The sequence below is a fragment of the Ixodes scapularis genome, unplaced genomic scaffold (genome assembly GCF_016920785.2).
Source record: "Ixodes scapularis isolate PalLabHiFi unplaced genomic scaffold, ASM1692078v2 PGA_scaffold44__24_contigs__length_19508400, whole genome shotgun sequence".
NCBI lineage: Eukaryota > Metazoa > Arthropoda > Arachnida > Ixodida > Ixodidae > Ixodes > Ixodes scapularis.
Genome location: NW_024609873.1, coordinates 752375 through 896553, shown reverse-complemented (window position 1 = coordinate 896553; position 144179 = coordinate 752375). Strand labels below are relative to the sequence as shown.

The window sequence follows — 144179 nt, the reverse complement described above, 5'->3', positions numbered from 1 at the left end:
ATTGTCACTTGAAAGGTTTACTAATTATGTGGATACTTGTGGCGCGGATGTAGATCAAATATGGTTGTACTTTGTGAGCATTGTTAACACCCGTATCAAGCGATACGTGCCTTTCAGAAATAAGAAAACAAATGTGAAAAATCCATGGATTAGTAGAGATATTCTTCACCTGAAGCGTCAGATTGCCCGAGTAAAAAAAAAATAAGCCACATAGTGCTGTGCATGCTCCTAATGAAGCAATTTCCACCTTAAGTGCCAAACTAAAAAAATGATAGCTGAGTCAAAACAATATTTTTATAACGTACCGCTGAGATCATTTCTTTCAAATGCCCCGCAAAACTTTTGAAGATATGTCTCGATTTCAAAGAGGGATACAGTGATAACAACAGTAAGTTCAAATGAATTCAACACACTTTTCGAATTGATATATACTGTGGATGACGGACATCTCCCTGAAATAGCCCCCGACACGTCTCCAGGCATTATCGACGTAGTAGTCACCGAGGAGGGAATTTTTCATTTATTAAATAACGTTGACCCAAAGAAATGTCCTGGTGCTGATGCCATTCATAATGAGTTTTTGAGACGTTACGCGGAGTGGATTTCGAAGTATCTATTCATAATCTTTAAGGTGTCACTGCGTTACGGTGTACTACCAATGCAATGGAAAGTTGGGAAAATTATTCCAATTCACAAATCTGGAGACAGAAACAATCCATCAAACTATAGACCGGTATCTTTAACTAGTACGTGTAGTAAACTTCTAGAACATATAATGTTTTCACATATGATTCAATATCTTGATAATCACAATATTCTTACCGCGTTCCAACATGGTTTTAGGAAATCATTATCGACGACTACGAGTACACAGCTAATTGAGCTAGTTCATGAACTTGCAAATAGAATAAATGACAGGGGGCAGACTAACTTAATTTTTCTTGACCTCTCAAAGGCGCTCGATCGCGTATCGCATCCCAAACTTCTTCTGAAGCTATCGGCTATTTTTAAAAACGATCAGTTAATTACGTGGATGACGTCTTATCTCTCCAATAGATCGCAAAATGTATGTCTTGAGGATGGGACTTCTTCACTTCTGCCAGTAACATCAGGGGTACCACAGGGTTCCGTGCTGGGGCCACTTTTATTTTTAATTTATATCAATGACATCGTTAAGGATGTTCAAGTTCCGGTTAAATTATTCGCGGATGATTGTGTCATTTACTCTGAAATAAAATCACCCCAAGATCAGGTAGCACTTAATGAGGCTTTATTAAAAATTAAGGAATGGTCAGACAAATGGCAAATGAAAATAAACAACGATAAAACCGTTGCAATGACAATTACTTGGAAAAAGAATCCCTTGAAATATTGCTATTCAATAGATGCGATTCCCATTAAATTTGTTGACCACTATAAGTATCTTGGAGTGACAATAACCAGTAAACTTCTTTGGAACCGGCATATCGATGACATAACGAATAAGGCCAGGGCAAAATTATACACACTAAGACGCACCTTAAAATTTGCGGATAACGAAACAAAGAAGACTGCTTACCAATCAATTGTACGACCTATTCTAGTGTACGCGCACACAGTATGGTATCCGCACACGGCAGAAGGAATTAGTAAACTTGAAAGCGTTCAAAGACTGGCTGGAAGGTTTATATTTAATAAGTTCAGATATAGTGTGTCTGCCTCGAGCTTACTAGAGCAAGCTAACATCCCGCCATTGGAGGTTAGAGCTAAAATAGACAGACTGCGAAATTTATATTCTTTTATTAATGGAATCTTTAATGTCAGTAGTGATATACATTCAATTTTCATCAAGCGGATCAGCTAGACTGAACCATACTAGGGCCATTAAACAATATCCTCTTAAGCACGATGTCTGCAAATATTATTTTTTTCCTGGGGCAATCAGTGAATGGAATTCTTTGACGAATGAAATAGTCACCCTCCCATCACTTGATATTTTTGTTGAAGCAATCGCTTCCGCCACGTGAAAGTGCTCATAAGTACATCACATCATGCCATTATGTAACCACCCCTGCTATGGCTCACAGATGTGAGCCGCAGTATTCTTTAAATAAATAAATAAAAATAAAACTAGAAATTAGGTACGTAGCGTATCCAAAATTGAAGTATGAGCTAGCATATTCTTCAAACAATTCTGCCTTTTCGTTGCTCTCTGTCTTTTTGTGCGGCCAGGGAACATCCGGTCGCAACCCCTTCCATTGTACGCCAATGAGACCAGCTCGTATGTTGTGGTCTCTTATTACCTCTTCTTGGACCTTGGGCCAACACGGTCAATGGTAGGTTATGACCTTACCATCGGTGCATGCTCCGTTTCCCCTTAAAGGAGCCATGAAATTGTTTTTCAACTTTGTCCTCCTCAACTTAAAAGTGATATAAAAAAAAATCACACTGTCGTGACGTCCCTGGGCACCGGATACGACGACCCTGAGCCTCCTGTTCATGCCGCATCGCGGCGACAGTCTGCAAAGGGCTCATTACAAAATATTGCCGCGGAGTTATGCCTTCGCTGCTTTTCTGTTTAGGATTTTTCTTTCCTTTGGGGCCCTGCAGATCCCCCAGTGTAGTCGACAGCTGGTCGCCGCCGCGAGGCTTTCCCTCGAGGTGGTTTACGAAGATTCCCGCTCCGAGTGTCAACTGTCACGGTCCGTGTCTTTCTTTGACATGTTCACGGCCCCATGGTCCACGGATCGTTCTTTTTGAAGCTCTGGTCGTCGGCAGCGGTTAGCCGAAAATAGCCAAATTCAGGGAATTTTCGAATGGTTTCCTCGTGTTGAGGGGGTTTATTTTTGGCGCCATATAGATTTGTCTGGCACCTGAGTACTTCCTTTTGGTTACCGGCGTTTCGTATACGCACCCGCACTTGTGATCATGCATTCGTACAAGCTTTGTTTTGTTTTAACTGATCTTGTTAACTTCGTTCTAAATGCGTTTTGTCTTGTGTATGCCTTGTTTTTGTCATGCTGATGTTTGCTCTGTTTCCGAGCGTTTTGATTGGTGCTAAGAAAACCCTCTTTGATTGGTTGCCTGGACGGCTCCAGAATGCTGCTGAACCCAATATAAGCTGCCGCGAAAGGCCCGCAGAGAACTTGGCTCCTGGATACCAAGCCTTGAAGCCCTGCCCCTGAAGGTCAACCGGCACGCCTGATCTCCTTCGGCTGTGGAGTCTTCCGCCCGCTAACTCGCAAACTTCCGAACGCCTTTGTGTGAATTCTTGTTTGTCCAGTTTGGCTGTATGGTCGGGGCATACGCTGAATGTTTGGTTGAGGAGGACGGCAGGGGAAGTCACCAGAAGTTAAGAGTAGTACCCCCAACATTTATTGACGAATTGTCCATATATGTTGCAAAATAGTTTATCGCATACCCCTTAAATAAAGAGTTGTTTTCTAATATTAGATACGTCATAAACAGAGAAAGAACTTATTTTCTACGCGACAATATTAACCCACCTTGGGCCATTGGCACGCATGCCTCGCGGCTCTCCACAGGTGGCCCAAGTGCCCAAGTGCGCCCTAGCCCCGCTGTCCTCCTCTGCACCTCGGTTGCTAGGTGTTGCGTCACGCGGCCGGCGTGCCGGTGTGCGCCTTCGACACCCTCGGAAGCTTCTGCCACCGGCTTTGCAGTCTGGACACCTGCAAACGCACACGGACTGCGGTTCCGTTCTTCGGCCTACTCCACCGTTCTCGACGCGCAGTCCTTTATTCATGCGCTAAGTATAACCTTATCTGCTTGCACCAGGGGGGAGAAGGGTTTCGGGAATGTTCACTCCGCGGGAAAGTGCTGAGAGGCTGTATTCTCCATGCTTTGTTATATATAACCGCGCCGCGAAATGCTAACGCATTTCTTCGAGATTCAGCGTAACTGCAGCAGCGATCTCGCCCCTCCCCCCCCCCCCCCCCCCCCCACCTTTGTCTTTTAACGGTTTTGGAGATTAAATTTTGGAGTACCGAATTTAAAATACATTTTACGGGCGAGCCTCCCAACCTCTGCTGATTTCACGCCGTTCCCTTTGCTGCTACGCCAAGACGCCGTCCCGATCTACCAGTGGCGAGCTTGCCTCCCTTCGTTCCCGCATGCTGTCGATGTCACAGAGCAGAGTCATCTTCTCGACAGCCTGGTGACTCAAGGCCGGCGCACAACGCTTGTAGGCGCTCGGCCTGAATTTGTAACTTTGTTATTGTCTCTGGGTCTTCTGGTGGGAGTGGGGTGCCACAAATATACTCAGGGATTTGAACAATTTGTGACTCAGAAGTACCGAGATTAGATCACAAAATACGTACCGGGAAAGTAACGGACCGGTTACTTGAGTCTAAAAAAGCAACATATCAATAAACGAACTACAATGGACATTCGCAAATTACGTAGTTTTCTGTCCGCGTTTCTCTTCCCACCTTGCCCGACCTTGGCGTTACTCCAGGGCCGGATTAAGGTACGGGCTAAGGGGGCTACAGCCCTGGACCCTAGGCTGTCAGGGGGCCCCATGCTGGCCCCTGAAAATTTAAAAATGTTAGTCTTTTTTTATTTATTTATTTAAGAAAGTTTAAGCAGAAAGCAGAAAAAACGCTCCGAAGGGCCTCTGGCGCAATGGCCTTCTCGTTCTCTTCTCCTCAACAAGGAAACAAGGATGCCATAAAGTTCCCGTCTCTAGATCGGCTGGCGTTTGTGAGCTCGTTGCACAGGTGTGTGCCAGAACAACAAAATTTAACACGGCCTCCCATGCCCCTTGTTAGATTTTTTTTTTTATTGGAGCTTGATGGAAGGACGGTTATGGAGCTTTCTTTTGTACTGGGGCCCCCTTAGCATGTTTTACGGACAATTGTGGGCCGGAGGTTCAGCAAGCGCTAAGCAAGCAACGCAGATGGTTCACACATGTTGTTTTAAACTTTTTCGCGAAATTCCATATGGAGTTTATCCCAGAACGATAAGTTTGGAACAAAGCGAAAAGGTGCCCGTAAATCTTCCGGACACCGTCTCTATAGCCACCAACAAAGAGGCGTCTCAAGGAGCCGGTTCTCGAGACGCCCCTCAACAGTTTTCGATGGGTACTGACTCCAATGGTTTCACTGCACTGACTGCTCTAGAGTCGATATCTGGTCTGCCAGTGCAACTGAACACTCTTCCTTCCAGCGACTGATACGAATACTGCAATGGTTTCACCAACCTTTTATTTTTTAACGTTGAGTCACAGACCAAAATGGCCACCAAGGTCTAATTTACTGCATTTAAAAAGAACAAGATTAGTACTAAATCTGATGCGAAACATTTTCCCCATTAAAAAAGACAGCGTGTAGATACAAAACAAAAACATCTCGATTCTCAGGATAAATTCTTTAAATGCAAATATGCCCGAACGACAGTGGTCGATGTCTTAGAGTGGCACGCAGTTTCTCCTATGCCTTAAATGTGGAAGTCTGTGTTAGTTCGCGAAACGAGGGTTCAGTTATTAGAGGAGCGTGTAAGAAATAGTGTGATCCCGATAAAGAGTGCTTCAACCAACGAAATTTTTTTCTAGCCTATGTCACTTCCTTCACTGTTCACACCACTAATTAATTAACAGAGGGCTAGTTAGAACTTAAAACACTTCCAATAATTTGGAACTATTACAAGAATAAAGGCTCTAGATTTTCGTGGCAGTTGTCGATTTGCGAGGTATGCCATTTAGGGGAAGCGAAATTAGAATGGGAATTTTGCAGGTACCTTTTCGGTTGCTGCATAACTCATTTCATGTGTGATTAATGATGTCACTCGGCATGTTAGAAACAGGGTCACCTGTGCTACAAGTTGACATCGTGACCAAGTTTTATAAACTGGCCCGGGCATTTAACCTATGAATCTAGCTGTAATTCTAGTCAAACAAATTCATGAACGGAGTCAACATTTTAAACGAAAGCAATTTAGTTTTTTTTTCTTTTTTTTTATGGTTAAGTTGCTGGATGTGAACGGCAAATCCTAATATTTTCCGCAATGTTTATTTGATTTGATTTTTGTACCTCAAAATTACAATATTGTAAATTGCTAGAGCGGTTGATTAGTTCCGAAGTAGCTTCTAAACAATCGCATCCGCCTCAATGCCAGCAAGGAAAACATGAAGTCCATTGAATCTACGGATCTAAATAAGGCTTGACAATAATCATACGATGAAACATATCTAGATTTAACAAGTTCAAAAATATACATATTCCCGTAGTCATCGTTACCTCCACCACCACCACCATCATTACCACCACCATTATCATAGGTAGAGGCGTCATAACAGCCTCAGCCCAGGGCCCCTAAATGCCTTAATCCGGCACTGCGTTACCAAAAAAAAAAAAAAAAATTTAGGCACCTTCGAGGGCAAGAGACGGCGTGCCTCGGATCGCTCTGAGCGGGGAAGAGCCAGGGGAAGACAGCGGCTCATTATCGGCTTATACTCTTTCCAGAGCCCTGCCTCCTGCACACTGGAACGAGCACAAGAGACCGCAGCGAAAGTCTGCACCCAATTAGGCCGCAAGTAACGCTGAGACACATCCGAACAAGAGTAGGGACAGCGCGCCCTCCCCCCCCCTGGCTCTAGCCGGGCAGGGATTGAGGAAAACCATTTGAAGCTGACAGGCGTTCCACTGTGCGCGAAGCGTCTACCTCGTGAGTCATGAGCCTCGCACGCTCCGATCTGCCTGAAAGATGAGTGGCGCCAAGGCAAAGGCCAAGGTCCTTTCTCCTCGTAGGCACCGACAGGCGGGTGAGGGTGTGGTGCGACCCAACAGCTTGGCCCAGTGCCCCACTGCTCCCTTCAGATCTATTGTGGGCTCGCTTTCTCTCCGAAAAGAGCGCAGGAGTCCGAGCGGGCAAGACACGGGGTGGGGAGGGGCGGTCGATAAAGAGAGCTTGCTCCCCCACCCAGGAGGGAGGGGAGGCCTGGAGGCCTGGAGGTCGAGAGGGCGGCCCGCTCCTGAAATTATAACCAGGGGGAGCACTCCCCTGGCTCTAAAGGCACACTGCATACCGCTCACGACAAAAATAGGAGGGCGCGCGAAAAGTAGAAAGAGAAGACTAGATTGATGTATGCGTCGAAGCATCGACCGACGGGCCGCCAGAGCAGAACGGCGACTTCGCTGAAAACGATCCCCGCTCCGCGTGCCGCGTTTGACCGACGCTACGCGTCGCCACTTATCGCCTACCGCCGCGAGGTGCGCTCGAAAGCGCTGCCTTCGTTCTTGTCGCTGTCTCGGCGCTAGACATCTGGTACAGTGGGCGCCTCTGTCCGTTCTGTCACTCTTTCTTGGGGACACTGCTGTACGGAACGGCGTTCCTGGAACGCGTTCCTTTCGGGGGAAATGAGGCACGCCACAATTCTATTTGGCATCGGTGGAGCTGGAAAGGAAAATCGTTACATTTTTACTGGAACAGAAAGAAGTAACTGCGTTCGTTTTTTTCGTCCAGTGGAGTAATTTTTATTTTATTCCTAGAAGGGAAATTCTAAAAGTATAAAAACAATAACTTTACGAAGAGCAGGATTTTGTTAACTTTTTGGTTACTTATCTTAGGGTTTATTTTCTGTGGTCCTCGCTTGGTAACAGTCGGATGCAGGAGAGCTAGCGGGCATTGATTGTTTTTTGAGTTCCCGAGACTGCGGTACAAAAAGCAAAACTTTAAGTCAAAGGAAACGACACAGAAAGAGAAACGTTTCAAACTCAGCTACTTTCTTTGCTTCCACGAACCTCATACACCCAGAAATCGAAGGCCGACTACAGCCATTACTAAAATTTACAGCAAAAGACCAGGTTACCAGGCATCGAACGCGCCCCTGTATCCCGAACAATGGTCACTTAGATGATACACAATAATTAACCTTTAGTCCTTCTCCCCTTGTACCCCACCTTCAAACTGAACAACGAATCCAACCTTCACGAAGAAGGACTTGCAGTTTCCAAGAATGACCTTCCAAGAGTCCTACCCTCCCCTTCAGTTGCTCGTCTTGCGGACAGAAATATCGAGAAGCAACTCTTGTTAGGTTCGAACAAGGGGCTTTGTATAGATTGAAACGTACGAGGGTGTTGTAAAACGCTCGTGCAATGTGGGTAACAGTACATTTGGCTCATCTCAATCGCCCACCACAAACTTGATTACGAATAAAAGCTGAGATTTTAAAACTTGAATTTATCAATCAATGAAACCTTGATTCCGCTTGTAAAATGGAAACATTTTCAGATTACTTCCCAAGTCTGGTTCTGAGAACCAACCTCGCAGGGAATGACCTTTCGAGCGCAGGAATGTATACACTGCCAATATACTTCGTAAGCTTGGGAACATGGGCTCTGAAGGAAACTGATGAACACCGAGAAAAAATATTTTGACGCAGAAAGTTTAACCAATAGAAGTGCAATCAAACGCATTCATTCCCGTGAAATTAGGGACAGAGTTTGACTAACGAAGAGCGCAATTAGCGCAGCGTCTGTGCTAGAACAGTTACAGCAAAAGCGCTCGAAAGCTTTCCTATTGCATCCTTCCTGTTTCCTTCAATGTTCGCACTAAAACTGGGCCATATATATTTCCGTCATTTCTCCCACTCTCCTTTCACTTCCTCTTTTTCGTGCTGCGCGAACCATTTCAGCGTCGGCCTTCCCGAATGGTTCCTGGGTGTGTTCCTCTTCCGTCAACGCTAGCTTTCCATGCCTATCTAAGGTGTAGAATGACTGTGAAAAAAGAAAAAAAAAAAAAACACGCACACACAGACATCTATGTATATAGGCGAAGGTTGCTGGTTCAATCCCCGCTCCTGGCCCAATTTTTCGCCAGCTCTCTTTCCCTTTCCCTAGCTTTAATGCAATAAATTCAATAATCACCTTCTTCCCTCTTCGTTCACAATATTACTACGGCTACAATTGTTAATCTTCACTCATTCCCATTATATACACGGTGCACCCTGTCCCTATGGGCGGGAGTGGTTCCCTGTACATATCATGGAAGGCGGGCCCTATCCGACATTTGCCAGCTGAGATGACGTGCCACGTCGCTGCCGCAATTCGGAACTAGCGCGGGCCTTAAATCAGCAACGGCTGTCGTCTACCCAGTTAAGCGAATTCGAAACTAAACAGTACACAGAGAGCATGGTCAAGAATTGAGTCCGCCGAAACCAGTGGCCGGGATGGTCTAATCCTTGGGCACAGCTGCGGGCGGCGCTAGAAGTTGATCTGTATGTGTCGTGGCGAAGTGCAATGTTTCTTGATTGTGGGACAGGAAGAGATAGTCAAGCCTTTGAGGTTCTGACCATCCTTGGTTTGCACGCGTTGTGGAGGTCAAGAACGGATCATCTTCATGTTGTCGAAGGAGGGAAACCGGCGTGGAGGCATATTTTGGATGGTTTTGTGTATATGCAAGCTCGCTGATAGCGACTAGAGCAGGAGGGACTTGAATGTTGGGAAACACTGAAGGCTCGGCTCGGAGTGCGCGGGTTCCCTGCCGTCACCAAGTGAGGCACGCCATTTGCCTTGCGGCGGTCTCTAGGGTCAATACTGCCTCTGCATTAGCGTCCTTTGAACTGTGGATTAGACACGTGAACTGTTCTGTCACTTTCTGTTTCTTTGCACTCTGCACACTCTGTTATGCTCTTTTGTGGTTTCTTCAGAAAAAGCCGGGATAATCTGATTCGTTAAGGCGTCGCCCCGGACAGTTAAAGGTTGCGGATTCAATCCCCGCTCCTGGCCTAATTTTCCGCCAGCTCTCTTTCCCTTTCCCTAGCTTTAATGTAATACATTCAATAATCACCTTTGCCCCTTTTCGTTCACAATATTACTATGGCTGCACTTATTAATCTTCACTCATTCCCATTATATATATATATATATCAGTGTTGGACAAAATACTCGATAAAAGTTTTTTAAGTTAAGTTACTAATTTTTTTTTTTTTTTTTTATTTATTTAATTTACCTCAAAGCGCCCTTTTGGGCATTGTATGAGGGGGGAGTACAAGGTTTTCGACTAAAATATTGAAACGATACATATCGTACATATTTGCTTAAAGGGCAACTCCGCTCCATTTTTACAATTTTTGGGTTATGATCTGTTTAGTCGAAGCCGGCGACCCTGAATCACGAGATATAATTTGTTTTTCGGTAGTGTGTATAGTTTTGTAGGTATCGCGAATGCAAGAATCGGTCCGGTGGCACGGCGAAACCGAAACTACCGGTTGAAGCAGCTTGGCAACACTGATACTAGTGGCGCGTCGTCGGCATGACCTAGTTCTAGTCCCGCGCTTCTGAGCCGACGCGCCGACAAGGTCGGCTCAGTTGCACGTGGAGTTTCAAAACAGAAGGTTAGAATAGATGCACATTTTCTTTTTTTTTTACCGCTTCACTTTGTTGATATGCATCAAATGTAGTAAGTTTTAGTGTGTATTTATAAAATTGCCGGCCGAAAAGCGAATCCGACTGCTATAAATATGACGCGGTCGATGCCGACGCAGCGTGACTGTATTTGTTTCTTGAGCGCGGACCGAGAAAACGAAATAATGGGAGATAGATGGACAGATCTATCCACAAGTGGTCTAAGTTGTTAAAGTCAAGGTGCCTTTATGTGCACGCTAGTTAGATCAGCCGCGACCTGCTGCGTCCGGCCGATCGTGCTGGAGCAGCCGGCGGACGGTACGCGAACAGCGACGGCACCGCATCGTTCTTCAAAGACGCCTGTCTCGTGGTGAAACCCGCAACAGTCAGCAGCCGCAGATCCCGTGTGTAGGTGTCTGACGTAAAGTGCTGGGAGCAGAGCTTCGCGTTGGAGCTCGGAGTCAACGGTCTTCCGAAGTCTATCCGGCGAACGGCACCGACCCACACCTTGTGCCTCTTCCGGTCTCTTGGGAACTGGTGGAACCGCAGCTCCAGGTTGCGCACCCGGTTGTTGGTGCAACCCACAGCACTACAAATCCTGCTCGACATTGCCCAACGCGAGACCGGCGAATCTCTCTGGCTCCACGACGCGCGCGTGAGCGAGCAGCACCGCTTCGCTCTCTTCCGCGCTGTCGCGGAAGCAATGCTGGAATTAAAGCAACTGCCTGGACGCTAATAAAAATAGGAGAAGACAGGATAATGTGGTAAACACCTCGTGCCGTCAGCAGAATCGCAGAATGCCACGGGAAACGAAGCGTTCGCGGCGTCCGTACGAGAGCGTAGGACTAGACCTACGTCATTGCCCAGTGTTGCTTCACTAGCTCACCCGGTGCCAGCGTTGCTCACCCGCTTTCGGGCCGCTAACCGAGCCGGGAGAACATTTCTAATATTGGTATTAATCGGTAACGCGGCGTCGGTTTGACGTGATATTTTGGGTATGACCGTATTTTGACCTCCTAAAGCGATATCAGTCATTTCGATAGGGTCGACTTTTTGAGTGGAGTTGCCCTTTAATAAACAAGAAACAATGCAATACACCCACTCGAAAGGAATACACTGTTACACAAACAGGAAACAACGTGCCAACCAGGCTACAAAAAGAGAGAGAAAAGACCATCTTTGCACAGGAAAAACAAGAAAGACACCATCCCGCGATTCATTTAATGGAAAAGTGAAACAAACGTTCACATGATGATTTGAATTCATTTTTATCTATGATATCTACAACGTGGTGGGGCAAAGAGTTCCATTCTGCAATGGCAAGCTGTAATGGCGAGTTGCGAAACTGGTTAGTGCGACAATTTGATAAACGAATTTTGTGAGGGTGATCATGTCTGGGAAAGATGCAATGAGGGGGACGTAATAAGAGTTCCTTAAGGCTAACATTAGAGTAATAAATATTGTGAATGAAGGTAAGACGGGAGACTTTGCGCCTGACTTTTAATAAAGGTAAATTAGTTTTTTGTTTCAGTGCCGAAACGCTCGTGTAAGGTGAATAGTCACAAAATATGAAGCGCGCGGCTTTGTTTTGAATTCTTTCAATTTGGTCAATCAAGTAGTCCTGGTGGGGAGACCATATGATGCTGGCGTATTGGAGCTGCGATCTGACAAAGGACTTAAAAGCTAGCAAACGAGTTTCGGGAGGAGCTAAAAACAACTTCCGCCTGATGAATCCTAAAGAACGATTTGCTTTCCCAACTACGTAGTTAATATGGTAATGCCAATTAAGGCTATCGGAAATAAAAACACCCAGATACTTATATTTATTTACCTTTTCCAGAGGGACACCGTTGACAGAGTAGCTGCAATTAATTGATGTTTTCTTTGTTGTCACGGTCATATATTTGGTTTTATCTATGTTAATTCGCATTTGCTACTTGTCGCACCACGAAGCAATAGAGCTCAGATCGGTTTGAAGTGTCGTCTATATGTACTATCTTTTTATACAATACAAAATCGTCTGCGAAGAGTCGAATCGATGAAAAAATGCTAACAGGGAGATCGTTTATATATATAAGGAAGAGAAGGGGTCCCAGAACAGAGCCCTGGGGCACGCCAGACTTAACATCAGTGGACGATGACAACTGATCAGAAATTACAACGGATTGAGTTCTGTTCGTAAGGAATTTTCTAATCCAAAATATCAGTGAGGGGTCTATATTCAACGTTTCAAGTTTTTTGTAATAACCGCTGATGCGGTACACAATCAAAAGCCCGGGAAAAGTCTAGAAATGTCAAGTCGGTCGGTTGGAGCGAATGAACGTTATCATAAAGATCGGTTACAAGCTCGAAAAGTTGAGTCTCACACGATTTGCCTTTTCTGAAGCCGTGTTGTCCCTCAAAAAGAATGTTGTTCTCCAAGACAAAATTAATAATATGACTATATATGATATGCTCTAATATTTTACAAGAGATGCTCGTTAACGATATAGGCCTGTAGTTATTTAAGCATGACGTGTCACCAGACTTGTGAACCGGAATTATTTTTGCATGCTTCCAATCACTCGGCAAATGCCCATCTTCGAGGGATTGCTGGTACAATAAAGCTAGTATGTCGCTAGAGAACGGCTGCGTAAGTTTCAATAGTTTAGTGTTAATGCCATCTATGCCTGGCGAGGAACGATAAGGAAGGTCTTCGATGAGTTTACTTACACCACGTGAACAAACAGTGATCTTTTCCAAGAAAGCGTGGTCATAGGTCAATTCACAAGGAGGTAACGGAAACGATTCGTTGGTAAAAACTTCACTAAAACGTTCATTAAAATTGTTGGCAGTTTCAAGGTCAGTGCATCTATTTCCCTCCGCATCCGTAAAGTTAAGATCACAACTTGTTTTCGGTGGATTTATGCAACTCCTGAATTCTTTTGGATTTGACTTCAGAAGGCCATTTAGCTAGGTCATCTCTGTAGAATGTTGTTTTAGCTTTTTTAATGTCGAAAGCACATATAGATGAATGGGAATTATACAAGTCCCAAGACAAATTAGTGTTCCTTTCCAGAGCTGTTGTACAAGCGTTTCTTTTTGTTCAAAAGAGACTTAAGATTTTTAGAAAACCACGGACGTAAAGGGTTGTTCGGAATTTTGATTCTTGGAACGAAATACCTGCGTCATAAAGTATTTAAAATACTACTCAAGTTACTTTCACTGTAAAGTATCTTGAGAGAGTACAAATACATAGAAATGTATTTCAGTTGCTTTTGAAGATACTTCCGCATTGCTTAATTTGTATCGACGTCAGTGACAACGACAATTATGCAGCTACGCAAATCGGAGTTAGCAGAATGGTTTATTAGCACGCACATGGCACGTAGCCAGGATTTTGTTTCGGTGGGGGCCCGCGCATGACAAAATGCTGTATGAGGGAGAGGGGGGAGAGGAGGCCCCAGCAAAATGGAAGATTTTCGGGGGGGCCCGGGCCCCATGGACCCCCCCTCTGGCTACGTGCCTGAGCACGCAACAACACAAAACGGAAAAAAAAGTATCGTCTATTTTATGCAGTCCGACTATAAAAAGCAAAATATTGTCCCGAATGATAAATGATGAGGCGGCGAATAACTCAAGAAACTAAACGTTAATGGGGCAAACTTGTTCCCAACGTAAAAGAGAGAAAGGCTAGCGTCGCAGCCGTCGATGTCGGCGAAACAGCATGGATCGACCGCTGGGGCGAGACTGACTCCGGACCGCCACTCGGAGCACCTTTTGTACCCGCGTGGGTTTCTGGAACATTCGGCGTAGAACGTTCGGCGCGTAGAACATTCGTAACTCAATCAGACCACAAAATTTTCGAACTTACCGGAATGTCAAGTTGAAGGAATAGATAAAAGAGAAGTCCGCTTTCTGGTATCGAACCAGGAGCCTCCACGCGAGAGCCAAGCGCGGTAACCATTCGGCCACGCTGGGCAACGCACGTGGCAATATCACTGATAGATTTTACAAAACGTCTCTGGGACAACAAAAAAGAGGTCACTTTAGCTATTGGGGAGGAGATCAGACCGTGGCACCCCAAGCGGTTAACTTTAGAACTAGATGGATGGGGACAACTAATACAATTGCTCAGCGCTCGGCTGACTTAACCGAACGCGGCGTCAGCGTTTGGCTGGAGTTCGTGCTCTCCGGTGAGGGGAGGAGGGGCTCCTTTGTTACCACTCCGGCCAGCATGAACAATGCAGCATGCACCCTGCCCAGCTCAGCACAAAACCCCAAGTGGGTCAAGTTCGTATCCTCTGACGAGAGGTCAGAAACCTGGAAACGCTTTCAGCAAGCATTTGGTCAACGTGTTTTAATAAAAGCACAAATCCGTGCGTGGCGTAGAGATATCGAGGGATAACCAGTATTGCTTGCGAAAATTCTGAGTACAGGATACCCTTCAACAAGCATAAGCCCGGAGAAGGTTGGAAAACTTTGCGTGTTAATTTACGAAGACGGTTTATTTATTTATTTATTTATTTCAATACCCTCAGGGCCCATAGGGCATTACAGAGGGGGTGGGGCATATAAGAATTCACTCAAAAGAAAATACAAACGTAAAAGGCAGTGATTAAAACACAATCAATTCGACAAAATATTAACAAAAGTGATTAGTAAGCGCTTCTTTAAATAAATCAAGCGATGGGATAGCTGCTAAGGATGCTTGAACGTGGTTCCACTCAGAAGACGTTCTTGGTATGAAGGAGTCGTTGTATGCTGATGCCTCCCAGTGAGGAACGCCGACTTTGAAACGATGATCAATGCGTGAAGAGATATATGCGGGGTTAAAGAATAACTTATCCTTTAGTGAAGCGTTGAAATTATAAATTTTGTCGAAAAAGCATAGACGAGATATTTTTCGCCGTAAGGAAAGAAGAGGCAGGGACAATGAGGTTTTCATGGATGATACACTAGCGGTGCGATGATAGAATAGATAAAACGTACTCCACGATTTTGAACAGCTTCAACGTTAGTCACAAGCGTTGAGTGACCGCGGTCCCAGATTGGTGAGGCGTACTCTAATTTTAAACGAACTAGCGTTCTGTACAGAAGCAATTTTAAGAATATTGGGGCTAAAGAGAAGTTTCTTTTCAGATATCCAAGCATAGAGTTAACGTTAGCGATAATATGATCAGTATTTAATTTCCATGAAACGTTAGAAGTAATGGGAACACCAAGATATTTGTAAGACGTCACAGATTCCAGTAGGTTGTTAGAAATTGAGTATGGTGATGGGGAGGTGTTCCGACGGGAAACCCTCATGAATTTGCATTTGTTAGTGTTAAGAGTCATTTTCCATAAGTTACACCATTCGGATACAGCACACAGGTCACATTGAAGTAGTGTTGCGTCAGAATCGTTAGTTATTTCACGATAAATTACACAGTCGTCGGCAAATAAACTTATTGAGGATGATGCACACAGTGGTAAGTCATTTATATAAATAAGGAACAAAATAGGTCCTAAAACGGTACCTTGTGGGACACCAGAGGTAACACGACTAAGGGAAGAATTAGTTTCATTCGCACAAACATATTGAGATCGATTAGTTAGGAAACATGTAATCCACGACAAAACATTAGGATCAATGTTAAGTTTGCTAAGTTTAAAAAGTAATAGTTTGAGAAACTTTATCAAAAGCTTTGGCGAAATCAAGAAACACACAGTCAACCTGGGACCCACGGTCAAGAATGGAAAGTAGGTCACTAGTGAAGGACAGAAGCTGAGTCTCACAAGAAAGAGATTTGCGAAAGCCATGTTGTGAAGGTGAAAAGAAAGAATTTGAATCTAAGAAATTAACTAAGTGAGAATAAATAATGTGCTCTAAAAGTTTGCAGGGGGTGCTGGTTAACGAAATGGGTCTGTAATTAAGAGGATTATGTTTGTTACCTGTCGTATGAAGTGGAACCACCTTTCCTTTTTTTCCAATCATCCGGTTGGATGATTGCGAAAATCTGTGACAATGCTTAACAACTAGACATCAGCGATGTACAAAATGCGGCTCCGGCGATCTGCATCAATTAGCAGTTTTTTCAGCGTTTTTAAGGTGTTCGTTGATTGTCTTAAATCAATTTTCTTTACCACCTAAAACAGCTAGTAACTCACAGATTTGTGTTTTTACTAAAACATGTTACCCAAACGCTTCCGCAAATTTTCTTGGTTTCTAATACGTTCTTCATATATTTCAAGAAGAATTTGATGAATGTTAGCAGTTTGAGTATTCTTTTTACTCATCTTAAATGGCGATACAATTCTGATGTACCTTTGAGGAAAGGGCCGCTCATAAGAACTATCCCTCTACACAATTTATTTTTTGCACGCCGACTGGAAAGCCAACCAGAAAGGATCGCCTGGCGCGGCATTGCAATAATGCATTTCGTTTCTGTTCAATGTTTAGAAAACAACTTTAGAAACGTTTCGATGTAAGGAGCTGGCACACAATCAATAAACATATGTTGCATCAACCTAACCAGCGGCCTGCATTACTCAACTTACGGAAGTACCATTAGCAAAATGTGCTTGACTCTCCTGCAAAGGACAATCTATGTAACATGGTAAGTTTCAGCCTGACGTGAACCGCAGCTGTACAACTATAATTATTTGCAGGTAGCTTTGATAGAAGGTCCGACTGAATTTATCCGTGTCTAGCCAGGATGCGTTTAGAAGCAAAGGCGATTCCTTTGCTGCATTTTGTGTGAATGCTGGAATTATTTATATTTTTTACGAGACATCCTTGTTTCTTAGCATATTTTGACATAAGCGGTATACGGTCTATCTATGTTCAACTGTAATTCATATTTGACTGCCCCATCTAGCATCAGATAGTTCATTTAAATCGAAATTTCTTGATGCAAGAAAGTGGGACTAGAAAGCGCAAATGTTAAAATGTAGATTACTGCTCATATTTTTCAGGTGTGCATCGGTCCTGATGTAAATGTTGCCGCAATTACACTCGCACGACTGCGAGCTGTCCTTGTCAGCCCAGCTCCATATGCCCATATGCCAGAGCACTGCTCCGCACTGTGTTCAGCACTGAAGAACTGCGTGGCTGCTCACTGTACGGCGTAAAGAGCAACGCCCACAAAGATGTGGACGCAAAACCTGCTTTGGACAAGGCCAGGGTGGACGCCGTTATTAATGTGCAATAATTCTATTGTTTTCACAATTATAGATTTTTTGTAAACGTTTTGAGATTTAATTCTGTCCCTTCTAACACATATAGTAGCATATTACTTCAATGTTTAACCTACACACTTTTGTTATTGCTGTACTTTCCACCACAGTTCCTAACTATTGTTATTGCTTTACATATTCCTAGCCTAAACAAATATGATTCACTTGGACTGCGCAAGGATATACTGACATTTTTTGTTGTTGCTGTACTTTCCACCACCGTTTCAAGATATCGTTATTGCTTTAAATATTTTTCACCAAACAGATAAGATTCACTTGGACTGTGCAATAATATTTCACACATGTAAAACGGTATCATAATATGCTTGGCTTGACGTCAAAAATCAATGTTTTGATAAACCTCCATTCAAATTGTTTTTCAGGCTACACCGCCACTGTGTTTCCTGTGACTGATGCCAGCAAGATCAAACACAGCCTTTCTACGATGCTCGGCAGGGAGAAGTAACTGAACGAGCAAAATATTGTATTCGGAAGTAGTCAAATGGAACTGTGTATTCAGGATACCCACCGTCAATTTTATTTCTGTCATTAGTTGATAAAAATCGTGTTTTAATTCCTGCAGACCGTAAACAGAGTTTACAAATATTTGAACTATCAGTCTTATGCACATATGATAGAATATTGTCTATACATTTTAGTCTATGCCACTTTTATTAAAATGGGGTAGCCTTGGATCTAAAACAAATCGGTAAAAAGTAGATACATTGAGAGTATTAAATGTAAATAGAAAGTCTGTTTACCTTCTAGACACATTTCCTACCCACAATGTTTCTGCATTTTAGCGAGCGCCTTCAAATAATTAGCCGCTCACTTTGGATACAAAATATATAGACTGAAGTGCCTGAATAGAAAGTCTACAGGCATTCTACCACCCTTCCCGTGCAAAATGTATCTAGCCTTTAACAAGTTTTTCAGATAATTGGCCGGTCACTTTGGATACAAACTATATAGGAATGAAGGACATAAGGGTCTGAATACTCTAAATAAAAAGTCTACCGAAGTCCTAGCCAACCTTTCCTATCCACTAGGTATCCCCCTTTTTATCGCGTTTCTTGAGCTAATTGACCGACCACTCGGATTGAAAAGCTGTAGACTGAAGTGTATGAACTTTGAATACAAAATCGACAGGCATTCTAGCAGTATTTCCTGTCCAGAATATATCTCCATTTTTAAAATCATTCTTCACAACATTGGCACGTCACAATGGTATACATTAAAACGTTTTAGCTTTGGACAGAAAGTCTACAGGCATTCCATCTGAATTTTAGACATTTTAGTCTACAGCTTCTCGAAACCCAGTGGTCGGCCAATTAGCTCAAATACGCGATAATAATAATAATAATAATAATAATAATCTTTATTTGGACTCCTTGAGTCTCAGGTGGAGGGGCAAAGGTAAACAGATTTACCTGACGAGGCCCCACCACCCTGTACATTGCTCAGCAGAGAATCAAAACAGACTAGAAATGAACACAAGTAAGAACGACAATAAATCTTATAAAAAAATGTGTCACTGTGCGAAACGGAAAACGAAACAATTCTTCTACAGAGTAATGAATTATTAAAGTACAAACTGGCAGGGGGGAGCAATGTGCTTTCAAGCGAATTAACACAAATAACGGTGATCAGAGCTGATTATACGCTATTCAACCCAATCCATAACCAAAACGCAATTTCCTATTGTAAACAGATATAACATTTCATGTTACCTTTGAAGGCAATAAGGGAAGTAGCATTCCTTATTAATTCAAAAACACTTGGATGATCGTTCAAAAGCTGTGGTATTTTATACCATAGAGCTTGGGAACCATAATTCGTCCGTATTTTGGGCTTTGCGAATATTTCATTTCTTAAATTATATTGTGTTATTTTAGGGTGGTAGATGCCACAAAATTCATTTTGGTCACTGCTGTACTCGCGGTATATTATCATCGCTAGTTTTAAAAGAAAGAGCTGATGGATATTTAAAATTCGATATTTGACAAAATATGGGGCTGAATGATCGGTATAGTGGAGGTTTTCGATGCAACGAACAGCTTTTTTTGTAGGCCGAATAGTCTGTCTAGATTTGTTTTTTGTTGTAGTTCCCCAAACTAGTAAGCAATAATGTAAATGAGATTGCACAAGACTGTAGTAGAGTTGGCACTTAAGCCAACAGGGAAGGGGATGTTTAAGTTTATACAAGATTCCAATAGATCTGGATATGCTAGAGCGAATATGATTGATGTGGCCTGTCCAGCTTAAGGTTTCTTCGAACCAGACACCCAACAATTTTAGGGAGGACACTCTTTCTAATTCTGAGTTTCTAAATTGTACCGAGAGGTCACTACACAGTTGCTTACGATTACAAAAAAATTGAGCGAGGCAGTATCCAATTTGTATACAAAATTGTGGATTCAGTGAATAGATTACTTATTATTGAACGTGTATCCAACTTTTTATCGCGTTTCTTGAGCTACACTCTTAGTTAGATCCTGGCTAAAATGCACGCATATAGGCAGGAAAGCGGGTTAAAATTTCGCCGCTTACAAGCAGTTGGTTTAGGTGTCTCAACTTATGCGGCCTGTTGTTATCAGGCCCAGATTCAAGCGGCCCGTTCTCACGCGGATCAGGTATGCGGCCTGAATTTACCAGGCTCTTTGACATGCGTGACAATTTCATGCGGTATTTGAGATCAAAATTTTCCTGGCTATAAGCGGCCTACGATTATGCGGCCTAAAATTTAAACTGCGGCAAAATTACGCTACAACGCCATTTTTGCGCCATTTTCCGCATACTTGGGGTCATAGACAGCCGGCATGATACTCCGACTAGTTGTTTCTGGATCAGGAACACAAGTTTCAGCAACACAACATACGTCCCATGAGGGGAATCGAACCCGCGCCCGCGAAGTGAAAATCAGACACCATAGCCACTATGCCACAACCGCACACATACAATGCTCGCGTTGTCGTATGCTTATATACACAAGGATTGCTTGCTAAACTCGTCGACCGATGGGGGAATTGTATACATTGGTTTGATAAGTGCCTATCAATGGGAGAAATCTTGCACGAGTGGTGTTGTGAAAAAGAATTATAAGAGTAACCAGACATTGAAAGAGTGACAAAAGCATAGTGTTGCAAAATATAAACCGTTTTCTGGCACGCTAGAAGAAACAACCGCGGAATCGGAACGTAACCCAACGCACAAACCACCTTCTTCTGGGGGCTATTCGGATAACTGTAGATATATAATTAATTGTGCACAGGCGCCCTTCTCTTGGCGAGCGACACAAGGACGTTTTCGTCGTATACCTTTGTTGCTGCTCCAGAAACGTATATGGTATATTCCCAGCCTTCAAAATGTGAGCTTATTAAATACCCGAGTGTAACATGCTATAGAGCCAAATAACTAGCGCCCTTAAGTATGCGATGTCTAACGCCTTTAGCGTTAGGCACATGCAGGATTATCGGGAACGTGATTTTTCAATTTCTGCTAACAGCGTCATTGAGTTTCACTAAAAAGTGTCAGGAATTATGCATTAAACTCTAAAAAAAGCCCGTGCCTCTACTTTCCCGCACAACACTGGGAGAGCCAATCAACTTACGGAGGCAGCTCAGCGAATGATAAGGCCGAAACATATGTTTACACCAAAGAAGGCAGTTCGAGTTGTGACATTAAGCAATGCAAGCGTGACGTTTTGCATTGCTTAATGTCACAACTCAGACTGCGTTTTTTTGGTCTAAACATATGTTTTGGCATTGTCACTCGCTGAGCAGCCTCCGTAAGTTGTGGTGATTGGCTCTCCGAGGCGTTGTGCGTGAAAGTAGACGCACAAACTTTTTTTAGAGTGTATTAGCTTTTATTACACAAAAAGAAAAGAACAGCTGATTTCAAGACAAAATTGTTTTCCTCTAAGCGGCACGCCCATCATATTCAATTTTGCTTTCAAGCGCAATAAAGTATTTGCTGAATTGAAGCTTTGGTTTGGGCTAATTGGTTCATTAAGATCTAAAAAAAATTAAGAAGGGCAAGAAAAAAAAAAAAAAGGTAAGGACGAGACACGCACAACACGGACTGGCACTAACTTTCAACTGATTTAATAAAGTCAGTCAAACCCAGCGCGCATCTGTGAAGTCTTGTCTATCACGCCAACCTTTCGTGATAAAAGCCTCCCATACACAATAGACTATGGCGCTGGGTTTGACAGGCTTCATTAAATCCGTTGAAAGTTAGCACCAGTTCGTGGTGTATGTCTCTTCTTCGTCATTTTTTTTTTTTGCTTTTATGTTGCTTAGAGCAATAAAGTATTAAGTTAAGTAATTGTTAGCACAGCCCACACAGTCTGTTGAAGGGTGTATAATCCATTTATTGAAATTCAAACGAACGAACACATTAAGAACTCACACTACTATCACAGTTAGCCCTTTTTCGTTGTACGAAGCATGGAATGGCTGTACCCAAGCACTTTTCAACAAAGAATACAGCGAGATCAAGATTCTGCATTCCTAAGAATATTTATTACTATTAAACAAAGTACTTATTACTCTTTTTACTGCAATAAATGTGACCGAGTGTAGGTAAGTTATGCAAGTCACACAAACTGTATTACAGTATTAACTAAAAAAAAAAAAGAGATCAGGAGCTGCTGTATTCAGTTTCTTACTGGAAAATATCACAGCATCACTATCTGCGTCTTGCGCTAACGTTCAGCAATCCGAACACATCTACTTGTGCCCATTACTGTATAATAAATACCAACATTGCAACATGTTATCATATACCACTGGGATCCGCAAAGAATGGCACAAGCATACTTTGATTTGTACGTCATCAGGCTGGTACATTAATCGTGCATTTGCAAAAGAACTACTCTTTTTTATGCACTTGCGTTGTAAGATGAACGAGTACTTTCTTACGTTAAAGCCAGGGATATTCTTCCTCTGTGAAATAACACCTGCAGTGACTTTGCCGCAGTAAACATATGTACATTTACGTAACCTTCATCTCTCGAGAATCCTTACAAGCTTGCTGTTAGCCCAGCAGCGGGGAAATTTTTCACCATTGCTTATCGCACTTTGCACGAGCCCCAACGTTTGCACAAATGCCGAGGGGTATGTTACGTCCTTGACATAATACACCGTTAGGCAAAGGAGTAGAGCCTTCTCCAAAGTAGCGTCATTTAGCTTGATAATTTCGCCAGGCCCTCCACAAGAGACGATTTTTGTCGATATGCCCCAGAAGATCCTTGGGCCAGGAGATGCTGTGTCCTCAGCGGAGACGTCGCTCTGAAAAGGTGTTTCCTTTTTCAGAAAATACGCTACACACTATACATATATAACAGTGTGCAACACTTTCCCCGGACACCTATTTAGGTTTCACTGGTACGCCTGTAGAATGGTATTGTAGTGCAGTTCTAAAAAAATTAACTTAAGCTGTCTGTGCCCTTGGCCTGTCTAGCTAGTTCCCAGTGCTAAGATGGTGAAAGCATCCAAAAACCAAGGAATTTGCAGAAAAAATTCACAGCTGCTTTATACAAATCAAGTGGAACCTTTTAAACTACATAAATAATAGCCAATGACAACAAATGTCTTGATTTGTTTGTACAAATATCTCGCTCACCAACCAGCTTACCAAGGTTCCAATTGCTATCCCTAGCAGTGTTAATCATTTTTTATGCTTAACTAATGTGTCCACTGTGCCAATGCTGTTTATGAATTTATGTACATATATAATTTCGTTGTTCAACAGCTGAAGTTAACAGTACTATCAAGGGAATCCTGCCCGTGTCATCAAAACGACAGTTGTTGCCTTAATGACTTTTTAACCACGTGAACAGGAAGTTGATTCAATTATTGCAAAACAACCGTTTTAACCACAACATATGCATGTTGGTACTCACCAAGCAAAATTTCAGCAGCAGTGCAGGTGCTGTTGTTCATGACCCCAGAGGTACCGATGCTGTCACCTTGCGAAGTAGACCCTTGCATGTTGTCAGAAAAATCGCATGACTCGCCTTCAAATATACCTGCAAACAGAGCGAATAATCAAGCTGCATGAAGTCAGAAATGTCATTGTTGATGTCGTATAGTCATAAATACTGTCAATGTCTACAATTATGCTGTCCTCACGTGGTCTTTTTATCTATATGGCAGCAAAAATGACACTTTCATTACTTCATTTTATGGAACTGGTATGAATCTGGCATCACACGAGAACATCAAATATTTTTACTGGCAGTATTAGCTTCCTGGTCAGCAGCTGGCATTAAACATTTGTTTAAATTTCCAAGCGCACAGTATTCTCTAAAAGGCACAAATAAATGGGTGCTCTAGCACCATCTTTGTTTCCCTTAAGCAGAAAGAGCTGCAGAAATAAACATGGCTGTAAATTGTCTGGGGTTATACAAAGTCACTTGTGGAATGTTTTCTCCACTTTTAGTTTAAAAAGCTGTGCAACAAGCTTGACATTGACGGCCGTGTGTAAAATCATCACAATACCGCCCCCTCAGAAAAAAAAAAAATTATGCAACCCAGAAACAGAAAAACAAGACGTGTAAACTTCTAAATAACTTTTTTTTTTTTTTTTTTTTGGGGGGGGGGGGGGGGGGGGGGTGCAACAAGCACATAGTACCTGTGTGTGCTGGGTGGCTATGTTTTTTTGTTGTAATGCCATTTTATGCAGTACTCGATGCCGACAGCACGAACTCACAGAGGTTATAATATTAATAATAATTTTTATTTGCACAGTTGGGTTACTCACTCGGCAGCGTGCAAGGCTAGACAGAAAGGTTGAGACCTGTACGCAGGTGCGCCTGTTAGCCCGCCGCCAAATGGGGGAAAAAACGAAGAAAAAAAAGACGATAACAGGCAATGATGGGTGAACAAGACAGTCAAACATAAAAATACGCGTAAAAAACGGGTAGCAATCCTTTGAGCCGCCGCCGCCACCGCCATCACCATCCCCAACCCCAACCCCCCCCCCCCCCTCACCTCTCCCCCCCTATGTTGCTGTACCAGGCACCCGTTATCGACGTTTTAGCGATCGACGTTTTAGCGAATAACGGGGGCGCCCGTTAACCCATCCGCCGCGCTGCGGTTTACGCCGCTTCGAGGCGACAGTCTGCGGCGGCTCATTACAAAAATGTGAACCCAGTTGGCCCACCCGAAAACGCCGCTTCGTGGCGTCCGACTGTTCGCTAAAACGTCATTCGATCAAGTGAGTGCCTCCCGCTACGTGAAACTAAAACTCAAGTGCAATAACGGCATACGTCTCGGTAGCGTCACACGGAAAAACGCAACGTTATTACCGCGGACAAGTGCATACCGAAGCGGTCGGGTACTCAACGGTGTTTCGAACACGCGTGCCCCTCGACTGACACACACAGACACACACACACACACGCACGAAAACATGAAATAAAAGCGGCACTTACTAATCCGTGCGTGCTGTACAGGGCTGTGGCCGCAGTAAACGCACCACGTCGCTTGGTGAGGAGCCGCAGGTTGGCTGCAGTTGTCGAGGGCCCTGCTGTAGCCATCGCACTCGCAGTTGCTTGCGTGGCATTGACCTCGCAACACACCTTTGATGTCTTGCGATAAATACATCACCGCCGTAGATTTCAAACCAACTTTCCTTTTTGAACGGTGTGGCTTGCGTGAAAAAGAGAACGCGACGACGACAATGCAATTTCGCGCGACTACCGGCCAAGCCACGCCTTTTGCGCGGGCTGAGCATGCGCGGTAGGACTCGCAAAAAAATTCTTGTTTTTGTTCTCAACTTTTCAGAGAGAGAGAGAGAAAGGGACTTGAGAGAGGGAATGGGGCTCGAACCAATTCTCTTTCTCAAGTGTGCGCCGTGCGCCCCGCCGCCGACAGCGGTGAGGGGGAGACGCGGAGGCACGCGGCTTTTACGGGGTTTTGTGCTTCATTCGCGCTTTCTTTTCTTTAAGCGGGACGGTGCCCTTCGGCTTCTGTCAAGTGATCCGCATAAAGACGTTCGGGCGGGTTAGGGCCGTTTACAGGTGGTACTTCGATCTTTTTGGGCAGCATCCAGAGGCGTCACGGATAGTTTTCTTCACAGGGCTGCTTATATCCCGTGTCTTAGGCGGGACATTGAGGAGTACCGCTTGTACCCAGGCCATTATCCAGGACGTAGATAAGAGTGTAATTGGCCGACCACTGGGTTTCGAAAAGCTGTAGACTAAAGTATCTAAAATTCCGATGGAATGCCTGTAGACTTTCTATTCAATGTTAAGACAATTTAGTGTAGACCTCTTCTTTCCAAATTGACGTGCCAATCAAATGAAGAAAGTCGTTAAAATTGGAGATACATTGTGAATAGCAAATACTGTTAGAATGTCTGTAGATCTTCTATTCAAAGTTCAGACACTTCTGTCTACAGCTTTTCGATTCCGAGTGGTCGGCCAATTAGCTCAAGAAACGCGATAAAAAGGTGGATACATTGTGAATAGAAAAGGTTTGCTAGAACTCCTGTAGACTTTTATTCTGGAAATTTCAGACATCTAATCCTATATAGTTTGTATCCAAAGCGGCCGGCCCCGGCTGATGTCGTCCTCCGTGTCCACCGCAGCCATCTTTAGGCGGTACTCCAGAAGCATGTCGTCTGGGAGAGCACGACGTCGGACCGGGCAGAGCATTGCACAGAAGAAGTCCTCGCTCACCCCCAGCGCCTGAAGTCCTCGCGAGCGTGTAGGTTGTCGTACAAGCGTCTGAGGACTTTAGTGTTCCGTGACGACGACACATGAGGAATATCCATTCGGCCCTCCATGTGGTCTTGGATGAGTGTTTCCTGGCTTCCGAACGTCTTCCGCAGGAGGTTTACGGCGTCGGAGTACCACTGTGTGGTGGGCAGTTAAGCCAGCAACGCGTCACCTGCTCCATCGCCGCTCAGCGCTGATCGCAGGTAGTTGAACCTTTCCGCCGTCGATAGATCCGAGTTCAGGTGGATGGCGGTCTCGAACTGTCCCCAAAACGGCTGCCATTTCTTCCCTTGACCGTTGAATTTCAGAAGTTCAAGTTTTGGGAGTAAACGAAGCCGTTAGAAACAGCGAAGTTCTGAAGCAGAGCCAGCAGCGCTACGTATACGCTGTGCTAAGACGGCCGGCTCCGGATTGCGGCACGACGTTTCGACGTTGATGACGTTATGGAGACCGCGGAAACTGCATGCGCACAAGACAGGCAGGTTTTGCTGCCGGGTGCCTGGGTGCCTTCTGTTCTGAGTTTAGTTCTGTTCTCCGACGCCGAGGGCCAACCAACAATCAACGTGGTTCTATACTTCTGCGTGTCACCAACATTGCAGCAATATCGCGATGGCAGTGTTGTTCGTTGTGAACGGAAGACTGGAATTATCACCGATGTGACCGTGTGTTCGCGTTGCAATGGTGTAACAAGATGAGATGACGGAAACTGTCGGGAATTGATGTATTTCTCGACCCGTGCAGGGTGCGGGGTGTCGCAGGTTGACGTTCTGCTTTACATTAAAGAGTTTAAGAACGCTTGAGCAATTACGGTGCCATCGACCGACGTACGAATAGTCATGTTGGAACGGTGGTCTGAATCATAGCCCCAGACATGTACACATAACCCCCAAAAAGTAACTCAATACCGTTACTGGTTACTCGCCCAAAAAGTAACTAAGTACTTTACTCGTTACCGATTCTCAAAAGGAACGCGTGAGTTACCTCAAAAGTTACGAGTTATTTTTCACGTTACTTTGTCGACGAAATACACAATCGTTTTTTTTTTCATGGTTTTTTGTTTTCTTTTTAGTAGTCGTTGCACTTAAGCAGTAGCTGCCCTCTCCAAGTTTTCATCAGTTATGTTTCCCCGCTTGCTTGAGAGTACATCTCCGGCGACGTTGGAGAGTCGTTCTACCGATGTGCTTGAAGGAAAGGCAGTATTGTGCTTCAGAAAAAACTAGTGGATCTGGGATTCCCCTCTTTCTTGTGTTCCCTCTACTTCTAAAGTGCGAAGTTGAGAATGGGTTATATTCTCCGGGTTTATATTCAACCTCCGGGTTTATATTCTGTCCGTACCCCGTAGAGAAGGTTGAACCAACGAACCTTACTGTGTTCTCTGGGTGAAGGACATTCCCAGCTGTAGAGTTCGGACCATCGACGTTTATCGCTGGACACGTCAATCGAACTTTTCGACTGACGTGTTCAGCGATATTTTCGACTGACTTGTTCAGCGTTATATTGTGCTGCACTGTCACACTGTTTAGTTGGTTTTCGGGTTGCCCACCTAGCGTTCTCGCAATAGAAGCATACTCAGGTTAGAATAAAAACTAGGCCGTTTAAACGGTGTGGCTTATGTTACTCCTCAAAAGTAACGAGATACCGTTACTCGTTACTTGGCCTGAAAGTAACTAAATACGTTACTCCTTCCTTTTATAAAAAGTAACTAAATGGGCTACTCCTTAGCGAAAATAGTAACTAGGTAGAAGGAACTCGTTACTTGTAACGCGTTACGTACATGTCTGCGTATACCCCCTATCTTACACTAGCCAATGCCATTGCCCTTGCGATGTCCTGTCGTCTCAATCCTCCCCGAGACCGATTGCGCTCTGGGGAAAGGAGTGAACAGTATGGGAATATGACGGGAAGTACGCATTTACAGTTTGGAATTTTAGTATTATGGGCGGATGGTAGGCAAAACCGAAAAAAAAGGCTATCTTTTATTTTATTTAAATATATACTACGGCTCCTGGAGAGACTCCAAGTGGCGCGCTGGGATGAGCGCTATGCCGCGTCATTTATTCGGATAACGCTTTGACATTTAAGCGGGCCTCCAAGGAGCTAAGTGAGCAGTGGAAGACACTGCGACACCCTGTGGTGATCCAGCACTTCTCCAGTTCTAGCATAGTGTGGCAGTTTACTGCCGAACGAGCGCCACGGTGGGGAGGTTTTCATGAGAGGCTCGTGCGCTCGGTAAAGGTGCCATTGAGGAAGGCAATCGGAAAGAAATGCCTGGGCGCGGATGAATTGGACACGGTTCTCGCCGAAATCGAAGCGGTGGGGAATTCGAGGCCACTAAGATTTGTATACAACGAGGTCGGAGAGGGCGACCCTCTCACGCCAGCGAGCATTCTATTCGGTATACGGCTGACGGCGCTGCCGGCGGCCGGGGAAGAGCCGCTTGATTCGACACCGGAGACACTTCGCGGTCTGTGGCGAAAGTGAAAACGGCTCCTGAATTTATTTTGGGGGACGTGGGGAGCGGAATACCTCCGGGAACTGAGGTATATGCTTAGGCTAGTCAGCAAAAGCAGTCCCCTTTGCCCCGAGTGGGCCAGTTGGTCCTTTTGAAAGAACCCCTTCACGACTGCTTTGGAAGCTTGGAAAGGTTGAGAGGGTTTTTTATGCATGTGATGCGAGGCTTCGTTTATGCGAGATTCCCGTATATCGGGGTACAGTATTGCGAAGGCCAGTGCAACTTATCAACCCCCCAGAAATGACGGAACTCCAGAATGCGCACGCGCCCATTCGGTGGTGAGTGTGTTAAAACTTTTGACGACGGCATCAGATTTCTTCTGCGGAAATGGTGAGCGCGAGAGGCGGGCTGGACTTCGTACCCATAGCGGCCGGATGCAGCTGTGGAGAGAGAAGAGAAGAGATCAACAGCTGGGAACGTCGAGACTCTACCAGAACGAAAGCTGGAGTGCAATCGAGCGGAGTACGAGAAAGTGGCTCGTCCGTTCGGAACGAGTGTGCGTAGTTTAAAATAAAAGTGTTGGGTTTTGTTAAGATGGACCCATATTTCTGAATTCAAAGAAGCAATTATTCCCACTACAAAACAAATAATGCGCCCAGTGATATACGCGCAACATAGCCGCGAAGCCGCGTGAATAGAGGGTATACGTTAAAATGCGCACAAGTGATACACGCGCAACATAGCCGCGAAGCCGCATGAATAGGGGGTAGGTTAAAATGCGCACCAGTGATACACGCGCAACATAGCCGCGAAGCCGCATGAATAGGGGGTAGGTTAAAATGCGCACCAGGGATATACGCGCGACATAGCCGCGAAGCCGCATGAATAGGGGGTAGGTTAAAATGCGCACCAGTGATACACGCGCAACATAGCCGCGAAGCTGCGTGAATAGGGAGTCGGTTGAAATGCGCCCCAGTGATACACGCGCAACATAACCGGGAAGCCGCGTGAATGACGATAGATTAAAATGCACCCCAGTGATACATGCGCGACATAGCCGCGAAGCCGCGTGAATAGGGAGTCGGTTGAAATGCGCCCCAGTGATACACGCGCAACATAACCGCGAAGCCGCGTGAATAACGATAGATTAAAATGCGCCCCAGTGATACATGCGCAACATAGCCGCGAAGCCGCGTGAATAGGGAGTCGGTTGAAATGCGCCCCAGTGATACACGCGCAACATAACCGCGAAGCCGCGTGAATAACGATAGATTAAAATGCGCCCCAGTGATACATGCGCAACATAGCCGCGAAGCCGCGTGAATAGGGAGTCGGTTGAAATGCGCCCCAGTGATACACGCGAAACATAGCCGCGAAGCCGCGTGTATGACGGTACGTTAAAATGCGCCCAGGTAATACACGCGCAACATAGCCGCGAAGGGCTGTGAATAGGGAGCCGGTTGAGATGCGCCCCAGTGATACACGCGAAACATAGCCGCGAAGCCGCGTGATAAAGGGGGAAGGTTAAAACGCGTCCCAGTGATACATGCGCAGCATAGCCGCGAAGCTGGGTGAATAAAGGGTAGGTTAAAATGCGCCCCAGTGATACACGCGCAACATTGCCGCGTGAGGGAAGGTGGTAGGTTCAAATGCGCCCCAGTGATATACGTGCAACATAGCCGCGAAGCCGCGTGAATAAGGGGTAGGTTAAAATGCACACCAGTGATACACGCGCAACACAGCCGCGAAGCCTCGGGAATGACGGTAGGTTAAAATGCGCCCCAGTGATACAAGCGCAACATAGTCGCGAAGCCGCGTGATTAAGGGGGGTAGGTTAAAACGTTCTCCAGTGATACGCGCACAGCATAGCCGCGAAGCTGCGTGAATACAGGGTCGGTTAAAATGCGCCCAGTGATACACGCGCAACATTGCCGCTTGAAGGAAGGGGGATAGGTTAAAATGCGTCCCAGTGATATACGCGCAACATAGCCGCGAAGCCGCGTGAATAGGGGGTAGGTTAAAATGCGCCCCGGTGATACATGCGCAACATAGCCGCGAAGCCGCGTGAATGACGGTAGGTTAAAATTCGCCCCAGTGATACACGCGCAACATTGCCGCGTGAAGGAAGGGGGTTAGGTTAAAATGCGCCCCTGTGATATACGGGCAACATAGCCGCTAAGCCGCGTGAATAGGGGGTAGGTTAAAATGCTCCCCAGAGATACGCGTGCAACATAGCCGCGAAGCCGCGTGAATGACGGTAGGTTAAAATGCGCCCAGTGATATACGCGCAACATAGCCGCGAAGCCGCATGAATAGGGAGTCGGTTGAAATGCGCACCAGTGATACACCTGAGACATAGCCGCGAAGCCGTGTGATAAAGGGGGGTAGGTTAAAAGCGCCCCAGTGATACACGCGCAACATTGCCGCGTGAAGGCCCATTCACACACTTGCGTTCGGAGCGACCAGTATGCTTACGAACGAATGCAACCGCTGCGACTTCAACGACAAGTGTGCACGACGTGTACACACACATGCAACCGCATGCAGCCATACGAAGCAACAGCCAATGAGAAACGAGCTTCAGCTCTTGTTCCTAGCCAATAGTAAGCAACCCAGCTACGCTTTCAAACATGGCGGATGGTTTCCTGCCCGCCGCGAGGTCCTCAGACTCCTCACCGGAGCAGCCGGAGGTTTCGGAAAAGGCGAGCAGTCACGGAGATGTGCTGTGCGCCTACAATAGCTGTGTAAAGGCTCGTTCTGACATGTGCAACGAACCCGTTATCCACGACTGCGTCCGTTGTGACCAGAGCGACCGGAACGACCGCTCTGCGCCGCGCGTACACTCCTCCAACCACTGCCACAGGCGCAGCGGGTCGGCAGCACGGCGACCGCCTCTCCGCCGCCGTCAGCTGTTTCAGCGGTGCCTCTAAAAAGAAGGGGACGCTCTGCCACTCACTTGCGTAACAGAAGATAGACTTCTGCCCCAGTGATACACGCGCAACATATCCGCAAAGCCGCGTGAATAGGGAGTCGGTTGAAATGCGCCCCAGTGATACACGCGCAACATAGCCGCAAAGCCGCGTGAATAGGGAGTCGGTTGAAATGCGCCCCAGTGATACACGCGAAACATAGCCGCGAAGCCGCGTGATAAAGGGGGGTAGGTTAAAACGCGCCCCAGTGATACACGCGCAACATAGCCGCGAAGCTGCGTGAATAGAGGGTAGGTTAAAATGCGCCCCAGTGATACACGCGCAACATTGCGCGTGGGGGTAGGTTAAAATGCGCCCCAGTGACGTACGCGCAACATAGCCGCGAAGCCGCGTGAGTAGGGGGTATCACTCTAAGAAAAAAGGGAGCGTGACTTGCTCCCCCAAGGGAGCAAATGCTCTGACACAACCATTGGTCCCCTAGGGGAGCAACGGTGACGGGAGCAACCTTTGCTCCCCTACCGTTAGTCCCTCAAGGTTGAACCCCCAGGAGTAACTTTGGCACCCTTGCATTTAGGCCCCTAAGACTAAATGTTACGCCCTTACATTATTTATTACCAAATTGCGCGCTTACACACCCAGGTGGCGCTAGTCAACTTCAAATTCAAAGTTGGAAAAAAAAATACAGTATCGCTGGGGTAGATCTTTTCCGCGCTCATTACATTCACATACGAACAACGCTTATTTCACATTTGCACACGTTATACACATTTTAACATAGACACGTAATTAGAACACAGATTACGCATACAACACACGCACAACACACACGCGACGACACGCTATTTTAATCGTCGCCCCAAAGCCTACCCATGCGCCTTTTATGCTGATCATATTAGAGGAGTCGTTTTGTCAGTGACCATCTCAACCGTGAACGACGTTAGAAATATGGTGCTGCTTCCGCGCCAATATTGTTCTCCAATATTGTTGCTAAACTTTCCAAGGAGTGAATCTCTTACTAAGAAGTAACGGCACACACAGTAATTATTTGTGACAGTCTATAAAACAGCGTCCCTATAGGCTCCCAGGAGCCATGTTCTCGCTTCCCCGCATAGCTTCCACACTGTGCGCATGCGCGTCTCTGTGGCAACCCCATCGTCTATTGCGAAAAAAAAAAAGATGGTAAAGAATACAAAATGAAAAGAAACCAGAATTTATCTCTTTTGTCTTTGGAAACGTTTTTACCACGGGCTAAGTGATAAAAACATTTTTCTACGTTCCAGTTAAACCAAAAAGAAAATATAAACGCATTCAAAGCACGTTCAAAAGTATGCAGAAGGGAAGGACGCCAGGACAATGCTCAAAAGCCGCGTGGCCAGTGCATCAACAATGGCTGCACTTGAGTCACCGGCGGCTTCCACGACGTGCTGGAGGCTGCGATCGTCATAAAGTCAGCTTCAACCCTTATGGCGAATTCGCGTGGTCAATCGTCGGCAACTTATTTTGCCGGGAAACCGGCCATAGTGTTCGCGTGGTCAGTTTCCGGCCGGCGCGCACCGTTCGGGTGGTGGTTCTCCGGCATGCACCGGCAACTTTCCGGCGCTTTTTCCGCCCGAGCTCCGAACGGCCGGGCGAGTGGGCGTCAGACTGTATCCGGTGTCGTCACTTCCGAAATGAGAGAGAAGGTCAGTGAGAAAAAAAAATGAACGAAAGAACGAAACTGATCTGAAGTAACTTTAGCAGCCGCTACGAAAGTCAATCCAAGTCCTTGGGACATGAGTGACGGCGGCGACAGGCTCTCGCTAGCGGCGTCGCGCGGGCAAGAGGCGAAGTAAACTGCCACCGTCTGGCGTTTCGTGTTCGGGTGGTGAGGGTCACGTGGTGTGCCGGCGGCGCGTTTCTGGTTGCCGGTTCCGCCGGCTCGTTCTCGCCGGCAACTGACCACCCGAATTCGCCATTAAACATGCCCCCTCTTGCAATTTTTGATGCTACGGTTGTCTGTGGATACCTCCTCCCGCGTTCCGAAACAGTAAGTGCGTCGCTAACGCAGGCCATCGGCGAGGAAGCAGACGCCGCCATCTTGTCCGCGCGTCTTTTGCTCCCGCGCTCTTGCTCCCCCGCGCCTTTCGCTGCTTTTGCTCCTGCGCTTTTGCACCCGGGGCTGCTTTTGTACCCGCGCGCCTTTCGGTTAGTCCTGGTCGAGTACAGATAGTCCCCAGCATTTGCGCACGGTACCTAGCTCGAACCAGATATTCTCTTCGGGGAGCAGATGGGAGTTCAGCGGACCAAATGCTGCCGTTAGTCCTTTGAGACCATCTTTTTTCTTAGAGTGTATAGGTTAAAATGCGCCCCAGTGATACACGCGCAACATAGCAGCGAAGCCGCGTGATAAAGGGGGGTTGGTTAAAACCGGCCCCAGTAATACACGCGCAGCATAGCCGCGAAGCCGCGTGAATAGGGAGTCGGTTGAAATGCGCCCCAGTGATACACGCGAAACATAGCCACGAAGCCGCCTGAATGATGGTATGTTAGAACGCGCCTCAGTGATACATGCGAAACATAGCCACGAAGCCGCCTGAATGATGGTATGTTAGAACGCGCCTCAGTGATACATGCGAAACATAGCCACGAAGCCGCCTGAATGATGGTATGTTAGAACGCGCCCCAGTGATACACGCGAAACATAGCCACGAAGCCGCCTGAATGATGGTATGTTAGAACGCGCCTCAGTGATACATGCGAAACATAGCCACGAAGCCGCGTGAATGACGGTATTTTAGAACGCGCCTCAGTGATACACGCGAAGCATATCCGCGAAGCCGCGTGAATGACGGTATGTTAGAACGCGCGTCAGTGATACACGCGAAGCATATATGCGAAGCCGCGTGAAAGAAAGGGGGGGGGGGGGGGGAGTAGGTTAGAACGCGCCCAGTAAAACACGCGCAACGACTGCAGCAGGAACCGCGCGTTGCTATTGCCTTACCACAGGGCGTTGTCCTTTTTGTCGATCCGGCGTGAGCGCCAGTCCTGTTCTACGTGTGCCTTCTTTTGGTCCTTGTCAAATTTGCGCTATTTTAATCACGTCTAGTGAGCGGCGTTCCCATGCCGCGTGTCGACCACCATGTACAAATACGCCATTTGTTTCCAGTTCAAGAACGCTTTTGACGTTTAGAAACATAGGAGGCTAAAGACACCAATTCGAGTTCGACTCGGTCTGGGCACCGTGGCTGGGGTTTCTCTTGTACACCAATACACTGGTGACCGTTATTCGCACTTGAGTGTGACTAAGATCAGACGTAAGTACGATCCAGGGTTTCCTGCAGAAGCTACAGTTGGCAGCAACTGCTAACCATACCCTTTAGCGTAATTGATGTTTAGGATGCCCGTCAGGCAGCCTAGCCACAGTTAATTCTGATCTCAGTCAGAATTACCTGCCGCGCCATTGTAAATAGGGTGCCCTCGTAGATAGGGTATGACATTCTCTAGCCAAGCTAGGAACGGTAGGTTAAAAAGGCTTCGAGGGCCATCGCTCGTGAGCGCTACCAAAGAGCGAAGGAACAAAAGGCCCGCTCAATCTGCCACCGGCGACTGGGTCGCCGGCCGCCCGACAATGCGGCGTCGCGCTCACGCGCACCCCTCCGACCGGAGACGGCGTAATTGCGCGTTCGGCGGCGGCGGCGCGGAGCTAATTAGCTCAGCCGCGTCCTCGTTCCGGTCGCGAATATATAAATAAATAACTAAGCGAGGTCTCCCGCAGGCGACCTCGATCTCTCTCTAGCGGAGCAGCGCGGCGTCGCCATTAGCATCCGCTCAGCGAGGACAGCCAGGCCTGCCGCGCTCCCATTGGCTAAAGGGCGCAACAAACGCAATCTGGGCAGGTGGCACGTGACCTTTCCCAACCAATCAGAGAGACGCACTGTGCCCCCCTCCGCCGCCCGCTCCGGAGGCTCTCCCTGCTGCTCCCTGCTGCTACCCAGAGCAGACGGCGGCAGTGCGGCGGCTTCCTCCCCGACAGCTCGGCTCCCGCACCGCGAAGGCGCCGCGTGGAGCGACTCGCCGTCATCTGGCTTCACATATGACCACCGTTTTGAACCGCTTCCGGAGCTCCGTCGCCTCTTCCAACGGTGAGTGCAGGTGCCCGGACTCGTGGCGCGGATGCTGCCACAAACGGCACGTCGCTGCGACGCGACGGCGCGGAGTTACGAGCGATTTCTGGAGGTCCAGTCGGCGAGCTTGTTTGTGGCGGCGGCGCGTCGTTCCAAAATGGCGGCGGGGACGGCGCGGCGCTTACTCGCTCGCGTCGGCGGCGGCTGCTCCTTTTTCGCGATGGCTCGCTTCGGCGCTCGGCGGTCGCTCGGACGGCGGTGCCTGAGGTCGAGTCGGGGTCGCGCGGCACGTACGGAGACATCTACGAGGTGGTCCCGGCTCTTGGAGGGCCGGGAAGACCGGGTCCGCGGAGGACCGTTCGCGAGCGGCGGCCATTGATCGTGCGTGGCGCGCCTCTTTTGGACGGTCGTCGCCGCGTTCGGTGCTCTGGACCCGTGTTCGGGGAGTCGACGGCGATGCCGCACCTCGGGTTCGGCGCTCAGGATGTGCGTCAACGTCGGCGCGTCGCGAGGTTGGCCGGTGTTCCTTCGGATGAGGCAATTTGCTGCCCGTCTTGCGGGAGAACTCCCGGCTAAACGTTACTCCATCGAGGCAGGCGCCACAGCTCGCATCGAAAACACCTTGGTTGGACGACGGCTGCGGCCTGCGGTTGCCGCTAAGGGCAGATCGGCGAGTAGACAACTGTCCCATGAAGGCCTTGAGACAACGGCGCGGTTTGAGCCGACCTAAACTACAGCGGGGAACTCGAACGCCTCCGTCCCCGGCACGTGCTTGACGCGTGGCGCGGGAAGCGGGCGCGCTAGGCCTAACTGCTGTTCCCGCTTTCCTGCTTGGGCCACCGGCTGGAGCCAGGGTGGTTGACTTCGGTGTTTCTTCCACGCGTGAACCCCGTCGTCAAGTCATCCGGGAGCTGTCGGGGCGGGGCCGCGCCTGCTGTCGGGCGGTCTTTACGCAGGAGGCGGAGGACCCCCTCGCAAATTGTACCAGTCCGTCTCTCCAGCCGTGCGGCGTGTGTGGGTATACGTGTCGAAGCGAGAGGACTACCCGGCGTTAAAATCTGACCTACCCCAGGCGATCCTGCTGCTAATGTCGAGAGATTTGTTAGGAGGCACGTCCGACGGCGTCAGCCCTGAGAGTGTCCTCGGCTTTGCAAGCTAGACCAGTGTTATGAGCAGTCCGACTAGCTTGCATCATATTTTTAAAAAATTATTGCTATTTTATCATTATATAATTAATAATAAATGGAAATGATCCTTGCGCAAACCATTTTGTATATATTCTTGTGAAGGACATGTGCTCAACACTTCACTTCCGCTAGTTTCAGTACGGGAGCAGACTTCACTTTTGGGTCGTGTTGATGCAGTTTGTTGTCGTCTGTCTTGTCGGTGTTGATTGGAGCGGTGGGGCTCGGGAGTTCGTGGCCGGTGTTATTCGTGATGACTGGCGTGGGGCGCTATTGCGTCTCTTTTTCATACTGCCACCACCCCAAACTTTGAAGATACACGGGCCCGTAGCTCTGCATTATGCTGAATCGCGAGTTCCTTCTCTGTTGATGTCGCTTTCCAGGTACCACTCGTGGATACTGCAAGCGTTTAAACAGTGTGCACCGTCTCGCCTACATCCCCGGTGACGTACTCGACCTGTTGAAACTCTTTGCTTCCGTCATTTTAGAGTACGCAAAGCAGTTATCTCGTTGGTCTGGTTTCGGTTACAAAAGCAAAGCAAAACGCTCGTAGTTCCCGCCCTCAGTACACGTTGGACATCTCCCACACTTTGACACCGGATAACTGAATGAACGAGGATCTACATTCACTTCAGAGGTCACTCTCGCCGCTTCCTCACCGTTGAGCAGCAGGATCAGCTGGCAACAAGCCACGGATTAAAGCATCCGTGTCTTGTGAGCATCAACAGCCCAACCGCACTCGTGCCGCGACGCGGGCGATGCGGGTTTCTGTCAACCGGGAGGCCAGCACAAATCGTGACCGTTCGAGCTCTTCGTCATGACACGGTGTTGCAGATAGCAGGGTAAAGTATACAACTACACGGACCAAAGAAGCAAACGCACTGCTATCGTAAATCTTGGCTTGTGATTGCGCCTTTGTAGTAATCTTATTCGTTTTGCTATAGAGACGCAAACGACGGGCATAACAAAATCGCTTGCATATTTCGCGTACCTCGCAAAAGCATTTACCCCGTCACCTTACGAAAAGCGCGAAACACGGAGTCCGCACCGTCCTAAGCTTCCCCTGTTTTTTTAGCTGCTTTAGAGGAGTTTGTACCTGCTTGTAGATATGCCTACTGAAACTGAAACAGGGCTGTGCCAGAGAAAACAGACAAAGTTGGGAAAGATTGCTCGCTCTCTCCAATTTCTCAACTCTCAAGTGATTGTACCATAATAAATGCACCAACGCCTTTTTCCAAAGTAAAGAAAAAGCACTATGCTAACCACGTAAAAAATGGTCTTAGTTCATGCATCTGTGGGCAGGTAGGAAATCTTGCCCCCAATTTATTCACACCGCATGATGAGCGCCAGACAATCACACGAGATTTAAAGGAAAATATCAGTGGTGACTTAAGTTTCCCTAAAATTCTGTTAACCGGTCGTTTGAAGGACCGAATCATCTACTCGAGCTGTGTGCGTCGCTGTGCAAACGTAGTCCAACACGAACCATAAAAACGGCAGATCTAGGACAGCATTCTGGAGTCAAGTGTTCAATTTAAACGACGTAATTTTGTTGAAAACGCCCGCAGCTTTTTACTCACGGTATGTGTCGGGATACTTCCACATTTTGAAACGGAACGAAGGAAGATATACTTTTAAAAACGCTCGCTGCGTCCTCCCGGACCAGCTGGACCGGATCAGCTGATGACGACGGGACTGAACCCGTATGCGGGTTCAGTCCCTCAACTCCACAACAACCAATTTGCGCTCCGTGTTAGTGTGGCTTTCTACCTCCAAGCACCGCACCACACACCACGAATACTTCAGCTCTTTGTCGCATCGCGGCGTTGCACCAAACAGAACGAGATCGCCGAAGTCAACGCAGCGCTGTCGTGAACCTTGGCTTGTGGTTGCGCACTCGTGGACCCTGTAACTCCCTTCGCTTTCAAAGCACACACGACGATTACGAATGATGCTTTCCGTCATCCGGGTACATCACGGGGGCACGTTTCCGGTCACGTCTTCGCTACATGTGCTCGCAAACCGAGCAGCTTCCACCCTTCTTGTCCATCCTAAAGAATACCGGCGGCAAGTTAAACGTGCGTTGTTGGCGTTGTTGCCAGATTTTCTCCGACCAAAGAAAAACAACGAAAGCAAACCGGTTCTAGCTTCCAGCTTACATCGGCGTTACGCCGTGGCCAAATTTTCTCTGTCAGCGCTAACTTAAAGATGACCTACAGATGCAGCACCACTGGCCACCACGGAGTGCCGTAAATTCTGAGGAGGACGCATGGGAAGCGGCGGCACCTTCGCTTGCAATTGCAGTGTCACGTGTTCAGGTCGAGGGCACGCTCTTTATATCCATTGTAACTGTTTAGAACGAGTAGTTAGACCCCTAACTTTATTTGTGGTGTGTAAGAAACAATTATCAAGACCCCTAATATAAATACAAAGAAGGGCGACATAAGGGAAGCCGCATTGCCATCGTCGACCACAAACAATGGCAGCATGCACGGTAAGCGCGGGGTTCGCCCCGTCTCGCGACATGGCGTAATCGCTCTTGGTACATATCTGTGTCAGGGACATGTTCCTTTCCGCGGAATTTGTCTCCACGGTCCTTTCTAGGTGTGTCCCCAAGCATTCCGGTGCTTCGATAGCCGGCAATGCTGCGGTCGTCGCCGGCGGTGGTCCGTGTTTTCGAGGTCGGCTACACGGTTATGATTGTATGGCCGAACGAAAACAAGTTTTTTTACAACCTCGCATGATTTTCGAACGAATTATCCGTTACTCAACTTGTAAATTTATGGTAATTTGTGTAAATAGCGTGTTTTTCACCTCAAATATTCACCCAGTACACGGGACTTGCTAACAGTGTAGCTTCTACCTCTCTGTCAGCGTCGGAATGAACGGCTTCTAGGCTACAAGGCAAAGGGCACATCACCAGTGAGGTCAACACATTTTAAAACCCCAGATGACGGCACAAAGTTCAGTCATGTCCCCAGCCTTCTTTCGTCAAGCGAGTACAAAACGTGAGCATCGATCATTCTGAACAATAAAACGACAGGAATGAATACTTAATCTCAAATGCCCCTTCAAGGCCCCGGAATGTTTCGCGCGTAATCTGGCCTTCTTAAAGGGGAGGGGGGGGGGGGGGGGGGGGGGGGGGGCGGGGCGGGGCGGGGCGGGGCGGGGCGGGGGGCGTGCAAGGATTTTCGGACTTCGGTCAAACATTTGTGGAAGTTGCCCTCTGAAACCGCTTTCGCCTGCGTGTCCTATTTGTTGTGTAAAAAGAAAAAAGGATAAATATTGTCATTTCTGGCACCGCTCAACTCACTCCCAGTCTTCTGGGCCACACCCGGTTCCCCTCCTAGTGACGTAATTTGGGGTGCCGTGTAGCTTCCTGTGTGCTCTCTCGGAGGACGCTTCCTTTCTGTTTCTGTGCTGACATTAGGGGGCGTTAGGCTGCAGCTTAGAGCCGACCGAGGTCGGGCAAGCTTCTCGCCGTAGTTCCTCGGCTGCCACTTGCGGCTGCAGATGGGGGAAAAAGCTGGACTTTGGCTTTGCGATTATGCAGCGGAATCGCGACATTTTTAATGAAGGAGGTGATTTCTCTATCCTCCGGGACACGGTAAACAACGTAAAAATGACGAGATTGAAATTCTTTTAATCATAAAATCGTTGAACCCCCCCTTCCCCCCCTTTTTTGAAGAACCCCTGGACAGAAAAAAAATATTTTTTTAGAAAGCGTTGTAGGGACACGCCTGTCAAAAAATTATGTTTACGCAAAAAAAAAAAAAAAAAAAAAAAGCAATATAGACCGCGCGAGACACGATTTAGTCGGCAGTCACCTCCTTTCCACTTGTTTTCTCTCTCGGCATTTCGGGCGCGTGGAGGAGAGGTGGGGCGGCTTCGCCTTCATGTTGAGGTGGAAAGAGCGAATGAGCATCTCGTTGAACGTTTGGAGAATAACCGGGAATGCGTCGACCCTTGGGAGAGATTCCTTGTGCCACAAGGGGAACTTAACTTACAGACGCGGAACATTACTTCGAAATGAGGAAGACGGAAACGCATCGCCCTTTAACTAAGGACCTTCGCTATTTAATGAACAGCGGAACCGCGGTGAATTTTGAGTATCCTCTAAAGAAGCTAGGTTGTCACGTTTTGAAGGGATGCTGAACCGAAATTTGGAGCTCCCAAAACAAGGCTGGAGCTAGCCGCTGCAAAACCCTAAAGCACCGCTCATACAGCCAGATCTCTAACGGAGGCCCGTATTTTTTGGGAAAACGAAGTGCCGTGAATAAACGCCGGCCGACGAGGCCCACGAGACATATGTGACGTCGCGATTCTCATTCCCTATCTCCTTCCCTTTGTCCCCTGAAGCAGGTGAACCGAAGCGAGGAGGAGAGAAGCGAGGCCGCGTCCCCTCATTCTCAACTGTTTGAAGAAAATCGTGACGTATAAGACTCCTCCCTTCATCCCGGCCTCCTTTAAAAAAAAATCTTAAAAAAACAAGTACGGCCATTTGTTTGAGATATCGATGTACGAGAGATGTTTTGGAGTTCGTAGCGTCCCTCCCGTTCAACGCTTCTGCGGCCTTATTTTGCGAAATCCAAATTTCGGTTCGGCGTCTCTTTAACACTTCTGTCGTGTGCGCGAGCAAAACCGTTGTTCGGTATGGTTCACTTTGGAACACACACGGGGCTTCTGCGGTGCCAACAGGAAGATACGAGTCTCGGTACACACACTGTAACTAAAATGAGCACGAATCATTGCCCGAAGGTTATTGAAAAGTAATATCAAAGTAATTGCTTTACTTTTGAAAAAAAGTAATTGTAGTGTTTTTACTTTTAGTCCGGGGAAATTTGTTATGTTATTTAATTATATTTTGAAGTTTTCCGAAAATGTAATTACTAATGTAATTTAAGTACTTCTTAAAAGTAAGTTTTGTTCTCCGTGGGTCGCGCGCGCTGTATCATACACACGTGCTTAGGTCCCCGGGCAACGTTACTAAAACACTCAGTTGGGAAACTCCCATGGAGACAGCCCTAAAAATTTGGCCCCAATCTGTCTCCGAGCACCGAGCTAATGACGAACACAACGCCACCATTTCTCCCGCAGCGGCCGCTCGAGGAACTGCACGTGACTTATATTTTTGGCTTTGACAGGGGTGAACCCCCGGCAGACGCGCCGCGTCGAACTACCGAAGTTAAAATGCACCTAGGTCGGGACGCGCTACCTGAAAGGCCTGCTGAGGTATGGTTTTATAAAAACAATATTAATTGTTCCGCAAAACCTTGCAAACTAAAGATAATAAAAACATCACGCGCCCATCATTTGGTACTAAACTCCAATAAATTTCATACAAAAAGAGTCTTTTCCGTTTGTTTTTACGCAAAAACAGGCTTTCAAAAAGCTCAAGGTGACCACAGTACAGACAAACGAAAAAGAGTGGCGCTGTTGTCCCATTTAGCTCGGTCTCGGTGGACGGCCCAGGTTTCGACGGCGAGTTTCCCAACTGAGTGTCTTAGTAACGTTGTCCCCGGGTTTGGTTCCTGGAATTCGTACGCTTCATGCTCCGAAGCATGCAGCGAAGTTCAGGATACGCGCTCGTTGAGTTGTCAGGAAGCGGTCGCGCGGGCGCCGGGTGATGAAAGAGTCAACTGCGCTCCCTTGCGTCAAAACGCGGCTTCTGTATACATATCGCCCTCTTTCCGGGACCCGGTACGCAGCATGCACTCGGGGTGGTAATTTTCCCTCGACTCCACTCTATAGTCTGGTTTCCTCCAAATGAACTGCATGCTGCAGTCCATTGCGTATGCCACACTACGACCCCGAACGAACCTTAGCCCATGGATGAAAATGTACCTCGGGTCATTCGGACAGGGCGAACGGAACCAGCTACAAATAAACCGAAATAGTAATAACAAAAACGCAAAAAGAATACGGCGTGGTTATTTTGTGGTGGTTCAAACGATCAAAATGAGAATGGGTTGAACATGGCCAGAAATTTGTGACAAGCGCTTCTAGTTCTTATCTGGCCCCACGTGGCGTATCCGCCTTTGACTTTCATACCGCGTGCAGATTCCCGCCAAGGCAGGAAATGTGTCGAGTGAAAAAAAAAAAATCCTTATTAACTTTAAAGATTAAAAATGACGAGATAATGAGTGCCTGTCGGTTGCAATATACTGATAACTTTATATATAATTCTCCCTTACCATTTCGCGCCGATGCTGCGATCAGAGGAAAAACATCAGAACTTCTAAGCAGATCACACTCCAGCACGAACACTGTCGGAAAATAGTTTTTTTATTTTTTTTACCCTTTTTCCGTTAAAAAAAAATAATAAAAAGAAAGTTTTTTGTTTGGCAGCAATGGCGGCGCGCCACTTCAAGGTGCTTTTGCGCAAGGAGTGCGTCGAGACAACTAGTGTCACATGAAACCTTCTCGCATGTGCTCGGAATACATTCAAGCCGCGTTCTGAGAGTTGAGCATCGTTCTGCACTTGGGACACGTTGAGTGACAATTGCGGAGTCCAGCCATCTCTGCCTCTGTACCACTAACGTCCCTATGATAACGGGAGGTACACACTAAACATTGTAACACCCATAATCGTGTAAAAAGAGTGTAAGAAGGGTGTAGGTTAGGAAAAACACCCTTTTTACAAGCTTTTTACACGATTTCTGAATATCGGTGGGTGTTAAAAGGGGTGTGCTGACGTTTTACGCCCTTTACACGCCCTCTTTACGCCCCACTCACAGCGATGGTGTCTGAAATCGTGTAAAAAGGGTGTATGGGCGAATTATACGCCCTTCATCCACACGGTGTGAAAGGGGCGTAATGGTGATGCTGTTAAATGCACCCATGATTTCACAGCCGTTCATATTGAATTGAATTGAATTGGTTTTTATTTACACACTAGGTCAAGGGTAACAGGACAAAAGGCAGATTATCTCTGCCTGACGTGGTCCTATCGCCCGTTTACAATGCAAGCAATATTTATTGCTTTATTACAATACAAAGCAATATTTATTGCTTTGGTGAAACTGTCGTTGACGTACGGCGGTACAAACGTACAAACATCGAGTATAATTAATCACCACACGGAGTCGCGTATGATTAGGAAGTGCTAGAGAATAGTTTTTGCAACCTCTATTGAACTCTTCGTTCGACACGAGCCTAAAATTACGTTTTGCGCGTGCATCAGTTTTATCGGTTCAACCTTGATTATAAAAAAAAAAATCATCTCCGCTCGCAAAAAAAAAAAAAAGAAGACGTGTAAATATACAATCTAGGCAGCACACATTATTGCGCTGTTATGGTATTTAATCGGAAAGATTGTGTCGATATTATTTTGGTCTAACCAATATCTGAAAAATGGGATGGGTCGCGCCGACGCTGTCCTGACATACCGTACTTGGCGCCGTTTTTGGTTGACTGTCAAGAGTGTCCTGCGTGAATCGGCTATGCCGGCGAGGTATTTCTATTTCTTGACTGCCTAAAATCGGACGTTAAAAAAAAAACAATACAAAGCAAGATTAACCGAAATAGAATCTGCTTACTTTTAACCTGAGAAAGACCTTTTAAGCTGAAGACTTGAACAAACTGTGGCGCCCTCATTTCGGATATTACAAACTCACCTGACTGGGTTTCGCACTACTTATAGCACCTTCACTGATACTTTATTTTGGAGGGTAGCTCAGAAGAAATAATGTCGCAAGACAATCGAAAGTGCCGGATTAATTACATCCCCAGGGACGCGACTCTTATCTCTGCGTAATGACACCAAAATATCTAGCTTTCCGACGCTTTTTTTTCCGGTTTTTCTTTGGTACACGTGAAACCGCGTCGTCGGCGGCGTTCAAAATGGTTTTTTGTATTTATCTTGTGATCTCGCGGTCCGCACCAGATCATGCGCGTCTACAGGAGTGGCAGTTTGAGACGCTCAAGGTTGTACTACGCAAAGCAAGCCCTGACGAGTCCGATTTCGCGACCTTCCCTGGGCAGGGCCGGTGGCAATACAAAGCAGCAGAGGGAGATTAGCGGCTTTGTCCAACCCCCTTTGACCTCGTCTTCTGATAAGCCTCGAAACCTTCTTTTGTGTCTTCGTGTTGCTGTGAGCGAGTGCGAAGGCCGCTTCTAGCAAATCAGAGGGGTGACGCAAAACACGTGACCGCTCTCCGTAGGACAAGGACGCTTGGACGAAAATTTGTCACGTGATGGGCTACTGGGGCCGTAGTCTTTGCAGTATGCCAAGTTATGTCGAGTTGTTGGGGCCACGTAGGTCCGGTTTACAAAAGGGGGGCGCCCGTCAGTGTATTCCTGTTTTTCGTGCGTTTGAGTCGCGGCCGTGATTTGCCGTCGTGAACGGCCGGAATACATCCATGCCAACTTTTCGGAAATGGTCGTTTATTTCGTCGGAGTCCATGGAATTATTGTGCTGTATTTGTTGGACGCGTTTCGACAAAGAGCTGCTCATCGGCGGCCGCGAGACTTCCGTTGAATGTGATCGACCGCCTTCAACCTCGGCATTGTGTTTGCGTTGTTTTGTGCTGCCCGAATCGGATTACGCGTCTATCACGACAGAGGTGTGCTCATCGTCGACCGCGGAATTTTCGCTGACTGAGAGCGACTGCCTTCATCCTCGACATTGTGCTTGTGGATAGTTCTGTGCTGCCCAAATCGGATTATGCATCTATCACGGATTACATGAGATCGCTGTTTTATTTGTAAGTACTCTGCAAGCATGCTTCTGATAGTAGTCCAAGGGAGCTATGTTCGACAAATATTTCATTTCTCTTAAGGGCACAGGGTAAGTCCTATACTCCCCATGCATTTGAGGCTATGTTGAGGAACATTTTTCTCGGTGACTATTAGGAGTATTCCTGTCATGTAAATATCATTTTGTTCGAAATATTGTGTTTTATCCACTGAACTAGAATTATTTTAACCAATCTAAAATAAGTTTTTTTATATATTTTTTTATTCTAGTACTGAAATTTTAGTTGTTTTTATCTATTAAAAACTTTATAACTCAAAAACTGCTAGATGCACATTTTTAATTTTAGTTCAGTATTTTTCAACACCCATGTATGTGGTAGGAATAAAAAATCAACCCTCTATAATGTCAGGTTAAGGAAAAAATGGTACCTATGTACTAAAAAACACTGTTTTGAGATAATTGAGTTTAAAGTAAAAAAACTCATGAGTTACGAATTTCTATTGGCACCAACAGCCTCAGAGTCATTTTTTCAATAGCCGCCAGCTTGAAAGGCATTGCTAAAGTCATGTCGTCGCCTTTAGGCTTATCGCCTTGCTTGCCGGGCCTCTTTCGTGACCTGCCATGTCGCTTGGTCCGTAAAGTATATTAGAGTGACGTCAACTTCCCTCAGCCACTTGATGGCTTTCCAAAGAGGGTTCCATCCACAAAACTTCAAAACATTGGCTTGTGCAATGCTGCCACCATTGAATAAAGGAACAGCATTCGATGGCGCCATATTGTGGTTACAAAAACACAAACGCTTTAATGTACACACGGTACACACCTGGGAAAAACGTGCACAGCTTCTCGTGATTGTCTTGGATGAAATAAAGCTATGCAATAGTTGCAAAATCATTTTTTGAGGTTATCTGTTATTGGACAAGCTTTTAGGTCTTGTGTTGATTTTGTTTTGTTAGAGAATTCATCGTTTAGCAGGGAGTGTATCCCAAAAGGAGGCGTGGTCACCTGCTACTTGCTTTCGGAAGAAGTGATTTTCAGCCCTAAATATAGCTTTCTAAAAACACTTGGACAATGGAAAATGTGCAGAAAGAACTAAACTTTTCAAATTGCGAAAAAAACTAAAATCAAATTTTTTTTAAATTTTACCTTACCCTGTGCCCTTAAAAAGAAACGGAAGTGACGGAAGCGACGATATCGCGTTTGATTGGTTGGAAGGTCAAATGGCAAAAATAGGTAACTTTCGTCATTTGAACCTCTAACCAATCAAACGCGATATCGTCACTTCCGCCACTTCCGTTTATTTTTAGGAGTAACGAGACGTATGTCGAACATAGGCTCCCTGCTTCCGTTTCAATAGACCATTTTACGGTTTACAAACATGAACTGCCGCTTACGTCTATAGCAACTCCCGGTCGTACCGTCTTTGCAAGCCTGTCAGTTTTGTCCACGTCACCAGTGCAAGAAAGCATAAACGTTACAAGTACAGTTGGGGATTCAATTAGGGCCTTCGGTTGTACAATTTGAAGGGGTTATGAAACAATATTCGGTTGATATATTTATGACCTTACACGCACGGACCGCCACTGGTTTAGAAGCGAGTCGGTCGTGGTGGAATTGCGAGAATAAAAGAGAACTATTTCTTTCAGTCTTGCCTTCGCCAAGTTTGATGACGTGCGCGTGAACGTAGCTTTGCCCTTTGGCACGCTTGTAATTGCACGCACTTGCCCGCATAAGCTGAGACATGGCTGCGGCCAGATGACCTGCTTGCAATCGTCTAAAGAGAATTTCGTAGAACCTGTTAGAACCTTGATTAAAAAATAAAAAGTGAACCAGACATTTGCAGTCATTTTCTCGTGCACTCTTTTGGGTTATTACGCGCAACTTTATGGGTGTTGGTAATCGCGCCTTTTTTTATTTCCCTTTCTGGCGGTGATACACACAATTTAGAGGGCGTACTGCGCAGACATAACGCCCTAATAAAAAGGCGTACAGTGGAATCACACCCTAATTCAAAGGTGTTCGGAGTAACGCCGTCCTTTAAGGGTGTTAACGAAAAACACCCTATTTTAGGGGCGTTACGAATAACGCCCTTTCTTTAGGGCGTTTTGCTGCACCCAAATGGGTGTTAGTTATAGGACAAGCCATTTACACCCACAAGGGTGTTACGATGTTTAGTGTGTAGCGACAACTCCTGCTCCCCTCGCTCCTGTCGTCTGCTAGCGCTGTCCGCCATGTTCTTCCCAACTCGCCCACCATGGCTGTGTTGGAAATCTTCCTAGTCACTCCGGCGGGTCGTGTCACGTGACAATCCAGATAGAACAACGCTGGACGCGGGTAGCTTTTAGAACACCACGATACGAAACCGTTTCTCGAGGGTGAGGTCAAGCCAAACCCGCCCTATGTCCTTTCAAAACCCGGAAACGGAACGCGAGCGCGAGGCAATGAAGGAGCGCGTCGGCACATCAGTCGCTTTCGCTACTTAGCAAAGCGTTAATCGAGCGACCGTACCACTGTGACCTTCGTCCAAAGAGGAGCGCTAATTAAATCGAAAATAATTGGGCGCTTTTAGGCACTATATATATAGTCGACATTTCGTGCAGTCGCGTTTGTTGTTATAACAATTGCATCCGTTCATTTTTTTTTTTTTTTTTTGCATGCAAACGTAGGGTGATATAATCATCTTCGGACAGAGGAAGTTGTCTCATTAAAAAAGCTCGGGCTACTCTCGGGGTTCTCCCAATCACGCGGCCGATCGGTTGAAAGCAAGAAGTGAATCGTCTAAACGAAGTTCCAAGTTTGAGTTTACACGTGAGTCTCGACACACCGCTATCCGTGTCTGCAGGTATTACAGAGTCTCATGGAGCGGGTGTTGAGATCCAATAATATACGATAGAGCCTTTGCCTTATATTCGCCAAATTGTGTGCCTGCACTTTTCTCTCGCAGAACTGTAGTTAAAACGTCCTAACTTTATTCTATTGCAGAAAAAAAAAGAAACGTGACATAGCGCGCTTCTCTCGAGTGGTTTATAGACGTTTTGCTAAATTATCCAAGGACCAAAAAGCTCATGCATGGCACTAGATTAGTTACACGTACGTCGGCGTCAAGAACTTTTCTAAAGAAAATGTAAAGCAAATGGCAACTTCTTTTGTGCTCGAATGTGGCTTGGAATGTGCATACGGGTGCCGCACGCGGTACACCTGTCTGTACCCACATTCCGAGCGTTCCCCGTAGCGCCAAAATAATATCTAAAAAAAAATATATATATATATATTGCGTGATTCTTTGACGTTTTCTTTTTTGCCAGCGCAATTGCATGCTCGAGATAAAAGAAGAACGGATTTACGCCAGAGATTTTACGGAACAAGCTAGCCGAGATTTCGAGAAAACCATTGCGAAAACGGTTTTCTGGAAATGACTATTGTTTTTTTTTTTTTTTTAATAGTTCAGTACAGCCCAGGTTATACTATGTGCGAATCGAGCTTGTAATCAGCTTCAGATAGCAGGAACGCCTCTGTTTGCTCGCAGGTAAACGCGAGCAAGGCGAGCGTATAACTGAATGGGGAGGTGGCCAAATTACTAATTTATTGTAATTAAATTACATTACTCATTACTTTTCTAAAAACGACTGAAATGTAATTAAATTACATTTTAAATTACCACGTCACGAAAGTAATGCATTACAATTACAAACTTCCGTATAAAAGTAATGAAATTACTTTAAAATTTCTGTTTCGTACGTTTTAAAGCAGGAGCTAAAAACGGAAAGGAAGAAAGCACTCTGCTCTGCATTCGCAAAGTAACAACCGTCAACCCCACACCAAGCCAGTGGGCAAAACCAAAGAGAGATAAGGCGGAACAACATGTCCTCGCAAACCGAACCGACTGGCCTTCGAAGTTGGGTCTGTCTGTGTTGTGGGTTCACGTTTTTCCCAAATACCTACAGCGCATGCTGTCGATCTCCGGATGCGTCTAGGTTCGGATTGCTTTGCAATTCATTATTTATATGGGCTGCGTTTTCTTTGTGAAATTCGTGGCAAGATAATCTTCGAGGGGGGACAAAAGCTACGTTTGGTGAAGCAACACAAACCTATCAGGACTTAGGTGGCACGACCCTCTAGTTCGACCTAGAGTGCCTTCAAGTAACGCGCACATAAAGGCACCCAGTCCGACCGTTGCACGAGCCAGCGGCCACAAACGAAAACCGCATTTGTCGTTTCTGTTTCGTTATTTCTTGAAGAAGCTTTATTTTTATTTTTTTTGCAAATGCAACAACTGCTTTCTTTTTTTGTTCATTTCCGGGCGAATAAAAAAAGAAAGACATGCGTGAAATATCGAAAAAGCAATAACGATTATCATTACAATTACCGCCGGTGGGGTAATTCATTACGTCAGTAGTTCTCAAATGGGGGTCCGCGGAGGCATTCTAGGGGCCCGCCAAGTCCTGCCTCATCAGTCTAGCCCGCCAATAAAAGTTGTATTTTTTCAAGTTAAGAAGAGATGTTTCAGTTTTCGGGCGAGTTTTCTCGTGTGTATGTCAATAAGAGAGGCCTACTTGTACTTGTTCACACTAGCCCTTAGTTATATGAATTTATTAAATCAATATTATATTTAATCTATACCTTTCCTCACCACGAACGGGGTCCTCCATCATCTCCGCCGATCCACAAGGGGTCTGCGAAACATCGTCGGTTGAGAACCACTGCATTACATTATTAAATTTACCTCCATCAAAAAGTAATAAGATACATTACAAATTACTATAAAAAGTAGTGCAATCACTCTAGTTCAGTTACAATAATTTCATTACTGCCACCTCTGTCTGATTGCCTGCCGCGCACCTTGCGTCCCGCTGGAGGCGTCACGTTTGGATGGCGGGGAAAACTGGGGAAAAACTAGGGAGAACGAAGTTTCGGTTTCGGAAGCGAACACAATATGATTTTTTTTTTATTTTAATTAGTTAGCTAAGGGTGAAGGTTGAGCTAGTTGGTGTGACATTTTTAAAAAAAAGGTTAAAACAGGGAGGCCAAGCGCTGCGTGACTAAGCATCGAAATTGTTTTGTTACTTGCGCCGTAGGGGCTGTGCATTCTATCCCCTTTGTCCTGTGGGCGGTGTTATGTAGGCCAGGCTGTCCGCTGCCTCAATGAAAGTTTAAGGGAACACGCCTGTAATGAGACCTCTGCGGTATCTGGCCGTCTGGGCATTCATTGCCGCGATTGTGGCTCTCATCCAGATTTCCAGCGATGTAAAATCCTCAAACGCCATTACGACCAGCCAACCCGTGGAAAAATCGAGGCTCTGGAGATACATAGATTAGGCGCCGAGTGTGTCAGCGGCTTGTCTATTGCCCTATCTAACAGAGAAATAGACACCCGTATTCACCAGGTGCGAGTAGCGCTTGTTTAACCACCGACTAGCGACGTCGTCGACTAAAAAGATCACATGGCCAGTAATAGTCACCGCTAAGTGAGCGCTTCGTATTCACCGGTCGTGTTTAGGGCCTAGTCGCCCCGCGCGACTAAGAAGTCGACTAACAAATCTTAGTCATGGGGTAGGGCTAGTTTAGCCGGTGCTTAGCGGGTGACTAACGGCTCAGTGCCATGACCGACTCGTAACACCGCTGACCGCCAGCGCTAACGAAGCACTAACTGTCTCGGAACGCTGGGGAACACATGTAGAAAGAATTGGAGGGGCAAATATTCTGTAAATAGCCATGTTCAACGGCCAGAGATACCGCTAAAGCGACCTCAGAAGGGCGCTGGACGGTGAGAAAAAAAAAAAAAAAAACGCATTTCCGGGCGTTTCTATATTTGTTTGTGTCGCTGGCAATGCGGCTTTCGTATTTCTTCCTTGAGTTTCTTTTAATTTTTCTTTCTAAACCCCTGTCTCGGGCAATTAGTCTCTCATTGTAACTTTTTTCTTCCTGATAAACGTTTAAATATTCGTTTTTAACGAAAAATACCCGTTTACGCAGCGGCGTTTAAGTGTGCGTGCGCGTGACATATTTCTGTCACTTTCGATGCTTAGTTCTAGTCACCCGCTCGCTTCGCGCTCGTGAATACTGCAGAACTAGTCGATCCTTAGTCGCTGATTTTTTCTCTTAGTTCGCGACTACTTAGTCACGATACTAACTTTAAAACAGCGCTAGTTAGTCATGACTGGTGAATACGGCTGAGGTTGTCTTACTCGTCGCTCGTGTTTTATCTTTTTTATGGTATTGACCTAACAAGTATTTATAGTGGGGTCGCGACGACTAAAAATTCCGTTGAGAGTCAACGCTGTATATTTTATTTTATTTTTTATTTATTGTCCGTGCCAGCCGTTAGGCCGTGGCAGGAGTGGTACACAATTGAATACAAAACGCAACGAGGGTATTAATTTCAGGCCTAGAAAATATCGAGTTCTTTGGTGAACGTCACGACATCTTTCGAATTAACAACACAGGACGGTACCTTGTTCCATTAATCAATACATCGAACGAAAAATGAGTACATAAAACGATCTGTCGAGCACCGATACGGTTCGATATAGCGATTATGTTTTGTTCTTTGCAACATAGGCTTGGGTTTTGTTGTATAGTGAGAAATGTCCATCTATAACATCCCTTCAGGATCAGAAATAAAAGTTTCATCCTGTTTTTCACAACCTGGTTTGAACGCTGTTCAAGGTTCAGTCCTGTTGCTTTTGCTTTGTTTGTTTCGGACTCAACACCAACGGCGAGCACCACCTGCTAATTTTCAATGCTTCTACCGACGCCCCGTGCGATCGTCGTGGTTAAAGGAGTTCTTTGTTGGGTGATATGTATCCTTGTATCTAATTGTATCGTCTGCTACGGCCGGACTGGAAGCGCGAGCTCTCTTCCTCTTCTTACGGCCTTTGCAATCGCCCGGGAGTCAATGGCATTTTTTTCTCCGTATGTGGTTCACTTGCTTGCCGCCAGGGGCGCAACCACCTCACCCCACTTCACCCCACTCGGAGAGTCCCTTCGAGCTGCTTTGCGCTGGTGTTCGAGCTTCGCTGGTTGTTGTTTTGGCAACGGTTCTTTGGAATACTTCTGACGAACCATGTAAAGACGTTCACGGACAGGAACGAAAAATCAGCTGAATATGTGCACAAGCCCTCGAGGAAGCACTTTAGGCTGTGATATGTCACGGGTGGTGGCTAATAAGCAAGAAATAAACAGGAATAAATAAACGTTTAATGTGGCGAACTTGTGCCAAAAATAAAGAAGGAGACAGAAGAAAGCAGAGCGTCGCGGGCGTCGAAGTCGGCGTGTCAGCAGAATCGAGCGCTACACACTAAACATCGTAACACCCTTGTGGGTGTAAATGGCTTGTCCTATAACTAACACCCATTTGGGTGTAGCAAAACGCCCTAAACAAAGGGCGTTATTCCTAACGCCCCTAAAATAGGGTGTGTTTCCCTAACACCCTTAAAGGACGGCGTTATTCCGAACACCTTTCAATTAGGGTGTGATTCCACTGTACACGTTTTTATTAGGGCGTTATGTCTGCGCAGTACGTCCTCTAAATTGTGTGTGTCACCGCCAGAAAGGGAAATAAAAAAAGGCGTGATTACCAACACCGATAAAGTAGGCGTAAAAACCCAAAAGAGTGCACAAAAAATGACTGCAAATGCCTGGTTCACTTTTTTATTTTTTAATCAAGGTTCTAACAGGTTCTACGAAATTCTCTATAGACGATTGCGAGCAGGTCATCCGGCCGCAGTCATGTCTTGCTTATGCGGGCAAGTGCGTGCAATTACAAGCGTGCCAAAGGGCAAAGCTTCGTTCACGTGCACGTCATCAAACTTGGCGAAGGCAAGATTTAAAGAAATAGTTCTCTTTTATCCTCGCAATTCTACCACGACCAAGACGCTTCTAAACCAGTGGCGGTCCGTGCGTGTAAGGTCATGAATATTTCAACCGGATATTGCTTCATAACCCCTTCAAATTGTACAACCGAAGGCCCTATTTGAATCTCCAACTATACTTTTCTTGTGACGTTTATGCCTTCTTGCACTGGTGACGTGGGCAAAACTGGCAGGCTTGCAAAGACGGTACGACCGGGAGTTGCTTGGGACGTAAGCGGCAGTTCATGTTTGTAAACCGTAAAATGGTCTATTGAAAGAAAAGCAGGGAGGCTATGTTCGACAAATGTTTCGTCACTCCTAAAAATAAACGGAAGTGACGGAAGTGACGATATTGCGTTTGATTGGTTAGAGGTTCAAATGACGAAAGCTAACTATTTTCGCCATTTGACCTTCTAACCAATCAAACGCGATATCGTCGCTTCCGTCACTTCCGTTTCTTTGTAGGAGAAACGAAACATTTGTCGAACATAGCCCCTTGGACTACTATTAAAGCATGATTGCAGAGTACTTACAAATAAAACAGCGATCTCATGTAATCCGTGATAGATGCATAATCCGATCCGGGCAGCACAGAACTATCCACAAGCACAATGTCGAGGATGAAGGCGGTCGCTCACAGTCAGCGGAAATTTCGCGGTCGCCGATGAGCACCTCTCTGTCGTGATAGATGCGTAATCCGATTCGGGCAGAACAAACAACGCAAACACAATGCCGAGGTTGAAGGCGGTCGATCACATTCAACGGAAGTCTCGCGGCCGCCGATGAGCTGCTCTTTGTCGAAACGCGCCCAACAAATACACCGCAATAATTCCATGGACTCCGACGAAATAAACGACCATTTCTGAAAAGTTGGCATGGATGTATTCCGGCCGTTCACGACGAAAAATCACGGTCGCGACTGGCACGCACGAAAAACAGGAATACACTGACGGGCGCGGGCGCCCCCCTTTTTGTAAATCGGACCTACGTGGCCCCTACAACTCACCATAACTTGGCATACGGCAAAGACTACGGCCCCAGTAGCCCATCAGCGCGTCAGAGCGAGTCACATGACAAATTTTCGTCCAAACGTCCTTGTCCTACGGAGAGCGATCACGTGTTTCGCGCCACCCCTCTGATTTGCTAGAAGCGGCCTTCGCACTCGCTCACAGCAACACGAAGACACAAAAGAAGGTTTCGAGGCTTATCAGAAGACGAGGTCAAAGGGAGTTGGACAAAGCCGCTAATCTCCCTCTGCTGCTTTGTATTGCCACCGGCCCTGCCCAGGGAAGGTCGCGAAATCGGACTCGTCAGGACTTGCTTTGCGTAGTACAACCTTGAGCGTCTCAAACTGCCACTCATGTAGACTCGCGTGCTCTGGTGCGGACCGCGAGATAACAAAATAAATACGAAAAACAATTTTGAACGTTGTCGAAGACGCGGTTTCACGTGTACCAAAGAAAAACCGGAAAAAAAAAAGCGCCGGGAAGCTAGATATTTTGGTGTCATTACGCAGAGATAAGAATCGCGTCCCTGGGGGTGTCATTAATCCGGCACTTTCAATTGTTTTGCGGCATGGTTTTTTCAGAGCTACACTCCAAAATAAAGTCTCAGTGAAGGTGCTATAAGTAGTGCGAAACCCAGTCAGGTGAGTTTGTAATATCCGAAATGAGGGCGCCGCAGTTTGTTCAAGTCTTCAGTTTAAAAGACCTTTCTCAGGTGAAAAGTACGCGGATTCGATTTCGCTTAATGTTGCTTTGTTTTGTTTTGTAACGTCCGATTTTAGGCAGTCAAGGAATAGAAATACCTCGCCGGCATAGCCGATTCACGCAGGACACTCTTGACAGTCAACCAAAAACGGCGCCACGTACGGTATATCAGGATATATCGTCGAAGCAACCCATCCCATTTTTCACAGATATTGGCTGGACCAAAATAATATCGGCACAATCTTTCCGATTTAATTCCATAACAGCGCAATACTGTGTGCTGCCTAGGTTGTATATTTACACGTCTTCGTTCATTTTTTTTTTGCGAGCGGAGATGATTTTTTTTAAAATCAAGGTTGAACCGATAAAACTGATGCACGCGCGAAACGAAATTTTAGGCTCGTGTCGGACGAAGAGTTCAATAGGAGTTGCAAAAACTATTCTCTAGCGCTTCTTAATCATATGCGACTCCGTGTGGCGATTAATTACACTCGATGTTTGTACCGCCGTACATCAACAACAGTTTCACAAAAGCAATAATAATGAACGGCTATGAAATCATGGCTGTATTCGACTGGATCACCATTACGCCCCTTTCACACCGTGTGGATGAAGGGCGTAAAATGCGCCCATACACCCTTTTTACACGATTTCAGACACTGTCGCTGCAAGTGGGGCGTAAAGAGGGCGTGTAAAGGGTGTAAAACGTCAGCACACCCTTTTTACACCCACCGATATTCAAAAATCGTGTGAAAAGCGTGTAAAAAGGGTGTTTTTCCTAACGTGCACCCTTCTTACACCCTTTTTACACGATTATGGGTGTTACAAAGTTTAGTGTGTAGGGCGAGACTGACTCGTCAAGGTCGCGGGCGGCCTCTTATCTAGAGTGCGCCGCTATCTCGAAGATTCGGCGAAAGCGGTTCGAGCGTCGCGTGATCGGGGCGAGAATGAACACGCACTTTCTAGAAAACAAAAGCAGGGATAAATGATAGAAGTTACGTGCGGTACATGAATAAACGGGAACTTTCTGGAGGACCGTGACCGAGCGTTGCTTTCTCAGCCTTGCGCGCGGCATTACTCCCCCCTTTAAAAGTGCATCGCCCCGATGCAGTGTAAAACAAATCAAAATAAAAAAAAACGATAAACTGAAGAGTCTTTTGGAGCACAAAAGGTCCACAGTCCTATCGAGCGTAGTACGGCTTCAGGCGCACGACGTGGACGACCTCAGGTCGTGGTGGGCGGCGTGACGATGTTCGTGTTCCGTCGGGCATCACCTCGTAGTTCAGCTCGCCGAGGCGACGAAGTACCTTGTATGGTCCAAAGTACCGTTTTAGCAGTTTCTCACTGAGGCCGCGGCGACGGATGGGCGTCCATACCCACACCCTATCTCCGGGCTGGAAGTGGACGTCCCTGCGACGAAGGTTGTAGCGGCCGGCGTCGACGCGTTGCTGGTCTTGAATCAGGAGTCGGGCGAGCTGGCGAACTTCTTCGGCGCGTTGAGCAACCGCCTGGGCGTCGTCGCTCTCGTTGTCAGATGGCTCATGGGGCAGCATGGCGTCCAGCATGGTCGTTACCTTCCGACCATGTACCAGCTGGAAAGGGGTGAATCCAGTGCTCTCTTGAAACGCCGTATTGTAGGCGAACGTGACGTAGGGCAGCACCTCGTCCCACGTCTTGTGCTCTACGTCGACGTACATAGAGATCATATCGGCGATTGTCTTGTTGAGTCGCTCCGTCAGCCCGTTGGTCTGCGGGTGGTACGCAGTTGTACGACGATGGCTGGTGTGACTGAGTCGGAAGATTTCTTGGGTCAGTTGTGCCATGAACGATGATCCGCGATCTGTAATCAGAACTTCTGGAGCGCCGTGCCGGAGAACGATGGACTCAATGAAAAACTTGGCAACTTCCACAGCAGTCCCCGAAGGAAGAGCTTTCGTTTCGGCGTACCGCGTGAGATAATCTGTGGCGACGATGATCCAGCGGTTCCCCGACGTCGAAGGCGGAAAAGGACCAAGTAGATCCATTCCGATCTGCTGGAAGGGTGCAGTTGGCGGAGGAATTGACTGCAAGAGTCCGGCCGGCCTCGTCGGAGGTTTTTTTCGTCGCTGGCATTCATGACATGATCGTGTGTACAGGTGGACGGTTTTGGGGAGCTTGGGCCAGTAATACTTTTCACGAATACGGGCCAGGGTCCGGCTGTAACCAAGGTGTCCGGACGTCGGGTCGTCGTGGCAGGCTTGACAGATCTCCTCCCGAAGGTCGGTCGGGATTACCAGCAGCCATGGCGAGTTGTTGTTCCCGAAGTTCTCTTTGTAGAGTACACCTTGTCTAATGGCGAAGGTCGGCAGCGCTCGTGAAAAAACACGTGGCATGGCACTCCCGCGCCCTTCCAGGTGCTCTATTAGTGCGCGCAGCTCAGGATCGTCTCGTTGACGCCGGGCCATGTCATCGGTGTTCACTGCCCCTAGAAAGCACTCGTCATCATCGTCGTCGCTGCTGCCGGAAGGTGTTTCGACAGGGGCCCTGGACAGGCAGTCAGCGTCGCTGTGCTTGTGTCCTGACTTGTAAACCACAGTCATGTTGAACTCTTGTAGCCGGAGGCTCCACCGCGCGAGGCGTCCTGACGGGTCCTTGAGGTTCGCAAGCCAGCAGAGCGAGTGGTGGTCTGTGACTACCCGGAAAGGGCTCCCGTATAAGTACGGACGAAACTTCGTGATTGCCCAGACGACCGCAAGGCATTCTTTCTCAGTCGTGGAGTAATTTCTCTCCGCCTTGGTCAATGCCCGACTTGCGTAGGCGATGACTCGCTCGGTGCCTTCTTGTACTTGAACCAAAACCGCGCCAAGCCCTGCGTTTCTTGCGTCCGTGTGAATCTCGGTTTCCGCATCCTGGTCGAAATGTCCAAGAACAGGGGGAGTCTGCAGTCGTCGCTTCAGCTCGTCAAATGCCTGCTGGTGTTCATCGGCCCATTCGAACTTCTCGGCGTCCTTCGTGAGGTGTGTGAGCGGTGCGGAAATTCTTGCGAAATCTCGAACGAAGCGCCGATAGTAGGCACATAGCCCAAGGAACCTTCGGACGGCCTTCTTGTCTCTTGGCGCTGGAAATGCTGCGACGGCACGAGTCTTCTCGGGGTCTGGGCGGACACCTTCGTTACTAACCACGTGGCCGAGGAACTTCAGTTCGTCATAAGCAAACCGACACTTTGACGGCTTCAGGGTGAGTCCGGCGGTCCGTATGGCTTGAAGAACAGCTCGGAGTCGTCGCAAGTGCTCGTCGAAGTCGCTGGAAAACACCACGACGTCATCGAGGTAGACCAGACAGCTCTGCCACTTCAGTCCTGCCAGTACGGTGTCCATAACACGCTGGAAAGTTGCTGGCGCCGTACATAGTCCGAAGGGCATTACCTTGAACTCGTACAGCCCATCCGGCGTGACGAAAGCTGTCTTCTCTCGGTCCCATTCGTCGACTTCGATCTGCCAGTAGCCGCTCTTCAGGTCCATCGATGAGAAGTATCGAGAGTGGCGCAGCCGGTCTAACGTGTCGTCGATTCGGGGGAGTGGGTAGACGTCTTTCTTCGTCACCGCGTTCAGCTGCCGGTAGTCCACGCAGAACCGAAGCGTTCCGTCCTTCTTCTTAACCAGTACGACTGGAGAGGCCCACGGACTGCTTGATGGTTGGATTATGTCGTCGTTCAGCATCTCTTGAACTTGCTCCTGGATCACCTCCTTTCTTTAACGGAGACTCTGTACGGTGATCGATGCACAGGGCGCGCGTCGTCCTCGGTAATGATGCGGTGCTTCGCAACGGCTGTTTGGCGTACCTTCGACGACGTCGCAAAGCAGTCACGGTATTCGGCGAGGAGGTTAATCAGCTGCCGTCGTTTCGGGTCCGGAAGCTTAGGGTCGATGTCGAGTTGCGCTGGCGACGTACCGTCTTGCTGAGGTGGCGAGGATTCATCAGTAATGGCGGCGATTTCGGCGGAGTTTCGGAGATCCTCGACGTGGCCAACGGCTGCACCTTTTGTGAGGTGTTGCGTTTCATTCCGGAAGTTCGTCACGAGGACCACAGTGCGGCCATCCTGAAGTTCAGCTACTCCTCGTGCGACGCCTATTCCTCTTCCCAGGAGCAACTGGAGGTTACCTTCCAGAAGAACTTCGCTACGGGTAGCTGCATCGGTCACGACAGGTACGACAACACTTGATCGCGGCGGCAGATTGACGTGGTCGGCAACGACTCGGACGGCGGCTGTCGCAGTTTGGAGTTTCTCTGAAGGCGGAACAGGTGTCCGCAGCGTCAATCTGTTTTCTCCAAGGTCGATGACGGCGCCGTATTCACACAAAAATCCATGCCGAGAATGACGTCTCTGGAACAGTCTTGTAGAATGACGAATTTCACAGGACACGTCTCGCCGTGAATTTCGACGCGAGCGGTGCACCTTCCGACAGGCGTGATGAGGTGTCCTCCGGCGGTTCGTATCTGCGGTCCATCCCACGGCGTCGTGACTTTTCGAAGGTGGCGAGAGAGCCTCCCACTTAATACTGAGTAGTCTGCCCCGGTGTCAACGAGTGCCGATGCGTCGAGGCCGTCGATCACAACGTTCAGGTTGTTGGACACCGATGCAGGAGCGTCGTTGTGATGCGTGGGGTCGGGAGAGTGGGAGCGCTCCGTCGTTCTTGGAGGCTCTTTACGTCGGTTGTCTTCGGCAACTCCACCTCCAGGGGTTGCCGCGCCTAATTTCCCCGGCGAGGAGCGAAAGGCGACAGGCTTTCACGTCGGGGTCGGTGCATCGGCGAAGCTGGACGTCGTGGCGACGGCGACCGGAACTCTCGGCGGGACGTAGGCTCGGGGGACTGAGGTCGTCGCAGGTACTCGTCGATCTCCCGAGGGCGTTCACCATGACGGGGTCGCGGGTCGTTCGGGTGGAACCCGCGCAGCCCGAGTCGACGGTATGGGCATCGGCGGTAGGTGTGGTCTGCTTCCCCGCAATGGAAGCACAGAGGGCGTCGGTCCGGCGTTCGCCAGACATCGGTCTTCCGGGGTGCACGGGGCTCCTGATTGGCGTACTGGAGCTGGTCGTCGCGGCGTCGGTCGTGCTGCGGCGCAGGAGAGTGACGTCGGGGCGGCGCAACATAGGCTCGAGGAGGAGGCGGTGGCCGTCGGGCCACTGCGGCGTAAGTCAACGTGGGCTCCTCGGTGGCTGCCACGGCGACGGGAGCCTCTGGTTGGATGGCTCTCTGAACTTCTTCCCGCACAACCTCGGCGATGGAGAGCGTCGCTGGTCGGTTTGCAGCTGGCAGCATCCGGCGGATTTCCTCCCGGACGACCTCCCGGATGATTTCGCGGATGTCCGTACCAGGAGCGTTTTCGCCGCTAAGCAGAGCGGTTGCAGTGACGCTTGGCTGCCGCTGGTAGTGGGAAGCGCGCGCTTGGAGGGCGCGCTCGATGTTTGTCGCCTCGCTGACGAAGGCGTCGACGGTTGCCGGCGGGTTGCGGACGAGGCCTCCGAAGATGTCGTCCTTCACGCCCCGCATCAAAATGCGCAGTTTCTTTCCCTCGGTGGCCTGAGGGTCGGCGCGGGAGCTCAGGCGGAGCACGTCTTCCACAAAGCTCGTGACGCTTTCATTGGGACCCTGGGTCCTGGTTCGCAGTAGGTCCTCGGCTCTCTCTCGGCGGTGGTGGTTGACGAACGTAGCCTTCAGATTGGTCTTGAAAATGTCCCACGACGTCAAAGAGGACTCATGGTTCTCGTACCAGTGTTTGGCGGTCCCCTCAAGCGAGAAGTAGACGTTGTGCAGGTGCTGCTCGTCGGTCCAGCCATTGTGGCGGGCAACGCGTTCATACTGGTCAATCCAGTCTTCGACGTCTTCGTACTGTTCGCCGTGAAATGGAGCCGGTGTTCGAGGGGCGACGGGTAGATAGACGACGGCAGGAGCGGCGGGAGTCTGCGACTGGTTGGCCATCGTCGGCTGCCTGGTCCTGGGTGGTAGAAGTCCGTGTTCCGGGGGTAGACCTTGGGTGCGGCGACTGGATCGGGTCTCGATCTGGTCTTCGCTCGGTCCTCGGGAGGCTGGGTCCGGACTTGCACTGCGGGAACTCGGAGGGGAGCGCTGCACGGGCATGCGGGTACCCAGCACCTCCACCAAAATGTCACGGGTGGTGACTAATAAACAAGAAATAAACAGGAATAAATAAACGTTTAATGTGGCGAACTTGTGCCAAAAATAAAGAAGGAGACAGAAGAAAGCAGAGCGTCGCGGGCGTCGAAGTCGGCCTGTCAGCAGAATCGAGCGCTAGGGCGAGACTGACTCGACAAGGTCGCGGGCGGCCTCTTATCTAGAGTGCGCCGCTATCTCGAAGATTCGGCGAAAGCGGTTCGAGCGTCGCGTGATCGGGGCGAGAATGAACACGCACTTTCTAGAAAACAAAAGCAGGGATAAATGATAGAAGTTACGTGCGGTACATGAATAAACGGGAACTTTCTGGAGGACCGTGACCGAGCGTTGCTTTCTCAGCCTTGCGCGCGGCAATATGCACTGTGCGAAAATTGTACAGACTACTACACCCTCGTCTAGAGCAACTGACCGACTTCATGTGCGGTCTATGAAATGCTGATACAGACCACGGCGATAGATAGATTAGGCCTGCTTACATTTCACGAGAGTGTACGCATTATTCATCATTTAAAGTTCATCCACGTAGAAAAGGTCCGTCTCCTCCTGTTCTTGAGTTGCAACAGAAGTCCTGGAGTTAAAGACGAGTATAGTTTTTCGCAATTGCATTCGCTGTCTCTATTACAAAGGTGACATATTGAGCTTCCGGCTCGGCAACACGTCTTTTGATTTCCTTGCTCTCAAGACTCTGACTGACTGACTGTCTCTATTTACTACGTTTTGCTCCTTAATATCTTGGCGATGTGCGTCAAATATTCACCGTTTTGGGATCATCAGAAGCGCATTAGATAGTGACTGAGGGTCTAAACGTAAAGATCAGGTGTCAAAGGCTCTAAAAATCTCGGCCGCAAGTTGCGACAGCGTTGAGATACACCGTCAGACGCGCTTTGTGCGAACGGCAAAGGGTAGCCCAGGGGTGAGGTGACAGCGCCCCCCGCGAATTGCGGCGGGAGGTGGGGATTGCCCCAATTGCAAAGGCCGTAAGAAGAGGAAGAGAGCGCGCGCTTCCAGTCCGGCTGTGCGTCTGCTAACTTCTTTGTTTCTAGACATGAGCAAGATTCCTCATGTCTAATTACCGTTACCAACACGCTCGTTTTGTACTTAATCCTTTGTTTCATTCGCCGTTGTTCGCGACTGTTCCCCATTTCTTTTTATTTTCGGCTGGGATGGGGATTCCATCTTTCCTGCAAAGTTCGGAAAGTGTTTGCACGGTCATTTTTCTCGTTACTTTTTATTTCCGTAATGCTGCAGAGGCTGGTGCACTTGCTCTGGGAATTTTAACATGTTGTTCGCGCACGTTTTAATAATCACCTATTCAGGTAAGAAATTGTGACGACGCAGTTTCTAACGACGTAGTTCGAGTAGCTGAACGCCTTTTTTCCGCTTCCCAGATGCGCTTCATACGCGTGGGATCCCCGTGAGTGGCGTTTAAGACCTCTAAATAACTCTATCTTTGTTTCTTTGGGCTTTGCTATTTGACTGTCGTAGCAGTTGCGATCAGTGGATTCCGCTTTGCAAGCGCACTGACCATAATAAATTGGTTTGTGCTGTTGTGGTGACGAAACGGGGCACTCAAAGCTCGACGACATCGCAGAGCCTATACTTTTCTATTGCGTCGTCTGCTTCCGTAGACTCCGAGTCCGCTAGAGGCGCCACTGTCGCGTTCGCCGCCGCTCCCATAGGTTTTCGGAGAAGTTTGGAGTATTGGCAAAGCTATGTCGTCTTTGGTATCTACCGTCGGGGACCGGGGGTTGGTCGTGGAAGATGGTTCCGGATGCTGGCTGGAGTTAAAGGAGACTTCTTGCTTCTTTTTGTCGTGGCCGACGGCGGAGAGTCAATAGACGTCGACACAGAGTTGTAATAAATACAAATGATAAATTTCTGCTAAATTTAGCTAGGAATTTTTTTCGCTAAATTTAGTGGGGAAATTTTCCCGCTAAATTCAGTGGGGAAATGTTTCTGCTAAATTTAGCGGGGAAATTTACCCACAACACAACGCGCGGTGACGGTACGAGTAACGTCACTTGTGACCGGCGTGACGCCACGTGTGACGTCATTATGGGGAAACGTCTCATGATACAACGCGCGACAACACCGACGGCGACGCTGCTCAAGTCGGAAACGGGCGCCTAAGAGCTGCGCTCTAAAGAGAAAAAATAGTTGCGCAAGAGGAAATGATTGCACCCTGCAATAAACCGTCACGCACGGCTCACGTAGTTAAGCAGTTGCAAAGACGGACCCCTCGGCGTCAAGTGTTCTCCCGCGCACGGGAAGGACGGCGGCTAAGCCTCGGAGCGGGCACTATCTCGTACGACAGAAGTAACGCTGCGAACGTCGGGAGAGAACTACTTGGCCCCTCGGACCCGTTCAAAGTCGGCAATTTTCCGTCCGGTCGGGGGTTATGACAGTGCGCCCAAACCTGTCCCATCCGATCAGGGTCTACTTCGAATCCCATCGGGTACAGGCAGACTTGTACACGTTACTGAAAAATAGTAAGGAATTACATTCACAATTACTCGAGGCTAAATTGTAACTTATTACAATTACAATTACCTTCCCGTGAAAGTAAGTGACCGTTACTTCAAAAAGTAATCCGTTACTTTCGTGGCGTTACTTTTAACATTATTGTCCTCAAGTAAGAAACAAAGGGAAGAGGGTTATTCAAGTTCTCATTCTTGCCACCTGTTCCATTTAATGACCTTCAGTATTTTGAGCAACAGCTGGCTCTCCACATACTCGTCATACATTTAGCGTTATTTCTTACTCAATATGTCGACTGCTACGCTGAACACCATTTGAGCTGAGGCACTGGATGGGAGTGCCATATTGTTCCTCACGAATGCTTCATGCTCTGCATTGAGCTTTTTCAGCGAAGCAAGGGAAGTACTATTTACCTCGAATGTAGACCAAAGCTTCGTCGTTGCAGCCGTTGCCTGCTATTCGAGAGATTTAGTAGATCCTTCCGATACCTCCGATACCCGCGATAACGGTAGCCGATAACGTTATGATGCATAGGCAAAGACGGTGGCAAAGTATCGAATATCGTTATAGAAGTCATCGGACCGATCTAATAAAATATTCCAATCTCTAAATCGCGAAGCTGTAGAAGTCATCAATAGCAAAACAGTTGTAACAGTAAGGTGATAATTAAATAATAAATAAGGTTTGGCTCGATATTCTTCTTCCATTGGTTCTGAACAGTTCTAGCCTCACTTGAGACGTTGGTCTCAAGTGAGGCTGGCCTCACGTTGGTGAATAAAAAAAAATCCAGTATATAAATACAAGAAATAAAAGAAAACGGATGCTCATAACAACAATTATAACGCCGGTTAAAACAGGGAAATGTAAACGCACGTTCGCCGTGTGTACCTTTCTTGGTGCCGTTAAAAAACTCACGGAGCACGAACCGACTGCAGTTCACTCCGGTGTTCACCAAACAGACGTCCACTGATGCCACGGGCAGCAAAGTGTAGACTGTAGACTGTAGTGTAGCCGTGCTGTGGCCCCACTCACGAATTTCACTCTCTCCTCAAGCCCAGAATATCAAGTCTACGTCAGCCACCATTATGTTTTATTTGTCAAAATATTTGCTTGAGATAAGATGCATCCTGCTGGAGCAAAACAGGAAGAAGAAAGGAAGACTGTTACCGTTTTTGAAATGCTCGCAAAAAGCTGACTCACAAAAAGGGTAGGGTAGACGGAGCGCTGTCTCCTGTTATGAAATTATGAAAATGGTCGCAGTCACTATATCCGAGAAGGACATTGTTAATTCTTTTCAGTGCACTTACCGCCTCGCGCTTCTCGAAGAGGCGCACAATGACTTGGTGTTTTCCACTCCCCGCCTTCGATCACACAAAAAAAAAAGGGACAAAAAAAAGCGGAAATAATTTGCCCCTCCCCCCCCCCTTTTTTTTTCGTGAATTGTTCATTTGGATTTTTTTGACATTGATGTTAGGGTTTAAAAAAATGATAGATTCAGGGGCTTGGTGTAGCAAAATAAAGGCTTTGCGGAACTGAAGAGTGACAAGCCTCCCTTTTCGCTGGTCGATTCGCGTGACAGTGTCACTGCGCTCGACTTAACAAAAATAAAAAAAAGAAATAAAAAAAAAACTTTATTTAGATTGCAGGCCGGGGGGGGGGGGGGGGGTTCTGACAAAAAAGTGTAACGGATTACAAGGAATCCGTTACGTCAACAATGTAAGGGAATTACTTTAAAATTACTCTAGAAAATATATAATTATTCCGTTACAAAATTACTGATAAATGTAAGGGATTACAAGTAATTTCGTTACTTGTAACGGATTACGTACAAGTCTGGGTACAGGCCCCGACGCACTCTGGACCGATCGGACGGGCGAAACCACCCTCGCCAGGTGGGAGACTCCAGTTCTTGCCTTCTCGGCATCAATTCGCCCTTAGTGGCGTGTGTTTGTCTGGCGTCCTTTGCCCTCGGATGTGTCAGTGTGTTTGCCTTCGGGCGCGCTTTACCTTCGGGCGCGCTTTGCCTTCGGGCGCGCTTTGCCTTCGGGCGCGCTTTGCCTTCGGGTGTGCGGTTGCCTTCGGGTGTGCTGTGGCCTTCGGGCGTGTTTTTGCCTGCGGGCTGTGTGTTTTTCCCGTTTCGGGAATGCGGTGTAGCGTCGGCCCGCCGAGCAACGAGGCGACGACGACGACCTTCCGGACACGTCATCAGTGAGCCTGCGAAAGTTCTACTGGACTAAGGTTCAGTTTGTTTGAGCCGATGATCCCTGGTTCCCGGCTGCATTTGTGCCGCAAGCGGCGTATTTTTTCGCTGTGTTCTGATTTTGGACTGCTTGCTTTTTTGTCTTCACTTCTTCGTAGCCGCGGTGCCCGAAGATTCGTTGAGCCTGATTTCGAGCTCAAAACGCATGTACGCATTCACTTTGTCGAATTTGTTTACACTCTAAGAAAGAAGGGGAGTTCGAGGGAGTTAGACGGCGTGACAACACCCACAGCGTGCGCTAGCACCCCTTCGGAAGGAATATCCTCTCTCAAATAGAAGGAGCGAGCAAGGAAAAAGAGAATGGGGTGCTACAGGAGTGTACACTCTAAGAAAGGAGGGGAGTTCGAGGGAGTTAGACGGCGTGACAACACCCACAGCGTGCGCTAGCACCCCTTCGGAAGGAATATCCTCTCTCAAATAGAAGGAGCGAGCAAGGGGAAAGAGAATGGGGTGCTACAGGAGTGTACACTCTAAGAAAGGAGGGGAGTTCGAGGGAGTTAGACGGCGTGACAACACCCACAGCGTGCGCTAGCACCCCTTCGGAAGGAATATCCTCTCTCAAATAGAAGGAGCGAGCAAGGGGAAAGAGAATGGGGTGCTACAGGAGTGTACACTCTAAGAAAGGAGGGGAGTTCGAGGGAGTTAGACGGCGTGACAACACCCACAGCGTGCGCTAGCACCCCTTCGGAAGGAATATCCTCTCTCAAATAGAAGGAGCGAGCAAGGGGAAAGAGAATGGGGTGCTACAGGAGTGTACACTCTAAGAAAGGAGGGGAGTTCGAGGGAGTTAGACGGCGTGACAACACCCACAGCGTGCGCTAGCACCCCTTCGGAAGGAATATCCTCTCTCAAATAGAAGGAGCGAGCAAGGGGAAAGAGAATGGGGTGCTACAGGAGTGTACACTCTAAGAAAGGAGGGGAGTTCGAGGGAGTTAGACGGCGTGACAACACCCACAGCGTGCGCTAGCACCCCTTCGGAAGGAATATCCTCTCTCAAATAGAAGGAGCGAGCAAGGGGAAAGAGAATGGGGTGCTACAGGAGTGTACACTCTAAGAAAGGAGGGGAGTTCGAGGGAGTTAGACGGCGTGACAACACCCACAGCGTGCGCTAGCACCCCTTCGGAAGGAATATCCTCTCTCAAATAGAAGGAGCGAGCAAGGGGAAAGAGAATGGGGTGCTACAGGAGTGTACACTCTAAGAAAGGAGGGGAGTTCGAGGGAGTTAGACGGCGTGACAACACCCACAGCGTGCGCTAGCACCCCTTCGGAAGGAATATCCTCTCTCAAATAGAAGGAGCGAGCAAGGGGAAAGAGAATGGGGTGCTACAGGAGTGTACACTCTAAGAAAGGAGGGGAGTTCGAGGGAGTTAGACGGCGTGACAACACCCACAGCGTGCGCTAGCACCCCTTCGGAAGGAATATCCTCTCTCAAATAGAAGGAGCGAGCAAGGAAAAAGAGAATGGGGTGCTACAGGAGTGTACACTCTAAGAAAGGAGGGGAGTTCGAGGGAGTTAGACGGCGTGACAACACCCACAGCGTGCGCTAGCACCCCTTCGGAAGGAATATCCTCTCTCAAATAGAAGGAGCGAGCAAGGGGAAAGAGAATGGGGTGCTACAGGAGTGTACACTCTAAGAAAGGAGGGGAGTTCGAGGGAGTTAGACGGCGTGACAACACCCACAGCGTGCGCTAGCACCCCTTCGGAAGGAATATCCTCTCTCAAATAGAAGGAGCGAGCAAGGGGAAAGAGAATGGGGTGCTACAGGAGTGTACACTCTAAGAAAGGAGGGGAGTTCGAGGGAGTTAGACGGCGTGACAACACCCACAGCGTGCGCTAGCACCCCTTCGGAAGGAATATCCTCTCTCAAATAGAAGGAGCGAGCAAGGGGAAAGAGAATGGGGTGCTACAGGAGTGTACACTCTAAGAAAGGAGGGGAGTTCGAGGGAGTTAGACGGCGTGACAACACCCACAGCGTGCGCTAGCACCCCTTCGGAAGGAATATCCTCTCTCAAATAGAAGGAGCGAGCAAGGGGAAAGAGAATGGGGTGCTACAGGAGTGTACACTCTAAGAAAGGAGGGGAGTTCGAGGGAGTTAGACGGCGTGACAACACCCACAGCGTGCGCTAGCACCCCTTCGGAAGGAATATCCTCTCTCAAATAGAAGGAGCGAGCAAGGAAAAAGAGAATGGGGTGCTACAGGAGTGTACACTCTAAGAAAGGAGGGGAGTTCGAGGGAGTTAGACGGCGTGACAACACCCACAGCGTGCGCTAGCACCCCTTCGGAAGGAATATCCTCTCTCAAATAGAAGGAGCGAGCAAGGGGAAAGAGAATGGGGTGCTACAGGAGTGTACACTCTAAGAAAGGAGGGGAGTTCGAGGGAGTTAGACGGCGTGACAACACCCACAGCGTGCGCTAGCACCCCTTCGGAAGGAATATCCTCTCTCAAATAGAAGGAGCGAGCAAGGAAAAAGAGAATGGGGTGCTACAGGAGTGTACACTCTAAGAAAGGAGGGGAGTTCGAGGGAGTTAGACGGCGTGACAACACCCACAGCGTGCGCTAGCACCCCTTCGGAAGGAATATCCTCTCTCAAATAGAAGGAGCGAGCAGGGGGGAAGAGAATGGGGTGCTACAGGAGTGTACACTCTAAGAAAGGAGGGGAGTTCGAGGGAGTTAGACGGCGTGACAACACCCACAGCGTGCGCTAGCACCCCTTCGGAAGGAATATCCTCTCTCAAATAGAAGGAGCGAGCAAGGGGAAAGAGAATGGGGTGCTACAGGAGTGTACACTCTAAGAAAGGAGGGGAGTTCGAGGGAGTTAGACGGCGTGACAACACCCACAGCGTGCGCTAGCACCCCTTCGGAAGGAATATCCTCTCTCAAATAGAAGGAGCGAGCAAGGGGAAAGAGAATGGGGTGCTACAGGAGTGTACACTCTAAGAAAGGAGGGGAGTTCGAGGGAGTTAGACGGCGTGACAACACCCACAGCGTGCGCTAGCACCCCTTCGGAAGGAATATCCTCTCTCAAATAGAAGGAGCGAGCAAGGAAAAAGAGAATGGGGTGCTACAGGAGTGTACACTCTAAGAAAGGAGGGGAGTTCGAGGGAGTTAGACGGCGTGACAACACCCACAGCGTGCGCTAGCACCCCTTCGGAAGGAATATCCTCTCTCAAATAGAAGGAGCGAGCAAGGGGAAAGAGAATGGGGTGCTACAGGAGTGTACACTCTAAGAAAGGAGGGGAGTTCGAGGGAGTTAGACGGCGTGACAACACCCACAGCGTGCGCTAGCACCCCTTCGGAAGGAATATCCTCTCTCAAATAGAAGGAGCGAGCAAGGAAAAAGAGAATGGGGTGCTACAGGAGTGTACACTCTAAGAAAGGAGGGGAGTTCGAGGGAGTTAGACGGCGTGACAACACCCACAGCGTGCGCTAGCACCCCTTCGGAAGGAATATCCTCTCTCAAATAGAAGGAGCGAGCAAGGGGAAAGAGAATGGGGTGCTACAGGAGTGTACACTCTAAGAAAGGAGGGGAGTTCGAGGGAGTTAGATGGCGTGACAACACCCACAGCGTGCGCTAGCACCCCTTCGGAAGGAATATCCTCTCTCAAATAGAAGGAGCGAGCAAGGGGAAAGAGAATGGGGTGCTACAGGAGTGTACACTCTAAGAAAGGAGGGGAGTTCGAGGGAGTTAGACGGCGTGACAACACCCACAGCGTGCGCTAGCACCCCTTCGGAAGGAATATCCTCTCTCAAATAGAAGGAGCGAGCAAGGGGAAAGAGAATGGGGTGCTACAGGAGTGTACACTCTAAGAAAGGAGGGGAGTTCGAGGGAGTTAGACGGCGTGACAACACCCACAGCGTGCGCTAGCACCCCTTCGGAAGGAATATCCTCTCTCAAATAGAAGGAGCGAGCAAGGGGAAAGAGAATGGGGTGCTACAGGAGTGTACACTCTAAGAAAGGAGGGGAGTTCGAGGGAGTTAGACGGCGTGACAACACCCACAGCGTGCGCTAGCACCCCTTCGGAAGGAATATCCTCTCTCAAATAGAAGGAGCGAGCAAGGAAAAAGAGAATGGGGTGCTACAGGAGTGTACACTCTAAGAAAGGAGGGGAGTTCGAGGGAGTTAGACGGCGTGACAACACCCACAGCGTGCGCTAGCACCCCTTCGGAAGGAATATCCTCTCTCAAATAGAAGGAGCGAGCAAGGGGAAAGAGAATGGGGTGCTACAGGAGTGTACACTCTAAGAAAGGAGGGGAGTTCGAGGGAGTTAGACGGCGTGACAACACCCACAGCGTGCGCTAGCACCCCTTCGGAAGGAATATCCTCTCTCAAATAGAAGGAGCGAGCAAGGAAAAAGAGAATGGGGTGCTACAGGAGTGTACACTCTAAGAAAGGAGGGGAGTTCGAGGGAGTTAGACGGCGTGACAACACCCACAGCGTGCGCTAGCACCCCTTCGGAAGGAATATCCTCTCTCAAATAGAAGGAGCGAGCAAGGGGAAAGAGAATGGGGTGCTACAGGAGTGTACACTCTAAGAAAGGAGGGGAGTTCGAGGGAGTTAGACGGCGTGACAACACCCACAGCGTGCGCTAGCACCCCTTCGGAAGGAATATCCTCTCTCAAATAGAAGGAGCGAGCAAGGAAAAAGAGAATGGGGTGCTACAGGAGTGTACACTCTAAGAAAGGAGGGGAGTTCGAGGGAGTTAGACGGCGTGACAACACCCACAGCGTGCGCTAGCACCCCTTCGTAAGGAATATCCTCTCTCAAATAGAAGGAGCGAGCAAGGGGAAAGAGAATGGGGTGCTACAGGAGTGTACACTCTAAGAAAGGAGGGGAGTTCGAGGGAGTTAGACGGCGTGACAACACCCACAGCGTGCGCTAGCACCCCTTCGGAAGGAATATCCTCTCTCAAATAGAAGGAGCGAGCAAGGGGAAAGAGAATGGGGTGCTACAGGAGTGTACACTCTAAGAAAGGAGGGGAGTTCGAGGGAGTTAGACGGCATGACAACACCCACAGCGTGCGCTAGCACCCCTTCGGAAGGAATATCCTCTCTCAAATAGAAGGAGCGAGCAAGGGGAAAGAGAATGGGGTGCTACAGGAGTGTACACTCTAAGAAAGGAGGGGAGTTCGAGGGAGTTAGACGGCGTGACAACACCCACAGCGTGCGCTAGCACCCCTTCGGAAGGAATATCCTCTCTCAAATAGAAGGAGCGAGCAAGGGGAAAGAGAATGGGGTGCTACAGGAGTGTACACTCTAAGAAAGGAGGGGAGTTCGAGGGAGTTAGACGGCGTGACAACACCCACAGCGTGCGCTAGCACCCCTTCGGAAGGAATATCCTCTCTCAAATAGAAGGAGCGAGCAAGGAAAAAGAGAATGGGGTGCTACAGGAGTGTACACTCTAAGAAAGGAGGGGAGTTCGAGGGAGTTAGACGGCGTGACAACACCCACAGCGTGCGCTAGCACCCCTTCGGAAGGATTATCCTCTCTCAAATAGAAGGAGCGAGCAAGGGGAAAGAGAATGGGGTGCTACAGGAGTGTACACTCTAAGAAAGGAGGGGAGTTCGAGGGAGTTAGACGGCGTGACAACACCCACAGCGTGCGCTAGCACCCCTTCGGAAGGAATATCCTCTCTCAAATAGAAGGAGCGAGCAAGGGGAAAGAGAATGGGGTGCTACAAGAGTCCCCTGGGGATTCGAAAGGATTATGGGAAGGGAAGCATGCCTTCGGGCCAGGCTTCCTTTGCGAAGGGGGAACGTGGATGACTAGCCTTGAGAAAGTTAAATCCGATCCTGGAGTTTATGCTTTTACTCTACTTCTTTTTTTCTTTTTTGCTTCACAGATTCTTTGAAATTGCTGACGTTCCCTTTTTCTTCGTTTTTCTTTTTTACGTTTTCCTATTTACTTCCAAGTTCAAAAAGTTACCTGACTGTTTCATAAAGGGCGCTGGCGGGCAGGTCGACGTAGAGTTCCTGTATTCGCCTCGAGATCGAACCGTGCCGCCACCGTGCGGCCGAAATTGGAAACGTGCGAAAGCGGGGATACCGCCGTGCGTCGTCTGCTACGGGCGCACGCTCAGAAGCATGGATCTCGACGACGCAAGGCCGTTTCAGGCTGAGCTTGACATTCCTTATTAAATGTTTTATGTTTTTGTTGCTGTTTCTTCTTACTAAAGGTTGTATTGTATCGTTTGCCATGCGTAGAAATTCAGCAAAGCGATTAATATTAAGTCGGAAGCTTTTATGTTGTTTTCTATAGAATCGCTGGTGCCAGGTATTTTTGTTATCTCGCAATAAACCGTGGCTTTCATAAAGCATTGAATGTTGAGTGGGTCTGTGGTTTGATTAGAAAATTAACCCGACTGATCGCTATCCTTCAATAGACTAATCAATCAATAAATCCGTATGTTGATTTTTCCCCGGTCATATTGCGTGAAAGACGTTAAAACTACATATTTTTTTACTGGTTTTACTATGTCACAAATGGCATATTGCATTCCCATTCTAAACTTCACGCTGTGAGTCCTAAATAAATATGAACACAGGAAGGCTTTTAAAATGAAGTATTTTTTAAAGTTATTATTTAAACGGTATAATCACCCTCGGCGGAATGACGAGCACGCTGAAGTGGTTTACCGTGCAAGCCTGTGTCACAAAAGAAGTAAAGACTTTCAAAATATTAAAGCAGGCATATTTGACTCCTCGTTGACTTTCTCCAGCACAAGACTCCAATTAACCGGCAAAAAAAAAATTGCAATTAAAGCATTACTTGAATAATCTGAAAGTTAATCGATGAGCTGCCCAGTCCTACGTTAGGTGAGGGCGGAGGGTGATCGGAAAGTCTCGTAAAGGTCGGTAGCCCTCATCAGTAAAAGAGTATCACTGCGGACGATGCTGTCTGTTTCGTGGTGCGCGTCGTTCGTTGGGGTTGCAAAGTCTACCGTGTTTGAATACAAGATTATTTAACCAGAAATTTATAGTATTACCCTCTTGACATCCGCGGCCCTCACCAAGAAATTTGAAGCGGGTGAACCCACACTACCGAGAAAAACATTTAATAATAGGAACATTGTTGCGTTGCTCGGTTACACTCGTTTATTACAGTCACGGCAGATATATTAGAACAGTTTGTTTCACTTGTTTCAGTTGTCCTGCCAACCGTGCAGTTTGCAGATTTTAACTAGAAGAGTCACTCTCTCCTCATCGCAACGCAGTAGATTTGTTCAGACTCCAAAAAACTTACCCACACTATGGCACAGTAAAACGGCAGAGGAACTCAATAGCATGGTAATTTCCAATACAGCGCTAACTTATCTTCATTCTAAATATTTATATTACTGCAAAAGCTAGACGTTAAAAAAAAGCATAGAAGCTGCGATTTCACAGCCCACAGTAACAGTATTATGTTATTTGGGTTGGAATTTATCATTATTTTTAATTCCCACGTTGATGAACCGATACGTTAATTTTAAAAGAAACAAATATTTAACATAAATATTTCAGTTCAGCCGGAGACAGGAATCAGCTGTGGTGATCCATGCTTTCCAGCAGACGACGCACCCACAGAAGCGATTATATAAATTTGGGCCGCACGCTGGCAACACGATTCGATCTTCATTGAAGCACCGAACAGTACTGCATCCTTTTCCGCTAGAATTGTTTTCCGACCGATAGTATGCGACAAAATAAACGCAAGAATCTATGCCGTCTCGCGCGCGACCGTGCAGAGCCTATGGGGCGGCCGTTCTCCTATCCCCGCTTTGATGATGATGATAGCGCGACCGTAGCGCCACCTCTAGGTCGATCTCGAGGCCAATAGGCTCCCTACGGGAGCCAGAGTTGCGCGTTCATGCATGGCATGTGGATACAGCTCCTCACGTGACTGAATTCGGCGAATAGCAGCGCCGCGCGTTCGAGGCGCGCTCAAAAGCCAGGGAACGTACGCCGGGGCGCGTGCAACGTCTACTTTGCTTCACGACACTTGATACGGCTCCTCACGTGATTGGATCTCGGCGAATAGCGGCGAGGGCGGCATGCGGCACGTGGAATCAAACGCGCAACTCTGGCTCCTGTAGGGAGCCTATACAGGAACTCTAGATCGACAGACCGACACACCATGCCGTGGCTTACATTTTGCGAGATCGAGTTTTTACAAGCTTACGGTTGAGCATGTAACCTTCAAAGGAGGTTTAGATTGGTCTTGTTTACGCTTCTGATACAAATGTCTTTGTCGCTGGTCTGATCCGGTAAGATAGAGGACACAAACCAATGTGAGACAATCTGGGTAGCTAAAACAATAATAAAAATATCTCGCCATTAATTTGTTTAGCGGTGGGAGACACTGAAAGGTGCATTCCGGTGACAACCAATTTAGTCAGCTGCTCGCGCTGGCGACCGAAAAACTTTTAACTTAGGAAATATATAGCAAAAAGATAAAATCGTGGAGAAAGCGTGAAGACAGCATTTATTCTAGATTTGAAGTTCCGCGGGCACGACGTTTTTGCGAGCTCTCGAAGCTTACCCGATATTAATTTATGGCGCGTTTTATATATCGTACAAATAAATTGTGAAATAAAAAGCCCGCGACCACACTCATTCAGGGCACAACTTTTCACAAAGTTTTTGTTACACAGCGCCCTACCTCGCCCAACCGAAGTTATTAGTGCTGAGGAGTCAGGACATCGTCGGAATTTTTCACTTGCTATGATGACCGTCCCTGTTCGCGTTAGGATATTTTAGGGTAAAAACTTCTGGGAGCCATCCTTTTTTTTATTTTGTCAGTTTGAGAAGTTTCTTGACTGCTTCATGTACGGCGCTGGCGCACTGCCTGGTGGGCCGAGACGCCATTCCGTAAATTACATTTTGTGTGTTCCAGTTTCGACAAGCTTACGGCCCTGGCGTAAACTGCGACCGGATTTTAGGTCGTTTTCGTTTATTATGTCCCTGTTATACGAGGGTTCCGACCGAATAGAGGTAACATTACAACGTGAGACTGGCTGGGCGGTGGATCGAAAACAAGAATATTTGAAGGGGCGATGGAATGGTTTTAATGCTGAAGGAATTCGCAGCTTGTAATTTTTGTATCGTCTATCTTAAAAAAAAAAGATATAAATCACGTCTATTTTTTTTAATAAATATCGCGATTCCGTTTCGTAAAATGCAAAGCAAAAAACGGTAATATCTTGGGTCTTTAAACCACGCGCGGCGGCTGGAGTGACGGATATTTGGGTACATCTGGGTGAGTTTTCGCGACGCCATCTGCATGAGGCGCACAAAACCATTCTATATATGATGCTGTGGTGAAAGAATGCGAACACACACACGTTCAGACACAAAAGAGACGATGAAAGGGGGCTCGACCTTAAAAAGACTATTTACAGAACCCAGACACACAGGTTAAACCTGTGCTCCTGCTTTTATGCGAATGACTTTGGTGTAGATAGGTGTGTCTATTTCCGCTTTCAAGTCCAACAGGATGGCGCCATTCCACGCGGGTACGAATGAGTGCAAAAGGGTCATCTTGAAAAATCAGTTTGTTGGAACAGTGTCGTGTATGAAATATCTCTAGCTTGCGGGTCTACGCATGTAGGTCAAACATAAGGACGCATTAACGACAGATTAAATGAGCATAAAAGGAATGCCAAGACCAATACAACGACCTCTGAAATAGCTAAACGTGTTCGTGAGCAACTCTGAAGTTGTGGTTGGGGCCCTTTTTAGGGAATAAAATGTACAAAATGCAAAACATGACCTTTTTTTTTTCTTTTTTTTGCAGGGTTGTGTTTTTATATTTTGCTTCACGATTCCGGGGTCTGTTAGGGATTGTCTCTCTATGTTTTCGATGTGTCACGGTTAAAAAATTGGCTTACAACGTGTTGTACTAGCTTTAGGGTTTCATGACGCAAGTTATCGGGAAGGGGCGCGGCATGGGCAGCATAGGGAGGGCGCTCCTCAACGATAGAAGGTGGCCTGCAGGCGGACATTCCCCAAGAGAAACAAAGCTCCCGAGCCCCGCAAGTTCACTTTTCCCCTCTTCTCTGGCGTTCATGTCCGCCCATCGTCTTTTCTGCGTCCCGATCAATATTATAGCGTTAACAGAACGCCCTTCCACATTTCGCTTTAGTGCGATGACCGGCTATTCAGATGCTTGTTTTACAGCAATCTAGGAATCCCACGCATTCATCGAAAGTTCGAAACACATGCTCCAAAAACAAAACAAAAACAGCACCGTGATTAAGTTTAACAAATTCAGTTTATGTTTTCGGGTGTTCGCTGCAATGCACCCTATTTGACATGTCACAAACTCAAAGGTATGTACATATTTTCTGTGAGGAGGTCTAGGCAATCAAAAGTTGTTCTGGATTGAAACTGTTCCTACTGTAGACGGATAGTTTTGCCACCGCAGTGCGGAAGTTAACGTGGGATCTTAACGTTCATCATGAAACGATACTGAATTTAAAGATTAAGTACTTCAAAAAAGAATGCTGACAGAAGTATGTGAACTTCATGTTCTCATGCAATGCCTCTGAACTGTGCGGTTTTTTTTTTTTTTGTTTTTTGTATAGTTTTAAAAGCACAAGCGAACTCCTCTTGCAGTCGCTCCTACGCAAAGCTTGCTGACGCAGTTTCGGGAAACCACGACGTTGATATACCACGGGTATACCTTCTGAACTGTCGTGACTGATATTTGAATGGGGTTCATGTGTTGTACTCGAGCACTGCCTTGGCACTGCACTTAGGCTTAGCCGCAATTGATGCCTTGCGGGACATTCAAATTTTGGCTCGAGCTCAATCACTGCAGTGACCGCCGGAACAGCCAAATGTACGAAGTGGGGAGTGCGTACGGAGTGCGGAGTGCGGCGCGTGCACCGTTCATTGACAACCGCTGCGCATTGCTGTAATGATCATTCGCGGCGCATCATCTGCAAGAAATACATAGGGCAGGCGAGCTGGTTGGAAAGGAACAGGCTGTATTTGTAAACCCTGGGACGGAGAGAATTGAAAAAAAAAAAAAAATAGACAACACAGCTCATTGCTTCAAACTTGTGGCCGCTTTTTCTGTTCCAAGTGCAAGAGCAAGTTGTTTTTATTAAACATTTTCTGCGACTACTCGTGCGCGGCCAGAAGTGCTAATAAGTGTTTAATAGGTTATAAACTGGAGGTATCTGACGATAGTGGAGAACAGTTTTATTGTCCCTTTATCGCACTCCTGTACGATGATAATCCGAATCCAATGGGGCAGTGGCCGGGATCTAAATCAGTAATTCTACAAAAATTCACAACCTCTTTTCCCATTATATAAGAAATATTACGACTTAAAGGGAGAAGCTAAAAATAATTTTAAAAACTTCCATAAATATTCGTTTCTCGAAACGGCAGTTGTTGTTTTTTTGTGTTTTTTTTATACACAAGACGTGGATACAGGACGTCAGAACAAGTCTGGGCACTGTTTTATTAATTGTCCTGCTCTCCCATAAAATCACGATGGAGAATACAGAGCGCGGCCTAAAGAAGACGAAGTAATTTTGAAAACTAACGTCAAGGTGATTTCTCCCGGGGCTCTAAAATGTTTTCGCTCAAGGTTTCCCAGCGTACGCTGACAATAGGCAGGTGCGCCAGCACCCGGCCGCTCCTCTATAATCCCTTACGTCCTCCAACCCGATTTCGCGAAGCTAGGGGAAGGACAGACTCGACAGGTTTGTTGTTCCCTTCTGCCCTTGGATGGTGATTGACTTTCCTCTAAAGTCCGGTTCACAGCCGTGTCATCCCGTACCCTTATGGCGTCACTGGCGACGTGGTACGGCTACGGGTGTTGTAAAAAATAAAAAAAGGTAAAAAAATAAAAATAAAGCAACAACTAGAGGTTCAGGGCGAGGGAAAAGTACGCTGGGGAGGGGGAAGCAGGCGGAATGGTGCAGAAAAGGGATGTTCCTTCCTGTCCGCTCCAGCAATCCGTCTGCTTCCTCCTCCCGTCCTACCTTCAACGGCGTGCGCCAGTGTCACTTGTTCGTGACCTACAAGACATCTACAAAAATTATCGTTGTTGGTGGCAGTCGAACAGAGAAAGGAGTGCGCCAAGCGTTTTTAGAATCGGCCCTCAAGGTGTTCGTCAACGAGACTGATGATTCAGGTAAGATGTGGCGCTTCATATTTCTCTTAGTGCAAATTGCTTAGAGCGCGCTGGTTCCGTCAAATTATATTTAAGGCCATCGAAATAGTCTGCTGTCGACTGGTGTTATAGTCGAATAATTCGTGCTAGAAAACAAAAGTCGCATAGTCAATGGCTTGCCGAAATTGGCGAGCTCATGTTGTAAGCAGGAATATTCTCGGAATATTTATTTAAGTTCCAAAATGTTAAATACCGAAATATTGACATAGATATTGGCTTGTCTAGAAAATTCTTGCCTAAATAAAAAGACTACAATATGAAAGAGCTTTCAGGGGAAATTCAGCAAACCATTCATGTATTAAACTTTCAAAGCATCTACATCGCTTGGTTACTAGTGGGGCTAAACGTCGGTAAAAAACATGTTAGCACGATTAAATATTTTCTCTTATTCAATTAACTAATTGATTAATCGGTTTCGTTTATTACCATGAATAATAGACTAAAAAAGTCAAAATGGGATATTTTGCTTTCGCTGAATATTGTTATAAACGGCGCAATATACAATTCAGGACTTTAAATCAACCTTGATGTGCAGTTGAAATCAGCCAAAAGGCATTCACACTCCCAATTCATTACTCCAGCCGCGGAGGCAAAGAGGTTCCTTCATATTCTCCGACAATAGCGAACTGCTTTGATTATGCGCTAAACGGACTCTCGCCAGGCGTTGAACGTTACTGGGACACGTATACCTTCCACTTGCATTACGGCGAAGACGTGTTTATCGTTGGTGATCTGTTCAGGACTTTGAGGGAATGCGAAGAGATTGTTGTTTTATTCACTAGGTAGTAGGGTCCTTGTTTTATCTATGCTTAACATCTACTATATTGAACCTTTTACGCTTCTTCAGATTTTTACTAATTATTTCTAAAAACAATATTAATTTCAGACAATCATTTTTGTTTCCACAGATTCTCAACAAATTTGAGCAGCGCAGTGATAAGATGCCTTATGAAAGACTCACTGTATTTTTCGAGCCAAAGTCCTAGCATATCCTTGAACTGACATGGAGAAGGTGGGCTCACGAAGGACGCCTCGCTATTACTCAAACATCCGCAGCTGGAGCAGAGCATAGCTAAAGCAACCGATCAAGAAAACCTACCCATCACAAAAATGCAGCGAAACTTGTGTCGATGTCCTCACAGAATACGCGGTGGGTTAATCACTTTGATCTACAGAGCTCTTCAAGTGAATGACGCTGCTCATAACACTGTTTAAATCGAAAACGCGATCTGCGCAGGACAATATTTTCCTTTTTCTGTGCGTGCCTGGCGGGGTTCCTTACGAGTCCTGACAAATTACGAAGTTAAACGTTTTCTAGCTTAGTACATGACCAAATCGTGTGCGACGTTTCGAGAATCGGCGTTGCACTAATTGGGTCCAAATTGAGCTAAATTCATATTCGAATTATATGCATCCCCTAAACATGTGCCCGCTTTGTACTAGGCACATGAAGGTCATATTTATGTTAAAATAATTTAAACACTACCTGTTCACTTCATCTTGTGATATGTGAGCATTTGGTGAAAGGCCTCAACAGTCTATGCAAAGTTAATGGCTGCGAACATTGAAATCATTACGTGACATTAAAAGAAAGGTTATGCACTCACACAGCATACGGAAGCAGGCAATCTCTGATTATTATATCTAAATATGAAAAATAATAGAACGTATAATCATATGACCCATGTTTGCATACTTTTTTTTTAGTATGCAAGTATGCACTTTATTATATTGCAGGTTCCAGGAGAAAGATAAACTCATCTGACGGTCCTATTCTCTACAGAGGACGCCTTCTATTCTGCAGCTGTCCAAGTCCAGGTGGAGGACCTGTCGGTGGATGTTGGCGACGTCATCCATGGCTTCAGCCTCATAATCTATTGAACTTTGGATATTCAATATGCAACGGGGATCAAGTCCGCCTTGGCTCTCTTTGAACGTACGATCGAGCTGAAAGAAACACCACTGGAAAAGGTTGCCCTGAAGCTTCTTGGCAGGCTACAAGCTTTTACTAATTAATTTTTAAGCTTTTGACCTGTATCAAGTTTTTGATTTTACAATAAAAACGTGTTTGACAATATTGTTGGCTGACATGACTGGCAGGACTTTTTTTCAAATGTCTGGATTGTGTGTTTCTAGAAGTTTTCAGTTAAATTTTGATGCCGGCACGTTGCCCGTGGGTATTATTCTCTTATCCCTGAAACCTCCTCGAAGTGCCTCCTTAAGGAACTTGACACGCAAAGAATTCAGAACTCTCTCGTATGACAGCTGGCCTTAGGAATCATCGCCCCTCCAGCACACCTGAACAAGCCAGTTAGCTGAGTCTCGGGGGTCTGAAAAAGTGCCTTCACTATTTGGAGCTCCGCGAGACCCATGATGTACAAAAGCGACCCCAAAAGTGGGGAGTCGCGGAAAACCTCGAAGGTTGTGTATAGTGTCTGATAACACTCGCAATTAGGGGGATCACGCGAGTCTCTAGGTATAAAAACGGGCACCACAAAGCACCCAATTTAGGGGCGATCAAGTGATTCCCTGAGAGTTGTAAGCGGTACTAAATAATGCTCGGATTTACGGGTGTCACATGAGTACCTGGGTGTCACAAAAGGCGCCAAAAAGCACCCTATTTAGAAGGTATTCGTTGACTCCCTGAGAGTTGAAAATGGTTTCCTATAATTCCTCTAATTAGCAGTGTAATATAAGTACCCGAATGTAACAGAGGGCGCCAAACAGCACCCGAAGTAAGGGGTGTCGGTTGAGGCCCGTGGACTTTGAGGGGGGTGCTAAGTGATCCCGTATATCTGGGGAGTACTTGAATTCCCCAAGTTGAGAGGATACCAGAAACACCCCAGGGGAGCCACATATGGGACACGGTCTAACTCCCCTGAGGGGAGTACCCGTATACACCCTTTTTTCTTAGAGTGTATGTCCCCGCACGCGGCTGTTTGCCGCTCTAATTAAATTCCTGTTTTCTTTTTGTTTTTACCCCTGTGTGTCATCCTCTTGTTTTTGTTCATCTTCACACCGGGCGTGAACCTATCGCTATGTCACTGGTTTGAATCTAGCGTTTCTTTTCTTTTTATGTAATTTATTGTTCTTTAGATGGAGTTAATTTTTTTTCCTTTTTTTGTGACAGTAATACGCAACAGGTGCGGTTCTTCCTTGCTACCCGTTCACATCGACGAACGTTTTTTGTCATGTTCCAAAACGGGCTGAAAACCTCGAATCCCTTCTTCCTTTCCGGATTACGCCCTCACCCTTTCCGCGAACCTCGTTCGAACCTGGTCAGTCAGAATGGCGGGGTGCATCACGAAAGAAACTGGGAAGGGCAGGCAACGCAACAATAAGCTCGCGCTCAAAGCCGATAGTTGAAGGAATGCCACGTGCTCGCTGAACCAGTCAACCGTGGATATCCCCTTATTTTACGGGGAAATGGGCTGGGGAGACGGTGCAACGTTTCGTAGACTTTGCCCAATTAGTGCGGGTATTAGTTCATAATAATTCAGATAATTTTTTTGGCACAATGGTAGTTTTATTTTGTCTTGCAGAGCAAAATATTTGGTCCAAATTGCGACGTAGGAACATATGTGGCCCTTTTCATTTTAATTCCAGAACGGTTACTGGAGTCTTTTTTTTTTTTTTCAATTTTGGCAAAAAGTGTTTTGGGAGCTGTCTTGAAATGAAAGAAAGCGTGAACGGCAAGCTAGCTGATTTTTGTTTTCTCAGTTTATTGACAGCTCTGCAAACTTGAGCTCATCGACGAGTGCAACTACCCGGAGACAGAGGCGGAGAAATGCAGGGTTATCTTGGCAACACTCTCTCACAAACCACGAAAGCACTACTTCGGTAGACTCTTTGCTTCGTTGGATGAGTTGCTGGACTCATTTCTGGGCTTCGACCAGGTAATCTTCAGCCAACCAAAGACACCAACATTGACTGTAGCTGCAGAGCCAGTTCAAGCTGCGCAGGTGACCAAGAAAGCGCCCTCCTTCACTCTAAAAAAAAAGGGAGGAGAAATGGAGGAAAAAGCGCTGTTCCTCCCTGTCACCTACGGAAGGGAGGAAATCGCACCCGTTCCTCCATTTCACCGATTTAGATGCAGCGCAACCTGGTGGCGTTTGAAAAAGGGACGAAAATTCCTCCCCCATGCTCCCGGCGGCAGCGGCGGTCGAACCGCCGCTACCGCCGCGAACATGTTCAATGGCGGTGACGGGCACTGACGGCAACTTGAGGGACTGTTTACCGTCACCTAGAGCAATCCCACTACTGCCCATGCGCGGTGCTAGGAGGGAAAAAATGGAGCTGTGGGGGCTAGCGGAGGTACACTAATTTAACAAAAAAAAAAAACAACGGCGTGCGTCTCGCAAGAATCACGCCGTATGTGCCCGCTTCGAGATGGCGCTTATTCATTGTGGATGAAACCTTGCAGCTGCGATAAGTACAGGTGGCGACTTATCACTGGCATGGCAAGTACGACCGCTTTCGTCGCGTTAATTGCTACATGACAAGTAGACATAGTGACCCCGGAGTGAGGGAACAAAAAAAGGACGGACAGACACAAGCAAATAGGCAGGCGAGCCTTAACAGGCTCGCCTGCCTATTTGCTTCGACTTTAGTAACAAGTAGGGCGCACAAAAAATAATCGGCATAAGCGTTGATTTTTTTTTTTTTTTTTTGCTGAATCCCGTAGTTGCTAAGATCACTGCTCTATTCGAGTCGACACGTCTATACGTTCCTAGCCCCGTCACCTCCGCGAGAAACATATACTCTTGAAATAAAGCGTACGTACCATACAGCGAAAGGTAATCCGTGCGGCGTTTATTTCAGTTCTGTGTAAAACAGAACAGCATATCCAGTCGATAGGAACGAGCACTGCGTTGTGGCGAGCGACTTCGTCCGACACACGCTGTAGTCCGTCAACATCGGGATCACGACCGGCTTGCGGAAAAAGGCGAATTCTTTTTGTTTTCAAAAACCTGAGCTCCGCACAAGAAATGACACTGAAATGACGATTCGGCGAAGGAAGGAAGCAGCCGATCCGGGAAACAAGGTCAACCGTTCATTCGGGAAGAGTCCACTTGGAAGAAAGGGTAGTACAGACATTCCATTCTCGTTGCGCGGCGAGGGGGGGGGGGGGGGGGGGAGGGAGGCCGGATCTGCGGTCTTGAAGGAACGGATGATCCACCACAGCCGACGGTTCACCGCCGCTTTGTTAGTTTGTGCGGCATCTCCTGGTACTGTGTGATGCATATCAAATAACGCACTCGCAACAAAAAAAAAAAAAGTAAAGTGAACAAATAATTCCGCCGCACTTTTGTTTTCTTTTATGCGGCCGACTTAGTCCCTCATGGCGCGGTTTCTCTCGTGTCGCGAAACAAGCGCTGGCTGGCTGTAGTACACGACCAAGCCGACCCGGCGTCAACAACGTGGATCTCAAAACTACTCGTCGCAAATGTACTGGACGTACTTTTAAAAGAAGCAAGGATGAACATAAGCTTACTCGATAATAAATTAACGTTCTATTTAGATAGCGACATGAATAGAGTATTACTAACAATTGCTGTACAACCTTTTATTTTAGCTTTAGTGTCGGAAATAGTTGCACTGCGTTAGCTCTCGTAACGCTATATTCTGCAACAGGTTGCAAACGTTCTTTAAAACATGAAAGCACGGCTCCGCCACGGTATCCATAGCAGAGGCCATACCCATAACGGGTTGCTTATAGAATTGCGGAAGTGACTGAACGATAAAAAAATCTCAATACGGGCTTTTTAACTTCCTGACGGACTTGGACAACGTGATGTTTTTAAGCGGTTGCGATACCAAAGTCATGGTTCGTGGGTCCTTATCGCTCCCACCACTTACTTTTTATGATAAAAACGCTGCAGGTTAGAGAATTAAAACAATATTAAATTTCTCTAATATGGGTGACAGAGCATGACCCAAGATATGTCGTCTGCTCTTGCAACGAGTCTCGTTAAAGCCAGTAATATGTTTTGTTTTAAAAATTCATTGAAATTCTTGTGCAAAAATTAAAAATATTTATTCCCCCGTCAAAACTTAAAATAGATTACACTGGCACTGAACACTCCAATCAAGCAATAGCTCGGTGGCAAGTTTCAGCACCAGTGTACTGCATTTCAACACTGCATTGCCAACATGATCCTTCGAACTTATTAAAAAAATAATCATTAAATTTTAGTTAATTAGCCTAATGATCTACATTTGCTTTGATCAGGGTGTTGAATTAAGAGATGGGAACTATTCCAAGAGACAACTGAAATAATGTATGAAGAACGAGTAATATTTGCTCTGTCTCTCCGTGTTCATGCGACAAATGATGGCAGTCACCGGCCAAATCGAATTCAAAAATAAGACTGCCATATATAGAGAGAGTGCAAACATAGCGTACGTGGTGCAGGGTGGGTGTTCGGTGTCGTTGCGTTGTTGTTGTTGTGGGGTGTTCTGCTTGTGTTTCGTGTATTCTGTGTTGTATGTGTATATACCATGCAGCGGTCGAGGGTGTGGGATTCACATGGAAAACAAATTGCCACTTCACCAACATTTTTTTCTGTTTTGAGCGCCATCTGGTGGAAGCTATATGAATTACTCGAGGGGAGAAAGTTTCCTCCATTGGGCGAAAAAAGGTGGCGATTTTCCTTCCTTCTTAGGGGAGGAACGTTTTGTCCACGAGCAAAAATAGGTGGCAACTTTCCTCCCTTCCTAGGGGAGGAAATTTCCTCCCGTTTTGTAGGAGGACATTTCCTCCCTTTGTAGAGCAATATATGATACACGCGAGTTCCTCCTTTAAGGGAGGAAATACTACTCCCTTTTTTCTTAGAGTGTTCCCGCTCTTGAAGCATGACCGGTCGCCGCCTCATCAGAACGCGGACGACGGCCATTGTCAGCAGCCTGTTTCTCCACGCGGGAAGCAAAAGAAGCAGCACCTTTCGCCTAAACGCACATCAAAACCTTCGCAGGATTTTCGGCGTTCTTCGTTTGGATACCCGGAAGTTCGTCCGCTGTGCCTCAGTTGTAGGAAGAGCGGCCACTTTGGTCACCCGGTGTCGGCAGGAAGTCACACCAGAATTTTTGGAGTGGCAACAGCGCTTTGAGTCCACTGCAGCACCGACGCAGGGAAACGACAAGTTGATGCCTCTGACGCCTGCAAGAGGTCATCAGTAGTTCGGCGCATACCACGTGGCGCAGCAGTGGGCACCAAAACAATTCAGGTTTAAATGAACGGACAGCCTCCAATAGATTTCTTGGATACGGGGGCAACGAGAAGTCTCATCAACGTTTCCATCGCCGACCAGTTGCACGTTCTGATTCAACCTTCTTCCATCCGTCTCCATGGTGCAAGTGGTCACTCCCTCACGAACCTCGGCGAAGCGACTGCCACAGCCTTCTAGTTGACGGACAGACGCTGAGCCAGACGTTCATCGTGGTCCCACATCTGGAGGAAGAAAAGTTGCTCCTTGGTGGCGATTCCCTGACAGCGTGCAAGGCCACGATCGGTTGGGGTGGAAATAGCTTCTCGATTCCTCCGCCTACGACATGTCATAAGGTCATCTTGGTTACGGAGCAGCTGATACCTCCGCGGCCACGAAAGCTTGTTCAAGCCCGCCTGAAGAGATCCTGTCCGAAGACAATCAACGAAGATAGAGGTGAGCGGCACGAAATTACTCTACGACCGCCACTGCCTTCTAGTTGAACCCATGGTTATGGATAAGACCGAGAGCACATTCTACGTACTCCAGGCCAACCCGTCATTTCGACCAGTGGCTCTACCCTTTGATGCTACCGTCGGAGTCGCTAGGGGGGTCACAAGTGTCGAAGACATGGAGCTTAGCGACGACGAAACTGCGTCCATCTTAAGTCGCTCAAGCCTGCCTTCGCCGGAGGACCTGCATCGTGCGAATGCTTTGGAAATCGTCAGCCCTCAACATCAACCGCTATCGGTTGAGGGTGTCACGTTCAACACTGGTTCAACGCTGGCACTTGAAAAGCTTCGAAAAGTTCGAGAGCTTCTTGCGAAAAACATGGCTTGCTTCGTGCGAACCAGCACTGACCTTGGAAACTGTCGGCTCGAGCAGCTCTCCATTCCGACAGGTAATGCGAGACCTATCTCCCACAGACCACGTCGACTGCCGCTGGCGCAGCGTGATGTGGTCAAGGCGATGATCAAGGATCTCATCGATGCCAAGTTTGTGCAACCATCGCGCAGTCCGTGGGCATCCCCCTTGGTCTTAGTCACGAAAAAGGACGGGTCGACACGAATGTGCGTCCACTACAGAAAGATCAACGCGGTCACGGATGACACTGTCTACCCCTTTCCGCGAATTGAAGCACCTCTACCTTATGAATGAACTTTTGGAATTTATAGTGCGCGCACTCGTTTATAGTGTGCATTTTCATTTACCATTTTGTATGTACATATTTATTCACTCGCGTGCATATCTCAGAGCGCGATATTTGTTTAATGTTTTTTTTTTTTTTTTTTTTGTCTCATGAAAGTGCGCTGTCGGGTCGTCGGGTCGACAGTTTGTAAAACCCCGGCATGTGACGAGCCGCGAAAGACGACTCGTGCGGCTCGTGCGAGCTCCGGTGCCGCGCGTGCGATTGCGAGGAAAAGGGGAAAAAAAAAAAAAAGAAAAAGAGAAGTTCTTCATGGAATCTCGGAGGTTGACGTGTCTTTCCTGGGATGCTATGTTGCGCTTTTTGCACTCCCAGGAGACTTGGAAGAAGGAAGTGACGTCAACTTCTAGAGCAAACGCAGATTGGATGTTGACAGAAGAAAACAAAATCAGCATCCAATCTGCATTTGCTGCGTTGTTGACGTCACTTCCTTCTCCCTAGTCTCCTGGGAGTGCAAAAAGCGCAACATAGCCCCCCTGAGCTCGGAGCCCATTTCTCTTTCGACGACTACGACGAATCGTCACAACCGGATTGGAGGCTTTGACAATGTTCAAAGGAGAAGATCCAAAGGAGAATGGGCGAAAGGAGAAAGGGTAAAACCCTATGGGACTGGCGCGTTCGGGTTGGGTCAGCGAAAGAAGGTCGATGCGGAGACAGATTGGGAGGGCACGAGTGCTGCGGCAGCTTTTCAGCGGAGATGCGCTGAATGCTGACGTCTGCGAGGGAACACCGACGGAAAGCTGACGCAGAAGTTGGGGCGTCCAATCTGTGCTACTCCGCGTTGCTGGCTGGCGTCGACTATTCAGCGACTCCGTTATCGGGCGTCGGGGCGCCGCTCTCTCGTCCGCCGGAGCAAGCAACGAGGAGAAGGGAACACGGCGCCTGCTCTAGCGCCCCCGTGCTAATCGACGTCTGCTTGCCTCGGCGTCCGCCGGCGGTGCGCGCGTTGCGTCAGCCTGGCCGAGGGCTTCCCCGGCGCCCTCTGCAACGACCGCCTGCCCTCCTTTCTCTTCCTCCTTTCCTGACTATCGATTTCCGAGGGCGTCCGCCGCGTGCAAGAGACGGCTTTGCTCTGCTGGCGCTCGGCCTGCCTGCTTCGCTCTTCCGCGGTGTGCGCTGGGGCACGCTTCCGAAAACTGGCTTTGACGCGCCTGTGTGTGAATGTGTGAAGCTGCCTGTTTTCCGGGCGGCTCCCTCCGGAGCAACTGTCGGCATCTTCCGGAGTCGCGTCGGTACGACTGTATGGCAGGCAGACAGCGCAAGGCGGGCCGGCTTGGCATCGTATCCGACCAACACCTCCTAGACTATTTCAAGGCCTCCGCAGGCTCCCGTGACGTCATCGAAGTGAGATCGGCCTGGAAGCTGGCTTCACCCACTCGGTCGGGCTTCGTAATGCGAGTCTCTTCGTTCTCGGCGCTGAATTTTCGAGAATGGAACACTGACAATACGTTTTACTTCAGAAAAGCTCGTAGGAATTAATACTTTGGTTCGAGCTAGTTGGTTCATGATTATTTAAAAGGTTAAAAGCGCAAAACAAGGACGTAGAAGAAACGCACACGAAACAGAGTGGCGCTCGATGGACGTTTCAAGTCGTGTTTTGTATTTATTCTTCGAATTCTCACTTCCATGTCGCCTATATCTACGAACATTTAAGGAGTCCAGGACTCGCGCACGATTTGCGAACATATTAAATAACACAATTAAAAGCAAGAGTCCTGGCGCCCCGATTTTCACAGCCATTATTAAAACATCACAACTGTTTTTCGGGGGTACAGAATTTCACTCTTTATTTTGCAGGAATAAGCAGGAAGAACTTGGGTTTGTGGAAAAAATACAATTTCTCGGGAATAGCTTCCACAAATGAACTGATAGCACATTCATAACCGAAGTTTCAAACAAAAATATTATTACATCAACATTTCCAACAGAACAAAGCAATAAGGAAATCCTCGAAGTTCTAAACAACATACAGCAATGTCCCCAAAAACATTGTTTGCACAAATTGAAGAACAAGAAACAGAAATAAGTCGGAGCACACACACACGAAAAAAACACTTATGTGACAATAATTTCCAGGCAGCAGTCGAAATGATAGCAGACGTTATGCGCTTATGCCTGAAGCGTCTTCAGTTTCCGTTTTGCAGCTTTGGCTTCAGCAAGCATGTTGTTTTCTCGTTTGCACAAGTTATTCAACAAAGTGTTGGCAGCCGCACTTAGTACATAACCCATCACCACGTGAGGTAAATGGCCGTTTTCACAGACGTCCAGATCTTCGTTATACTCAACAAGGGGTGTTGTCAGGGACACAAGCAAATCTTTTTGCTTTTCACAAGAATAAAATTTTAACGCGTACCTTTCGCTGCTCAGTTTTTCCAGCACAATATTCATTGCCAGCACGGCATTTACCACCACGGCCTGCGGGAACTTTAGTTCACCTCTTGTTACACCAGCAATGAGCTCTTCTGCCTCAATTTCAAGAGAGCGGTTGTCAACCACAAGGTTCTCTTTACAGAATGGGCACATCAGCTTTTTCAGCGCAGCATGCGCACAGTACCCAGCCACGTATGTAATAGCTGGGAGCATGTGTTCTTTTTTTTCTACGTCAACTGCTGTCACTTCAACATCAAACTGGTTCACGGCAGCATTCACCGCATCAGTGCGGGCACATAGCGAGATGTCGTCGAACTCGGGAAGCTCAAGAACCTTCTGCAATCTGAGTTTGTGTTCCGACTCGTATATCTGGCGGATCGAGATGTGGTACTGTGCGCCGCTCAATTGTCGGTACCGTCCAAACCTATCTTCAAGGCAGTCAGACTGAAATTTACCAAGAAGGACATACTTGAAGCCGAGTTCTTCAATGCAGTAACGCGACACCTGAACTAAAGCAAGCGATGTGTGACGAAGTGCATTGTGTGTCTCATTCGTGAGGTGGCCTGCATCATGCTTCAGGCTTTTCCAGTAGTCTAGCCACTTGACTACTTTGTTCAGGAAATCAATTTGGGGGCAAGACATTACCGTTATGGGTTCCTGAAGCTTGTCCCGAAGACGCCGACCCTTGTTTGGCGTTTTCACATTTACTATGCACCACCACATAACGATAATGTTAATAAATTCAGCTGTGCCTTTGGCATGCTGCAGTGTTGCAGCCTTGGTGCTTCTAAGTGCTGCAACAGTAAGAATGTTAAAGATCTTCAGGACAAGCTTGACATTCTGTCGCTCCAAACTCGAAGGTTTGAGTGCTTTCAAGCATAAAGTTGGCGCAAGTCGCACTAGCTCATTTCTCTCTCTCTCATGAAGCTCTACCAAGGCATTAAACGAAGCTGTCAGCACATGTGGTTGATCACCAGCAGCATTAATATCGGGAAAAAACATGCACTTGCTGCTGTTTCGCTGGTTGAGCCAGTTATTCCGTACACACTTGAGCACGTGAACAGTATCCAAAATAAAAAACAGGGACCTTGATTGGTCCGAAGGATGTTGGTACACAGTGTTAACCTTCGGAGGTTGGGAAAAAAATGACATAGCTTTGCCATTGATGGAGTTATTGTCTGAAACTACTGCAATAATTCGAAGTCCAGTTTTCTCGAGCTCATTTATCAGCTGACGAAGAAATTCATGCAACTGTTTTGCATCTATCTGTGCTACTGGCAGAATATGCACAACATCTTTGCTCGCTGACAAAAGGCTTTGGATCATGAACACATATGCTGTCTTTGCAGCAATTGTACTGTTTGCGGCCATTCCCACTACGGTTCCACCCTTATAGTCGAGGTATGGCTGAAGGTGAATCTCGTCCATGACGAGCGTTACAGTCTTCTCATGCTCGTTCATTGCAGCTACAAGTCTTTTTGCATATGAGAGAAATAAGGTACTTTGTTGCTCTGTACAAGGGTTGACAACGTAAGACGCACAAACACGCCTAATAGTGTCAGGATGGGGCAGTTTGAGCTTTGACGTGCTCCGGATGAACCTATAAGCGTGTGGGGATATTGTAAACACGAGGCTTGAAAACACAAGCAGGTCTGCAGGGTAATTCGGAGACTTGCTTAGAAGCATGTGTACCTGCTGCATTAAGAAGTTCACAATTTCCATTTGCCACTCATGAGGGAAATTTTCTGATGACAGCTCCTCTAGGATTGCCACTGTCTTCTTTAAGACAATTTCTAGTCGCTGCTGATCGTTAGAGGAGTTCTTGGCAAAACCATGCACAACCTCTAAAGCTTTCTCTAGCTCCCTAATGTCGGACACACACATTGGAAAAATGAGAAGACCAACCTTGTCGAGCTGCAGGTCCCCAAAAAACGCTTTCAATGAAAGATCTGCAGAGACCGTCACTGAATAGCGCACAACTGGTGCATCTCGAGGAGCAAAGTTCAAAAAAAGCACTTGCTTGTCAGTGACCAGCTTTGTCCAGAAATCGGCCACCTGGAATTCCTTGAGAGCAGCCACGAGTTCGTCAAAGCTGCTAACGGAATTATTTCTCTGTTCGTCTTCATAAGCTTCGGTGGAGCGCGCCAGTGCTTGCTGCAGGGCCTCCGCTTCAAGCCGAGCGCGCTTTTCTTCAGGACCTTCGCGGGCAGCAGGTGTGTTGCGGGACAGGTATGCAGGGCAGTTGGGGAAGATGCTAGGAGTAGCGCAGGGCTTCAGCCGCCGTAATTGAAGAGGAACTTCAAGCACTCGTCCAGTTTTTTCGTCCGTGTACGTTGTAGTAGTGGCGAAGTCACCCGGAGAAAAGTGCTTTTCACAGACCTGTAGGAAGTGCAAAAATCTCAATATAGGACAGGCGATTCGCGCACAATACCAAGACAATAAAATGGGAAGCGGTAAGTTACACGTCGCAATAATTCTAATGCGCACTTGTATAGACACAAAACTACTTTCTGTAAGTCCTCGTAATCCGTTCGGAACTATACGCGAGAGCTTGAAAACTATTCCCCGCGTCAAGGAAGAAAACGAAGACATCCTAGCTGGTAAGGTCAAGAATCATTGCAATACCCCGAACAGCAAGGGAACACGCAACAACCACGAAAATTAAACAGCGGAAGAGGAATTACTCACCACGCTGTACTTCGTTGGCGCGAAGTCTTCGCGAGGTATTGCTTTTGTCCAAGCCGTTCTTCGTTCCGCATCAGAAGGAAAGCGGTAAACCCGCACTTTCGGCCCACTCACATAGTTTGAGTTACAGTTCGGCGCACAACAGCAGCCAGGCATGTCGCGTAACCCGAGAACAAACAAGAACAAAACAGAAAGCAGCACATCAACGCCAGCGGCCAGAAACAAATGCGCCGTTACTACTGTTTATGGTTGCCAGATGTGGCAGTACGCGCCACCAAAATTCGTGCCTTCCACGATACTGCGCTCCACACGTCAACGGAATTAAGTTTCTTACGTAGCAAAAATGTAGGCATGTAAAATATTTCGTACTTAAAAGCGTCGAAAAGAATTTTTTGTTGTTACTAGTTCAATTATTCACGTTTTATAAGAATAGCTTTTTGAAACGTTTTCTAACTATTTGCGCCGGGCCACACATTATACAAAAGCCGTAAGTCGTTCCAAGCCAAGCCCGTTGTTCTCGGATTTGGACCGATCTCACAGTGATGACGTCGTGTTGTGGAAAGGGAACGTTGCGGGGGCCTTGAAATAGTCTAGGAGGTGTTGATCCGACGCGCTTTACGCTGCACCCACGTCGCGTGAGCAGAGCGCGCCCTTTTGAAGGGGCTTCACTCTGTAGCTGCTCGAGGAGAGACTGGCTTAGAAGCATCACGACACGTTACGAAGGTGGAGTAAACGGGCAGAGGTTATCTGACAGGCGGCTTAAATCGAGAGTAAATATTTTATTTTTTCCTGTCGACTCGTTGGACGGAACGTTACCGCAAATCCCGTTGCGACGAGGCGCTCGTGTTTTGTTAACAGCAACAGTACTATTAAGACTTAGCTCTCCGTTTATTAGGCAGAGGTAAAGTGTCGGTATTAAAAACACTCCCTAGCTGGTGCGTACCACCGCCCGATTTCAGTGGTCCAGCCCCATGTATCGATCCATCCACTGGTGCTTGAATATCTGCTGTGTTTTCTCCGCCTGACGCATCCTTGCTACCTGAAGAGCTGACACATTCATAAATATGCTCTCCCGTTAACCTTAGGATTGATCGATTGACTCTGTACTTCGTTCCTCAGTCATCGTTTGAGAGAATTAGTGTTTTTTTTCGCCCGCTAGTCCTAGAGCTGGTGAACTTACCGTTTACGATGACACTGTTGAAACCCTCTTGTTATAGCCAGTGGCCTTTAACGTTTCAATTCAGTCTGTTTTGAAGTCACGGACAACCTTTGTTCCCGTGTTTGAAACACCGTCAGAATAGGCTAATTTTGGCAGAAACTATATCACTTGGATACCTTAACCTATGTTGCAGGAAAAAAAATATACCGGCCACCCACTTCTCGTGTAAGGCTTGTCAAAATATCAGGCGTTGAACAAAGTTTGTCATCTGTGTTAGGTCCCTATTTCGAACCTTTCCTTCAGGTTCCGCCCATTAAAAAGCGCGGCTATAGAACTCCATCGCACACCTGATCTCATCTCACCGCCGTCTTTTTTCGCCCAACAAAGTCGTTCTGCTATGGTGAACGTCAACAGGGCTACGAAGTTGTCTGCTGAATGAACACACACGCCAAAGCCGAGTCTGAAGCTACCGTTCGTCCGTGGATGCTGCCATAAATCTTGGGGCAGACAACCGCGTTGCTGTGGCATTGCCGTAGCAAAACGGTTGTTTGCTCCAAATTTATGCGGCGTACATTGAACGGGTCCTCCAACGTTACTAGAACCACTCAGTAAGGAAACTGCCCTAGAGCCTGCTTTAAAGAAGTGGCTCCGATCCGTATCGAGAACCGAGCTAATGGCGATCGCAACGCTGCCATTTCTCACGCAGCGTCCACTCCGGGAACTGCACGGCTGCACGTCGAGTCGGTCAAGGGCCGGTGGCGCCATCTCGCAGGGTCATCTCGCAGTAGCTATGTAAAGCAACTTTCATATTTCAACTCGTCACTACAGGGTTGCGTGGTTATCGTATTTAGCTCGGTCTCGGTGGACGCCAGCGGCCCAGGTTGCAAGGGTGAGTTTCCCAACTGAGGGTTTTAGTAACGTTGGAGTCCTCGGATGGGGGGATCGGTGGCCGAGTGGGCCAGCGCTCACCAGCTCGGAATACGTGGAGCGAAAGCACGCGCTGAAGAACCCAGGGATCCTGGGCTCAATCCGCACCCGGCCGCCCCTTTCGATCTGAAAGAGCATCGTACCGGCGTGCGTTCGTGTATCACTATACTGCGTGGTGCACCTTAAAGGGGTCGTGAAACGATTTTTCTACTTCTTCCTCCTTAGCTTTAATCCTCAACTCAAATGCGAATTGTGAAATCACGTCGTAGTCACATTCATCGGCACCGGTGCGGTGACTCCTAGCCTCCACCGTGCTTTTCATGCTCACCATGGAACTTGTCATTCCCCAGTGACGATAAGTCCCGTCAGGGCACTCATTGGCCACGAACGCGAATCCGAATATTCGTCGACGGATTTATTGTTGACGAGCGCATACGTCCGAGTGACGCAGTTCTCGTGTCCAATGCGTGAGCTGTGCTCGGCTGACGTCAGGTTAGCATCGCTGACGCGCTTTGCGAAACGCTGATGTATCATAGTGAAAAGCGGAGAGCTTTCGAAGGAAAGAAGGTACAAAATAGTCCGCTATATTTTCAAATGTTCGTTCCGAAAAGCTGGCTGTTGACTTCCTAGCCTCTTTCTTTTGGCCAACTAAACGATATGCGATTAGCAAAGTCCCAATTCAAAATCATTTATCCCAGCCCAAAATTCGTTTCATGGCCCCTTTAAAGACCCCGGGGTAGCGGTTGTGCCGCACGCGCACGAGCTAAATTGCTGATCTGCAGCTGGGAGACAAGTCGCTCGTTGAGGCAGACTAAGCTCAGACTGTAAAAACATACACACACCAATCTAGTTTTCTGATGGGTCAAAAATTGACGGCGCATTTCGTGGCCACGCCTGGTTTCAACTTTCATTACGCTCAGCGCCATGTATGGCAAATGCGGACGCCACCTCGTGCCCGTTATAACCTCCTTGGCTCGGGCCATTGTCCATCATAACCATGTAAACAGCTTTGAGTCGACTAATACGCTCATTACAGGGGAGTGACATCTGCGCCGATTGGGCCATTTTTATACAAATCCAGTTTTCTGCGCCTAGTTGCGCCAAAAACGCGAAATCGGTCGAAATTGTGCCACACTGCGCCAAGGTAACTCAAAAACTAAAAAAAAAAAAAAAAGGTTGGCGACGACGCCGGATTTAGCGGAAAACGAAAGCTTGGTTGGCAACATTCAATCTCGTCGTATTAAAGTGCAAGGCACGGGTACAGGGTGGCGCAAGCAACCGCCGAATTCAATGATTTCAGCTGTAGTACCCTTATATACCCGCGATACGTGGTCTTTTTACGATTTTCCTACTACTTTCCGCTGTCAATTCTGACTGCATGCTAACGGTGCGCTGTCACGCTGTCTCGCTGTCTGGTCATGGTATGCATGACGCACAGGCTATCAAGATAAGCAAACCTAAGTATTTCTTTCGCTTTGAGAGTAAACCTTTTCTTAAAAGTGCTATTGAGCGCCTCCATTGTGTAATTGTTCATTCGTGTCCGTAATCTTCTCAAAATGGACGGCGCCGTGCGATACTTTCGGTTATCAGACACGTACTTTCAGTGCGTGAGCAATCTAGTGAATCGGTCACACACTCGTATTTAGCGTGCATGTGCACGTGCTGATAGTTTTCCTACCAATTTGATATTTACCTTGTGACTCACTTTGGTGGGGAGTTTTTTTCTTTTTTTTGTTTTATCTGTACGTGCTTTCTACTGGCGTCCGATCGATGTCTGGTTGAAGTAAACCGTGCTTCCTTGTTCATGCTCTCAAATCACCGCTTTCAAAAAAGTTTTGCGCTACAATTCCGCTTTGGCACCAGGTTGTATAAGCTTGAGGTACCTGGTGCCCACCTAACTTTGCAGCAAGCCTGTGTTTTTTGTCCTCACCTATGCGCATGAAGCTCGCGTTTGCCTTTTTCGTCTTTTTTCTTTGATACTTTATCTCGGTGCGTATCGGCGCTGCTGACTTATAGACCGATCTCACTAGCCAGTTTGACTATGCTACCGCTACCGCAATGCATCGAGGGAACTTTAGTCTTTCTGCGCGTGCGACAAACTGGCTGGAGCTCTGCGCGTGCAGGGCACGAACAGTCTCGTGCACTGCCGATTGCCCCCTGTGAACTAAAGTTATGGCTGCCTCGCGCATGCGTCGAATGCTTGGTGAGATCGGCCTAACCAGGGCGAAAAAAAAAAAACGATTAAGTAAGAAAAATCAAATTTATCATTTATGTGATTTAAATTAGATTTTTTTTTATGACTTCAGTTGCTGGATAAGGCTGCTCTAAAATTTTCTGCTCCTAATCTGCTCCAAACTGTGGACTTTTCTGCTCCGAAGTTTCTCCAAGGTGCGCAAACTGCTGCTCCAAAACAAGAATCTTGTGCCCCTAAGCTGCTCCAAAATCCAGATTTTTCTGCACCGAAAATTGCTCCAAAACCTGTTTCACCTGTCTCACCCCTGTCATACTAATTATATTGGTACAAAGAAGAAAGAAAAGAACGAGGTAAGAAGCAGGACTTTATCAAGGTCGTCTCCTCCCCCACGCCCGCTTGCTCCACCGCGGTCGTAATTCCCCGCCTAAGGCTTCCTAAGGCGGAGACATTGCCCGGTGGCACCAACGAGCTTGAGTAAACTTAGAGCGGTAAACCAGCGGTCAAAAATGGCACCCCCCCCCCCCCCCGGTTGCCGCCATCTTGCCTGTTTGCCACATTAGTGATCACGTGACGTTAAGATGGCTGCGCCCAAAGGTGGGGCAGATCAGATTGGCCAGATCGCGATCAGCAGATGGGCACTCTGGGGCTGCGTTCGAATCTTACTCGAATGGCGCCGAGCTATTCCGGCGATCAAGTCACGTGACGAGACAGATGCAGCAACGCTGGACGCGGGTAGGTTTTCGAACGCAACGGGTACAAGAACTTCACCCAAGAGTGAGATAAAAGCTGCGTTCGATTTACTTGCACCTCCTGCGCCGGTGCAGAAAAGTATAGGGCAGTCTACTTCCGGTATATGTATTGATATAAGACCGGAAGTACACCGCCCCACACTTTTCTGCACCGGTGCAGGAGCTGCAAGTAAATCGAACGCAACTTCTATCTCACTCCTGGGTAAGGTTCTCGCACCCGTTGCGTTCGAAAACCTACCGGCGTCCAGCGTTGCTGCATCTGTCTTGTCACGTGACTTGATCCGCCGGAATAACTCGGCGCCATTCGAGTAAGATTCGAACGCAGCCCCAGATTGCCCATATGCTGACCGCGATCTGGCCAATCTGATCTGCCCGATCTGCCCCACTGTTGGGCGCAGCCATCTTAACGTCACGTGATCACTAATGTGGCAAACAGGCAAGATGGCGGCAACCGGGGGGGGGGGGGGGTGCCATTTCCGCTGCAGGCAGTGGATTCCGGTTTACCGCTCTAAGGTAAGACTCAAGCTCGTTGGGTGGCACATTGGTTAAGGGTGGAGACCTTGGAGCCATCCAACTGGCGCTACGCGTCATCATAGAGGAGGGGTCCGACTGAAGCACCTCCAAATTTTTACAGACTCTGCGGCAGCCCTCCCGGAATGCCGCAACCGTCAACCCCCGAACGAGAGGGTTAAGGCGATCCAGCGGATGGCCTCTGAGCTACCTGTTGACGGAATAACCATCAAGGTTTCCTGCATACCCGCCCACGCGGACATTCAGGGCAGCGAACAAGCTCACTCTAAGGCTCGCGCAGCTGGATGTCCCCCGCGAGCTGAAGAATGTGCAGTTACTTACAAGATCACTGGTACTCGCTCGCGCCGGAGCTCGGTGAAGATGACGATGAATCAGACTACGGTCCCGAGGAGGCGAAGCAACTAGCCAAACAAACCTCGAGACAGGCCCTGAGGGCGGCCTTGGCTCACTGTGTATATCCACTTCCGAGCGGAATGGGCAGGGGAAACACGGTGCTGCTCTGGAGGATCATCACAAACACCACATGCACACCGGCGCGCATGGCACGTTGGTCCACGCGACTTACTGCGTCCCACTGCAATTTGTGTAACGGCCCCGTCATTCCTGTCGACCAGTACCACCTCCTTTGAGCTTGCTCAGAGTTGGAAGAGATCAGACGGAAGCACGTACCACCAGATGTAAGTCGTAACCAACCTAGAGGAATGGACCCATCCTGAGACCCCTCCCGACAAACGTCAAGCTGTCTTGGCCTCTCTTTTGGATATTATCCACAAGGCGGGGGTGACCGCCTATCTATGTACAAGTCCCCAAAATTCCCTTTTTCGGCCTGATCCGAGCTCGTTAGGCTCCGGTCCGGTCCCTTTCCTTCCTTCCCTAAGGCCAGTTAACGCTTTCTGAACTGAACTGAACTGGTTCAATGCGATGAAGAAGCAGCAGAGAGCTTCTCGGGTATCCTCGATAAAACCGCCAATTTTAATCTCGCTCTCTTCAGTGTAAATCTCTTTATAATCGGCGTATCGTTTGGTGGAGGTGTGTATACTTCTCCCGTACCTCTGCACAACGAGAACTGGAACTTTGCAACCACCGCCTTCCTCCAGCAGTTGGAATGCCTGAAGACGCTCCACCGCCAACCCCACCGCCAACGATCATCTCCCACCTGCGAGGCACTGGTAATTTCACTGGCGCAAGGGATCAGGACGTCGTAGAGGAATTAATACTTTTGTACCAGCGCATCAGCATCCTCAGCAGATGGGTCGGGACCCCACATATGATGCTCGCCAACATAATCTTTTACCTTAGAGATACAGCAGGGACCTGTGTGACACAAGAAAGAAACAAGACGACCGCATCGTGGGGCACGTGCAAAGACCAACTACGGCACCTCCTCGGCGATCCCACACGCCGCAAGTTATCGGCAAAACGCTAACTTTATAGCTTCGCGCGTCAAGACCTCGACCGAGCCATAAACATGGCATACGTACAAGACATCTTGTCGTCATGCCACAAAGCTGCTCCATGCCCGACTCCGAGCGAATTTCGCCCGTTCTGAAGGCAAGGGCATTGGCCGACGACGTTTTCAGCTCCTTGTTTTTAAGGACTGTACGGCCATCGAGGGACTCGTAAAAGAATATAGGCGATTTGAAGAGATCAAAAAGCGTCGGATCACATCCAACTTTATCCGACTCCCTAGCACCACAGCCAGTTCCACATGTGACGGAACTCCAACCTAACAGATAGCAACGAGAGTCCGCCGTGAGCTAGAAGCCATCCTCCCACGCACCACGCTTTTTCGCTCAACCGAAGACACACTTAGCCCCTTACCATACATCACCGGTCGAAGCTGTGGTTCGGCAAGGAATGGGCCGACTTCAAATTCGAGGACCATCACATCGAACCTGGTTTCTGCACAATCGCTTAAGTTATAATCCGAGAGCTCGTGAAGCTCAATCTCCGCCACGAGACCCAGCGGCATGGAGGATACCAGACAACCGTCCAACCTGCTTCCACTGTAGCGCTGCTGGTAACATTGCCCGTTGCTGCAGCAATCGACGGGATAATCGACCGCGCACGTTTTCCTGTATGAGCTTGCGTCGCTTCTTCGATGATTGATTCGCTCCGCCAACCCCAACATGGTCCTCTTCCGAACGACGGATTTTCCGCCTTGTCACACGACTACCGCTCAACCCCCCTCCCCCCCCCCCCCCCCTCTCTCTTCACCCGGTCACTGCCATTCAATGTCACCTGCCCATCGGCACCTGTTGTCGCCGGTTCCTGACCGCCGCTACTCGGAAAACTAAGTTATGCAGTTTCGAGAGGTGAGTCTGCGTCACCGTCACTGAACGAATGCCCTATCTGCCACCGCACATAACCAGCTGCCTATTAGAAGTGATGGTTGATGGTGTCCTTGTATAGGCCCCCGTGTACTCTGGAGCCGCTATTTTTATTATGAGGGAAGATTTGAGGTGCCAATTGCGGAAGCCTTTGACCTCGCCCAACTCAAAACTTTTGATCAGCGCAGACGGCCGCGCTGTACCTTCCCTTGGCATTTGTGACGCGCGTATCACGCTTGGCCATAAGACGACTTCTTTTTACGGTCATCTCCAGCTTTCGATATTCTTTGAACCTTGGCTGGGATTTTCTTTCTGTTCATTCTGCCGCAATAGACTGTGCGAAGGGAGAAATCGAACTTGACGCATGCTGCTCCTACAGACCCACCACAACCACCGATGTCCAAACTGTGTTCTGTCGACAACCACCAAATCCCACCACTTGCTGCCGTCCTCGTTAAGGTTGCGCCAAATTGTTTCACACCGGACGGCGATTATATTACGTCCCCTAGTGTCGACGTATTGCTCATGCACTAAGGAACTGACCATCCCTCATTTTGTTGTATCTATTTCGACTGGCACGACCTACGTCTGTGCGATTATTTCAGCCAATTCTCTCAAGTTCTTCGAAGTGAGACTTCCCTCACCGAGGCATCATAGGTTTTAGCGGAAACTATATTTTCTGTGGCCATAGATACACCACCCCCTCTTACGAGCACACTGGTGAGCTCCCATGTCACTGAAATCAAAAGTATGATACACCCCACATTAGACACTAAACGGAAAAAAGGCGTGTACGAAATAAACTTTCCACCTGAGTTTGAGAGGTTGCCTCCTCTTTTTCTACCTTCTGTTGTGTTCTCTTTTCTGCCCCAGTCTCAGGTTTACAATCATGTTCAACTTGAGGACATTCTGTCTTAGTTCCATGATATATTTGACCTCAGCAGTCGCGCCCTCTTGGACAAACCACGACAAGTACAGATCTTGATACAGGTACCCACGTCCCCTCCTCTACATCATCGTCCATACTATTTATCTATTAGCGAACGCCGAATCATAAAGAAATTGACAAGATGCTGGTGCAAGATAATCTCTTCTTGGCTTTCTCCACCTTCCCCAAGTCTATTTCCCCCTCACTCTCCCTAAATCGCAGTGTGTTTGCTAAATTAGTTGCCTCTTCAGCTACTGCAGGGGGAAGCCCACTCAGAGTAAAGTATCAAGTGCTCACTCTGCTATCTCCTCCTCCTCTCCACAAGCTCCACATACCGTATCTACTGCCTGGTATGCGTCTTATGTGTCGTTTGGTGAATTGGGGTGGTCGCCTATCTCCGCTTTCAGTTCATTTCATTTAATTACATCAAATCGTCCGAGGGCATTACATGAGGCGGAGAAAAAAAGTGCGAACACATTGCATTACACCAAATACGAAAGACTCAAAAAATCAAAAATTGGGATTACACAAAACTATAAAAAGTAAAAGGTAACTACTCGTAAGGAAGCTGTGGCGGCCCCTTTTTTCCTTGGCAGGCAGGTGCTTGCGGTCACGCCGCCGCCGTGGCCACCGGGGGAGGGCATCGGGGTCTTTCTTTGCCCTCAAACCATTTTGTTTGCGGGGTTTTGGTTAGCGTCGCAGGCCCACCCGTGTTAGCGTCTTGGGAAACAGTAGGTTGTTCCCCCTGCGGGGGTTTGTTGCTTTCGGGGCCGGTAAGTGTTTTTGTTTCGAAGGCGTCCGCCGCATGTCGGCCTCGCCGGGCCGATAAACACTTCACGCGACAATATTTTGCATCCTTGTCACAATCGAAGGTCATTCTGTCGTAACTTTCAAGCTGATGTAGCCTAAAACACTTTGCACAACCAATTTCGTCCACCGCGTCGACCGCGACAAACCAGCCGCCATGTTTTAAATCCAGGATTAAGAAACAACCAAAAGCAAAGTGCCCAATCTTGAGCGCTCAAGTTAAGCGTAGTTTAGTGCTAGGTTTAGCGATAAGCGATTTTAGTGCAACCGAACGAAACCGAAACTTAGCTTAGGTTCCCCGCTAAGCTCCGCTTTGCGCTAAGCGGTGTTGGTGCAACCGGCCCTAAGTCATCAAGCTTGCAGATAGAACGTCTAGGTAATTCTGCTGTTCTTGACATTTGTTTTTCAAGTCGTTTAAAACTGCGCATGTCTGCTCCAGCCTTCTAAAATTAGTCTCAATTGAATCTACTCGTGTGCACAGGTCGCGAAGAGAGGCATCGGAAGACTTTTGGCTCTCTTCAATTGAGACAAGCTTATCCATCAAGCTCTTCTGGCCTTTTAGAGTTTCGTTGACTTGTTTCTCCGTGAGAGGACGAGGATTCAATTCGACATCGCCACATAGCAGCTAGAGCAGTAAATAAAAGGCTACCTGGCGCATCAACATAAACCTTCGCCTCACGCGTACATGATTTTCAGAACACACTTGTATCGCGTTGTACAATTTTCGGGGTGGAACCGGCAATAAAGAGACACCAAAATGAGGTTGACAGGGTGTGTCACCAACCTGCGTGAACATTAGGAAAACGGTAAGCCGTACTGCCAACATTTCGCCGGTTCCACGCCCCGAAGTAAGTGCCGCTCGCCAGCTTTTGTAGGCGTTCTTGTTCCAACGTTGCTTGATTCATGGCCCATGGTTCGTTGATTCCATCGATGAATACGCCGCACTTGGCAGCAAAACACAGCTGATAATCGCCGTCGCTGATGACGTGGCATAAAGCAGAATCCTCTTCCAGATAGCACCAGTCGCGCGGCTCCGATGAAACTGAGTCAATCTGCGGGAACAGTAGGAAAACAGTGAGCCGTACTGCAAACATGTCGCCCGTTCCGTCGTTTTGTGGTCCGCTTTCTCCATTTTGTATCGACGCTTCTCATGTGTAAATCGCTAAAACCCTTCGGGCCCACCTTCCCGCATCTATTTCTCTCAGCCTATGCTCAAATTGTATCTTACTGCTAGCTTCACTGCCCACGAATCAAGACCATCCCATATTGCCGCGCGCAAGGCTGAGAAAGCAACGCTCGGTCACGGTCCTCCAGAAAGTTCCCGTTTATTCATGTACCGCACGTAACTTCTATCATTTATCCCTGCTTTTGTTTTCTAGAAAGTGCGTGTTCATTCTCGCCCCGATCACGCGACGCTCGAACCGCTTTCGCCGAATCTTCGAGATAGCGGCGCACTCTAGACAAGAGGCCGCCCGCGACCTTGTCGAGTCAGTCTCGCCCCAGCGTTCGACTCTGCTGCCACACCGACTTCGACGCCCGCGACGCTCTATTATTATCTTTTGTACTCTTTTATTTTTGGCACAAGTTCGCCACATTAAACGTTTATTTCTTCTTGTTTATTTCCTGTTTTCTTTTGGTCACCACTCGTGACATTTTGGTGGAGGTGCGGGGTACCGCATGCCCGTGCAGCGTTCTCCTCCAAGGGACCGCAGTGCAAGTCCGATTCCCGGCTCGGTGAGAAGACCACTCACCGCAGAACCTGAAATTCGGACCAGCCGCCGCACCAAGGGAGAGGATCCTGAGTACGGTTTGCTCTTGGACAAGCCCAAGCCGCAGAAGACGACGATGGCCAACCAGTCGCAAGCCCCCGCCGCTTCTCCCGTCGTCTACATGCCCGTCGCACCGCGGACGGCTGCCCCCTTCCACGGTGAACTCTACGAAGACGTCGAAGACTGGATTGACCAGTATGAACGCGTTGCCCGCCACAATGGCTGGACCGACGAGCAACGCCTGCACAACGTTTACTTCTCGCTTGAGGAAACCGCCAAGCACTGGTACGAGAACCATGAGTCCTCTTTGACGTCGTGGGACATCTTCAAGACCGACCTGAAGGCTACGTTCGTCAACCACCACCGCCGAGAGAGAGCCGAGGACCTACTGCGAACCAGGACCCAGGGCCCCAATGAAAGCGTCACGAGCTTTGTGGAAGACGTGCTCCGCCTGAGCTCCCGCGCCGATCCTCAGGCCACCGAGGGAAAGAAGCTGCGCATTTTGATGCGGGGCGTGAAGGACGACATCTTCGGAGGCCTCGTCCGCAACCCGCTGGCAACCGTCGACGCCTTCGTCAGCGAGGCGACAAACATCGAGCGCGCCCTCCAAGCGCGCGCTTCCCACTACCAGCGGCAGCCAAGCGTCACTGCAACCGCGCTGCTTAGCGGTGAAAACGTGCCTGGTACGGACATCCGCGAAATTATCCGGGAGGTTGTCCGGGAGGAACTGCGAAGGTTGCTGCCAACCACCAGCCGTCCGCCAACCATTTCCATCGCCGAGGCTGTCCGAGAAGAAGTGCATCGCGCGCTCCAACCAGAGGTTCCCGTCACCAGGGTGGCACCGGAGGAACCGACGTTGAGCTACGCCGCCATGGCCCGACGACCGCCGCAAGCTTCCCGCCAAGCCACGGCGCCACCCCGAAGAGACGCCCCAACGCCGCAGTACCCCCGACGGCAGGAAGATCAGGCGCACGTTCCCCCAGAGCGACCTGCGCCGAGGAAGACAGACGTCTGGAGGACGGCCGACCGACGCCCGCTGTGTTACCACTGCGGGGAAGCTGACCATGTGTACCGCCGATGCCCATACCGACGACTCGGGCTGCGCGGATTCCACCCAAGCGACCCGCGCCCCCGGTATGGTGAACGCCCTCGGGAGATCGACGAGTACCTGCGACGACCCCAGTCCCCCGAGCCTGCGTCACGCCGAGAGTTCCGGTCGCCGTCACCGCGACGTCCAGTTTCGCCGATGCACCGACCACGACGTGAAAGCCTGTCACCCCTCGCTCCTCGCCGGGGAAACTAGGCGCGGCAACCCCTGGAGGTGGAGTTGCCGAAGACGACCGACGCCAAGATCCTCCACGAACGTCGGGGGGCCCCCACTCGAACGCCACCAGAGACCAAAACGCCGCCGCTGCAGTGGTGTCCAATAACCTAAACGTCGTCATCGACGGCCACGACGCATCTGCACTCGTGGACACCGGAGCAGACTACTCAGTCTTGAGTGGGAGGCTCTCCCGCCGCCTTCGAAAAGTCATGACGCCGTGGGACGGACCCCAAATACGAACCGCCGGAGGACATCTCATCACGCCAGTCGGGAAATGCACTGCTCGCGTCGAGATCCACGGTGAAACGTGCCCCGTCAAGTTCGTCGTTCTGCAAGACTGTTCGAGGGACGTTATCCTGGGAATGGACTTTCTCTGCGAGTATGGCGCCGTCATCGACCTCGGAGCAAACCGGCTGACGCTACGAAAACCTGCTCCACCAGCGGAGGAGCCCCAAGCGTCGTCACCCACGCTCCGAGTCCTCGCAAACCACGTAAACCTACAACCGCGGTCGAGCGTTTTCGTACTTGTCGGGATCGATGAAGCTTCCTGTGGCGAAGTTCTTCTCGAGGGAAGCCTCCAATTGCTCCTGGGAAGAGGAATAGGCGTCGCAAGGGGGGTAGCTGAACTTCAGGATGGGCGGACTGTAGCCCTCGTGACGAACTTCCGAAACGAAACGCAACACCTCACGAAAGGTGCAGCCGTGGGCCACGTCGAGGAACTCCGAAACCCCGCCGAAATCACCGCGATTACTGACGAATCCTCGCCGCCCCTGCAAAACAGTACGTCGCCAGCACAGCTCGACATTGACCTTAAGCTTCCGGACCCTAAACGACGTCTGCTGCTCAACCTCCTCGCCGAATACCGTGACTGCTTTGCGACGTCGTCGAAGGTGCGCCAAACCGCCATCGCGAAACACCGCATCGTTACCAAGGACGACGCGCGCCCTGTGCATCGATCGCCGTACAGAGTCTCCGTTAAAGAAAGGGAGGTGATCCAGGAGCAAGTTCAAGAGATGCTGAACGACGACATTATCCAACCTTCAAGCAGTCCGTGGGCCTCTCCAGTTGTACTGGTTAAGAAGAAGGACGGAACGCTTAGGTTCTGCGTGGACTACCGGCAGCTGAACGCAGTGACGAAGAAAGACGTCTATCCACTCCCCCGCATCGACGACACGTTAGACCGGCTGCGCCACTCCCGATACTTTTCATCCATGGACCTGAAGAGCGGCTACTGGCAGATCGAAGTCGACGAACGGGACCGAGAGAAAACAGCTTTCGTCACGCCAGATGGGCTGTACGAGTTCAAGGTGATGCCCTTCGGACTGTGCACGGCTCCAGCAACTTTCCAGCGTGTCATGGACACCGTACTGGCAGGACTGAAGTGGCAGAGCTGTCTCGTCTACCTCGATGACGTCGTAGTGTTTTCCAGCGACTTCGACGAGCACTTGCGACGACTCCGAGCAGTTCTCCAAGCCATACGGACCGCCGGACTCACCCTGAAGCCGTCAAAGTGTCGGTTTGCTTATGACGAACTGAAGTTTCTAGGTCACGTGGTTAGTAACGAAGGCGTTCGCCCCGACCCAGAGAAGACTCGCGCCGTCGCAGCATTTCCAGTACCGACAGACAAGAAGGCCGTGCGAAGGTTTCTTGGACTATGTGCCTACTATCGGCGCTTCATCCGGGAGTTTGCAAGGATTTCCGCACCACTCACAAACCTCACAAAGGACGCCGAGAAGTTCGAATGGACCGAGAAGCAGCAGCAGGCATTCGACGAGCTGAAGCGACGACTGCAGACTCCTCCTGTTCTAGGACATTTCGATCAAGATGCGGACACCGAAATTCACACGGACGCAAGTAACGCTGGACTTGGTGCGGTACTGGTTCAAGTGCAAGACGGCACCGAGCGAGTTATCGCCTACGCAAGTCGGACACTGTCCAAGGCGGAGAAAAATTACTCCACGACTGAGAAAGAATGCCTTGCTGTCGTCTGGGCAATCACGAAGTTTCGTCCGTATTTGTACGGGAGCCCGTTCCGTGTAGTCACGGACCACCACTCACTCTGCTGGCTTGCGAACCTCAAGGACCCGTCAGGACGCCTCGCTCGATGGAGTCTACGACTACAAGAGTTCAACATGACTGTGGTCTACAAGTCAGGCCGCAAGCACAGCGACGCCGACTGCCTGTCCAGAGCCCCCATCGAAACACCTTCCGGCAGCAGCAACGACGAAGACGACGAGTGCTTCCTAGGTGCAGTGAACACCGACGACATGTCACGACGTCAAAGAGACGATCCTGAGTTGCGCGCGCTAATCGAGCACCTCGAAGGACGAGGGGGTACTGTCCCCCGTGTCTTCTCGAGAGCCCTGCCGACTTTCCTCCTCCGACAAGGTGTACTTTACAAGGAGAACTTCGGAGACAACAGCACACCATGGCTGCTGGTAATCCCCACCGACCTTAGAGCGGAGATCTTCCAAGCCTGTCACGACGACCCGACGTCCGGACACCTTGGTTACAGCCGTACGCTGGCCCGAATTCGTGAAAGGTATTACTGGCCCAAGCTGCCGAAGACCGTTCACTTCTACACACGGTCCTGCCACGAGTGCCAGCGACGCAAGAAACCGCCGACGAAGTCGGCAGGTCTCCTGCATCCGATCGCTCCCCCGACCGTACCGTTCCAGCAGATCGGAATAGATCTGCTTGGTCCTTTTCCATCATCGACGCAAGGAAACAGGTGGATTATTGTCGCCACAGATTATCTCACACGGTATGCCGAAACGAAAGCCCTTCCTGTAGGGACTGCTGTGGAAGTCGCCAAGTTCTTTATCGAATCCATCGTTCTCCGGCACGGCGCTCCCGAAGTTTTGATCTCTGACCGTGGATCGTCGTTCATGGCCCAGCTGACGCAAGAAATCCTTCGTCTCAGCCACACCAGCCATCGGCGCACAACGGCGTACCACCCGCAGACCAACGGGCTGACGGAGAGACTCAACAAGACCATCGCCGACATGATCTCCATGTACGTCGACGTGGAGCACAAGACATGGGACGAGGTGTTGCCGTACATCACATTTGCCTACAACACGGCCGTGCAAGAGACCACCGGGGTGACACCCTTCCAACTGGTTCATGGTCGTAAAGTAACGACAATGCTGGACGCGATGTTACCCCACGAACCGGCTCTCGACGGAAGCGACGACGCCCAGGTGGTTGCCCAACGGGCAGAAGAAGTCCGCCAGCTCGCCAGACACCGTATTCAAGCCCAACAACGTGTCGACACTGGCCGCTACAACCTTCGTCGTCGGGACGCCCACTTCCAGCCCGGAGACAGGGTGTGGGTGTGGACACCGATCCGCCGCCGTGGTCTCAGTGAGAAACTCCTAAAGCGCTACTTCGGACCCTACAAAGTACTTCGTCGACTCGGGGATCTGAACTACGAGGTGATGCCCGACGGAACACGGACTTCATCACGCCGCGCTCCACGACCGGAAGTCGTCCACGTCGTGCGCCTCAAGCCGTACTACGCGCGATAAGACTGCGAACTGTGATCTTGTGCACCGCTTGATAGGATTGTGTTTTGCGAGCCTCCGTATGTTCCCATTTTTTTGTTTGTTTCGCTCTGTTTTGTTGCCTTTTACGTGGCATCGAGACGATGCCTTTTTAAAGGGGGGAGTAATGCCGCGCGCAAGGCTGAGAAAGCAACGCTCGGTCACGGTCCTCCAGAAAGTTCCCGTTTATTCATGTACCGCACGTAACTTCTATCATTTATCCCTGCTTTTGTTTTCTAGAAAGTGCGTGTTCATTCTCGCCCCGATCACGCGACGCTCGAACCGCTTTCGCCGAATCTTCGAGATAGCGGCGCACTCTAGACAAGAGGCCGCCCGCGACCTTGTCGAGTCAGTCTCGCCCCAGCGTTCGACTCTGCTGCCACACCGACTTCGACGCCCGCGACGCTCTATTATTATCTTTTGTACTCTTTTATTTTTGGCACAAGTTCGCCACATTAAACGTTTATTTCTTCTTGTTTATTTCCTGTTTTCTTTTGGTCACCACTCGTGACAATATCGCTCTGTACACCTTGGCTCGTTGTTTTACCATGTGTTCCCAGAGCCAGTTTATCTACTCCACGTTGCTTTATATCTAGCCTTGTCTGGACGCCCAGTTTTATGTGCAAAACTGCATTTACGAAAGTCAGGTTAGGGACCATGACTCTTTCGAGATCTCCCTCTCCATCTCATGCCTCTGATAGTTCCACAGTGCTCTATTTTTCATTAAAGCTGCATTTCTGTTGCCCTTACGCCTTACACATTTTGCATGTTCACTGAGGTATTCTCTACCCTGGTTAATCCGTACTCCTAGGTACGGGTATTTATCGGCTCGCTCAACCTTTCATCCTTGTCTCTGCAGCAAGTCCTTCATCATTGAACAAGGTGACCGCCGATTTGTCACTACTGAATTCTAAGCCTAACCTGTGGCCCTCTGCGCCACGTATATTCATTAGGGACTGAAGCTCTATGTTGTTATCGGCCGTTAGCAGGCTATGCACTATATCATCAGCGTACATCCGACCTGGCAATTACTGTTTGATCTTTCGATCTTGCTTGTCGTATGAAATATCAAACCCAAGATTTTTTTTTCCTAACTTAACATCTAATCCTTGTAGATACAGCATAAACAACCCTGCCGACAAAGGGCATCCCTGTCTAAGACTACGTTCTATTTCTATTGGGTTTATTCTTTCTCTCCCATGTTATTAGTTCGCCCACCTCTTATAGAGTAACTGTATATGCTCCGCTTGCGGAGCAGAGTACCGCAATGGTGCCATTCTGGAGCCAAGCACTGCGGGAAGACACGGTCGGTTTTTGCAGGGGCACGAAGGCGCGGACGCGAGGAGGCGGCGTGCTGAGGCGTGCTGCGGCGCGCTGCGGAAGGAAAATAGTGCGGCGTGCGGCGACGAGCCGCGCATACACCGTGATCGTTGTCACGTCGTTTCCTGTCTCCTTCCCGCAAAAAGCGCAACCGCGTACGCACCCGCGGGTCCCACGGGTCGCGTGTGAAATGAAGTCGTCAAGTCGCTGTTGCTGGGACGCAGATAGCGTCGTGAGCCCGCTGTGTGCCCAACTTTTTGAGGACCTTTCCCCTCGAGCGATCGCAAGAAGCAAAAGAACGCAGGCCTGCTTATTTTCCTCTTGTGTTTAATCGAAAAGCAAGTGCCGCTGCTCAGCCTGACTTTTTTTTTTTTTTTCAGCAGACAGTTTACTAGGTATTATGTAAACGGAAAGGTGCTTTACCTTCGTGCGTTCCAATTATATGCGAATCTGAGGAATGTCGAGCACCCCCACTTTTATGCTAAAATAATAAACAACTGTTTTTTTTTTTTTCTTTTTTATCTGAAGTTTTTCCCATTTCACGAATTCGAGACGCCCGAATTGAGAGCTCTTGGAGACTGGAAATTTAGCATGCTTCCAAGTTGGGCTAAATTTTGAATTTGCTTGAATCGCAAACATTAGGGGCTCGCGAACAATAAATGTTAGATGGTGCTCCGAACTATGGCAGATGCCGCAAGGTGCAAACTGCCTAATATAAAAAAAGTCCACCGACGTTCTACTGTAATTGCGGATAAGGCTTTGAAAACGCAGTCCAATTCGTTGCAGGGACCAGAATGATGCCGAGATTGACTGTTTTCCTATTGACCAGTTTATTCTGCCCCGAGAATAGGGCGATAGAGCTCTGTCTACTTTCAGTGTGTGACACCAACCTACATCTCGCTTTCTCTTCTATTTTGAACATTTTGCTGAACCTATTAAACTGTTTTACTACCACTGACATGGTCCCTTGAAGAAATTGCGAACAGGCACAGCACTAACAGTCTCTAAAACAAGTTTATCCGCACAACTGCCTGCAGAAATCTTTTGGGGTATTGTAAAAGGGCAGACAATAATTAAAAATGATCTCCTTCCCATACGAGAAAGCCAGACGAGGTGGCGTCTCACATTGTGTCTCGTCGTCGGAATCCGGTACAAGCTTTTGCCACTGTCTGCGCGTATTGTGCACTTGGTAACACTACAGCCTGTCATTTTCACGGGGCTCTTTCTACGCGCATGCAAAATTTAATGCGGCAAACGACGTAGCAGCTGACGAAAACGCGATCCCCACGCTTTCAAACGAGAGCTCGGCGACTCGCCACGATGGCCGGATGTGCCGGTCGCGTACCGGTATCGCGTATCACTCCGCGAGAGCCGCAGACGCGGGGAACGCGATCGCCGTCCGTGTCGTCTGCTTCACATACCCTGAAAGCAAATGTCCCAGAACATCGCTCGCGTTATAAAAAAACGGGATTGTACTGTAGCCAGTTCATACACATAATGTTCAATGACTTAGGAAGCTTTCGCTTCGTTCGATTTTGGTCTAGGATCTATATTTTGCGAACGCCAAGGGGAATATATGTTTCCACCGAAACTTGGCGCTCTGGAAAGCCGCTTTCCCGCAAGAAGTCGGCTCCAGCTCTGCGCACGTGACCACTCCTCCGCCAATACGGAAATGGCGGCGAAAGGAAAAGGAACGCGCTACTCTGGCTCTGCAAGCAGAGCCTATACAGTTACTCTAACCTCTTAGCTCCTGGGGCGCCCTCTAACGCCACATCGCGGTCGGCGGGAATCTCCCGATTTGGCCTCTCTCTTTTTCTCTCAGTGGCTCCGTCGGAGGGGGAACTCTCTTTTCTGGCTTTGTTCCATTTTGTCCTTCATTCATATATATTTTTCCTCCTTGTGAAACGGAGGCACGCCGGCATGGAGGAGGAAGTTGGGGGGAGGGAAACAAGTGCGTAGCGAGCAGCAGCGCGAGCCGGTGCTCGAACGATCTGCACGGTTTACCCTTCCCCCTTCTCCGGCTCTCTTTCTCCTTGCTCCTGGCTTTCTGCTTCCTGGTTACACAATGACGGGGTTGTGCGTGTGTGTTTCTGTTGTTTCCCTCTCGGCGGCTTCCTTCCCTATCTACGAACGGCAGTGCTCGCGTGCAGTCGGTCGATTGGCAGCTGTCGTGCGCCACCTTGGCTGGCGGCATTTCTGTGTTCCCCATTCACCGCTGACCGTGGTGCATGTTCTCGCGTGAATGGAAGCAAGCGCCCGGGCAGAACCAATACCACCTGAGCCCTGCTAAAAAATCTCATTTGTATAGACTTTTTTTCGCAAGGGCGCCGCCATCTTGAATTTTCGTCACTTCCAGTATGGGCGAAAACATTGTTTGGCCGACACCACGCCAATAGCAGACATTTAGGATAAAAGCATAACCGTCACACATTCTCATTTTTCCTCTCTTCTATTTTTTTTTACTATTTACAAGTTAAAACGTTTTAATAATTTTTCGTCGCCCATACCGGATATGCCTATTAGGTGGCATGGGGACGACAGTACACGGAAAAGGTCTATAAGAAATTTCTCGCGTCCAATAAACACATATGAATCATATAAGACATAAGAACGTATAAGAATCACATAAGAACCATATAAGAACTATATAGGATGCATAAGAACATATAAGAACCATATAAGAAACCAGTGAGAAGTTTCTTATAATTTGCTTATATGGTTCTTATATATCTTATATAGTTCTTAAATGGTTCTTGTATAGTTCTTGTACTCTTCCTATATAGTTCTTGTATGGTTCTTATATGTTATATATCTTGTATGATTCATATATGTTTATTGGACACGAGAAATTTCTCATACAAATGGATTTTTCACTAGGGAGGACAATGCCTGCGCGTTTCCTCATCTGAACGTCATCACTAGGAGATCCCCTCAACGCCCCCTAGGTAGCCCGGATAAGCACCTTCGTCTGCTAGATCATCTGCGACATCGTCTGCTCCATCGCCTGCTTCAGTGGTCATGCTCAGAACGAGCTCACATGAATAGGCTGCTAAGATCGTAAATCTTTATGTTGTCGCACGCACGCTGCAAGTGAACTGTGGAAGCTCTCTATCAGCTCGCCCTCAGCACTCGCGCACGCAGCTATGGCCTTTAGTGAATGCGGTGTAGTTGTGGCGTGGCCCCTTATCTCGTCGAGCTTCAGCCTGTTTGCCGCTTGGGGCGGAAAGGGGATCTACTAACGATGACGTCATGCGCAGGCCTTGTCTTCTAGGTGGTAGTGGCAGAGCGCGCACGGTTGCGCATCGCAGTGTCACCGCACCGTTTTCTTCCTGTTGTTTCGGATATAAGATAAAAGGGTCATAGACAAAATTATAGCTTACTGATTTGTCCCGGACAGAACGTTTCCGCGCTAAATGATCTCAACTAAAATATATTGCAACGAGACGATTCCCGGCAAAATAGTCTCAGAGAAAATGACGCCCGGTAAGGTGATTGCGCAAAAAAGATCCCCTAAAATATTATCCCGAACAAAATAGACGGTCTTCTAAAAAGATGATTCCGAACAAAAAAAGTCCCAGAGAAGATGGGCCCCGAAATCATGATCCCCGACAAAGTAATCCCCCAAGAAAAGGATAAAAAAAATTGTTCAAGAAAAAATGGGCCCCGGAAACGCGATCGACATGCTTTTAGGGAAAATGGTCCCGGACAAGATGATCCCGAACAAAACAGCCCCAGAGAAAATCGGCTCTGGAAACGTGATTCCAGACACCAGGATTCCAGACACCAGACACCAGGTGATACCAGGTAAAATGGTCCCGGACAAAATGGTTCCAAAAAAGATGATCCCGAACAAAAGTAGTCCCGGCGAAAATGGGCCCTGAAAAATTAATCCCGGCCAAAATAGTCCGAGGCTAATTGTCCCGGACAAAACGTTACAAAAAGATTATCCCAAACAAAATAGCCACAGAAAAAAATGGGCCCCGGAAACGTTTTTCCGGGCGAAGAATTTCCGGGAAATGGTCCTGTACAAAAGATATCAAAAAAAGATTATCCCGAAGAAAAAAAAAAAGTCACAGAGAAAATAGTTTTTGGTAACATTATCCCACGGAACCCAGACATAATGTTCCCCCCAGAAAATGATGCCGAACAGAATGGTTTCCAAAAATATGATCCCGAACAAAGTCCGAGAAACGTTTGGCCTCAGAAACACGTCATCCGGGACAAAATCGCACCGGGCTAAATGGTCCCGGACAAAGTGATCCCCAACACAATTATCCAGAACGACTCAGTACCTGAGAAAGTCGGCCCCAGAAACATTATTTCGGACTAAATGGTCGCAGGGAAAATGGTCCCGGACAAAGTGGTCGCTATAACGGTGAGCCCAAACAAAAAAGTCCAAGAGAAAATGGCACCCGGCAATCTGATTCCGGAGAAATTGGTCCCTGGCTAAGTGGTTCCGGACAAAATCCCCAGGAAAATTATCCGGAAAAAAATTGTTCAACAAAAAACGGGCCCAGGCACGTGACGCCCAAATAAAAAGAAAGTTATTTTTTTAGATGTCCGTAGTTAAGGTAATCCGACCCGCGATATCTGAAAACGGGGTCTAGATGCTTTACACTGCTCGCGCTCATGAGGTGAGGTTATCCGCCGAAGCGCGTATGCTAAACTTCCTCGCCACCCCCCCCCCACCCCCCCCCCCCCCCCTGTCAAAAACCAGGTGTCCCTTAGTTTCGCCTCCAAAAGGTCGATTGGCGATGTGTTCAACCTCTTTGTAAATTTCGTTTCAATCTCCTGTCCACATGGGCAGCGTGACGGCCGAGGAGGAGGAGGGCAGCGTTCCGGGAGGATGCCCCGCGCCCTGCTGCGCGACCTGAACGCCGCTCTGTCTTGCATGCTGTGCGGGGGCTACCTGGTGAACGCCGCCACGCTGGTCGATTGCCTCCACTCCTGTGAGTGTCTCTATCCTCTCTCCCTTTGGAAGACATCGATGGGGACGTGTCATCTCTCCTTCCTTGCAGTCTGCAAGGTGTGCATCGTGCGCTACTTGGACACCAGCAAGCTGTGCCCCATCTGCGACGTGCCCGTCCACAAGTCCAGGCCGCTCAGCTGCCTCAGGTAGGCGCATATACCATATCGGGTCACACTGAGTGGCGGTAAAAGCGCGATCGCTCCGCATCCTTGCTGGAAGGGCCGGTCGCACAGGTCTGCGTGCCTTCGTTTTCTGCCCGTGTTTCTACCCCCCCCCCCCCCCCCGACTCCTTCTCTCAGGGTGGACAAGACTCTGCAGGACATCGTCTACAAGGTGGTTCCGGGACTCTACCAAAGTAAGCGATGCTGTCAAGTGTTTCGAGTTCTATGGTGTCGGGACTGAAAGGCAAAACGCTTCACGACGGGAATGGCTGGATCGAAACGGGTCTTCTTGGCCTTGTCGCAAGAGTTCCCCGCCCCCTGACAGCCCACGTCCTCCTGGCTGCTCCATTCCTAGTGTAGTGTTTTGTTCCTCGGTGGGACTGCTAGGGTCGGCATGAGCATTCGTTGTCCTCTTTTTCCCCAGGGGAGATGAAGCAGCGCCGGGAGTTCTATGACCAGCACCCCGACGCAGGTAAGCACCGCCGTAGCATATGGATGGTCGGAGTCATGCATGCTGTCGCCAAATGAATCAACGCAGAACCCTCGCTGCTGTGGGATTGATGGGCCTTCGAGTTGCTCGCAGCAGCCTTCCACGTGTCAGCAGGGAGATGAGCTGAAATTCCGCGGATGGGCCATCAAACAGTATTTGCTATACTCCATTTCAGTAAGGCTTAACGAATGGCCAAAGTTGCGGCCCGCAGAAGTCAATTAGAGTGAAGAAGCGGAAGACGTGACTTCTCTACAGGGGAGTCCACCCTGACGGTACCTTGTCACGTGCTCCCCTTCGGCGATCTAAGTGACTCGCCGGGCCGTCCAAAGTCTTTGGCATTTAACAGCTTTTGCTGAAATATACTGTTGCCGCTGTTTTTTTTTTGTGTTATTATATGATTGGCGGTTTTATTCTTAAAGAAATGCCCTTGACTGTATACGTTCTTACCTCGTTTTGGCCTGTGTTCTGTCGTTGTTAACGTTTGGTGGGTTGTTCCGAGGGCGAGGAGCAGGCAAGCTGGTTCCCTTCCACCGCACTTATCCTGCGAACCAAGTAGTCGTGATTGTTATCAACTGTATAGTACCATTCCTTAACTTCAAGGGGGAAGACGGACGTGTTCCGGCCCTTTGGTTGGCCCTCTGTGGGCGTCTCAGCCACCGCGTGAATGGACCTGACGCCGCCCTTCTCTCTTTCGGCTCGTGCACTGCAGCCTCCAAGGTGCCGTGCCTCGAGGACCGCGGCGTGGTGGAGGCCTCTAGCAGGCTCATCTTCAGCCCCCAGGACACCGTTAGCGTGTCCCTCGAGTACTTCACCGGGTGAGTACAGGATGGGCACGACACGACTTATCTCAAACCCTCTTCACGAGATGACCCTCCGATCATCCGTTTGCTTGTCCGACGCTTCTCCGGAAGTGACGCTTCGAGCACCACCGGCTGTTTGTTTGCAGGGAGTTCTTGAAGGCCCATAAACAGATTTTCGTTTGAGCACGATGCGTTCAGTTGTGACAAGCGACCGCATAACGTTGCGGAGAATGTTCGCAGAAAGCTTGGGCGCACAGTTGCGTTGAAACCCAGTCGACTGAAGTCGAGGTGCCAATAAGCAAGTGCCGTCGTCGCTTCGGGTTCTCCAGCAGTGAGCGAAATCCACGACAACATGGCGGCACCCGGCGGCGGCGTCAAGGTTGGTCGAGGAGGTGGCCGATCTTGGGACGACCCCGCAGGCTTCCGCGACTTCTGTCCAGCGTGTACCATTTAAAAACCCGCCGCGTCTCCATTAGGGCTGGGCAGTTGATCAATTAACTTCAGATGGACGCTGGAATCGCAAACAATTTAATATAACTGCATGTTCATCGGTTGGGTTCGTAATGTGACAAATTCCCGAGCAAAGTACAGGGTGTCACAAAGGAAAATTTACACGGTCTTTTTTACCGCAAAAATAAACTAGGCATCGCCGAACGCTCATTCTCCGCCCAAAGGTAGAGCTAGAGGTCACAACCAGATGCCAAAGTTTCAGCCCGATCTGATAACTTAATCAAAAGTTATAAGTTATTTTCTGAAAAGTTCAATGGAAAAATGGAGCCCATTTTTGCCTGTTTTCGGTTTCTGGCGCCATAGAGCCCCATGTGTCTGAAAACTCTGTCGGCCGCCATTTTCCCATTGAAATTTTCAGAAAACCACTTATAACTTTTGATTAAGTTGTCGGATCGGGCTGAAACTTTGGCATCTGGTTGTGACCTCTAGCTCTACCTTTGGGCGGAGAATGAGCGTTCGGCGATGCCTAGTTTATTTTTGCGGTAAAAGAAAACGTGTAAATTTTCTTTTGTGACACCCTGTAGAATACCTGCTTTATTAGTTGGATATTTTAATTTTGGGAGGCAGCATTATTCTGGCTTTCGCGCTATAGATTTTTGGCATTCTCTACGACTCATCCAGAGTCATTATAAGATCAAAGTATTTCGATAATTTAATTTTCTGGAGAGGGGTTTGGAAGGTGCAGAGCGTCCAGTTTCAAATGAAGCTGCATATTCCACTATACCAACGCATTTTAGGGAAAAAAATTTTAAGTGAAATTTCGGCACATTTTTAGAACCAACCAGAAGGATCGCGTGACTCTGCATGGTTCCCATAGCTCCTCAAAAGACGAAATCAAGAACCCGCCGTTCAACGGTGAACTGGATGCGCGTCGCTGACGAGCGCGGGGAAGCACAAGGCTCCTTTTTCTTGGCTCCTGATCGGTGTTCCGCAACACACCGCGATAGAAATTTGAGCCCGGCTCTATACATACGTGCGTCGCACTGAGCGATGGCGGTCTTCCTATCGCAAGCAAACACTCGCTGCCGCCAAGAGGCTGCTCCGTACTCTAACGTAAATGTGAGGATGGGCCTCGAAACGCGAGAGTTCCTGCATTTGTGACTCGTGGATATACAGTGCGAAAGGTTTTCTTCGTGGAGAGAGAGAAGCATAGTCGTTGTAAATATAAAACTAAACTGAACGTGGAAATATGGCACCACCTTCTGCGCAGCTGTGGACGAAGTCTGTTTCGTCGATCGATTGCAATACTTAAAAAAAAGAAAAGAAAGAAAAGAAAACAAAAAATAACAAGTACTTAAAAAAAATACGTCTTTTTTCCTTTTTTTTTTTTGGGGGGGGGGGGGGGAGGTTAGTTGCGAGCTTATCTTAAAATACTATCGTGGAGGCAAAACTGAACGGCTTATGGCGAATTCCACGGGTCGTTTTGGAGCGCGCCGGGATCGACTTTTCTGGAACGAGCCTATTTCACTAAGCGATCGGGATCGAGACCGACGTGTTTCACTTGGTCGTTTTGGATTAGCTCCTACTCCAGATCTCGATCTGGATCCGAGAAAAGTCGCTCCCACGATTTCGGCGGATTCAGCCGGACGCCAGCCGGGCCAGCCCTCGGCTCACACACGTGACTTCCTTTCTCGTGGGGCATCTCGCCTGATCTCGCCCATCTCGCCTCAGAAGAAGAAGAAGCACGTCGCAGGCAGGGCTCCTAGATTGTCTAGACATCAGAAGAATTGGTAATGGTCGCTTGGTTACCCCTTGGCTCGACAGCCGGTTCGTTTTTCAGGAAGAAAAAGAGAAGGTATTTGCCTCTCTACGGGCATTCCGGCAATCTTTGCTAGAAGCGCCTGAGCCACTCCTGCCGCTCGTGCGTCGAAAACGTGTTAGCGCCGGGATTGCGAAAACGTCTTCGAAACGACCGCGGCGGCCGCGGAGAGGGGATTCCCGGGCAGTTGAATGACGGGAAGGTATCCGCCGATCCCGGAGCAGTGGTCATTGTCCACCACTGGGGATCCGTAGGCGGCGCGACCCCCTTCGGATCGTGTGCTCCAGTCCGGATCTGGTCAACTGATCCCGGCGCGCTCCAAAACGCACAGTGGAATTCGCCATTAGTTAAATGTCAAGTAAACACTCAGCAAATAAGTTATTGTATAGACGCTATTTCGAAAGATTTCTGCGATTTCCAGCCTGGATAATTTGACATCGAACTCTGGGTACCACGACTCGGCGTATGAGGAATTGGCCGCATATTAGTATACTGTAAGAAGGAAAATTCCTATTAAAAAAGTTAGGAGGAACGAGAAAAAAAAAAAAAAAGGCAACAACGTTTGACACGCGTTGTCCATCCCCGTTTCGCCTTCGTTCTGACGCTCGGATGTTTTTTTGTACTCTAACCGTATCTCAGGGTAGTTTCGCGTCCTGGTAAACTTCCACCACTTCCCGCTCAGTTCTATTCCATGACTGACCATTGCGCCTTCATTACTTCGAGAGTTATGTCAACTAGTGCTCTATATTGGGAGCTAATGTTTAGAGGTTCGTTTCGGTCATCGGCAGATAGGTTGGTGAGCTATCGCCCCGTCTGTGTTTTCCTGAGATTGCGCTCGACAAAGACTGCAGTGTCGATCCCAGAAGCTATGACTGTCGAGACCGGCTATAATAAAGTCAACGGCAGTCGGAAATCACTTCGGTATATCCGCTATTTCGTTATTACCAAGTGAGGTTATAACGAAGTGCAAAGGGAAATGGGAAATCGTGATCGCCTCGCTGTAGCCGCTATTTCTTTATAACCGACTTCGTTATAACCGGTCTCGAGACAGTATACCTGTTTATTGAGTGTGGTCTCTGGGGTGCTGATCCCCTGCGTCCCGGTCATCACGTGACCTCTCCCGCCTGTGCAGCACGTCGCTGGCGGCTCACGAGTCTGAAGACGAGGGCAAAGAGGGCGCTGCCAACGCTGACGGTGACGGGGTAAGTTAAGCCTTGCGGGTCTTGCCTCTCCCTCTCAAGGACGAGCTTGTGTTCGAATGCCATAGTGAAATTTCCGAAATGGATTTTGAAGGCCGGTCAGGCCTCTGCCGGGCTGCTCTCGCCTCGAGAAATTCGAACGTGCCGGCTTCGCAATTCGTACCTTGAGATAAAGAATGCACGCAGGTCGTACACATACCCACGGTAGGAAATATTCGTGCCAATACCCTCGACAAAAAGCAATTTTCGTACTTTCGTAAACCAATGAACAACTTTAAATATATATCTTTCTAGTTGACGCATATAGAAACGTTGATTGTGTACACCTTGCTTGATTGGTTTCACGCGCACATCAGGTCACGAAGCACGCTAGAGGTGAAGAAAGGTAAAAGACGCACGGCGAGCTGGTGAATGACATCCACACTAACCCTAAGACGTAAAACAACACAAAAAACATTTTCTTCTGTGTTTTTTTTTACGTCTCAAGGTTTCTATGGACGTTAGAGGTATTGTGGAATCAGCTATTCTTCATGCTCCATTGTTATGGGTTCCCTTTAATCTACCTTATATTACATTAAACATGTACTTTATAAGATTTACTGAAAGTATATTCCGGTATGATACTGTGATACAAATATTTCGACAATACATGTTGGTGTTATAAGTGCGAAATACGCTTTTAGCGTTTTTCTTCCCGTCAGGGCCCTCTCGAGAAGCAAAGACGGGTAAATTATGAGGCTAGCTCCGGGAACAGCGAGTGGCGCATGTCGTGGCGAAGGATGGTGCCAGACGTCGCCCCTGCGCGAGTTTCCAAAAATGCCCTAGCAACCGCCTTTTTTTTTTTTTTTTTTAAAGGTTGAAAATTGTTAAGCGAGGACACTCGGAGTGAAGAACGAACTACGCATCACGTTCTCGAGTGCGGCTGATGTCAGGGCGCGAGTGTGGCGTGATGAGAATTATTGAAATCCTTACCTAACATTTACTACAGTCGAATCTCCTTGCTTCAAACTCGAGGGGGACCAAAACATTTGTTTGAATAAAGCAAAGTTTGAATTACCTGAAGTTTCCTCCCATAGAGACGCATAGGATGGGACCTGCATGTTAGTATGAATTATCCACAAGTTTGAATTAACGAGATGCGACTGTACTTAGCTCTTTAGAGTTCGGCTTCAGCTGGCATATTATCGTCAAAAACAATGATCTGCCAAGATAAGCGAGGCAAGTGGGTATTTAGGTTTAAAAAAAAAAATCGTGCGCTCCGCACACGAGCTATAATTTGAGTCAATTTTTCCCGCATATTTGTACGCGATGATGCGCTCACAACTGGGGATCTTCTTCAAAGGAGAGGCTGTGTGCAGGGGTGTGCGCCAAAACAACGTCGAATGTTCCTGATCAGAGTACACCAGCAAATAAGAACTTTTTTTTTTTTTTTTGCTTTGAAGCGACGCGTTTAGATAAGTGTAAAAAATAAAAGTAAGCGAAAAATGCGCGTGAAAGGATAATCCGAGGAAACTGAAAGTGAGACAGTTAAGAGTTCCTGCCGTTCAGAAATCCACAACATGCTTTGAGATCTAACACACTCTATACGAATGGCTGAAATCTCAGGCACTGTCGAATGAAAGAAAAAAGAAAGAAAAAATCAGACGAAGCCGGCTTTTTTGAGTAATTGAGAGAAGAGATACGGCTGTAAAAACTCGACGCACTAAACGTATACAGCCGGCGACCGGCGGGTTCCCGGAGGAGCCAAGAAGACGACGCGCCAGTCGGTGGCTCTCCCGAGGCGCTCTATTCTTGGCTTATTTGCTTTCGGGTTCTTGGCAGCGCCAGAAATCCGCGCGCACTTCTCTCTGCGCGGGGAGCGACAGCGCACGCTTAGCGGCGTCTTTTCCGCGTGAGCGCAGAACAGATACTCTATGGGCGCCCGAAGCAGCCAGGAAAACTAAGACGTACGCCTTGTCCCTTCGCTTGGTCGCTTCACTCCACCTGACCCGACAGTGTCAGCAACTCACTTCTGCACTGCTGACGAGCGCGGCGGTACAGAATGCGACACCGCGTTCGACCAAACTCACGTGCCTCGTTTTTTTTGTTTTTTTTTCTTTAATGCAGAATGTTTTCGTGGGCTATTTTCAGCATCCAGATCGTTACGAAGAGTTGTAACGGAGGCTCGATACAACGCGGGCATGCGACGATATGCATATAAAGTAAACGGATCGGCGCCACAGTGGGTTCCCTCGTGGTGACACGGCGTCACCGTGTCATCTGACCATAGCAGAGTTTTAGGGAACCGTTTTTGAACATCCGATGGGTTCTCCGGTACAAACGGCGTGTAACGAAGAAATTAAGAGTCTTCTCTTTTCTCTGTCGTTGAACGATCCCGATGTTAACAAATTGAACTGTTTATTTAAGAGATAGGATATAAAATCTTTACGACCGATACGATCAATTCGTCAGTAAATGTTGGGGGGAATAATCCTAACCTAAAAAAACTTTCCCGGTCGTCCTCCTCGACCACACACACCCTCAGCGGGGGCCCCGACCACGGCCAAACCCGACAAAGAAGGTTCCACACAAAGGCGGGCGAGCCGAACTCCTCCACAGCCGTAAGGGGTCCCAAGTTTGCGAGCTAGCGGGCGGACGGCTCCACAGCCGAAGGGGGGTCGGACGTGCAGGTTGGTTTTCCAGAGGCAGGGAGATGTCCAAGGCTTGGTATCCAGGAGCCAAGTGCCTTACGGCCCTTCGGTGGCCGCTTATATTGAGTTCAGCAGCATTCTGGGGTCCTCCAGTTCACCAATCAGAAAGGTTTGGAAGGACCAATCAAGAGGGGTTTTCTTAGCACCAATCAAAAGGCTCGGAGCCCAAAGCAAATACGAACATTCCAAAAACATGCGCATACACGAGACAGAACACATTCCAAACGAAGCTCACAAGAGCAGTCATAAACAATAGAAAGCACATACGTACGTAGACAGGGAAGTTATTCATACACAAGGCAAAACCACCTCCGAGTAGAGATCCCAAAAGCAGACATACACAAGACAAAACGTTTCCAACGCGGGATTCTGTAAACTAAGTGTAGCGTTACAGCGTTCACGTTCGCCCCCATTTGGGGCCCCCCGACTCCGGTGGAGTCCATGAGCCCTCCCGTGGGACGGAAAGAACTCTCGGAGAAGGCAAAAGCATAAAGTGAAGTTGGACTAAATACTCGCGCGAGCAACACTTCGCGACAGGCGCATGGGCTACGGCAGAATACGCCATATGCGCACTTCGTACCGGAGAGTCCATCGTATCGTACCGGAAGTGCGAAAACGGTTCCCTAAACCTCCGTATTACTCTACGTACGGTGTTACGTTACTGGGTGACACGACACCGGCGTGTCGGGTGTCGATACAACAAAAGGGACGTCACGTGACCGCCGTCTACTAAGCCTAGCGGGACGATATCGTGCGTTGCCCTAAACGAGCCCCTCGAGTTCACGCATTTTGCATTGTTCGGACTTTGTAGGTAGAAGCGAGCTGGGTGATTATTTTTACAGCGTCAGCACCCTTTCCGGTAAATTCTTGTGGCGAAAACTCCCTTGATCGGGGGAAGAGAGTGAGGGCGCCGCCACGCCATCGCTCTTTTCCTATCGCCATCGCCCTTCTTACAACTACATAATTCATGACAACAGGCTATCGCTCCCTCTATCTTTGCACCCCCTGGCCTTCGCCGCTTGGGGCTCCTAAAAAATTCTTCGGCACGGATAAAAAAAAATATATATATAAAAATGTGCGCGATTTTGCTTGGTGTTTGCTCACTTGACAGTTGTCACCCATCCTTCTCTTGTTTCTTCGGACGGTTGCGACCTTATTGGTATACATTCATGACAACTTGGCCAACTCTGCAGTCGAAGGCCTCCGCGGCCCATGAAGGCTTCGTTGCGAGGCACGTGACACACCACGCCGCGGGAAACGTTCTTGTTACTGCGCCACTTCTGCAACCGCTTCCTTCACCTTTGTCCGTGAAGGCGAACCACGTTCGTCGATCGGGTTAGTTGGCCCTCGACGGGCTGCGGTTCCAATCTGATGTCGAGTCCCATTCGAAGTCTCCGGTATAACAAAAGAATCCCCTGCTTTTATAACATTCACCCAAGGGCGAGTACGAGACGTCCGTCACGTAGGCCGCGTGGCCCGCATGCAGCGAGCAGTATCATGTGTCGCCGGAACGTGCCACACCGCCGTTCGAATGAAGCGCTCGCGGGCCAGAACTTGGGGCATCCCGACCGTAGCCCAAGGCCGAGAAAGCGACGGGGTCTGTTGTCGACTGCATCCTACGGTGAGCCAAGGCCGGAACGTGATTCCGCGCAAGTAACACCTCCGAAAACTACACCAGCGTTCCCCGGCGTGTGTGTAGTTGAGGTCATCGCAGTCACTCCTTGAGGTTTGCGCCGTTGCTCGGTGCTGTGTCGATCGTGGTGTTCCGCCGCCGGATGCTGCGTCTTGAGCAAGTGGCTTGAGCATGGCCTTGCCGCCTCCAACCACGCGCTCCCCCATACAAAAATGGTCTATGGTCGGCTATAGAAAATCCTTTGTATGGCCGGCTATAGAAAATTGGCCCAATTAGCTATAGCCGCTTCTATGGCTGTCTATAGCTTTTCCTATGGTCTACCCTATGGTTGTCTATAGCTTTTTCAATAGAAATTTGGCTATCGAATTTTGTATGGTTTAATCTATGGGTCTCTTTAAAAAAGATGCTATAGCCGCCTATGGCTTTTCTTTTGGTTCCTTTCGCCGTCTATAGCTTCTTGTAAGGTCTTCTATAGAGATCTCTATGGCTTACTTTATGGTTCGCTTTAGACACCGTGCTATAGCTGCCTATGGCTTTTCTTTTGGTTCCTTTGGCCGTCTATAGCTTCCTGTAAGGTCTTCTACAGAGATCTCTATGGCTTACTTTATGGTTCGCTTTAGACACCGTGCTATAGCTGCCTATGGCTTTTCTTTTGGTTCCTTTGGCCGTCTATAGCTTCTTGTAAGGTCTTCTATAGAGATCTCTATGGCTTACTTTATGGTTCGCTTTAGACACCGTGCTATAGCTGCCTATGGCTTTTCTTTTGGTTCCTTTGGCCTTCTCTAGCTTCTTGTAAGGTCTTCTATAGAGATCTCTATGGCTTACTTTATGGTTCGCTTTAGACACCGTGCTATAGCTGCCTATGGCTTTTCTTTTGGCTCCTTTGGCCGTCTATAGCTTCTTGTAAGGTCTTCTATAGAGATCTCTATGGCTTACTTTATGGTTCGCTTTAGACGCCGTGCTATAGCTGCCTATGGCTTTTCCTGTGGTTTCTTTAGCCGCCTATTGCTCTTTGTATGGTTCGCTATAGCTCATTCTATAGTTCGTCCTATGGTCCTTTGTACCCATCGTGCTACGGCCGCCTATAGCTTCTTGTATGGTCTGCTATAGAGATCTCTATGGCTTACCTTATGGATCTTTTTAGACACCGTGCTATAGCTGCTTATGGCTTTTCCTAAAGTTTTTTTAGCCGCCTATGGTTCTTTGCATGGTCCGCTATAGCTCATTCTATAGCTCGTCTTATGAGTCTCTTTGCCATCGTGCCAAAGCTGCCTGTAGTTTTTCTTTTTACCGCAATCGTATGAAATGTGAAACAAATCATTTGTTGTCACTGGACATCTTTAAAAAAAAACCTTGTGAGACGTGCCGAACTTCATAGCCCCATTTAAAACAAATAGCTAACATTTCAACAAAACAACAACAACAAACAAATGCACTCACTAAGGTGTTTGCAAAAGCACAGGTAAACAGACACAAGGTATTGTTTTCAAATCTCCTAGAAGTTTATTACACACAGCCCATTCTGTAGACAAGCACACATTAAGCAATCTCTACTATGTGAAGAGGTACTACTGAGCTGTTATACAACTGAGAATATTGCAAAGCAAACAAGAACCAAAGGCAATTCCTGGGTAGTGTATAGTCCCCCGGCAGCCGACCGAATTCTCCCCCCCCCCCCCCCCCCCTTCCCCCTGAAATTCTAATGCCAGTCGCCACTCATTGGCGCTGCAATCAGTTTATCAAAAGACGTTTCATCGAGATCGTTTCATCAACACGTGACGTTCATAAACAACTCAAAATATGTTGTTTTTTTTTTGTAATAATTTGCCAAGAAGTGGCGTGAACGGGTGGGCTGAGTCGGTGAGCACGCGCTTCAGGAATACAGGCGCGACGAAATGTCCCTGCAGCGTGCAATTCGCGTAACGAGTGCCGACTAAACGTGTGTCCATGAAACGTCTTTCCACGTAAAGGTGTCCATGAAACGTCTTTTCACAAAACGCTGGGAGAATAAGAATGTCAGTATTCTAACTACAATTTTCACATGATTTCAGAGAGCTAATGGCAGGCGACTGCGTTAGAATTACGGGGAAATTATTCTCCCAGCTGTCAGAAGATAGGCACTGCCAGGAGATAGACACTACAGAACGGTCAATTGTCGCCGAGTAGGTTGCAGCGCACTTACGTTCAAAATACCGGACTTGAAAGATGTAATACGAAATATACGTCGACACGGGCACTGCAGACCAACCACTCAAACACAAAACCGAGAAGGAAGGGATCCGTGAAGATTCACCACGATGTAGCACAAGCTGTCATTTGCCGAACCGAACACTAAAAGCATCACAAGAATGTCTTGGGCTTCTTTGAAGAAATCGCTTGTTGCCGACATACGGGTAGGACTTTTCGATCGGGATACCTTTTACCATAGAAGCGAAATCCACAGCAGCCCCGCGGGCCGCACGACACGCGAAACTAGGTCCGCAAGCAGCCTCATTCCGGGATTGGCAGTGGCTAATGCGTCATCCGTCAAACCACGTGATCACGCTCCTTCCGTTACATGCGCACAGAGAGCGGAGTGAAGCGATAAAAAGTCTACGGTTGATTGGTCCGCCGAGTCCGCACCTTCTACAATGCTTTTAGCTTAGGGAAAAAGAGAAAACAGAAAAATTGAAAAGCAGAGCTTCTTCAAGGCCAGAACGGGGGTGCGATCACAAAGACTAATCTTCAGAGGCATACCAACAATGAACACAGCGAGAGAATGTGTCACTTATATCCTGTTGACAGTTCGAGCCAAGGTTGATAGTGCAGTGGATGCTATGTGTGGCCTTGGGCTTAAGGCAGGTGCCGTGTCCAGCGTTATCACCAGCTTCGAGACAGTTGTCACGGGACCCTAACCGGAGACGTGATTGGCCTCAAACACGCATAGCGCCTACTCTGCTGTCACTACCGAGTGAACAGGACAGCTCCATGAAGGCCCCCCAGCTTTTGGACTTTTTTCTAAAGCTGCACTTCCCAGAAGTGACCCAAAACGAGGGAGGTTTGAAGATATCATATTTTACGCCTTGTAGCCCACATTGTAATTTAAAATGAATAATTAATGGCGGATACTTTTTCTGTGCGCAGGATGTCCACAAACAAACAAATAAATAAATAAATAAATAAATAAATATATATATATATATATATATATATATATATATATATTTTTTTTTTTTACCAAGCACTTTTGAATTATGTGTACACTGTTAGGTTCGCATTTTAAACTTAAATTTTGGGAATCTTTGCATCGTTGTGGCATCTATGATTGCGTGGTTTAAGAAATTTGTGCCGTAATACGTTTTTCATCCGTGAGTTCAGTCTATATCACTGCCATCAATTACAATCTCTGAGCACCATGATGACACATGGTGGGGATGTGTGCTCCAAGAAGCTCTAATGACTTTAATGTCTCATAATTTAAAGAAAAAGAAGAGAAATTAGCCACAGCGCTTGCTGATTTGTTGAATTCGCAGAACAGAGAGATAATAGGACGCACCTAGGGTAGCGCGTGCCTAATGATATTAATTTTTTTCGGCTGTTATTTGTGTATATTTCGCCGTTCTCGACATGGGCGTTGACGGAGATTGCACCGCTACTCACGCCCCTGCCGGGGTAAGCTTTTTTGTTGTCACGACACTCTATCGCGCTATAGACGCGTCGATTTAACGCTCATGAAGTCTCGAGAGAACTGTCAATTGTTTAGTCAGAGCAACGACGCAGCAATCGCGAAGTGAGAGACGACTGCGCCTCACTCTGATAAAATGTGAGCGTGGGACTCTCGAGCAGCGTTAACTTGCTGATGATGCAGGGCGCTGCTTTGTCGTTGAGAATCTTTGTCCTGCGAACGCCGGCGAAAACGTTCCAGTGCTCGGCGTACCCTAGGCAGCAGCGCCTGTCAGCGACCGCCCGGAGCCTACTGGCAGTCTGCGAGCGCCGACGATTTATCGTCGCGACTTCAATGGGAGCATTTTATGAACTCCTGCGGCGAACATGAAACACCGCGAACATGAACTTCCGCGAACATAATCCCCGCGACGGCGAACCGCCGGGGCTCGCAGACGGAGGGTTCCGATGCTGTGCGAACGGTTGTTGGAGGACACTGCGTAGGGTATACGCCGGGCGCTGGAACGGCTTCGAAGCCATTTGTCACAAAAACCGGCCTGGTCCTGCCGGGCCACGCGTATTGTAAAGTGCGCCTCGTCGGCTGCCTGCGGGGCCATGTGGTCGCCGCGGGTGGTGTGACACTCCCTGGTTGGCGCTAGTTAGCACCTCGCCGGTCCCGACTGGGACCCTTACTTGACTTGTTTATGGCCTCTTCGACTCCCGTTCGGGGGACGCTTTTGCCCGATGCTTGGGCGCGGTACCACTTCGTGGAATTCGGTAATGAGTTTGCCAGATGCCCCAGTTGAGCGTTTTTGGTGTTGACTTTGGAGCTTGGGGCAACGAATGTCATCGCCGCTGTGACGGTCATTTTTTTTTTTGTGTGTGAGTGCATTGCGATTGTAGGGGAGCGGGTGTGTTTTGTTTACTTTATTAAGAAAGAGCGCCGTTCGGTTGAAACTGGGAAACGGCGCGGCAGTCGACTCGGGAGTTTCGAGAGCGCAACCCGCTTTCCCTGTCGGCTCCGGGCGTAGCCTCGGGCACCGCGGTAAAGGGGAAGACCCGTCTGGACACCGAACGTCAGCTACTTCTGTGCTCCAACCCTGTGCGGTCTTCCTCTGCCGGACTGCTCCAGTGCGTCGACCGTCCGTGGCGCGACAGCGTCTAAAGCCAACAACCCCCGCCTCTGGCGCACCGCGGCCACGTCCAGACAGAGCCCGTCGCAAGCGACCGACCTCAGGTGCGTCCACGCCTCTGCGAGCCTCGTCGTGCCGGACTGCGCCAAAGTGCGGTATCGTTCCCATTCCTCTTGTTGTGTACTCTCTGTCTTGCCCATAGCTATTAAGTTTCTTTTGTATTCTTCCGCCCGATTGAGACTGTCTGTATTACCCTTTTAATTTTGTCACCATCTTACTATAGCCATTATTAAATGTTTCTACTGCTCTGTTCGTCACGTGCCTTGTCTTTGTCCCCCCGTCCCTGGAGCCCACGTACTGTGGGATAGCGGGCGTCCGAACCCCCGTTGCGGTCTGCGGCGAGTGCGCTTCCCCTCTCGCTCCGCACCGGACCGTGACATTTTCTGGCGTCCGCGACAGGACGCCCGTTTTTCGGGGGACCGCGGGACAGAGACGGGTCTTACGAAAAGCTTTTACTCTTTCAAGTCGTGCACGCATTGTTGCCGGAGTGACGGTTGATGTAACGCGGTTCGCGTAATAGTTCCGGCACTGCTTGTTGCGCAAAGATGGAATGGGAAAGGTTGTTGTCAGTGGGGACTCAGCTGGGGTTGGCTGGGGCCGACTTAAAAATGTGGATGGATGAGGCCGCCCAGAGGGGAGCTGCGAAAGAAGCTGCCGATAGGGATGCCGCGCTGGATGCAGCAGAGAGAGAACGAATTTTTGCTAAAGAAGCCGCAGAGAGAGAGATGGAAATCTTAAAGCTTAAGATTCAGTTAGAAAAGGAAGGAAGAGTCAGCGCGGCCAGTAACGTGTCCGAAGAAAGGCGCGAACGAGAAGGGCAGAGCGCCCTGAAATTGAGTCCCAGTAAACTCCTGGTCGCCTTCGATGAAAAGAAAGATGACTTGGACGCGTACATCCGTAGGTTCGAGGGTATAGCACTTAGTCAGAAATGGCCCGAGGGCCAATGGGCTACCGCACTCAGTACCTGCCGGACCGGAGAGGCCCTCAGCGTGTATGGACGCCTAACGCCGGAGGATGCCGCGAATTACGGAAAGGTGAAGGCGTCTTTGCTGAAGAGGTTTCGGTTCACGGTCGACGGATTTCGGGAAAAGTTCCGAGAGGGGAAACCGCTCGACGGTGAAACCGCTACTCAGTATGCCGCCCGGCTCGGACACTACTTTGACCGCTGGGTTGAACTGTCGAGCACCGCGAGAGATTTCGAAAGCCTCCGTGAGTTGGTCCTACAGGACCAGTTTCTGAGGGGATGCCACCCAAGTCTGGCCCTGTATCTGAGGGAGAGGAAGGTTCCGAGTCTCGAAGGGTTGCTGGAGCTGGCTGACCAGTATTTGGAGGCGCAGTCTCATGGGAACTTGGGGAAGGCCCGAAGAAGCGATGCAGAGGCCGTAGAGCCTAACGTGCGAGAGAACGTGGTGAAACAGGTGCCGAGGCCGGAGGTGAGGTGCTACCTTTGCAACAAAATCGGCCATCTGGCGGCCCAGTGCCGTAGCGGTATCAACGCTGGGAACGTGCCGACGTGTCGGAAGTGTGGCCGCAAGGGGCATAGAACCGAGCTGTGCAAAGGCTCCGACGGAGGGAGGCCTCAGGCTTCGTGCGTGTGTGCTCCGAAAGAGGGGCCGATGTATGCAGCAGAGGAGAACCGTTTCGTAGAGCTGAAGAATAGGGAGAAGATTCTTGTCGTGAATGCCGTTGTGACCTCGCGGCCGAAATTCCCTGTTGAGGGAATGCCCGTCGTAGAGGGCAACGTAGGGGCGAAGAAGGTATCCGTCTTGCGCGACACGGGCAGCAATACGGTAGTCATCAAGAAAAACCTCGTTGACGACGACCAGATGACCGGAATCAGGAGGCCTGTATACCTGGTGGATGGGACCGCGAAGATGCTCCCCGAGGCGAGAGTTCGGGTATCGACCCCCTACTTTCGGGGTGTGGTGACGGCCCTCTGCATGGAAGATCCATTGTACGATCTGATTCTCGGGAACGTCACCGGAGTGAGAGACACCGACAACGCCGGGGTGGACTCCGAGAAGGAGGACGACCCACCCGACTCCGACGTCGGGGCCAGTGGAGTAAAGCCGAGCGCGCAGGGTGAAAGGGTCCTGACCCCAGACGAGGTTCCAAGGCGTACGAGTAAAAAGACTCAAGCGAAGAACACTAAACCTAAAAAGGATCATGATTCAGCGGGGACGGTCGAGACGCGGAATAGGAAGAAAAGGAAGAAGCCCAAACACCAGGGTCTGAAAACTCCCCCAATGGAGAGAGTACCTCTTAACACTCCAGAGTTCAGATCACCAGCCGCTTCACTATATCAACAGGGGAAAGCACCTGAACGGCGGGGTGCTGCGAGGGAGCCTCCAGCTTCGGGAGTACCAGTTCCGCGTGGAATACAGAAAGGGGGGAGAAAACGTCGACGCCGACTATCTGAGTCGCGCTGAGTAACCGCTGATCGCGGCGCCGGCGCTACTGTCATGTGACGCTTTGTCTCGTAATGTAAATTAGAAGCTCCTGAATTGTATTTTTTTTTGTGTGTAGGTTTTTTGTACGTCTGCTGTAAGGCGTAACAAGGTGCGCGGCTAGGTTAGTATATTTAGTGGAAGTATACGTATCTGCGACTGCGCCAGGAGAGCGTCAGTTTTTCCGTGAACTTAATTGCTCCAGTGTCGTGTTTTTTTTTGTGATTGTACTGTTGGTAACTCTGTTACCTACAAGGAGTAAAGAGCCTTCCGATCCTATTTTTATCTTCTTTTGAATGTTTTGCTAATATGCTCCTTCATGTGTCAGTGCCAGCTGTGTCTATGTCAGAGAGTTTGAGTTGACCTCTTCTGCTACGGTCCAGAGTACATTGAGATATATGCCAGTGGTAATTCTTGTTTTTGTGACGTGGAAAATATTAACGCGTTAATATTCTTAAGAAGGGGGTAGTGTCACAAAAACCGGCCTGGTCCTGCCGGGCCACGCGTATTGTAAAGTGCGCCTCGTCGGCTGCCTGCGGGGCCATGTGGTCGCCGCGGGTGGTGTGACACTCCCTGGTTGGCGCTAGTTAGCACCTCGCCGGTCCCGACTGGGACCCTTACTTGACTTGTTTATGGCCTCTTCGACTCCCGTTCGGGGGACGCTTTTGCCCGATGCTTGGGCGCGGTACCACTTCGTGGAATTCGGTAATGAGTTTGCCAGATGCCCCAGTTGAGCGTTTTTGGTGTTGACTTTGGAGCTTGGGGCAACGAATGTCATCGCCGCTGTGACGGTCATTCTTTTTTTTGTGTGTGAGTGCATTGCGATTGTAGGGGAGCGGGTGTGTTTTGTTTACTTTATTAAGAAAGAGCGCCGTTCGGTTGAAACTGGGAAACGGCGCGGCAGTCGACTCGGGAGTTTCGAGAGCGCAACCCGCTTTCCCTGTCGGCTCCGGGCGTAGCCTCGGGCACCGCGGTAAAGGGGAAGACCCGTCTGGACACCGAACGTCAGCTACTTCTGTGCTCCAACCCTGTGCGGTCTTCCTCTGCCGGACTGCTCCAGTGCGTCGACCGTCCGTGGCGCGACAGCGTCTAAAGCCAACAACCCCCGCCTCTGGCGCACCGCGGCCACGTCCAGACAGAGCCCGTCGCAAGCGACCGACCTCAGGTGCGTCCACGCCTCTGCGAGCCTCGTCGTGCCGGACTGCGCCAAAGTGCGGTATCGTTCCCATTCCTCTTGTTGTGTACTCTCTGTCTTGCCCATAGCTATTAAGTTTCTTTTGTATTCTTCCGCCCGATTGAGACTGTCTGTATTACCCTTTTAATTTTGTCACCATCTTACTATAGCCATTATTAAATGTTTCTACTGCTCTGTTCGTCACGTGCCTTGTCTTTGTCCCCCCGTCCCTGGAGCCCACGTACTGTGGGATAGCGGGCGTCCGAACCCCCGTTGCGGTCTGCGGCGAGTGCGCTTCCCCTCTCGCTCCGCACCGGACCGTGACACCATTCGATGGGCAAAGGATTCGCGACGGCCAAGTAGTGTCTTGCATCTTCAGTAAGCTAACAGGGCTCGAGAGTCCCAAGCTTTCATTTCCACAGAGCGAGCGCGGGCGGCCAGATCGAGGCGCAGTCAGCACTCGCGTCGCGATTGCTACGTCGTTGCTCTACCTACACCGATGACATGTGCACCGGCATTCGAAACCGCCCTCTCGAGACTTTATACGAGTCCAGTAGACGGCTTTATAGCGCGACAAACCGTCGTGACAAGAGTAAAGCTCACCTCTGTAGTGGCGTAAGCAGCGTTCTTGACGCCGCGTCGAGAACGACGAAATATGCACAAAAACATTAAATATAATTAACACAGCAGGCCGAAAGAAATAAAAACATGGCAGGGACATGGACAAAGTAGAAGGCGCGCTATGAAATACATATACTTACAAAATACACTGGAAACGACATATAATTAGAGCTAAAGAACGGAAGATTGAGATGACGTCAACGCCGAAATAAGGCAATGCGCAGGGAGAGCAGCCGGCAAAACTGCAATAGTCCTATAGGCAGCTAAGGAAGCTTTTGTGATTGCGGGCGTATAGCCGCGGCGAAGTACGCCCCGTTAATTTGGCCGAAGAAAATTCTCGCCCCGATCGAGCGCATGAATGACTCTCTTCCACTTTCGTACATCTGCAGTAAAAAAAGAAAAAAAAAGGAAAAAAAAAAAAAAGAAAGGGTTGCGGAACTATAGCCTAAGCAAACCATTGAGCCGACTAAAAAAATTGGATGGTCGCGAGTCTATAGCTCGGGAAACATACATCCCTCTATAGCCGGCTAAAGCACATTGTAAGGTCGGAGGCTATAGCTTTGGTGACATAGAACACTACTGAGACGGCTAAAGAAAATTCAATGGTCGCGATTCTATAGATTTAGAGACATACACATCTCTATAGTCGGCTAAAGCACGTTGAATGGTCGGAGGCCTATAGCTTAGGTGACATAAAACACTATAGAGACGGCTAAAGAAAGTTCGATGGTCGCGAGTCTATAGGTTTAGGGACATATACCACTCTATAGCCGGCTAAAGAACATTGAAAGGTCAGAGGCCTATAGCTTCGGTGACATAAAATGCTATAGAGTCGGCTAAAGAAAATTCAATGGTCGCGATTCTATAGATTTAGGGACATACACCACTCTATAGCCGGCTAAAGCACATTCAATAGTCGCGAATCTATAGCATCAAGGACATACATATGTCTATCGCTTGCTAAAGAATATTGAATAGTCGCGAGTCTATAGCTGCGTAGTCATAAATTATTCTATAGCCAGTTATAGAAGTCGGAATGGTCGAGATTCTAAAGCTTTGAAGTCATACATTTTTCTATAGGTGGCTGTACCGTGTTTTATGGTTTCTTATGGCTGACCATAGAGGGCCATAGAAGGTGATAGCTCACCATAGGATTTTCCATAGACGTCCATAGACCATTTTTGTATGGGCCATCCGGGTCAGGAGCTCCGTACACGCGCAGTTGAGCCCGACAGCGCCGAATGCGAGGCCAGGAGGAACTGGCTGTCTTTGTTGGGCCCCTCTCTTTCCCCCCAATCCCCAGTTACAACGCCTACACACACACAAGAGACGTCTGCTACGAAATCAGCCAACATCGGAGGGACATCCACCGCTGCAACATTTTGCCGTCCGCTAGAGTAGCGAGCTCTTCGCAAACACTTTGGGAGACAACCGTACGCTCAATCGAGCCTCGAATTTGTGGCAGGTCTTAATAACAGGACGATGTCTTCAGCGGAAGCGGTCGGTTGCACGGCTGCGATCGTTCAAACATCGTTCAAAAGTCACGTTGTTCTCGGAAAAGGGTTCATCTGAATTAAGTATTGTCGAAACGTAACATATATGTTCGTCTTTCTTCCGCGTCGTGTAGTCTGCGGTCAGAAAAGTATGTACTAAACGTGTGAACAGGTTGAACGAAACGAAGAAAGAACGGCGCCAACGGCCACGGCGCTACAAGAAGAAACAAAATCCATAAGATCCGATACGGACGTGGCGTAGATTTTCTGAACTAAAGACAATTGAAACTTACTTATAAATTCTTTAATATATATTCTTTATTTTTTTATATATTCTCGATAGAGATGGAATCTCCCGAGTCCAAATGTCGTTATTCGAAAAAGAAGCTAGAACTACTTCTCTTCGCGGGCGGCGCTGTTACTGTGTCGGTAACGAGGCCTCCGTAGCCTTCGACCTTAAAGGGCAACTCCACTTCATTTTTACGATATTGAGGTTATCATAAGTTTAGTCGAAGTTGGGGACCCTGAATCACGAGATATAATTTGTTTTTCGGTAATTTGTATAGTTTTGCAGATATCACGTATCCAAGTTTCGTTCCGGCGGCACGGCGAAACTGAAACTACCGGCTCATGGTTGAAAAAACCCCGAGACAGCGGGTAAACGACGCAACACTAAAAAGTTCAGACAGATCTTTAAACAGATCTCTAAAGAGGTTAGCAGACTGGTGCAGTGAATGGCAGATGGTTTTAAACACCGAAAATACGGTTCGTATGTGCTTGACCAATAAGAAAAAAAAAATGTTCTTGATATCCCTTACAGCTTAGACAGTAAACCTTTGCGCAGAGTCACTGAATACAAATACCTAGGTGTCATGTTAACGTCTAATTTAAACTGGAATGCGCATGTCACATACGTATCTAGTAAAGTGCTCGTCAAATTATTTTTTCTAAAAAGAACGTTAGAGACTTTTTAGTGTTGTGTCGTTTACCCGCAGTCTCGGGTTTTTGTCAACCATGTGCAATGTACACCAGCTCGTTTGCGCCCTTACATTTTGTTCACTACCTGCTCAAGCAGCTTGGCAACGCTGATAATCAGCGGCGCGTCGTAACGGGTGGCAGCTTGCGCTAGGTGGCGCAAGCTGCCGCCCGTTACAAATGGTATAGCCATTACCATCCGTCCATCCACCCGTCGACGGCATGACGTAAATCTCGTTCCGCGCTCCTGGCTAGAGTAGAGTTCCTGTATAGGCTCCCTACGGGAGCCAGAGTTGCGCATTTGTTTTCCCCGCGCCGCCACGCCGCTATTCGCCGAGATCCATCACGTGAGGAGCAAAGCAACCGGTGGCGTGCAAGAAAGCCACCTTTACGGTCGCTCCGCCGACGTTTCTCTTGCCCCGGCGTATGTTTCCCTGCTTTCCGCCTCCTTTTCCTCCTCTCCTGTTTTCCATGCGCGGCGGCGCGCGCGGCGCCGCTATTCGCCAAATTTAGTCACGTGAGGAGCAAAGCATCCAGCTCGTGCGGGAAAGCAGACGCTACGGCCACGCGCCGAGGCTGAATGCGCAACTCTGCTACCGTAGGTAGCTATACAGGAACTCTAGGCTAGAGGCACCGACAGCGCCAGATCAGTCGTACGTAGAGTTTGAAAACAGATAAGTTCCACATGGCAAAGCAAACTTGATTTCCACGTGAGTTCCACATGACAATGGCAAAGAAAACTTAATTCTACCTTCTAAAACCTGCGCAGATAAAGACCTTGGTGGCTTACATATCACAAAAGCAGGCGTTTTAAAAATTTTACTCGACTTAGACACAAAAAAGGGTACTACGGGTCCTGACAAAACTCCTAGCATGTTTTTTTAAAAGATATGCTGAATGGATGAACAAGTATTTAGTGCTCATTTTTAACAAGTCTTTGAGTCTTCCTTTGGTTCCCGCAGAGTGGAAAATCGCAAACGTTATTCGTATTCAAACGTCTGGTGATGGCTCCTTACTTCAAACTATAGGAGGCACGTAGCCAGGGGGGTGGCCCACGGGGCCCTCTCCCCCTTCCCCCTCATACAACATTTTGTCATGGGCTACGGGCCTGAACTATAGATCTATATCCCTATCGTGTACTTGCTGCAAGACAATGGAACACATAATTTTGAGATTTGACAGAATTCATTGAGAAATATAATATACTAAATGCGCACCAGCAAGGCTTTAGGAGAGGTTTGTCAACGACTTCACAGCTAATCGAGACACTCCATGACTTTTTGATGGATATAAACAATAGAAGACAAATTCACGTAATTTACTTTGACTTATCAAAGGTTTTCCACCGTGTTTCGTGCGTCAAACTTGTGAACATACTCCAACATATTATAGGGGAGGGACCGATAATAAAATTGATAGAGGAGTATTTAAGAAGTCGTTTTCAGTTTGTTTATTACGAAGGACAGGTTTCAAAACTAGTTGCAGTGGATTTGGGAGTTCCACAGGGCTCTGTCCTAGCCCCACTCTTATTTCTCCTGTTCATAAATGACATGGTTGATGGCACTGACGCAATGATAAGGTTATCTGCAGATGACTGCATTATTTATCGCGATATCTCATGCCAATATGACCAAGCAATATTAAACAGATCTCTAAAGAAGTTAGCAGGCTGGTGCAGTGAATGACAGATGGTTTTAAACACTGAAAATACGGTTTGTATGTGCTTGTCCAATAAGGAAAAAAAGAAATGTTCTTGAATTCCCTTACAGCTTAGACGGTAAACCTTTCCGCAGAGTCACTGAATACAAACACCTAGGTGTCGTGTTAACGTCTAATTTAAACTGGAATGCGCATGTCAGATACGTATCTAGTAAAGCGCTCGTCAAATTATTTTTTTTTCTAGAAAGAACGTTAAGACACTCCAGTCGTGAAACCAAGTTGTTCGCATGCGCCACACTCGTTCTTCCGGTATCAGAATATGCACTCATTGCCTGGTTGTCTCATACACAAACCAATGTCAAGATCCTCGAAAGTGTTCAGAGGCCACAGGTATGGTCGCTTTGATTTCCCTATGGAATCGCTGAAAAGATCCAGCCTACTGACCATTGCTGGTCGCTCAAAATTAGGAAGACTCAAATTTTTGTATCTCCTTTTAAACGACGCCTTTAAGGTAGACAAGAACAAGTACGTGAATATTTCCCAGGCAAGAAAAACCAGACATAAACACTGCAATACATTAACCGAATACTTTTTCGATAGTAATAATTTTAGGTACTCTTTCTTTCCTTCAGCTGTAAGAGATTGGAACAGCCTTGGATCCGCTATTTTTTAACTACACAAATCTGGATGCGTTCATTCAAGCTCTTGAACACCTTCTTAGAAAATTCATCGGTTAGTTCTTTCTTTTATGTTTTGTTTTGTTCTTTCAATATGAAAGAAAGTGACGATTTCTAAAAATTCCTGCTTTTCGCGTGCTTCAAAAATTTTGTGTGTTGTTTTTATTTGTACCATACCTGGCTATATTTTCCTATTATTTATTAAAAATAAATAAATAAAAATAAAGTTTCTTTTTTACTGCTGCACTTTGTTCAAGGGCAACTCCACTCAAAAAGTCGGCCTTATCGAAATGACTGATATCGCTTTAGGGGGGCAAGATACGGCCATGCCCAAAATATCACGTCAAACCGACGCCGCAATACCGATTAATACCAATATTAGGAATGTTCTCCCGGCTCGGTTAGCGGCCCGAAAGCGGGTGAGCAACGCTGGCACCGGGTGAGCTATTGAAGCAGCACTGGGCAATGACGTAGGTCTAGTCCTACACTCTCGTACGGACGCCGCGGACGCTTCGTTTCCCGTGGCATTCTGCGATTCTCCTGACGGCAAGAGGTGTCTACCACATTATCCTGCGTTCTCCTATTTTTATTAGCATCCAGGCAGTTCATTTAATTCCAGCATTGCTTCCGCGACAGCGCGGAAGAGAGCGATGTGGTGCTGCTCGCTCACGCGCGTGTCGTGGAGCCGGAGAGACTCGCCGGACTCGCGTTGGGCAATGTCGAGCACGACTTGTAGTGCTGTGGGTTGCACCAACAATCCGGTGCACAACCCGGAGCTGCGGTTCCACAAGTTCCCAAGAGACCGGAAGAGGCACAAGGTATGGGTCGGTGCCGTTCGCCGGATAGACTTCCGAAGACCGTCGACTCCGAGCTCCAACGCGAAGCTATGCTCCCAGCACTTTACGTCAGACACCTACACAGGGTATCTGCGGCTGCTGACCGTTGCGTGTTTCTCCACGAAAGATGCGTCTTTGAAGAACGATGCGGTGCCGTCGCTGTTCGCGTACCGTCCGCCGGCTGCTCCAGCACGATCGGCCGGACGCAGCAGGTCGCGGCTGATCTAACTAGCGTGCGCATAAAAGGCACCTTAGCTTTAACAACTTAGACCGCTTGTGGATACATATGTCCCTATATCTCCCATTATTCCTTTTTCTCTCGGTCCGCGAGCAAGAAACAAATACAGTCACGCTGCGCCGGCACTGACCGCGTCATATTTATAGCAGTCGGATTCGCTTTTTGGCTGGCCAATTTATAAATGTACACTAAAACTTACTACATTTGGTGCATATTAACAAAGTGAAGCGGTAAAAAATAATATGTGCAGCTTAACTTCTGTTTTGAAACCGCACGTGCGGCTGAGCGGACATTGTCGGTGCGTCGGCTCGGGAGCGCGCGACCATGACTAGGTCATGCCGACGACGCGCCACTAGTATCATTGTTGCCAGGCTGCTTCAGCCGGTAGTTTCGGTTTCGCCGTGCCGCCGTAACGATACTTGGATTCGCGATATCTACAAAACTATACACACTACCGAAAAACAAATCATATCTCGTGATTCAGGGTCGCCGACTTCGACTAAATAGATCATAACCCAAAAATTGGAAAAATGCAGTAAAGTTGCGCTTTAATATGCACCAAATGTAATAAGTTTTAGAGTGTATATATAAATTTCCGTCCGAAAAGCGAATCCGACCGCTGTAAATATGACGCGGTCAGTGCCGGCGCAGCGTGACTGTATTTTCTTGCTCGGGGACCGAGAGAAAAGTTAATAATGGGAAATAGATGGGCAGATGGTATCCACAAGCGGTGTAAGTTGCTAAAGTTAAGGTTTCTTTATGTGCACGCTAATTAAATCAGCTGCGACCTGCTGCGACCGGGCGCTCGTGCTGGAGTAGCCGGCGGACGGTACGCAAACAGTGATGGCACCGCATCGTTATTCAAAGACGCGTTTTTCGTGGAGAATCCCGCAGCAGTCAGCGGCCGCAGATCCCGTGTGTATGTGTCTGGCGTAAAGTGCTGGGAGCAGAGCTTCGCGTTGGAGGTCAGAGTCCACTGTCTTCCGAAGTCTATCCGGCGAACGGCACCGACCCACACCTTGTGCCTCTTCCGGTCTCTTGGCAACTGGTGGAACCGCAGCTGTGGGTTGCGCACCCGATTGTTAGTGCAATGCACAGCACTACGAGCCGTGCTCGACATCGCCCAACGCGAGTCCGGCGAGTCTTTCCAGCTCCACAACACGCGCGTGAGCGAACAGCACCGCTTCGCCCTCTTCCGGAAGGTCGCGGAATCTATTCTAGAGTTAAATGAACTGTCAGGACGCAAATAAAAACAGGAGAACACAGGATAAGGCGGTAAGCACCTCTTGCCGTCAGCAGAATCGCAGAACGGTACGGGAAACGAAGCTTCCGCGGCGTCCGTACGAGAGCATCGGACGAAACCTACGTCGTTGCCCAGTGTTGCTTCACTAGCTCACCCTGTGCCGCTGTCAGGCCGCTCCGAGCCGGTAAAACATTTTTCATATTCGTTTTAATCGGCAATGAGGCGTCGGTTTGACGTGATATTTTGGGTATGACCGCATTTTGACCCCCTAAAGCGATATCAGCCATTTTTATAGAGACGACTTTTTGAGTGGAGTTGCCCTTTAAAGTGTTGTCACGTGGCGTGCTCTGACGCCCTTACTGGGTCGCGGGGGCTGCAGCCTCCACAGTTCGCCAAGTTATCGTGAAACGGAGTAGGTGAGTAAAGGTTCCATTAGACTATAGTCGGTGACAGGTGAAGAATAAAGTGGAAGCTCCTCCCACCTGTTTCGACTTTAGCAGAGCGAACGCCGAAGACAAGGTCCGGACTCCTCTTTACTGTTAACCAGTCACCGGTTATAGACAATTCCATTTAGCGCTCTCTGGGCGGCACCATTTTGTTCGACAGCAGCGCCCTTTCCGCGCATCCGGGAAGTTCAGCAGACTCGACGGGGTAAAACGAGAGAGAGGGCTCGCGCCCGACTCCGCTAGCAGACGACAAAACGGGAGGTTGCCATTCTCCATCTTTGGGCTGTATCGGCGGGCTGTACGGAACATCGAACTCTCGCTCGTGGCTGCCGTTGTGAAGTGGTTCGCGTTCTTAGAATAGTTATGGCTACTCCAAAATCAGCCGAGGTCTCTGTTGGGCTACTTCGGTAAATGATCAATTGACATATATCTTTTTTCCGTTACTTAAACAGCAGTTGAGTCAGCCGGCAGTACTGCCCTCAACTACTGCGTGTATTCCGGCAGGAGAGCACGTTTTTATTTATTATTTCAGACATCCACTCATGGTCGCTAAGGGCCTACACCAGTACGAGCTCTGTATAGTAAAAAAGGTACAGCCACCGGATTCACTTTTCGCCGGAGAGACTGGCCAGTGTGACACAGTTTTCCCTATATTTCTTTTATTTGCACTCAGATAACAGCGCAATTGGGCTCTGTTAGTCTTTTTTAATCTAGCATAGTAATACACGACAACTGGCATACAAACATCTGCGCACCTGCGCTTGAAATTCCCAAAATGACGCGATTTTAAACAGAGTTTGTACGCCAGCCGGATGCTAGATACTGCCCACTCGGCGGAGCAGACGACATCCGGGCGAGAGGACCGGGGAGGGCATTTTTTTCTCTTTTTACCCTCTCTGCTATGTCCCTAATGGAACGGTCTATAGGACTACTAACGCCTAAAAATGAAAGAAGGAGAAAAACAAAAAGCTGATTTCTCGACCTTGCGATTCGTTTCGCGCGATGTTAATAGTAATACCCAGAAGCCCCTTCCCGCAATTTCCGAAGGGAAGGGATGAAGAATTAAAGACAGCTCGATCTTTGGCAGCCTGGTGGCACCGTATACCTTGATGGCCACAAACTTCCGATGATAATTGGATCGAGGTGCTATTGTGAGGTACTGTCCTCAATAATGTCAACCGTAACCCTGACGAACAAACAGCTATCTGAGCTGCTTAAGACTGCAACGACACCATTCGAGTCGATCTTCGAGGAGGCTTCGAGGAGGTTTTCTCAGGAAGGGGGACGCACAATAAAGAAACAATTAGAAATTGCTTTACGAGCAGAATTCACTCTGGTTGCTGAGTGACATAAAAAAGTAATAAAAATAGAACTGTCACGCGTCCTTTTTACTGCGTTTGTCGCTTAATATAAACCTCTTTTTTTTCATACTTTTTTGGGGGGCTATTTTTAATACCCTTACAAAAATGACCAATGAGTTTCAATTGACTTTCTATTGTGTTCCTATAGAGTCAATTGAAACTCGATATAAACTCAATGTCTAATGAGTTTGACCATTAGAAACTCAATTTTGATTCTATTGAATTTACTCATTAGGAATGCAATTGAGACTGATCATAAGAAACTCAATATCGATTCTATTGAATTTACTCACCAGGGATGCAATTGAGTTCGATCATTAGAAACTCAATATCAATTCTATTGAATTTACTTAATAGGAATGCGATTGAGTTTGGTCATAAGAAACTCAATTTCGATTCTATTGAATTAACTCAATAGGAATGCAATTGAGACTGATCATAAGAAACTCACTATCGATTCTATTGACTTTACTCACTAGGAATGCAATTGAGTTTGATCATTAGAAACTCAATATCAATTCCATTGAATTTACTCAATAGGAATGCGATTGAGTTTGGTCATAAGAAACTCAATTTAGATTCTATTGAATTTACTCATTAGGAATGCAATTGAGACTGCTCATAAAAAACTCAATATCGATTCTATTGACTTTACTCACTAGGGATCCAATTGAGTTTGATCATTAGAAACTCCATATAAATTCTATTGAATTTACTCATTAGCAATGCAATTGAGTTTGGTCACAAGAAAGTCAATATCGATTCTATTGAATTTACTCATTAGGAATGCAATTGAGTTTGGTCGTTTGTGGATTACTGCACCCGTGTGCACCGAACGATTATTGCTTGTACCAATGTTTTTCTATTAAGGGATAGAGTCCAATGACATCGAAACACTTTTTATCATCTATGAGACTTTCAAGGAGGAAATAGGAAACTGGGAACCTTAGTAGATGCTGAGGTGGTCACCGGCCAAATGAATACCTTTCTTATGTAGGGTATATAAGGCGGTGGGGTAGTCAAGGGAGTACGATTAGTGGGTTGTGAGTGCTTAGTTACGATGTTTGTGTTCGTTTCCTCTGTGTGCTTTGTTTCCTTCATGTTGCATGCTTTAAAGAATTGTGAAAAAAAAAATTCTCAACCAGAGCAATTTTTGTTTAAATGCAGTTGCAATAAATTCTATTGAAGCACGTTGCAATAATTCAATTGAAAGTCAATTGCAATATTTTTATTAAAACTCAATAGCAAAAGTTCTATTGAAACACTATTGCCAAAGTTCAATTGAAATGCAATTGCTAAAAATTCAATTAAGACTCAGTGGCCAATAGTCTGGGACGGATCAATAGCGACTCAATAGAAAAAGTCAATTAAGTTTCAATTGAGACTGAATGAGGTCTATTGAGTGAGTTTTTTACACTTTCAATTGAAAGTCAGTTCATTTTTTTGTAAGGGTATTGAATGATCAAAGCCCGAGCACTACATATCTGACGCCATCACAGAGAAATCGTGTGGAGACAGTGATTGGGTACGAGTGCTGCTTCGTCCGCGTCCTGCTAGACGTCGGGCTCCAGACCATATGTCCTTGAGTTTGCGGGTTACGCGAAGCCAGATGAGGCTGTTCACGGGCGTTCATTATTCCAGGTGGTATCGGCCGGCCGGCCGGGCACTTAAAGCGAGTAACGTCATCGTGATAGCGATTCAGTCGACCAATTGTAATCCAGCTGCGTGTCACTCGTCGGAACTCGCGCCACTCGCTGCCGGCCAATGGGAACCTATCGCTTCGTCTTGTCCGCGCTGCGCCGTGAACCCATTTCCAGGACGCACGCTCTCGCTGTCCTCGTGAAAGTGTTCCAAAGCGGACGGCAGCGACTAAAAAGACCCAATTCTATCCGAGAGAAAAGGAGACAATGCACTAAAGCCACGCACCGCAAAAACCACGACCAACTCTAATAAACCGCTTAGAGACACGTTAAGTGGGGAAAACACTTTTGATTAAGCGCACTCTCCGCAAATGCCCCTCTACTCCCGCTTGTCCACAAAGACGCTTCACACCAGCTTGACGCTCCATTCTGAGGGCGGTAAAAAAAAGAATGAAAGAAAAGTACACAACCCGGGAGACCTGTGGCGTTCCCGGCACGATAAAGAGGACAGCCTGGGGAGGCGACGATAGCACGGGCAGACGTGATTGCTTTGTCACGTGGTCGACCCGACCGACGAGAAAAGGCCGAGGGGAAAACGAGCTTGGCGGTGCGGTGGCGCGGTGCGGTACAAATCTTCGCCCCTGTTCCTACTCGCCTCGTCGCCGATTGTTGTTGAATTCGCGCGAGCGCCGGTGGTCGCCGCCGGACCGCGGCGATGTCCCGCTTCGCCGCCTCTGTTGTCGCCGGACCCACACTTAACGCGTTCCCACTGGCGATGCGATCTAATCGCGCGGTGACTTTCATTGCAAAAGCCATAGAGTAATATACACAAGGTAAAGAGCGGACACTACCATAGGCCCCAGCGGCCTAGATAGACCAGTGACAGGTAGCGCTCCTAGTGGGTGGTATTAAGTATAATCTAATTCCGTTTCTGGTCAAGTTAGTTTCGGTTTCGGTTTGGGCGTTTCTGCTCCGGTTCTCCGGTACCCTTCTCTCTCTCTCTT

At 48.3% G+C, this 144179-nt stretch overlaps 2 protein-coding genes across 2 annotated transcripts; one reads left to right on the top strand and one right to left on the bottom strand.

The window, feature by feature from the left end:
* The first annotated feature begins 35633 nt into the window (after window positions 1–35633).
* On the top strand, window positions 35634–115922 carry LOC121046967 (polycomb complex protein BMI-1-like). Its single transcript, XM_040501748.1, has 7 exons — window positions 35634–35768; window positions 114127–114268; window positions 114338–114434; window positions 114588–114643; window positions 114874–114921; window positions 115646–115754; window positions 115886–115922. The coding sequence occupies exons 2-7, from the start codon at window positions 114166–114168 to the stop codon at window positions 115920–115922; spliced, it is 450 nt and encodes a 149-aa protein (XP_040357682.1). The 5' UTR covers window positions 35634–35768; window positions 114127–114165.
* Window positions 88441–92318, bottom strand: LOC115325352. The gene is made up of 2 exons (XM_040212657.3): window positions 91740–92318; window positions 88441–91430 (listed from the first exon to the last, which is right to left on the bottom strand). The coding sequence occupies exons 1-2, from the start codon at window positions 91890–91892 to the stop codon at window positions 88791–88793; spliced, it is 2793 nt and encodes a 930-aa protein (XP_040068591.1). The 5' UTR covers window positions 91893–92318; the 3' UTR covers window positions 88441–88790.
* Window positions 115923–144179: the final 28257 nt, after the last annotated feature.

Bases quoted from the DNA above. Each gene is read 5' to 3' on its own strand.
- LOC115325352 (XM_040212657.3), bottom strand. From the start codon at position 91,892: ATGCCTGGCTGCTGTTGTGCGCCGAACTGTAACTCAAACTATGTGAGT. The intron at 91,431-91,739 runs GTGAGTAATTCC...CACTTCCTACAG, and splicing joins CGCCAACGAAGTACAGCGTG to GTCTGTGAAAAGCACTTTTC.
- LOC121046967 (XM_040501748.1), top strand. From the start codon at position 114,166: ATGCCCCGCGCCCTGCTGCGCGACCTGAACGCCGCTCTGTCTTGCATG. The intron at 114,269-114,337 runs GTGAGTGTCTCT...CCTTCCTTGCAG, and splicing joins GGTCGATTGCCTCCACTCCT to TCTGCAAGGTGTGCATCGTG. The intron at 114,644-114,873 runs GTAAGCGATGCT...CTTTTTCCCCAG, and splicing joins GGTTCCGGGACTCTACCAAA to GGGAGATGAAGCAGCGCCGG.